Consider the following 144,179-nt stretch of genomic DNA (forward strand, 5'->3'; position numbering starts at 1 on the left):
AAAATTAATTTTTTCAAATAACATACTGTTTTTTAAAAAGAGTTTTTAGCACATGCTCGTGCTCATGGTGTAGTTCCCACAAAGTTGGCCACTGGAGAATCATTATGTGTTCTCATTTAGGTGATACAGTCTGCTAGCATATTTCTGTTCACATAAGCATCTGTTGCACCAAAAATAGAAGTTTTATTTTTGCAAATTTCTTCTGCATTACTCAGCCCTTAAGAATAATTCAAGGAGAACACTGGGTGATATTAAACTTAGCCATACTTTGAAATCAATGGACTTATGTCTATTGATTTTGATGGGGTCTATTCTGGTAATCACCCATTCACTTCATTGTATGATAGCTGCACTCTTCTCTTAAAGGAGAGTCAGTTTTTACTGTCCAATTATGATTGGAAGCTTGATAGGATTAGCAGTACAATAAATGCAATTACTATTTTAGCAGAACAAACTAGTGTATTATTTACCACTTGAGCTAAACTCTTCTTGGCAGGCAAGATCTTGCAAGTGTGCTGGGTACTTTGTGCTGTTGATATGGCAATACAAAACAACTACAGGTGACTGAAATGCTTGCCTATTTGATGTGCACTGTGATTGTGATGCCATGACAACTGTATGTGTGTGTGTGTGTGTGTGTGTGTATGTATATATATATATATATATATATATATATATATATATATATATATATATATCCTATAATGGATCAGGCCAAAGAGGGCAGGAGAGAAACCACAGAGCAGATGCCAAACACCAGTCCCAGGTTTTCTTGCTCAGCATTGGAAAGCCCATGCACCAAAGTGAGAAACAAGAGGCAGGCATAGCACTGCAGCTTGGATTTCCCACATTTCTTTGCTGTTCTGCAATAAATAGCAGGATTCACAGGTGTGGCAATAGCCATGCAGTAAGTAGAGGAACTGCAGTTGCTTTCTCCTGGAAGCCAGAGTGGCGGCCGGTAGCAACTGCTTCAATATGGAAGCAGCACAAAAAAATGTTTCAAATAATTAATAAATACATTCCATGGTGGAAAGGTCATGGCACGGAATGGTGCTTAAAGAAGACAAAACAATAATATAAAGTACCCAAAGCAACAAGTGGGTGAGTCAGGTCAACAGCAAAAGAAATTGAAGGAGTGCGTTAGGGAGAGCAGAGATGAAACATCTGAGTCATCAACATGCGTTCCATAATCTCTATGTAGCATGGTGGGGATGTTGTTGGAAAGGACCATAGCTCAGTGGTAGAGTATCTGCTTTGCATGCAGGAGGTCCCAGGTTCAATCTCCAGGTAGGGGTGGGAGAGACCCCTGCCTGAAACCATGGAGAGATGCTACCAGTCAGTGAAGACAGTACTGATATTGATCAATGTTCTCAGTCCATAAAAGGTAGCTTCCTATCCTCCTAAAATGGTGAGCGCACTATCAAAGCCTGGGGTGATGTAGAACGGGGATGGGGGAACCTGGTGCCCTCCAGATGTTGTAGGATCTTAGCCCCAGCCAGTATGGCTGGAGATGCTCAAAGATGATAGATGCTGTAGTCCAACACCATCTGGACCTCAGGCTCCTTGTTCCTGATGCAGAGTTGATATAGGATGGCAACCAAGGTTAGGGGGATGGACTAGAAGATCCTCAGGCTTCCTTCCAACTCTACAATTCTATGATTCTAAGATCTGTGAAGGCAAAGATCAATGTGATGAAGTGGGTATCTATGGGGGGGGGAGGGAGGCGATCTTTCAAGCAAACTGATCCAGAGCTGTTGAGGACTTTAGATACTAACAGTAACACCTTGAATTTGGCCTGGTAGCATGTTGACAGCTGGTGCAGGTTCCTGAGCAGGGCCATAGCATGCTGAGAAGGGCTCCCTCCTGTCAGCATGTGTGCAGCAGAATTCTACATTGTGATGTTTCCAGACAAGAGGCGGTTTGAGGGTGGCGTTACCGCTGCAGTCATGCTGGGTGCCGTGCTGCAGGGGGTGGCGAAACAATGCTGGGAGACGGGGGTGGTGGTGCCAACTTTTAGCATCACACAGGGTGCCGCTGAAATTTGAGAGCCCAGATTCCACCACTGTTCCAGACCAGCTACAGTTTCTTGACCTTATGATAAGTTGTAGCGCTATCAATCTGCTGAAGCATGTAGATCTCATCAGCGGCTATTTCACGTTCAGTGTTGCAAACAGCAGGTCAATGAGGCTGCGACCAGCTGACTAGGCGGAACAATAGGAACAACAGCTGGGAAAGTCACCTTGCAGAATTGTGGCTATGGACCTGGGAGGATGAGCAGCAGGCTGTAGATTTTTATTATTGGGTGTTATGAATTTAAAAACCCCAGTAATTAAGTTAAATGATATTAACTCCTAAAATTTACAGTCTATATTTTGGAAGTCTATAGTTATTACTGTTGAGTGCAGACACTCCTTCCACAACATTATGTAGCTTTTAGTATTCCGCTTTTCAGCTTCCCCTTCTGGAAACAAGCCTAGTAAGTGATAATGATGAAAATTATAAATAGTAAAGGCTGCATGTTGTTGGTTTCCATTTTCCACTTCAGTTCTGCAGGATTAGTTTGGAAAACGTTGCTCCTTAAAAATCTGGTGCCCGTGTAAAATAAAAATCCTATTTTTATTACTTATTAATTTTCTATACTGCCCTTTATCTGAGGATCTCAGGGAAGTTTGTAAAAAAATACTTAACATAGCAACAAACAAAAACAATTATGCATGTGTGCACCCAGTTTAAAAGGTAATAGATTATTAAATTATCCAAAGGTGTGGGAGAAGATGAAAGTTTTTGTCTTGTGCATAAAGATATGCAATGAAGGCACTAGGAGAGCCTCCCTGGGGAGAGCATTTCAGAAGCAGGGAACCACTACAGAAAAGGCCCATTTTTGTGTTGCCACCCTTCGGAGCTCTCATTCCAAATTCTTTTGGATACCCCCCCCCCATTACAAATATTTTATATCAACAATGTTTCTCTATATTCTGGCCTTGCACTTTAGCGTTAACTTATTGTTATTCAGGCTAAAAAATCAAAGCCTTCCCTCAGCGTTCCTATTCCTAGATTGACTGACAGTAGAATGACTCATCCATAGTCATAGAATTGTAGAGTTGGAAGGGACCATGAGGGTCATCTAATCTAACTGCCTGCAATGCAGGAATCTTCTGTCCAATGTGGGGCTTGAACCAATGACTGAGCTTAAGAGTCTCATGCTCTTGGACTGCTCCCCTGCCCTAAAGATTTTTGTTATTTCTACAAACCAGGTGTTGCCCTGAGGTTGCTAAGACCGCTCTCTGTTCATGTGGATGGTGATTAACTCATGATGAGGAATAACGCATGCTTTTCTAAGGTTCAAATCTTGACACTAATTCTCTGCTTTTCTCTTTCTGCTAAGTCCTTCCAAATTTCTGTCTTACCTAGATCTTTCTTATTGGCTGTTTTGGGGTCTTAGATGAAAGAGGCAGCCTAGTTTCCAAGCATACTGAATTCTCTTCAGCAGTAGAGGATGGTGGAACCTAAACCTGGTAGAGCATCTAGAAGGTCACGTGGGTGGTGTCATCAAAATTTTATTCAACCGTCAGTCAGAAAACAAGGATTTATCCATACAAAAATTAAAACGACTAAGCATCTAAAGGAACATGACACTTAAGCCAGCAATAAAAGTAGATTATACATTTAGACCCATGTCAATGCTGTCAATTATAACCTTACGGCGCTTAAGGGCCAAAAAAAAAAAAAAGGAATTTGGCCACCAAAGATGCTGTTGGTCCAGTAAAGTTATTCAGCAAAAACAAAACATGTTTTTCTCTGTCTACAGGACTAGGTTGGGATAGCAGTGGAGCTATAAAATTTTGTCTAAGGTCTATATAAAATGGGCAGATCAGAAGAATATGTTCAGTTGACTCGACCACTCCCAAGGCACAGGGAGAAAATCAAGCTGGTATTCATACTGGAAACGCAGAATTGTGTCCCGAAGCCGTTGACCAAATTTTATTCCAATATCTCAATCTTTAAGAGAGATTATGCACTGTAAACAAATTTACCAGCTAGAGAATACTAACTGGGTGAATTAATAGCTCTTATCTCAATGAACACTGTAAGCATGCAATAAACCTATGCATTCATATTGAATGCTAACTCTATGCACAGCTTATGTTCTTTGAAAAGCAAGTTTAATTTTGTATTCTGGGCTTTCATCTTTTATACTGAGAACTGTTGCCTTTGCTGGCAAATATCCATGGTGTGGCATTTTTCTCTATCTCTGTTTATGTGGATTTGACTTATGTGACCTCATGGAATTAGAAAATTGATATTGATTTATTAGAACAGTGGTTACAGATCATCATTACTTAATTTAATCCTATGGGGGCAGGGAATAGAGCATATATATTTACCATAAAAAAGAAGTGTGGGCATTTATCAGATTTTGTAAAGCTATATGTTTTTCCAACACTTTTATTTCTTCATACCCTGCTATGGTTGTTTTGTCTGCAATGATGTCTTCTTTGCAAGAATCTGAGCCTTAGGGCAGATTTCCCATGTGAAGATGTCTTCAAAATTTAATCTACGTAAGAACCCGCCTCACAGGGATAATTCCCAGCTGCCTGCAGATATGATTATTTCCAAAGATGCATATAATGTTGCTAAGTCACAAGGTGCAGCGATGTAATTAAACTATATGTAATGGAAAATTAAAGTGATAAACAATTAAGGGATTGAAACCCAAAAGAATTCAGCTCACATACATTTGCATAAAAGGTCAATATTTCACCATGTAATGAGGATCAGAATCTTAAGATGATGGTGATGATGATTTTATTCATTAAATTTTATACTGCCCTTCATCTGAGGATCACAGGGTGGTTTAAAATATAAAACCACAAAAATACAGGAAAACACATTTTAACAAGTTGCATCAAGAATATGCAGGCCCTTCATGAATAATAGGAAGCAATGTTACACAGCAGTTTTATTGGCTTACAGTTTGTTTCCAAGCACAATGCAAAGTTCTGGTTATAAAGCCCTAGCTTTGGAAGAGGTTACCTGTGAGTCTGCCCAAGCACAGATTTTCCAGAGAGGCCTTCTATTGACCCCACTAACATCTGAGCCTAAATAGAACAGGCACCCTAAGGGACTTTGCTCATGGATTCCATATAACCTTTTCTGAACTAAAGAAAATGTTCTATGTTGATAATGCATTGTAAACAAGTCCTCTTTCATAAACGCTGCATCACTTTCGCTCTGACGCGTAGCTATGCTTAACTTTTGAAAGTATAGCTTATTACTTTCATATTACAGGTGGGTAGCCATGTTGGTCTGAAGTATCTGAAGAAGTGTGCATGCACACGAAAGCTCATACCAAGAACAAACTCAGTTGGTCTCTAAGGTGCTACTGGAAAGAATTTTCTATTTACTTTCATATTGGCATTCGGATCTCTTAGGAGTCACTCTTAGATACAATTGGAAATGCTAACGTCTTCAAGCCAATAAGGTATTTGTTAGTTTTTTCTGTTGTGAAAAATTCTCCTCTCCTCCAAGTTTAATTTCACCGAAATGAGTTTATACTACGATAATGTCATTGTTATTGGTGATTATGAGCTTGTTAATTTGCTCAAAGCATATCAGCAAAAGAAACTCAGAAAGAGCTAAAAATTGGAGCAAGCCAGAGTCTTAGCAAGGTCTGCTTAAAGGATCTTTCCAAAACAGCAGTGCTGCTGCAGTCATTACGACAACAATGCAGGGTTACTGATGCATTTCTAAGAATCCTTCTTACAGAAACCAGCTTACCAGCTTTGATCAAGAACAAAACCATCTCGAATAGTAATGTGAATTATTGGGCCCTTTTTCATTTTCTGAAGTAAACCTTTATCTCCTCACAAATCATTGCTAATCACAAAGCTATTTTACCACTTTTGTAATCCCTAACCACTGCCTGAACACAAAGGGAATTGTCATTCCATCTAATTTAGAAAAAGAAATATACATGTTCACGATCCACGGGCCAAACACTACATAATATTTTGGATATGTGAAGCCCTCACAGGTGCAATTCCATCTTGAAATCCATCTTTTCTGGTTCAGCTATATGTCAAGAAAAGTATTTCTGCCTTTAAAGATTTTGTACTGTTCTGTTGGCAGTACAATGCTGTAGAATTATTGCTGATAATTGACTTTAGTTGCACATGCTAGAAGTGATTCCATATGTATGCCCTGCTTTTAGGGACACTGCAACACAGATTTAGTCTTAAGGCTATACAGTGGTGCCTCGCAAGACGAAATTAATTCGTTCCGCGAGTCGTTTCGTATTGTGAAAATTTCGTCTTGCGAAGCACGGTTTCCCATAGGAATGCATTGTGCGGGGGGGGGGATCGCAAAACATTTTCGGCTTGCGAAGCATGACCATAGAAAAATTCGTCTTGAGAGTCACCTAAAAAACCGCAAACCCTTTCGTCTAGCGAGTTTTTAGTTGCACAAGCCATTCGTCTTGCGAGGTACCACTGTACAAGCAGTTCACCATTCTTAAGCATGCATATTGCAGCCCAAGGTGCATTGTACTAGGTGAGATATTGGCTGTTCTCAGGAATGTGTGTAAATAGAATGTTTGTTGCCTGGCCCTACTTATGTTAAAATACATTTCCTCAATGAAACATTGAGAGTAATGCAGATTCCAGTAAGTCTGCTTGCAGATTCATAAACCCAGTGCTTTTTTCTGGGGGTAGGCCTACGCAGGGGTATGCATACCCCTAAACATCTGAAGAAGTGTGCATGCACATGAAAGCTCATACCAAGAACAAACTCAGTTGGTCTCTAAGGTGCTACTGGAAAGAATTTTCTATTTTGTTTCCTCTAAACATTTTGTGAATCTTTGTACTTTTTGTGAATCTTTGTACTTTTGTCCATTTACTGTATTTATTTCCCCCGATTTGAACTATAAAATGGTGATTTTATTAAGTTAAAATGAGAGTACCCCGAAACTTTTTTTAAAAGCCCTGCATGAACCTTAAAAACCCCAAATTTCAAATAAAAACATTCTCTTAATATTATACTGTATAACATATGAAAATAGGTACAGTTGTCTTATAAGTGAGAGAGTGCTTCTTCATAGTGTGGTGGTGGCCCAAAGGGCCACAATAAATGTGATAATGTGTACCCCTGGAAATCCTTGAGTGTGCTTCTATTAGAGAAGTTATGGTAACCTGTTGCTTTAAGAAACTGATGATTTTGCAAGTTGCCGGGCCCCATTGGGGCAGAAATACAGCTAATATGTGCATCAAATCAGCTGAAAGCTAGAACATCAATTGCTACATGGTGCAAATGGCTACACTTAACACAGGTTCACAACAGGCATATTAATACAATGTAACATATCATGGTGAGAATCAACAATGAATCAGCAAAATTGCCAGTGCTTATTGCACATACATGACTGGTGAAAATTGAAATGCTTTGTTTGAAACTTTATAAATACCACTGCCTGGGCAGGGTTGCAGTTTTGCAGAACGATCTGACTGTAACTTATTGCTTTGCAATAATGTTGGACTACTAACCCCCCAAGCTTCTGGGTTTTATTGGCATAAACTCAGGAGATAAGCCATTCTTGGCTTACAACAATAGTGTGATAGGAAGCACACTGCTGCCGCCATTGGGTTGCAAGTCATGCTGAGAATGGACCCACTGACATGAGGTAGATCCAAGTAGCAGGTTTCCCTGTCAGAACCCCATGCAAGGAGTGCTGCTAACCCAACAGGGCTTTGCTCCTCTCTTTCCCTGTTTCCCCACCTGATTGGCTTGAGTGGGTTGGGAGAACATACAAGATAGTGTATGGGGGTGGGGGGAAAATTCTTCCGTCAGGCAAGGAGAAATGCTTGTGATGATTGAGTGGGGTCTCTTTAGCGTTACACTGAATTGCCACCCACTGGACCTTAGTTACGTCTTTTAATTTATATGGGTGGGATCCAGCCAACTTCTTATCTCTGTGGACTTTTTGAGTCCACGGCTCCCTTGACCAACTACATTATTTCTGTGGCACCCCTGTGGGGCTCAGGAGCCCAGTTACGTCACCCCTTGCCTGAAGAGCTGGCAGCCTCTCACACTTTCCCGAACACCCTTCCTTGTGGAGTGTTCCCTCAGCCTCCTCTCCTCTCCTCTCTCCCCTTAACACTGGACACTACCAATTGACTCCAGTGGCTAACACAACCCAAGAAAAATGTTTGGAGGGTAACTTTAAGCCTACTATTAAAAAAACCCCAAACCCTACCATTTTACAGTTCAATAGTACAACCCTATGCATTATTTCCATGTGTGAAAATACAGCAAAACCACGGTAGAAGTTGCACGCAAATTACTGACGGAACCAAGTGCCAAGCTCACACAGAATGGACTCAGATCTGTCTTCATGCAGTGACCTGGGATTTAAACACAGCAGCCGTGCCCTCTATTGGTAGAGCCTAATTGTCTGAATTGTGTTGTTAAAGCACCATTAGCTATGCTCTTTGTATTTGTAGACACTGCATATAAACATTTTATCAGTGAAACATCTGCTTGTTTCATTTTTAGGTGCTAAATGAGCATTCAGCTCTTGTTCTGCACAACATGTAAGAACTGAATTTAAATCAGTGATTTGGATACTAAAGCTCTTTATCACGACTTTCCATTTTTAATCTCAAAGAAATGTTATGCAAAACAGTGTGCTGGGTGTTGCTTTTTTGAAAGAGTACTGTACAGTAGCGATGGGATTTGTTTCTGGTGGTTGCACATGTACATTACTTATTTCTACGCTTCATTTGGTATATTCCACAAATACTCTTCCAAGAAATCTTCTGTTATTATCCCTTCTTACATATAAGTTGTGCCACATGTTTAACAATGGGATGCAGGGCTTTTAGACTGTACGTGGGCAGAAATATGAGAAATGTAATATGCGCAAGAAATAGATGACAAAGACCGCACAACTTGAGTACACTTATTTCGGAGGAAAGTCCCTTGAATTTCCAGGTAAGCATACATAAATAACATTGCAATGAAAAAGACTCCAATTTGGCAGCTATCAGAATCATGCAAATAATAATAATAATAATAATAATAATAATAATAATAATAATAATCATTATTATTTACGGTATACCCCGCCCATCTGGCTGGATTTCCCCAGCCACTCTGGGCGGCTTCCAACAAAAATAAAAATACATTAAAATATCACACATTAAAAGCTTCTCTAAACAGGGCTGCCTTCAGATGTCCTCTAAATGTCTGCTAGTTGTCTATCTCTTTGACATCTGAGAGAGAGTTCCACAGGGCGGGCGCCACTACCGAGAAGGCCTTCTGCCTGGTTCCCTGTAGTTTTGCTTCTCGCAGTGAGGGAACCGACAGAAGGCCCTCGGCGCTGGATCTCAGTGTCCGGGCAGAACGATGGGGGTGGAGACGCTCCTTCAGGTATACAGGACCGAGGCCGTTTAGGGCTTTAAAGGTCAACACCAACACTTTGAATTGTGCTCGGAACCCCCCAAAAGCAGAATAATTAATAACTGTATGGGATATAAAGAAATACATTTAGGTAAAATATGAAATGTGAACTGAGTTCAGTGACCAATAATTTGTTTTCTAATAGCATATATGAATATTTTGGCAATGGACTCATTGAATGATCAGAGATTGTTGAATGTGACCAATGGCTGTTGTTTCATACCTCTAATGTGTTGTATGTTTGTTTAAAACAGACATGTAACCAAAAGGCAAATCGGAGATAAAAAGGGAGAGGCAAAAGTCATCATCTGTTCACTTTTGTGACATTTGAACAGCTTGTGAATTAAGGTAAGTGGAATGAAACTAGCTGGCCTTCTCCTCTGCTGTGATATAGTGTTAATTTGAGGTATAGGAGCTTTATCATGGCAGCCTCCATAGTCTCACCCCCAAGCCCGTGGTTCTGCTCTCAAGGAGTATCCAGGAAGGCAGAAAACAGTGTTGATCTATTTCTCTCTCTCTCTCTAAACAGCATGTGCAGTGGTACCTCGGGTTACAAACACTTCAGGTTACAGACTCCTCTAGCCTGGAAGTAGCACCTCAGGTTAAGAACTTTACCTCAGGATGAGAACAGAAATCGCGCGGCAGCAGCGGGAGGCCCCATTAGCTAAAGTGGTACCTCAGGTTAAGAACGGACCTCCGGAATGAATTAAGTTCGTAACCAGAGGTACCACTGTAATAGGATCAGTATGTCTACAGTTCATGCAAAGGAACTGCACTTGTTGAAACTCAACCTTTATTTAGAAAGGCAAGCTATCTTGCAAAAAAGTGTAACTATACAAAGTACTAGTGTGAAGGACCTGTAGTATTCAGCCTCTGCTTGGTATTTTCCTCACATGAATCTGTATCAAACAAACTTGAAAGGCTCATTATTCCTTCATTCAGTTGCCAAAGCAAGGAAAGTCCATTCACTATCCTAGTGCCGCACCAGATGATGTTGTCACTCCTGCTCTGGGGAGGAAAAAAAAAGTCATTGAATACTAGCCCCATATTTCCCCTCCACTAAACCTCCTACATCCTGATTCGAAGCCACTGTGGGAATCAGAATGTGGATTAGATGAGTGTTTTGGCTGATGCAGCAGGACCCATCTTAAATTGTTCTCCTGTAACTATGCTGTAACTATGCTGTAGCTGGAGTACGACAAGGCTGTATATTGTCTCCCTGCTTATTTAACTTATATGCGGAATTCATCATGCGAAAGGCTGGACTGGATGAATCCCAAACCGGAATTAAGATTGCCGGAAGAAATATCAACAACCTCAGATATGCTGATGACACAACCTTGATGGCAGAAAGTGAGGAGGAATTAAAGAACCTTTTAATGAGGGTGAAAGAGGAGAGCGCAAAATATGGTCTGAAGCTCAACATCCAAAAAAAAAAAAAAAACTAAGATCATGGCCCCTGTCCCATCACCTCCTGGCAAATAGAAGGGGAAGAAATGGAGGCAGTGAGAGATTTTACTTTCTTGGGCTCCATGATCACTGCAGATGGTGACAGCAGTCACGAAATTAAGACGCCTGCTTCTTGGGAGGAAAGCAATGACAAACCTAGACAGCATCTTAAAAAGCAGAGACATCACCTTGCCGACAAAGGTCTGTATAGTTAAAGCTATGGTTTTCTCAGTAGTAATGTATGGAAGGGAGAGCTGGACCATAAAGAAGACTGATTGCCGAAGAATTGATGCTTTTGAATTATGGTGCTGGAGGAGACTCTTGAGAGTCCCATGGACTGCAAGAAGATCAAACTTATCCATCCTCAAAGAAATCGGCCCTGAGTGCTCACTGGAAGGGCAGATCCTGAAGTTGAGGCTCCAGTACTTTGGCCACCTCATGAGAAGAGATGACTCCCTGGAAAAGACCCTGATGTTGGGAAGGGGACGACAGAGGATGAGGTGGTTGGACAGTGTTCTGGAAGCGACTGGCATGAGTTTGGCCAAACTGCGGGAGGCAATGGAGGATAGGGGTGCCTGGCGTGCTCTGGTCCATGGGGTTACGAAGAGTCGGACACGACTGAACGACTGAACAACAAACTATGCTGTAAATGGTGAATGGGAAAACTGGGAGGAGATGAGCAGGGAGCTGACATATATATATATATATATATATATATAATGAGGAAAAGTAGAAAAAAATTCTTATACTCCACTTTTTCCCACCAGGTGGGCTCAAAGAAGCTCAAAGATGATGTCCACATCTTAAAAATACATCAACAGTGTGCAATTATTGACAGGTGAAGCAAGATCTGCAAAAGAAAAAACACTATACTGTATCTAAGAAAACCATATAAAGGAACAGCATAAGGTACGTATTTATTTATTTATTTACCGGTATTTATTTGTAGAGATTTCTATATTGCGTCAACATATAAAATACCAGTGTGGTGTATATTTTAAGACATGAAAGCATATATAATATAAAACGCGTAAAAACAGTGGGGCATCAAGATGGCTGTGTGATGCTACAAAGAAAGTTTGCAAGACTAAGTAAGTAAACTACAGGCATTCCGATGAACACCTTCTAACGCAGCTATGTTTTAATCAAATGCCTGAAGGAATGCAGTGTCAGGACCTGAGAGATATCACTTGGGTGGACTTTACAGCACCATCCAAAAGGCTCTGCTTCTAGGAGCCACCCCATCACACCATCAATGGCCTCAGATGTTGGTCTGAGCATATGGGGAGGTTAAGTCACGGGTACCTTTGTGGAGCCTAAATTCTGCAGTCATGTTTGATAGACAAGACTACTTGGAAGGAGGTCTTGGTTGTATCTGCTTATGGGCCAAGGGGAGAGAATGTGCAGAGGGCTTTCAAAAAAAGGCCACTTTGATGTTTAAAATGGCATCCAGTCAAAAAAGGTGTGACGCACATGTCAATATGCTAGGATCTGAAAGCAATTCATGTGTATAATACAGTACTAGCAGCATTCAGAAGAGATCGCTAATTTGATGTTTTGAAACGTGCATGAGGTTGCCACACAATCAGTCTTAGAGACCCTTCAACCCATGCAGTGACACCCTCAAGTCTCATGGGAAGAGATGACACCCAAAAGGGTGGTTCCCTTTCGGTGTCACCACCTTCCTGTGTGCTCTTCCTCCCCAGGTTATCGCCACAGAGGTTTCCCTGTACTAAAGAGTTTGTGCCCCACAGGGGGAAAAAGTCTCATCCGCGCTGGCCCCTATTTTCTACCCCAAATTCCCCTTCTATCTGCCTTTCTGGCTGCCGCTCTCACTCTTCCTTCTCTGTTTGGGCCCACAGCAGACTTTAGGGCTAGCATCACCTCTCCTCCATTTGTGCTTTGGTCCCACAGCGTGATAATTATAACCCACATTACTATGTGCTTTGTGTCAAGAAAGTCTATTTTAATTGAGAAGGCGAACATATACGGAACCACTTATCCATGCCTGGGTCTGATGGAGCAGTGCTGCTGCTGCAGTGCTGGAATTTTGCAGCATTTCTTTATTTCTTTGATGAAATTAAGGAACTGGGTAGCTTCTGGTGCAATGTTTGCAACAGGCAGAGTGACCAAAAAAAGGGGGGCAGCTACCCAGAAACTGGCAAGATCTCAATATTATTATTATTATTACTATTAGGCAGGATTGGACTTCCACCAGCAGCACCCCCTCAATCCCTACATTGGGTGACTCTGCTCTGCATTGGCGGGCGTCTAATCCTTTTCCACTTCAAGCTTCCCCTGTGCACACATTTCGATCTATGCAACCCCCCCCCCCCATAAGTGCCATTGCTCCGCCGTACAAGCTGGCAAACACCGGCCTCCTGGGCGACCGCCGTGGCTTCTCTCTTTCTCTCTCCCCGGGAGCGAGGTCTGCCACGGGGGGCGAAGTGGGTGTGTGCGCGCGGGGCAGCGGAGACGGGGCCTCGGGGCCAAAGCCAGGTGGTGGGCGAGGCGAGGGCGCCCGGGGTAGGGCAAGGAGGGGTGGCCTTTGAGATTCTCGACGCCGACGCCTCCTTCGGCCCCTCGGCGAGAAATGAAGGGTCGCAACGGTGCGGGCGGCGGGAAAAGAAGGCAAGGGGCAGGCGGGGCTATAGGAGAAGGTCTGCAGATGACCGCAGGCAGTAACTCACGCGCGCAGCCAGAGACGTCTTCTGCCACCGCCGCCGCCGCCTCGCCAACTCCCGCCTCCCACGAGCATGAGGAGGGGGGAGAAACCCACGCGAGTCGTTTCCTCCGCGCAGGCTGAAGGGCGGCTGAGCGAGAGAACAACGTGGATTGATCCATTCGCTTAGTGCTGAGCGGGTGGAAGGGAGGGGGGAAGGCGAAAAAGCAGCCTCGAGAGGGGAAGGACTCTCTCTCTCTCTCTCCCCGCCCCCCCTCTTTTTTTAATGTTATTTTTACACGCAGCTCCTTCGGCGGCGAAGAAGCCGTAGGAACGGGTGGCAGCAGAACCGCGGCTGCTGCGCCCAAGTTGGTGGCAAGGCGCCGCTAAGGGACTCTTCTCCTTCTCCCTCCCTCGGGGACGCACGCCATACGCGGCGCGCACCCACTGAGCAACTCCTCAGGCGCGACGAGGCAGCTCGCTCTCGGGGTGTTTTTTGTCCCCCGTCCCCCCCCCGTCCCGCTTCTGAGGGAAGGAAGGACGGCAAGAGGAGCAGGAGGAGGCTGGTGGGGAAGAAGAGGACCTGCCCAGCGATGCCTTTGTGCCCGCGAGAGGCGAGGAAAGGGCGCCAAAAAGCGGCCGCCCGCCTGGCGGACTGCGGCTAGTTTGCGCCGAATCCGCCGCCTCTCTTCTCCCCCCCCCCCCGCGCAACTTCCAGGAGCGGATTAGCAAGATGAGGACGATGCCTGATTGAGCTCCCTGCTGCTGGAAGGTAAAAAGATAATGTGATGGTGATACCTCTGCTCCTCCCTGTACGTGGCGGGGTCCTGCTGGGTTTGAGTAGGGGAAGGAAGAGTTGATTTCTCCCCCCAAAAAAGGGAGACTGGGTGGCTGGGGTAGGGAGGGGGAAGAAAGAAGGTGGTCCAAAAGAGCAAATGTGTTTGTGTGTATTGGAAACAAGGGGAGGGAAACAAAAGTAAGAGCGGAGAGGAGAGGAGGAAGGTTGGAGAAGAGAAAAGAGGGAGGGGTGCAGCAGTCCTACCAAGTCCTACCACCTTCTTTCTTTCTTTCTCTCCTCCCCCCCCCCTACAAAACGCGGATTGGCGACACTGGCTAGCCTGGGTGTATTATGTCTGCACTGCGAAGGAAATTTGGGGACGACTACCAGGTAGTGACCACCTCGTCCAGTGGCTCCGGCTTCCACCAGCAGCAGGCGCCGGCGCACAAGAAGAAGCGCCAGCGGTTTGTGGACAAGAATGGCCGGTGCAACGTTCAGCATGGCAACCTGGGCAGCGAGACGAGCCGCTACCTGTCGGACCTGTTCACCACCTTGGTGGACCTCAAGTGGCGCTGGAACCTCTTCATCTTCATCCTCACCTACACGGTGGCCTGGCTTTTCATGGCCTCCATGTGGTGGGTCATTGCCTACATGCGAGGTGACTTGAACAAAGCCCATGACGAGAAGTACACTCCTTGCGTGGCCAACGTCTACAACTTCCCCTCCGCCTTCCTCTTCTTCATAGAGACAGAGGCCACCATTGGTTATGGCTACCGATACATTACGGACAAATGTCCGGAGGGCATCATCCTTTTCCTGTTCCAGTCCATCCTGGGTTCCATTGTGGATGCATTTCTCATTGGCTGCATGTTCATCAAGATGTCCCAACCTAAGAAAAGGGCAGAGACGCTGATGTTCAGCGAACATGCTGCCATCTCCATGAGAGATGGCAAGCTCACCCTCATGTTCAGGGTGGGCAACCTCCGCAACAGCCACATGGTCTCTGCACAGATCCGCTGCAAACTCCTCAAAGTAAGTTCAAGGCTCTCTTTCTTGTGATCTGTGCTAACCACACATGCATGTTCCTCTCTATGTTTCACCCTTTTGCCAAATCTGCACTCTACACCTTTCTTCATTAAATGAGATTTCATTGAAGCATTCATGCCTCCCTTTTTGCCTTTTCCTCACCCCTTACGGTGTCTCCTTTGCCTCCATGCAGTCTTCTGTACTTTTAAGTTTGTTGGATCTGCTTTGCTTTTTCATCAGAACCTCAAGGTCTACCAACCAGAGCCAGGTGCTGAGACATAATAGGTTAAAGGAAAGAACGGTGCCTCTGCCCATATCGTTTTTGAGCCTTGGAATTTGTTTTCAGTACCAGAGCTCCTAGTCATTTTAGACAAAAGTCCACTCCTCAATAGCTTTCCTCTTTTAAGCTGCTTAATTTTTGTGGGGAAAGTCATTTTGTTGCTGCTGTTAAGCAATGAGAGTAAGAAACTTTTGCAATCAGATTTCAAATCTACTAGCAGATCCCAATCAATCTACTTTCTGCCCACCCTATGGAGATCTCGGCACTTCCTTTCCTTGGTTTTCCAGCTCTAGTGTAGTTGCATTGCCATTTCTCATCAGTTCTGTTCAGCGAATATCCCCTGCCTGTCCGTGGTTCCTTTCTCCTTGTACTGTAGTCCCTATAGCACTGTCCCTCTGTTACTTTCATTCCCCTTTTAAAAAGCATGAATTCCTTCATATCTTTCCCAGTTCTCAGGGCATTCCCCCTTTCCACAGGCAAATTCCAAAAACTGGAATTCTCAATAAACTCTCTGAGACATCCAGCCTTTAAATCAAGACCTTCTCCTACCCTCATCTTTTTGTAGTACTGTGTGAAACAGTCCACCAGCATGTTACCTTTTTAGAATCCTTTAAATTCATTACACCACCTTCTTATAAGTAAAGTGGAAAGATTCTCCCCCCCCCCGGAGTGTTTGGTGCAGCTTAATAGGACAAGAACAATATGTTTTTCAGAGTTCAATCCTTCAATTGAAAATATTGATCACCCCCACATCATAAAGGTCAACTGAGTTCAGTGGAGGTTTCACTTCAGGAGTATGGGTGACAAATAGTGATGTCACATATACCTTCGAAGGTCTCTCTCTTTTTTCTACATCCAGAATATCGCTTTGCCTCTGTTTTGAGACTAATCAGATAAACAGAACCCATAATCTAGAGTTGCCTCAATAGCCTCAGGTCAAAATAATATTCTCCTCCAGCCACATCTATGTACGCAGTTAGCTTGCTTAAATGTATATCATGTGATTTGAATATTCTAAAGCACCATATAGATGTATTATCATTACTGTCCTCGAGGGTCTGTGTACAGTTAAAATACTGTCTGTACTGTACATGGTTATATAATATCAAATAAGGGCAGTTCATGCCACCGAGGCTTTGTGAGATGCAGTGCTGCCTATCTCCTAATTGTTGGGACTGCTCTATAAGCTCTCATGCTCCTCCCTTCCCTTTGTGCATGAGGGATAATAGTTCTTCCTTCCTTTCCATTTTGGAGTTAACTACAGTTAGTGTTACACCTGTTGTGGCATTTTCACTACCCTGAATTAGTGCCAAACCACATTTTGCAATCGTGATTAGAGGCAGGTTTGCAAACTGTTTGGGCTAACTATGGCTAGAGTGAATACTGGTGGAGAAATTAATGCTAAGCTTACCGTGGAGGAGATAAAAAATAGATTATTGATGAAAGACTATTGTGACAATAAAATCGAGAGCTCTTTGCTGAGAGGGACAGCATTTTTTTGTATTTTTTGAAGGCTGCTGTAACAATTTTTTTTTTACCCATTCTGCTAGGTTTTTTTCAAACACTTTCAAGACTTTGTGGTAGAGGCTTAATGGGGCTGGCAGTCTTACTGTATTTTAAGTTTATGGAGATAACACTGACTTCACTGGGACTCTCATTGTGGGTACTAGTGTCACTCATGAATGGAGATTGTGAAGAGAAAGTTCCATATAGGTTTGAGTAGATGGGACTTTTATTAATAGTAATTAAATCCGGACCCCTAAACATCAATACAACATCTCAAGAGTGAAGAAATTCAAAAAAAAAACATTAAGAAAGAGGTCAACAATAGTTAAACATTTGTGCGCTCAAGGAGTCACTGGTACAATGAAACTTTTAGTGACACGCCTAGTTCTTAATTGATTGAATAATGAAAAGTAAATTATACTAAATTTAGGAAATAGGACCATGACATAGCATACCCCAAGCTATTATTTATTAAAAGATGACGTGAAGCTGCATTAGGATAAAATTCGTAACTGTGATAAAAAAATGCATGAAGAACTATTGCAGCTTTTCCTACCGAGGCATACTTAAAAACAACAACAACAACAACAACCTGGAAATTTCCACTAATAAGCATTGTAGTCACAACTTTCCAGCTTCCATGTAGAGAAGTACCGTAGCTTTTTATCAGTAATGTAAATCAGTAAACCAAATTGCAGGTTCAGTATCCTCATTAGTATTTGTCTGGAGGGCACCGACATATACCACAGGATGGACTTTCATTATTAGGCTGTAATAACCAATTATGAAGTACAGACTATGGAATTTAGCACAACCCTGAATTTAAATTAATTATTTCAACGAGTTCTGATTTGCGTCGCACACCAATTACCATGCTGATTGATACATTATGAAGTTGCTCCTTTCTATAACATTGAGATGTCTCTGCATATGATTTACTAGACAGCTGAAGCAGCTTTTTAGAGTTAGACAGTCACTCAGAAAATGTGATCAACTTTATAGGAGGGAATCATACTTCGCAGCTACATAGCTGTGTAGTGTACGCTTGTCCAGTGAGTAGATTGTTTCAGAATATCTTTAAGGATATATTCATTTTAACTCTTCTGCTATCGTGTGGGTGGGAAAAAGGGATTTAGACCAAAAGCATTAAGAATTGAATGTTGCATTTTAAATGGGTACAATATCTTATCTATCTTTCGTAGTATATGCTGTGCCCGTTAACACAGAACGATAGTTGCACAGATGTCATGCTTGTGTGTGAAAGCTGAATTGCTGAACAGCCCCAAGAAAAGAAAATGGTAAATTGTGGATGACATACTTTAGGGTGGAGTAAAGGATTTGCTTAAGAAGCACCACAGCAAATTCAATAAAGTGAAATCTAGATCCAGTGTCAAAATGGCAGATATCTTTCCCACCATCTCTTGACTACAGAGAGCAATGTGATATGTTTGTTGAAAATAATTTGATGTTGAACAAATTAGGATTTGAAGGACATCATATTTGGAAAAGTTAGCATAGAATATGCATTTATTTTACAAGTATGAGATCTCAAAGGAACCCAGTCAATCATCTTTATGTTCAGTTCATACTCTTTTCTTTTTTTTAAAAAAAGAAAACACTTGTCATGTTGGTGAAGCAAGGTTTGGAAAACATGAATCACAGTGAATGGCACCTTAATTTGGGTGGTATAGTTTGTGAAGCTAGGTATTAACAGTAGATGAAGAGAGAGAATTCACCCTAAAGGGCCTGAGTTAGATGGTGGAGAGAAAGTAAATTGCATACAGGGAGATGGAGCATTGCAGTGGGGTTACTGTAGTTCTATTTTATTCTAAAACTTATTTGTGTTTTAAAATTTATACCCAGTCAGCAATTCAGGAATGGCTTTAATTGGTGGGTTCTCTTATTCACACCCTTGTGAAATAAATAGGGTCAGGCAAGGATATGGCAGTGTTCACACGCTGTTGTCATTCAGTTTGGCGGGGTTTCCCTTGAAGTTAAGGAAACAATGTGGAAAGAAAGAAATTAAGTTCCCCAAGAATTATATTAATGAAAGTAGTTGGGTTGTATCCAAATATGTCATATTCAGAGTATGACAGAGCAGTCCTAAGTTCCCCATTTCTGCTTCCTTGTGGATAGGTTGCGGGGAGCAGGTGGATTGGGCCAGATCCCTGTGCCAGCTCTAGTCTGGCATATTGATCAGGCTCACATTGGGCCTAATGCCAACCATTGCTGGCTGTGAGAGCCATTCAAGATCCAGTGGTATGGACTTCTGTGCTCAGTCTAAACCCCTTTTCAGCCTGGCATACGGATGGTGGTGTTTTGATTGCAGCTTTTTCCATGCACCGTTGATTTCAGTGGAACAACTCTGAGTGTGACTTAGCCCAATACAACCCCATGTATTTGATCAGCTGATATGAACTACAAGGAACTCCTCATTTATGCGGAGGTTGTGTTCCAAGACCCTGTACACATTACTGGGACGACGACGTGCTGAAGTCCACCCTTTTCTGCCCCCGCCCTGCCGCCTTGGAGTTTCGAAAATGGTGCATGTGTCAGTGGTCATGCGTGTTCCGATCACACATGGGGAGTTGCCTGTAGTTTTAGAACTGCTGTTTTAAAACATTTCAAGTATAGCAGTATGTTTGGCCAAAAACATCTGCCTAATTAACAATGTCTGCTTATACTGCTGCAGTGCTGCATGTTAAGTGTAGTTGTATGTCTAAGTTCCAAGAAAGGGTAGCAAATGTTTCTGACTATAGTTGCTGCCTGATAGCAATAGATGCTGGAAAAAAATAGAAGCAATATCTGAATGAATAGAAACATTCACCAAGGGTAGAAAGTGTGGAAGGTGGTGGATAGAGAATTTCCTCAGGGTTCAACTTCTCACTGTATCATAGTCACTGAATATTCTTGGGCATTTCAATAACTTTTAGCGTAACTTATTCACAACATTATAGTGAGAATAACATGGTGTAGCACCATGTAAAGCATGTCATGTCCCTTGGAATAAAAATACAAATTAATATAATAATTGAATATAAATAGAACTGAAAGAAAATGGACAACAAAATCTTAGTCTGAATAACTTCAGAGATTGGTCAAGGGTCATAAGAAGTCCTTCAGTACACACTCTCAAATAATAATAGTAAACATAAACAAAGGTAGATGCATCCAGCTATACACATTCTAGACTTTTACCCTTACCAAACTAACGTTCACCTTCCAAGTCTCTCTTGTGGTCTTCTCCTGGCTCTTTCCTGCCCAACACTACTATCTAACACTTTTTGTGGTTTCAGGCCTTTCTCTCTATTGCAGCTCTTCAGTTTTCTGATTCCACGACTAATTTCCCCTATTTCCTTCTAGTTTGACAGTAATTTTATTTTAGCTGCCAACATTTTAGGGATGTTGCCAATCAGAAAGGGAATACCGTATTTTCCGGCGTATAAGACGACTGGGCGTATAAGACGACCCCCAACTTTTCCAGTTAAAATATAGAGTTTGAGATGTACTTCACTGCAGATTCTCCACCCGGCATATAAGATGACCCCCAACTTTTGAGAAGATTTTCCTGTATTAAAAAGTAGTCTTATACGCCAGAATATACAGTAGTTTCTATTTCCCATTAACTGCAAGGTTGCTAGGTTGTGAAGCCTTGACCCTTCTTTGCAAAGCGTCCACCAGCAAACCTTTGACCTTCCTGTGCTCCACTTCCCCTCTGAACGTTTAACTCTCCTGTGGTAGAGAGCACCTGAAGCAAGAAGGAACCATTTCATAGCAACCAAATAGAACATGAAATGGTGGAACAGTTTCATTTAGTCACACACTGACAGAAATGTTCAAGATCCAGAACCATTCAAGGAATCCTTCCCAATAATGCAGATACTGGGCTGGTTCATACAGAAATGCAGAAAAATTGCTATTGTCTCTTGTCCTACAGTGACACAACCAAAAATGATGTACACACTTTTCTTTCGCTTGTTTTAGCAACCACATTATGACACCCAACAATTCTCCAAAGCTCATGAGCTGCTTAATGTTTAATTATAGTAAGATGTATTTATAAATAATTCATGCATGTTCTGTAATGTTTGGCTCCTTCCCCCTTCCCTTTAAAAACAGCATTTCTGCATGATCTTTTTGTTTGGATTTTCTCTCGGATGATTGATAGTGGGAATTGTTGGCAAGGATGTGACTTGCTGTCACTCTCTTTAAACTCATTGTATTAGCTTGTGATTTCTCTCTCTCTCTCTCTTTCTTTCTTCATGTTTTATATAGTCTCGGCAAACGCCTGAGGGTGAATTTCTCCCCCTCGATCAACTTGAACTGGATGTAGGTTTTAGCACAGGGGCAGACCAACTTTTTCTTGTTTCGCCACTTACAATCTGCCATGTGATAGATTCCAAAAGCCCCTTCTATGACCTTTCTCAACGAAGCATGCAGACGGAACAATTTGAGATTGTTGTCATCCTAGAGGGCATCGTGGAAACAACTGGTGAGTACAGTGATCTCAAAGTCGCTCAAACCACATGTTTGTATTTAGTTTCAAATATTATTCCTCCCTACCTTGGCACTAAAGACAAATAAAACAAAAGGTTATTTCTTAATGTTGATATTGCATTAACACACAGTAGGTTGTACATGAGTAACTGAGTTGATGCTTTGGATTTGTTTCGCCTGCCTTCCCAAATCCTAGACATAGCATGATAATAGGTTCCTGATGGATCTGTCCTGGGCAGGTGAGGGGAATTCATAGGAACTCTAATGCCAGTATTTTCATGTGCAGTCCTCCATATTCCAGAAACACTCCTATGGAGACTTCAGATCAGAATACAGATTACAAAACCACAAATATAGATCAGAGCTGAATTGTAATTGTGCAGAGGTTGTAGAATCTTAGTAATATATATGAATTTTGTTGCTGCTACAAGTGAGGATTCCCAGGTTGTGGTCCTCTGAGTGTTTAAAATGTTCTGTTGTATTTTAAATCTGTTTTTAGAAACTTGTGTTCAAATGGTTTTATTGTACTGTAACCTGCTCTGCTGTCACATGATGAAAGGTGGGCTAGGATTTTTCTTGCAAGTAATTAATTAGCCGCACTTTTCCATTCGCTGTAGCAGATACGGATTAACTTCGGGTATGCGTAAAACCTTCAAATTATCTGCAGTGGTTAGCTCCAGATCTCCTTACACCAACCTTGCATGGAGCAAAGGAGTAGGTTCCAGTGCTAGAGAAAGTTGCCTATCTGGTTAATGCAAAGCATATTACTACAGATATGTGCTTATCCCTCCAAGCTATACCCTGCTCTGATCAAGGGGCGCAGTTTAGAGCCTGTTAGTGCTTCTTACCCTCTGTTTGGTCTATCCCCACTTGCTTCCTACTATGCCAAATATGTTTATGCTAGTACAGCGAATGAGCTCCTCCAGTTATTCTGTGTGTTTCGTTTCAGTCGAAATCAAGAGTTGTGAGGGCCACACCAGTTCCGCTTACTTTGGTGGGTTAGGATGTTGCTTGTTTTGTATCCCTGTTCACTTTTCGATAGTAGTAGGATAAAACAATTAAGACTATAGTGGAAATGAAAGGCGAAACTGCTGGAGCTCAGAAAACTCATCATTATGGTTATTAGCAATTGTAGCTGGAGAATTGAAGTTGAGTGTAGAATCAAAGGCAGCTAATAATAAATCTAATGGAGAAAGGGATGGTACTGTAAGTTGAAACTGATTTCATGCAGATAGGGTTTCTGTGCTATAGATTGATTTAATTGAATATGTTTCAGAGAAGAGAAATGGCAAGTGATAAATAGGTAAGGAAGCTAAATCCAAATTACAATGTGGGTTCATTCAGTGTACATTCATTAAACCAAGAAGGTTTGGAAAGTAAATTTTAGCAGTAAATATAGTAGGCGTCCTGATACCTTGATGAACTGCTTGCCCCAGAAGAGTCGTGAGCTTTGCCATTTCCTTCCTTTGAGCGTGGAGAGCAAGCATCCTCTAAATATCTTGACTCTGATAGCGTTTAACCGGCCGTCCTGTCCGCAGGCTACCCCAACAACCGGTGCCTCGTGTACGGCTACACGTGAGGTGTCGGTTGCAACAATCCCCACAGTTGCGGGTGGCTTAGGGTGTGGTTGGTTGTCTTTGGTTGGCTGTAGGGAGAATTGTTTTTGTGTGTGAGCAGGGTGAGTGTGTATTTTTGAATCAGGTTAGCCAGATTGTTTCGTATTCTAGTTTCGATGTGCTATGTGTATTTCAATAGCATGTCTACTCAGTAGTAAGCCAATGGGGCTTACTCCAAGGTTTAGGTTGTAGCCTAACGAAGAGTATGTCACCATGCCAGTGTGGTGTAGTGGTTAGAGTGTTGGACTAGGATCTGGAAGACTCAGGTTCAGAAATTCACTGAGTAAAGGTAAAAGGTAAAGGACAGTGTTGGAAACTCCCATTGTTCTAGGCGCATTTTGCAACAGGGAATTTCATTAGCGCAAGCAGTTTCTGAGCTCTGAGCCGCAGTACTAAGATTTCAGATTAAAACTGCACAGGGGAAGGAAAGGAGGACCTTTTTCTGCTTCCCCACTTCCAGCTACTCTCTGAAGACCGGAGAAGAGACCCTCTTAAGAATATTAGGGGGTGGGCAGGGGAAGGACTAGAGCAGGGGTCAGCAACCTTTTTCAGCTGTGGGCCGGTCCACCGTCCCTCACACCATATGGTGGGCTGGACTACTGGACTACTGGACTATATATATGCCTAGGGCTCCGGCAGGTGTCCCAGCAGCCATAGGATTTTGAGGACAGGGGCCAGAATCCATGGGCACAGCAAAAGGTCAGTATATAGGGACTGCTTTATTGCAGCTGTAAAAACCTCCACGGCTGTCCCTCAACAACTGTTGGTGCTCCAATGGAAGAGGGGTCAAAAAGGCAGCATTCTGGGGTGTGTCATGAGGGGATCTGCTGGGTCCAAAGGCACCCTGATTCCCTGATACATCCCTAGAATGCCTCTTGGGACTATTGGGAGGGAAAATAAGAAAACTGGTGATGTGACAAGCTGCACCCTCTCACTTAGCTTCTTTCCTACCAGCGACCAGTGCCAGTGCTATAGCTTATGGCCCCACTCTCTTGCCCCCCCCCAAAAAAAACCAAAGGAAAAAAACCCTGGATGTACATTTCCAAAATATAAGATAAAATAAGATAAAAAAACAAAATGAAACCTACATACAGCAACAGAGTTTTGTGTTGTGTAGGCTCCTATTTGTTATGTGCAAAGGGCTTTAGATACCTATTAGGTCCATAAATTACCATATAGCATATATTCAACACAAAAACAGCAACAATTTGTTGTTGACAAAGGACAGCTGGACATATAAAGGCCCCCACTACCTTCAGTAGCTTAGGGCCTCATCAAACCTAAATCCGGCCCTGCCAGCGACCCAGCCCAGTAGGATTGCTTTGTAACATAGTCATGATGTAATGTTATTTTAAGTACAGTGTTGCGAAGTTGCCCTCTGTTTATATAAAATTGACTTGCACACAGAGTCAGCACTCAGGAGCGATTGATCAGTACAGAGGTAATAAAAGTGCCACATCCAAGAGTTGTGTTTTTCTTCCTTTCATTTGCGAAGAGCTCCCCAAAGGTACTACTTGATCCATGCTGCCTCTTCCTGGTTCTCATTAAGATCTTAATCCTGAGCATTCACTAGGGCGAATGTGTCAAAATAAACAGAAGAGGTCTTCATGCTTACCATTTATAAAGCTTATTGAATTTAAATGGAAATCCAATACCTGCCTGCTTGTACTAAGATTTTAGGATAAATTTTGCTTGGGTAAGCTACTTACAAAATTGTATAATGAGCATGAGGCTTAAATATTCCGTCTCCCCCGCTTCAGAAGTAACACACACAGAGATTCTTTTATGATCAAGTCAACAGGCAAGCCTTCTCTTGTTAAACACTCCCTGTTTTTCCCAAGACATTGGAGCATTGCAGAGAAAAACAAAATCCCTAAAATAGAAATTGTGTGTGACGCTCAGGAGTGAGAACGAAGAGCTTTGGGTGGCATCCTAGCTCTGATTTTTTCCCACCCGCTATTCACTCCCTAAGCTCACTTCTACCATGTTTTGTTTGTATATGTGTTTAGTAGGAGGTGCATGTTGGAAGTCTATACTGTACTGTCTTGAATGTGTTGCAAATGCATACAGTTCCAATAACACACCTATTGCAGCTTTGATGCAAAAAGCTCAGTGCAGGGACAGTGCTGGTTTTCTGCAAACAGGTGTATACTTTGTGCTGTATGGATTTCCCTAACCATGGATAGTGAAAGCCAGCTTTCCCTTAAACATGGTTTCAATCTTTGGTTATGAGGGAGACACAGTTTGCACTAACCATGGTTTTCGTCAGTATACATATACTGAGAAACTATGATTTGATGAGGGGAAGGAAGAGGAAAAAATGCTCCAGAAAGGATAGGTGGGCAGGGGGAGAGATAATTCGTGGTTTGCAAACTGATTTGCAGAGAGCCATGTGCACAGGCCAAAGTGTTTAGTTTTGTTCATTAATTCTGGTGATTCCTTAGTACTAGGAAAGCCTTTTATTGTAGGCAAATGAATGTTCTGTTTCTATGACCCTCTTCCCCCATTCTGCTTTGGGCAAGGCAAATATATTGTCATCAATATAGCATGTTGTTGATGGTGATATTTAGTCCAGTAAAAAAAAAAAGTTGATTAAAACTCTTGAAAACACAGAAGTTGTCGCTTTTAAATCTGTTTTCTTAATTTTATGAGTTTTTCAGCTGTTCTGAAAACATTGTTAATATATATGCTAACATTTGACAGAAGTTTATATCTGCAAATGGCACTAAAAATACAAAGTAGCAGTATTTTGGGATTATTTAAAGAAAGCTGCAAGTAAGTTTCATGTTGTGTTGTAAATTTCCTCAGCTGCCTCAGAAGGGATTCATGTAAGTACTTAGTGCTTATTTTATTAATTCTTTACATGGCGAGGAGTATGCAGGTGTGCTTTTAAAATTGCAATACCTATCCCAAAACAAAAAGCAATAAGGTTCCTGAAAGCATTTAAAACAACAACAACAAGAATCTTGTTGTCTAAGCTTTGAATCAGAGGCAAAATAAAATAAAAAATCCTCGGCGTTTTAAAAATAATATATTTAATCTGGGTGCGACAAAACTATCAAATGCTATTGAAGGCAGAAATGATATGTTGGAAGCCCTTTGCCTGCTTATCTGTTGTTGGTAGCCTAATAAAACTGCAGCGTTACCCTGCAACACAGTGATAAGCTACAGAGCACATTACATGTTCCTAGCTAATGAGAATTTGAAATATAGAGAAATCTCAAAGGAAACTGGTTCATGGATTCATTCTTAATGCTCTCTGGAAGTGTTCTTAATGTTATTTCAAGAGCACCTTTAGCTTTGTTTTCTGCAAGCAGAACTTAGACTGTACTTGTCACGTCAGAAGAAGAATAGTTCATCACAGATCTGTATTAAAATGGTTTCACCAGGGTGAGTGGGAGAGAGTGGGAGAGTGCCATAGGCAATATACCAGCAAGCCTGGTAGCTTTGCCCCTGCATTTGCCTTGTCACATTTGTGTGTTCAAGGACAGTTACCAGGTTCTGCCGGAAAGGTCAGGGAGTGAGCAGGGATTGGCATATTTCATGCCGGGGGCACTTGGGGCAATGAAAACCTCCAGAAAAAGACTGTAGCAATATGTTCTGGCCCCATAAGACTCCTGCTTTTATATTTCACCAGCTTCCCAGACTGTTGAATTGTTGTTATCATTTAACATTTTTTTAATAATAATAAAAAAAATCACCTGCACCTGTCCTTGTTTGCTAAATAAGTACTTGCTCAAACTGAAAAGTCTTACTATGCATTTGATAGAGGATGATCATGTCCTTTTTTAATTTTTTACCGCAGCTCAATCAGTTAAACAGAATAGACACTAACTTGTAGGGAATAAACAATGAAATAAAGGTGTTATGACGATTACTCATCCAAAAGACCCACGTCCTCTTTTCCATTAGAATACGTTGGCTCAAAATAGTACAGAAGCTCCAGATTTTCAATGGTTGGGTAGCCTTCAAAGTTCCAACAAGGGACCCATTTTCACTCTACACTCTTGAGGACAAGGCTCTATGCTTTTGCTGGTACACAGAGCACAGAATGGGTGGGATAGACACTGTAGACTTGCTGGTACAGACAACTGTTAGGCAAAAGGTACGCAACTTTTTAATTCCTAGCTTTCTGTTCCATTAGTCTTCAAGATCAGGGCTACCGTTTCCCTCCCGTTCTAACTTTACTTTCACTGTGGGCACTGTGGAAAAGATGCCATATACATTGTCTCAATGGGTTTTTTCCCCCTGTGGTGGTGGGGGGTAGATAGGGATCCTATTTTTTCTTTTAGATCAAGTGTGTAAGCTGTATGATTTGCTGCCTCTGTTCATTATAATTGCGCTCTCTGAAGCAGCATCCGTATACTCTGACACTATTTTTTAAAATAGATATCATTTTAATTTAATGTTTAATAAACCAATCTTTCTTTATTCCTCTTGTGTGATAGCTTCCTTTTTAACCAGGCCTTTGGTTGATCCGATTTACATCCTATGCCCTTTAAAAATATGGTTTTTGTGTGTTGGGGGAGGGCTATAGGGTTGTTGTTTTTGTTTTCATTAGTCATTTTGTGTTTTTATAGCTTGATTTTATTCTGTGAACAGTCCTGAGACTTCCGGGTATAGGGCGGTATATAAATTTTAATAATAATAATAATAATAATAATAAGGGCATAAGGTTAAGAGTAAATACATATTCACAATGGATGCATATTATAACTCCAGCGAAAACCTCTTGGGAGTATACTTAGGAAAAAATGTGAGGGCTGAACCATTCATGTGAGTCCCAGTGTGAACTTTGTAACACTTATAACCTTTTCCTTCAAAATTCAGACCTAGAATTACCACTCACACCTTGATAACTTTAAGATTAGACTACCCTTGTTTTTTATTTATATATAAACTTCAACCGATACAGAATGTACTTCTGAAAGAGATGATCCACCAGGAACACATTGTATGGGTTATTCTGGCATATTCTCTAGTCCCTCTTGTATTTCCAGAATATTCTCCCCATCTCTTAGTGTTGTCACGGCCTGCTTTAGCATACCTGGTGACAACCTGAGAGAGGGCCTTCTCAAGGGTAGTACTTCTATTATAGAACAGGCTCCCTCCAAAGGTCTGGTGAGCATCCTTGGCCATATACCATCCCTGGCAATTCAAAATATTTTTGTCTGCCCAAACATTAACTTGATCCTGATTTGTTTCTCTGCTCAGTGATTCCCTGTGTGCTGTGTTTTATTCTGTATCTTAAATAATTTTACATCTCACATTGTACACTACTTTGATACCTATGCGAAAAGTGGTGTATATGTTTTTAAATACCGTATTTTCCGGCGTATAAGACAACTGGGCGTATAAGACGACCCCCAACTTTTCCAGTTAATTATATAGAGTTTGAGATATACTCGACCGCAGATTCTCCACCCGGCGTATAAGACGACCCCCGACTTTTGAGAAGATTTTCCTGGATTAAAAAGCAGTCTTATATACAGTAAATAAATTCTGCTTTTGCAGAATTGGCTTAGGTTCTGTATCCCCTTAGGGAATGTAGAAACCTGTGGCCTCCAAATACTTCAGAGGACAACTGTCATTATCCCTGACCATTGAGCATGTCAGCTGGGGCTGTCATTAAGCAACATCCAGAGGGCTACATGTTCCCCACCCTACCCCTGCCTTAGAGATTACCTTATTTATGTTCTCACAATGGCCACTATCTTAGATAAGCAGGGAGAAGTTTAATAAGCATACCATTCATCTGCATGCAGAGTAGTTTCTCCTGATCTCTAATGCCTCTTTCCTCTAGTTACCTCTTCTGCGGCACAAATTTTCACTTGCTTTTGTGGGTTGTTGTGGGTGTTTTGTTTGTTTCTTTGTTTGGTAATCTTCCAAAGTGCTAAAGGATTTAGTTTATTTTTCATTGAATTATGCATTCAGTGCAGGAATTTGAATTGGTCTCTTTTTTTTGCTAAGTTAAAAAGTTATGAATCCAATCGGCAATTGTCTTTTCGATTGATAATTAAGAGCTACCTTGGTATATATATACAGTAATCCCACAAGTTACATACATTTAACTTGTGTGCATTCAGCTTTATGCACGTACCAAATTTTTCTTTCTTTCTATTAAAAAGTATTGGAAAGGTGCAAGGTTCTAGGAAAAATGACTTTGGCATTCCCACTCGCCATTGAACCCAATGGGTTTTGACTGCGTAAGTTGCAGGCTTACTGCATTGCCATATTGGTTATGTTCTAAAAAAAGCTAAGAAACACGCAAATATAAATAATAAAACATCGTTCAAAACAGAAAAAAAAGATGTTTGAAGAATGAAAGAAGTATTGGTTTCTGCTTATATAAGAAGGGAGAACAAACTATTTACAAATTATTCAGGGTCGAATGCACCATTGAATGAAGCTGTGCTGAAGTGGAAAGCTGGACATTAACGACTTTGGTCATGAAAGCAAGCTAGTAGCCATGAAATTCTTATGAGCTAAGCCTGCTTTGATGATGCTTTAAATTGCTGTTCTGGCCACTCTTCACAATTAACTTGCAGTTTGGGGATATCCAGCACCTAAACTTCTGGCAAGATCAACTAATGATTATTAAAATGCACACACCAGACACGTGTACAAATCCTAAGAGGTCAGGACATGAAGAGTGCAGTTTGAAGTGCAGTCAAGACTTTTTGACACCAGTAAGAGATTTGCCATTATTTTGACTAGAATATGGATTGCACCTCCTCAAGTACATCCACATAATAGTAAGTGCTACACAGTGTGCGAGTTTGTTTTTGTTTTTATAAGATTTTACTAAGGCTTTTCATGATACATTACAATAAAAACACTAATCCAAACAAAAGCAACAATAAAAAGAATGAATGAAAGAGAAGAATACAAAGTTCTCTCTCGCAGGCAGGTCTTAACTCCTGTCTCACACAGAAAGAGACTTCCTTTTCCTCTCCCAGCCTCTCACCCTAAGGGAGATCTTCACTTTCGTGCCTCTCATACACGGTCCTTAATCTGTATGCAATCCCCTCCTTAACTCAGAGTAGAGGACAATAACAACAACAAAAACAAAGTGGAGCGAAATAAAAAATAAATAAGAAAAAAAACAAAAGATAAAAAGAATGAGAAAGAAAGAAAGGGGACTTCCAATTTTCCATCTCAGTTGTATATATAAAGGTTATTCAAAATGTTTACCCCAGGGTTGTATCCAACTGTTCTTTCTCCTACTAGGCAATGGTTACTCAGGCTTCAAGTCCAAGCATCCAGAATTCATTTTTTCCCCTTCCACACAAAAAGTCTAAAAGAGGTTCTCCAATTACTCCAGGCTTCCTCAACCTTGGCCCTCCAGATGTTTTTGGCCTACAACTCCCATGATCCCTAGCTAGCAGGAGCAGTGGTCAGGGATTATGGGAATTGTAGTCTCAAAACATCTGGAGGGCCAAAGTTGAGGAAGCCTGAATTACTATTACTTTCTCCTTTTTTTAAGGTGAAGGACAGATCCTGAAGTTGAGGCTCCAGTACTTTGGCCACCTCATGAGAAGAGAAGACTCCCTAGAAAAAACCCTGATGTTGGGAAAGATTGAGGGAACAAGGAGAAGGGGACGACAGAGGATGAGATGGTTGGACAGTGTTCTCGAAGCGACTAGCATGAGTTTGGCCAAACTGTGGGAGGCAGTGAAAGATAGGCGTGCCTGGCGTGCTCTGGTCCATGGGGTCACGAAGAGTCGGATACGACTGAATGACTGAACAATAAGTGTTTGTCTGCTAGTGGCATTCCACTTAATGTTGCAAGAGCTGTGCAGCCCCAAACAGCAATTTCCCATTATTCTAATGTTGGTCTTAGTATGAAGTGTTTTAATTTAATACCTGGTTAGTAAGAGGTGATGATGCTTAAAAGGTGTTTAAGCAGCCATGTGGTGTGATTGGAGCACCCAGCAGTCCCATGATAATGCTAATGGTAATTGAAAACAGTGTTTTGAGAGTTTTAAGTGAATGATCATTGTTGACAATTATACAAAAGTGAGTAGGTAGTCATTAAGTACATGAGCTAGAAGATGAGTTTGAATCAGGAATAGACTGCTTTTGTAGATGACCAGTGTCTTCCTATTGGTCCAAGCAGTTGAGCATGCTGTTTCCAACATGACATGTTAGTTCAGGGCAATGGAACTTCTCTCTGGCACAAGGCACTTCAGTTAATATGGAATCTTGGAAAAGACTTAAAGAGGAATGAGGAATATTATTGGTTGTAATCATGTTCTGACATAGTTTTATTAACAGTAATCAGCTGTGGAGCTTTTGAGTCAGGGGCAGATGGAAAGGGGGGGACTGGTGCTACTAAAAAATGGGAAAGATGCAAAGACGAACATGTTTATTTCCAGGTTGTGCTGCTTTTAGAATTCCATTAAGCTAGTTTGTGCTTTCCATTACTTTAGTGAGTGTGTTGCACTGGTGCTCAACCAACCGGAGCAGTGGGGGAAGGACAGGCAGAGAAAAATTGGTACTGTTTGTATAGAGTTTGCAGTGAGTTACCAAATTTATGTATGTACATTTACACTATACCTTCATCTGTTGATTGTGAGGGATGCATGAAATTGGCTGTGCATGCTGTAGCTTCACTTCTTTCAGTGTTTTCATGAGCAAGTGCTAGAGCAATAAGCAAGAGGGACTGGCTTGTGCTGTGATCCAGAAAACTGTGGTCTCAGTGGAATCCATAAATCCGAGAAGTGCTTGAAGCAAGATGTTAATTCCCAGTTTACTAAGCACTTGTGATCTATATTCCCTATGCAACAAGGATATTTGTATTTTCTTTAGGAACGGTTGTATAGTAAATGATGCCCAGGATGCAAGTTAACCTTTAGGTGATGGTAATAAAATGAGAGCGCAAGCACGGATGTATTGCATTGAATCATAGATGATCCTTGAACACTGGCTAGGTATGATGGCGATGAAGGGAAGGGAAATGGAGATCAGGCTTCAGTAGTTCCCAGAAAGGAGCCTAGCAATTCTTGTTATTTGTGTTGCGTTACAGCATTTGGTTTAGGACACATTCTATTAGAAAACCCCCAAAACAATCTTCTTACCTTGAATATTTTCAAATGCATGAATGGGAGAACTATACGCGAGAAACCTGGGACTTGCGCTGGGAAAGAAATAGCACCCCCAAAAGACGGTTCTCTCTCCTGTCTGAGAAGTGTAATAAAAGTTGCATACTTTCTGTCTTGATACCACCATGTTGTGTGCTTTCCTGACAACCGTACCCAGCTATGTTGCACGTTCCTCTGTTCACACATGGAGTGTGGGCAGAGAAGAGACACAGCGCAATAGCGCCAGAGGATGACTAAGTTGTACCACACACATAATGTGCCATTTAATTCTTGCCCTAAATCACTTGTCCCACAATGAAGTTCGTGATGAAAAAGAAAATACCTTCAGATACCTATTTCGGCAAAGTCTTCTTATTTCTTTGATTGTGAATAGGTGTTTACTTTTCAGGTTGTCTAAAGTTTCTTGGTGGGTGAGCTCTTGACAGAAGTCTTGGGCAATAGCTAGCATCATCCCACCTGCCTTTTATACCGCATTCAGATCTTTACATTTTGCTTCCCTAAAATGCTAGCTATCAATCTTATATTTTATGTGCCCCAATGCTACTGAATCCTTAACTGATTGCAAGTGAAAATTAGAATCTGTAGGTGGTCCTGTGTGGATTTTTTTTTTTAATGGAGCAATATTATTTCAGAAAAGAATATGAACAGACAAACCTACTAAACCAGGCATAGGCAACCTTCGGCTCTCCAGATGTTTTGGCCTACAACTCCCATGATCCCTAGCTAACAGGACCAGTGGTCAGGGATGATGGGAATTGTAGTCCGAAACATCTGGAGAGCCGAAGGTTGCCTATGCCTGTACTAAACTAACAAAGACAAGCAACATAAGGCATAAACACACACATACCCGCTCCAGCATTTTAGTCCAAATCCCCTCAAGACAATTGGTCTGCAACCCTGTACAAACTTTGAATGCTTAAATCCAGCTGAAGCTAATGAAATCTAAGCAACTTAATTGTGTACAGAATTGCAACCTTCATAAGAAGAAACATGTAGGCTTCCCTGATTGCCAAGCCACAATTTGATGACCACCCCACTAGGTTTTACTGTCCTTTCCTACCCCAATTTTTCTTATGTGTCAATCCCACCCTTGCTTTCAGTTTGGGAGATGATGATTAGCACTACGCTTGCACAAATCAGCATTAGCACAGATTAGGTACAATTCCACATCTGTTCATGGTTTTAGCTGTGCTTTGATGAACAACAGCATCATCATTTGTATACAGCATGGTTGCAGACAAGTGCCTAGCAGTTATCCAAAGACTTTCATAGCAATCAAAATAATCCTGTATACATTCTGTATATATAACCTCTGTCAGTATTTTTCTTTCATTTTGCTGAGTTAACTAAAAGCTTGCTTTAAAAGGTACATATTAAATAAGCCACAGAATGTATATGCAATGTACTACATTATTTTCTCAGTGCCGCAATGATAGAGATGTGTGACTGTCCATATTTAAATTCTGACCTCTGCGTTATTGCTTAAAGCCAATCACGTTCAAAACATGTTGCAATTCAGAAATTGCTATTAGAATGTCAACAGTGTAATGTATGTCTCAAATAAAACCACTAGCACAACAACAACACGTTTACATGACTATATTGAGATGGAGAACTTGCAGAGAGGAGGAAATAATGCGACAATCCCTGACACAAAACCAAATTGGTCATTTTCCGTCTCTTTCTAACGTGGATGACAAATAGTATCTACAGTATGCAATACGCTATTCTACTCTATGGTTTGAATAGCTGTTCTTATTGTGCATGTTGTTATACTTGACAGTTACATCATTAATAAACCTGAGTTATGTGACAGCAAGCAACAGCAAATCAAATGCTATACCACTGTTCTTCCAAAGAAGCTGGCAGTGTTATGCTCATTCATCAGTCTTTTTTCAAACAGAGACTTTGAAACCAAACTCTGAGGGCCACTAGCAAAATGGTAGTTTTCTTTTAAAGCTGCAGAATATGATAGCAGAATAGCATGTATTTGTGGTTCTTTATACTCTTTCTTGTCTACTTTGATAAAATATTGTGACCAAAGAGCCAAAGAATAGTCTGTCTTGAATGAGTTTTGCACTCACATTTTCTCTCTGTTATCTTGATTTGGGCAAACCAAGGTTTGCTTTGATGTTCCAAGTTGAACAAATTATGGTTTATGCAAATCATAGGTTGTCATCAAATTGTGGTTTGAACTAGGTTTTCACTTCTGATGTGGAGATAATGTCTGACTCATAAACTATGGGAAACTTTGGCTTGCTGAAATCAGGAAGAGGAAGGAAGTGAAGCAACACATGTAAGGGATTGGTAAGGAGTTGTTGCTATTGGACCAATATATTAACAATATGTATCTGGTGAATTGGCTTGCCTTGTCATGTCATGTTTTGATGTGTTCTAGGCTAGGGCTGGGCGATATCTGGTTTTCAATATCATGATATATTGCTAGCTAAACATTGTGATATATCACAATGTCTGAAAAAGGCTGGAGCTGAAATAAGGCTGGGAAAATATTGAAAAATAAATAAATATCTAAATTTGATGTGTATAATTAAATGAAAATTTACTCAGTAATAGTATGCTTAACTAAACCATTTATGGAGAATATATTACTGTTCTGTTAAGGGCTTTGGCCCTGTAACAAATTAATTAATTTAGTATTGCAGGTTGCAATAGGTATTAAGATGGGAATATTAGTTGTTAATTTCATATAAATTTCTTAGAAATTGTAGAGTTGGAATGCACCCCGAGGGTCTTCTAGTCCAGCCCCCCTGCAATGCAGGAATCTTTTGCCCAACATGGGGCTGGAACCCACGACCCTGAGAGTCTGGTGCTCTACTGACTGAGCTGGAAGTCATAACCACTAGACTCAGAGTTTCCTTGTTTTGAAAGTCACATCAGAAACTTTCCATGGCCAATTCTGTTAACTAACCAAATGCATATTAAATAGATTTCCTTCCTGCTATTAATGTAAATGCCTGAGGCTATCTTACGTGGTGCTGAGAAGCAGCTTTAGGAATATTATCCAGCATAATTATTACCCTCGCTGACTCTTTATTTCCGCCTTATCTAAATTGATTCACGAACTGTGCAGCTCAAGTCAATATATACAATTAGTTCTATAGCCTGATTAATACTTTTCATTGGGACTAAATATTGCTAAATGCAATTACTCTAACTTAAATCTTGCCTAACTCTTCATCTTTACTCAGGCATACTGTGTTCATGTGCATACTGCCATATATTAAAATGGGCCCCACACACTGCGCACAAGGCACACCCCCTTGTTGTCATTGTCTTGCACTGAGGATGGTGCTCAAGGGAATCAGTTTTGGTAGTCTGATATGAATGTGAGGCAGAGAAAGGGGGGTAATATAAAGTATATCACCACATTCCTGATTTTATACTAGTTGCTGTTCTAATGCACTAGATTAGATTATTGTGATATTACACTTAATATGTTATTGTCCCTTTCTCAGTCACACATTGTCCATGTATGTGTGTCATGGCCAGTTCCCAGCATCCTTTGTTCTTGGAGTGCTCTGAACTGTCATGCTCAGACAGCGTCAGAGCAATTAGCAGCAGACCAAAGATGACACCTGCTCTTGAAGCCAGGTCCTGTGGTAGGATGAAAAGTCTTGGAAACAATTTCCACTTCCCAGGGATGGGAAAGGTCATGGGAGAAGCTGGGTTAACGGGGTAGGGTTGAAACGAAGGAACAAGACGGAAATTTTTGTGAGGACTCCAGTTCATGCCATGTGGCGATTATTGTTGCAGTCTTTCCAAATCCGGAAGTCTATACTGTACAGTTATCCACAGAATTTGACTTGTAGCGGTTTTGTGAACACACACCCCACACTTTCTTTTATGTTCTTTTATGTTTATTTAGACTGCTATGAAGTGACAGTGCTGACTGTTCAAAGCATAAGGGGTCACCTTCCGTAAGATAGTTTATGAAATTCAGGTTTCTGAACTTAAAGAAGTCTTTGCTTACCTGAGTTCTGGCATTTTTTCAAGGCGTTAGCTCAATTGCTGTTGACAGACACAATAATGGCAATTTGATTTGAACATTACAAGGGGAAACGGTGAAACCCTCAAGGAATTACAAATCTGTTATTAGTGTGGTGGCTTTTTCTTTCCTTACTAGGAGTGGGGAAACCCATATACATAGGGTTCTGGAATTAAATATTCACAAATATATCATTTTACTAAATCTCCTTCTAAATATTTGGCGTTCTGGATGCTGCAAGATATAAATGATTAAACAAGCAAGTAAAGTCATGAGGACAGGCTTTGGTAGAGCAGTGCTTGCAGTCCATGCTTGGACATTATCAATACATTGTGTATTCCAAGCTTGGCAGGATCAGGTACTATAACTTGAAATCTGCTGTTGGATGCTCAGCTTTAGAGTTGTTCCCAATACAGAAAGACAGACAGACAGACTAAAAATAGGTTAAAAAGCACCTTAATGAACAGACTTGAGATTTTCAAACGCTTTCTTGCTGCATCCACTTGTATCCCTTGGAAAATAAAAACACTTCTGAAGGTTGAGGACTGCACTGCAAAGCAGTTTGCAAATTGGCACAGAGGGGTGTGTGTGTGTATGTGTGTACATACATATATACTACTTAGAATATCTGTATGGGAGTATCTGGAAATGGCTAAAGATATTTGTATTGTTGAGCTCTATTCTGATACTGTTGTTGTTGTTGTTGTTGTTTATTAATCTAGTGACTTTCTTCACAAAAGTGACCCAAAGTAACTGACAAACACAACCTCTATAAGTGACTTACAGTTACTTTTTTAGTGATATCTAGACTATCTCTGTCTATTTCAGAAATAATTTGAGGAATCTGGATTATGTTGCTGAAAATCCTTCAACCCCATCTGGCCTCCAACTTGAGCCCAGAATGGATGGGACCTTCTCATGGCTCCTTTTCCAAGCCTTGTTCATAATTCCCTTTCCAAACTTGAGGGCATCAGAAACTGGTTGCATTGCATATTGAGCCTTTATAAGGCTCTGGACACTTCTCCAGCCTACACAGAAGCATTAAGTAACAATAGCAACCATGAGAAATGCCTGTCCTGTGGCTTTGCTATAATCGCCCAAGTTCCAGTGAAGGTCCTGGAATACAGCACAGGGGATGGTGACCTTTCAGCCTTCCAGATGTTGCTGGACTACAATACCCACCGTCCCTCCCCCCCCTGCTCTTATGGGGTACAGATGGCCTGTAAATGTTGAGGTGGGGAATATTTGTCATTGGTGCTGGGGAAACAAAATTCAGAATCAACAAGTCCTGCTATCTCCAGTAAACATGAATTTAAATTCAGCCTGGCTACCTCTTGTAGAGATGCTAAGTGATGAAACCGGGCTCAGAGTATAAGTGGCAGTTTCCCACTGCTTCAAATGAAAAGATTGCTTCCTATTCCAGACAGGTTGCAGCCTTCAGCAGCAATAGGGAGGCGGTTGCTGTTTGAAAGAAGGCTTGCTGAAGAAGGTTTACTATTACAAGTAGAAGAAAAATAAGGAAGAAAAGGTCTGGATGAGAGAGAGAGTAGCAGTTTGAGAACATCACTGTCTCTTTCTCCCCATTTTCCTTTGTTGATAGCCAGGCTGACTGAACACCTTATAATTTAGCTTTATAGATGGACTACATATAATTCAGTAGATAGAAGATACGTTGCCAGTCTATTTGTGTTTTGAATAACCTTAATTTTCTGTTTCTCTTTCTTCACAGTCCAGAGGAGCAAATGCTCATAACATTTAGACTATTGATAATACTGGTGAGGTGCAGTGACTGGGCAGGGATTGGAAAAATGGGGGTTCAAAGTCCATTCCCCCCTGAAGCTTTCTAGATGACCTTAGACCACTCACTTTATTTTAGTGTAACTTACCTCTCAGCGTTGTAGTGGGGATAACATGGAGGCAGGAGAATGCAATGAATGCTGCCTTGAGCTTCTTGCAGTAAAGGCAATATATATAAATGTAATAAAGGAATATATATTGAAGCATGGCCAGACAAGGCAAGTGCCTTCCTGAGGATCAAGCCCTCATGATTCCCGAGGAAATGGAGAAATGCCTTGGCCTCTATGAAGTATCAAATCCCACTGTGGCCAAATCATGGGTTTAAAGTCCAATTCTGGGGGTGGGTAGTACTGTGTCTTTCAGCCCTATGCTTATTTCTGCTACCTGAACATAATAATGGCAGTCCTGCTGAAAACAATAAGAACATAAGACAAGTGTAGGAGTATCACTTTAAATTTCCTAACTAACACATACTCACATTGGGGCAAACCAAGTGCCACTTGGTTTTATTAAGTGAGAATCTAGTGTTGCTGGGCAAGCCCTAAAGCTGGTTAGTTGACTCTGTAATTGATCCATCAGCTTCAGTGCATTCCTGTAGCAACTTGCTTCAAGGAGAAGCAAGCATAGACAAGGGGTGGGAGGTGGGCGGGAAGGGAGTACAGGGACTTTTTTTTTAAAAAAAAATCAGCTTCAGTACCAACAACATCTTGATGATTTCAGGTCTTGCCCCACCCCCAGTTTTAGAGAACATATTCTGTGTATGAGTGGAAATGAGGATAATGTGTGCATGCACCATTTATGTGCCTCTTAGCAGATAATTTAAAGCTTATAACAGAGCTCACAAATCCCAAAAGGTTCTCCCTCTCCACCAACAAAGGGAGTTAGTTATTTTGTTTTCTGCAACCTCACTTCCCAAGGATTATTGGTTTGGTAAATTCATTCCTGAATATTTTTAGATGATTAGTTTTAAGTTGTACAACTAATTCTATGGCAGTGCCACATTGCTGAACAGTACTGCCTTAACAGAAGGGAAAAAAGTCAAACACTCTGCACAAATCTCTAAGTGACATAAATTGTTTTTCAGCAAACAGCTAGCTTTAGATAGCAAGTTTTAGATAGTACTGTAGTTCCATTAGGGCAAGGCCTTTTGACTACTTGTTGGAACTTCCTTCTTCTTCCCTCTGAGGGGAGGTGCCGGAATCTGTTCTAGGGGTTCCTCCAACCCTCTGGAGCAGAATTGGAGAGGGTGGAGGGCACATGGAATTCTTGTGCTAATTGATACCTCTTTAAATACAGTGGTACCTTGGTTCTCAAACTTAATCTGTTCTGGAAGTCCGTTCCAAAACCAAAGAGTTCCAAAACCAAGGCGCGCTTTCTCATAGATAGTACCGTAATGCAAAACGGATGAATACGCTCCACTGCCGAAGCGGGAATTGGCTCCTGCTCACAACCCCTCCCCTCTGGTAGGAGGAGAGGCCTTATTGATGTATTTGTTCTAGATAAGTAAGACTAGTTTATGGCTGTTTGTTGTGATGTTTGTGAACAAAGAAGAGGAAGAAGAAGAAGAGTTTGGATTTGATATCCCGCTTTTCACTACCCGAAGGAGTCTCAAAGCGGCTAACATTCTCCTTTTCCCTTCCTCCCCCACAACAAACACTCTGTGAGGTGAGTGGGGCTGAGAGACTTCAAAGAAGTGTGACTAGCCCAAGGTCACCCAGCAGCTGCATGTGGAGGAGTGGAGACGCGAACCCAGTTCCCCAGATAACGAGTCTACCGCTCTTAACCACTACACCACACTGGCTCTCAAAGGAGAAGCTTCCCCCCATCCATGCATATCTGCATGTGGGGTTCTTCTCTCTGCCTTAAAATTTTGTAGTGCTTGGAGTAGCACCTTTATTGATACGGTATCCTGTCTATTACACATGATGTTTTCCGCTGGATGATCAAACTTTGCTTAATGGAAAAGGCATCTATGTTCGCTTTGAGGCTGCTTGTCGTAACATATTTTATAATTGCTATTACTTTACTTGGCTTAAATTTTAGCTGTCATAATTTAACAGTTTTTGTGTATTTCTTTGAGCGATCTTGGATGAGCAACTGATATACTTTATAAATAAATAAGAAGGAAGTTAAAGTGTTAGTTCTGAGATTTCACACTTGGCAGTTGTCATACCCTTCAGCATATGTTAGAAATATTTTTATTTTTATTTATAAATGTATCAAAATGACTAGATCCTTGCACTGTCTTAAACTGTTTTAATTATTGGAAGACTTTCCCCTAATTCAAAAGAAACAAGGGCATATTACATAATGCAGATTTAGATATTTCATGATCATTCAGGAATTGCGGAAAACTAATATCATGGCTTTGGGCTCAACATGCATATATCTTCTCTCTAATTTACAACCACATGCTTTGAAAAACATCCACGTTAATGTTTATCATCGGAGGCTGATGAGCTTTTGTGGTTATTCAGTGAGCTAATACTTTTTTCTTTTATTATTGTATGGCTCATCCCATAGCAACAAATTGTATAGCAAAGTACCATTTGAAACTATGCATGCCTTCAGGTGATAGTATGGTGTTGTGAAAGCATTTTGTTCAGCTTCATGTTTAGCTTAAAAAAAGAAATCACCTGCCTTCACAGTGAATACAGTTTTCAGTAGTAAATACTAGTTGTATGTTTGAGAATAGTCCATTATATAGATACTTGAATGAAGCATGCATGCAGAAACATGCATTATAATGTTCAGAGTTGTTGTTATGTAAAACATTTACAGTTTAGTTACAGGTAGGTGGCCGTGTTGGTCTGCCATAGTCAAAACAAAATAAAATAAGTGTGCATGCACACGAAAGCTCTTACCAAGAACAAACTTAGTTGGTCTGTAAGGTGCTACTGGAAGGAATTTTTTATTTTATTTTGTTTTGTTTTGACTCTGTGTTTAGCCACTTTAATGCAGTGGGAGGCCTGTGTTTCTCTACCTACCCATATGTATGCACCAGCAAGATATTGCTTTCAAAGTTGCCTCTGTAATCATGACTAATATACAAGTCCCATGTTGATACAAAGTATAAAAATGGCTGGAAATTTGATTTTTTAAAAATATATGAAACTGTAGGAAACAACAACACCATTCACAATCCAGTCTATCTCCTTAATTCAAGATAGAAAGATTTAAATACACTTTAGATCCTTAACATACTCCTTTGTCCCTTAATGCTAGTAATAATAATAATATTAATAATAACAATAATGAATCAATTTATTATTTCTACCCCACCCATCTGGCTGGGTTTCCCCAGCCACTCTCGGCAGCTTCCAACAGAAGATTAAAAATACATTAAAACATCAGTCATTAAAAACTTTCCTAAACAGGGCTGCCTTCAGATGTCTTCTAAATGTCATATAGTTGTTTATTTCTTTGACATCTGTTGGGAGGGCGTTCCACAGGGCTAGTTAGATTTATTTGTGTTGATTAAGGTTTTTTTTGCCTGACGTTTGTGCAGATTTGTGTTTGGATGGCTTGTGGCCCTTCTGCCCAGAGGAGGAACCCCTAAATGCACCAGCCCATTGGGATGAACAGGAAGGGGGATTCTATCAACAGCCAGTAGACCAATCACTCTAATCTTCCATCTCACCAATTGCATCTTTGGGCATTGTGACATCAGCATCAAATTCACCAATCTGCCTACCTGCCCCCCCCCCCATGGGTTGAAACCTAGAGATCATAATGGCAAGCTGGGCCATTCTGCAATTTTCTAATGTTCCCATCACTTGGTAGGCATATTTCTAATGAAAAGGAAAATTCTAGGATAATTGATCAGAATGTGCATAATTTAAATGCAACAGTGCATATTTTTAAAGACCACGTTAAAACTGTCTGTAAGCACTCAGCTAGATCAGCCTATTGAATTTTGGTGTTGACACTTTGCATTAGCCAGCTCTATTGCTCTAACGGCAAGAACTGAAGAAGGCGGCAAAGCCAGAGTTTCCCCCAAAGCAATCTATTTTAATAACATTTTGTTCCAGTGTTTAGAATGATTGCATAATTGTCTTGTCCTCTGCTTGCTTGTCTGATCTGGGAAATGTCGGTGTGAAGGGAGTTCTTCCAACATTTAATGAAACTTATTGTTACTGAATATCAATGACAGAATGATGACCCAGCATGATTCTAATAAAATATTAATGCAAGTCAGCTGTCAGGAGGACATGATGAAGGAATGGCCTATTAACATTTAGAGTGGCTTCTTATTTACAATAGAGAATAACTTGAAAAGGATAGTCTTTTTTTTCTTTTTCTTTTGAAAAACTGGGAATGAATACTTCAGACAAGAATCCCTTGCACTGCAGTAATAATGATTTGCTGTGGTGTAGCGAGACATACAATACATGATTATTGTGCTTTGGATTCCTAGAAATTGTAATTATTATATTCATCTTTGCTGCAAATACTCGCATGCCTAGGAGTAAGTCCCATTGAACTTAATGGATTTACTTCAAAGTAGTAATAAACAGTGCAATAAACAGTGTAAAGCTATGGACAGCAGAACAGTCCATACAAATGTGCAATATGTCAAAGCATACAAAGCATTTATATAATTAACAATGAATGGAAGAAAGTACCTTAGAGTTCAGTGGAACTTACTCCTAGATAAATGGAGTTTGGATTGCAGTCTAGGTATGAAATGGACCAAAGGCTATTGTTTATTTTGTGGTGAACTGATACAGGGGAAAATGGAAGGCAGGGGTTACAGAGCCCCCCACCCCACCCCGGTTTTACCTTTTAGTAAATGTATTTGGCTAGCAAATTCACTACAAGTAGTTGTCTTGAGAAGGGAGTGGAGACTGAACCGCAGGATAAGAAAACTAGCACATGCAGACATTCAGGAGTATACTTTGGAATGTTCTAATGCACGGGCTCATTTTATATTTTCTTTGCACTCAGGCCTGCAATAATTTTGTTGTTGTTGTTGTTTTATTAAGTCAGATGTTTTATTTTTCCCAGGGCAACCCAAAGTGACTTACAAACAAATGAGCAGACAACAAACCCCACATAGATACATTAAAACTTAAAGAGATATGCATTAAAAACACCCCACCCACTTCTAAAAGGCTACAAAGGCCTGGTTACACAGTCGTACCTTGGATCCCGAACGCCCTGGAACTCGGGACGTTTTGGCTCCTGAACGCCACAAACCTGGAAGCAATTATTCTGGTTTGCGAACGTTCCTTTGGAACCCGAATGTCCAAAGGGGCTTCTGCAGCTCCTAATTGGCTGCAGGAGCTTCCTGTAGCCAACCAGAAGCCACAATTTGGTTTTCGAACATTTTGGAAGTCAAACGGACTTCCGGAACTGATTCCATTCGACTTCCAAAGTACGACAGTAGAAGGAAGTTTTTGCCTGGCAACTAAATATATATAGTAATGGCACCAGGTGAACCTCCTAGGGGGAGAGCATTCAGTGAATGGGGAGCCACCACAGAAAAGGCTTGTTTTTGTGTTGCCACCCTCCAGACCTCTTGTGGAGGGGTCACGTGAAGAATTCTGCTAACTCGTCCCCTCCTCCTTCCCTGCTCCTGCTGAGCAAAAATCTGCATGTGAACAGCAGCCTGGGAGCAGGTACCTGCATTCCTTGCCTGAAGGCATGAAAGAGCTTTCTGTTTCTGTGTGATAGCTTGTGGCAGGCAGAGGAATTGACATGGTACCACTGTGGTGCAGTAGGGGGAAAGTGAGATTATTGCTGATACCTATGGGATAACTACAGCTGCTGTGACACCATGATCATCTCCAAATCCCCCTTAAATGGGGGGAGGTTTCATCACCTTTGCTTCCATGTGTGGGTCCCATTTTCTTAAATGAAGTGAGGTTTATTACCATTGGTTTGGGAAAAAAGTGTTTTAAAATGTTAAAAATGAATTTTCAAAAGCAAACAGCTCAAACAGTTATTAGTTACCAATAATGACTAATAATGCCAGTTTCAGGGAAGTAAAATAGACACTAATTAAATAACGTCAACAATCTAGAGGTTTTTTTTTATCAACATGTATCGGCCTTTTTAAGGGAAATCTTAGTAATACCCTGTTATTTTCTAGCAGAAAGATTCATTATGTAAATCCGTATAGAACACATTTAGACAGCTAATTCAAGCTGTTCTTCTCCTCAGAAAGATGCCCCAAACCCAATATTATAAAGAGAGAGAAATCTATTGCAGTTTCTTAGCGTTTTCCTGTTAAGTTTTCATTTCTCCATTAGTTTGTCAAATTATTATAGAGCATACTAAGTGAACAAATCAATCACTTGAGTGCATTTTTGAAGCTTAGTTTCAATCCCTGCAACTCTGATTAGATCAGTGTAAGATGTCATGCACAACGCTGCAGAAGTGTTATGCTCCACATATTCATTATTAATGCAGCTCAAGTCTGAAAAGAATCTGTGGCTTTCTTATTTCAAAGAGATAAGCAGGAAAATTCTCAGCTTGGAGGAGTTATTTCACCCCATAGTACAAGCAGGAGGCCAAATGCTGTTAAGTACTGCAGCATTCAATATGTCTATGTTTTCTCATTTTTATGACAAGGAATGGCTTCGGTATTAAAAATGGATTTATTGGTTTGCATTTTAAGTTCCCACGAACATATAAAGCTGGCAGCTCATTTTCTGCCCATGTAATATTTCAGCGTTGCTGTCATTCTGGTTCGTATTACAGATACACGAGACATGGGAGTCTGCCACTTGTTTCCGTGCTTAATCATGATATGACTGCTCAGTGGAAAAGGAAATGCTTGTCTCCACCGTGGCTTCTGCAATATATTATGAGGCTGACCTATTCCAAGCACTGCAGTCCCATGCATCTCAGCTGCCTTCAGTTTGTTGCTGATGTTGAAAATGGTCATTTTTCTCAATAAGGTCATGGAGTATGGGAGGAAATTTGTTTTCCAGGGGAGAAGCAAGAGCTTGAAGGGCATGAAAGTTAGTTCTCTTTTTAAGTTCAAGACTGTGTTGTTTGAGGAATGGAGGAGAGATATTACAACATTTATATGGCAAGGGAAGAAACCGCGTATAAAATATAAATTATTAATGGACAGAAAAGAAAGAGGGGGATTGGCACTACCAAATTTAAAAATGTATTATGAGGCGGAATGCCTGATTTGGATAAGAGAGTGGATCAAATTGAAAAAAAAACTAAAATATTAGACCTTGAAAGCTTCAATTGTAGATATGGATGGCGGGAAATAAATAAATAAATAAATAAATAAAATATTATTGTCTGTTGTGACTAGTCGATGGGAATATGAGGTGTCCTGTAGAGCTATTCAAGGGTTTCTCTACCTCTCCCTAGGTAAAGGTACCCCTGACCATTAGGTCCAGTCATGGACGACTCTGGGGTTGCGCACTCATCTCGCTCTATAGGCCGAGGGAGCAGGCGTTTGTCCACAGACAGCTTCCAGGTCATGTGGCCAGCATGACTAAGCCGCTTCTGGCAAACCAGAGCAGCGCACGGAAACGCCGTTCACCTTCCTGCCACAGCAGTACCTATTTATCTACTTGCACTTTGACATGCTTTCAAACTGCTAGGTTGGCAGGAGCAGGGACCGAATAACTGCAGCTCACCCCGTCGCAGGGATCGAACCGCTGACCTTCTGATTGGCAAGCCCTAGGCTCAACGGTTTAGACCACAGTGCCACCTGCGTCCCTTCTACCTCTCCCTATTAGTACTTAAATCACAGGGAGAGATGGCTTTCTAAATATATTGAACAAAACACCCACACACATAAAATATTTTTCCACGGCTGGAGCAAGAGAAAACTGTCATTCTTTGTATTCCTCCCTCCGCACCTATTGCAGATACCCAAAGCTATTAATGATCTTGCCAGTGAACAACCTGACCTGCCTCATTTTATAGAAATGCACTGACGTTCCTTTGTCATCCAATATGAGGATTGATCCTTTGCACACACAAAGCAGTTTCAAGGGCTTGAGACCCAGCTGCCACCTTCCCTGTCGACTGCTTCTGCTTCCCCTCCTTTCTCTCCCCACCAAGGACCTAAAACTTACAAGGAAAGGGCAAGAGAACAAAATCAGAATATGAATTTTGAGCAGTGACAAAGCTGGCAGTGAAGAGCTCCTGCTGCTTGGTGGATTGTCATGCTCCTGCCAAAGGAGGGCATGGGTACTACATGTTTCAGCATGTCTTTCAGGAAATAGGTTGGTTAATTTCTGACCAATCAAAATTCACTAAAGCTCTGCAGATGCAGCACTTCAAAGCCATCCATATGCAAACACATATAAATCAGTGCTGTTAAGTGGTTCCGGGTTTGGGGGGGGGGCTTTTGCCCCAAGCCTCAGTTTTTCCAGAGTCAGCTCTTCAAAGCAGTACTACCCCTGGGAAAGTTTGGGATTGAGGCAAAATCCCTTGGAGCAGAAAGGAGTTTTTTTTTTGTCTGCAATCCCAGTTCTCATTGGGGGGGGCAACTCTTCAAATCAGCTGAAATCTGGGAATTCTTCCCCAGCTGAGTTTTTGACCTGAACCCAAGCAGAATTCAGGTGCTTGCTTTTCCAAACTCCCAGTGTTTGCTCTGGATTTAAGCTTTGTAAACTAATATGAGCATCTTCACACAGAAGAGCTGTGGATATTCCGCAGTGAGAATTAACATATTGTAATCCCATTTTATTCTGCTCTCTGTTTGAACTTTCTTTATATCAAGCAGAGGGCCTCGGCTGTATATTAATATAGGGACCCCCCCCCCCTGCCCCACAACCCATCATTCAGAGCCTTAAACTAAACTTGCATAGACTTTGGTTTTTTTACGTGCATCTTTAACCTTCCGGTTTACTATTCCGACCTCGTTCATCTGTTTGTTAGAAACAGCTATGGCGTGTTGGGAGAGAGTGGGTAGAGACACTGTGGCACTCTCCTGGCAATGGTGCTGACACTTGCCTCTTTGAAACCCACCCAGATGGGCAAGGTATAAATTACTACTACTACTACTACTACTACTACTACTACTACTACTACTACAAGGAAGGAGGTGAGGCCCTGGGTAGGTGATGACAGTGTCACAAATCCATATGTATTTGCTGAGCTGCATTCCTGTGTTGGCAACTGGCTGAGCTGTTGCCACTGGGAATGGTGACACTCCACCCGTTTCGCACACAGCTGCTGCTGTTCAATTTTGTGGTTAGTTTTAGTACCGTATTTTTCGCTCCATAAGACACACTTTTTTCCTCCTAAAAAGTAAGGGGAAATGTCTGTGCGTCTTATGCAGTGAATGCATGGTCCCTGGAGCTGAATTGCCCAGGGACCAAAAGAAGATCCAGCCTTTTCTTTTACAAAGAGAGAAGGGGGATGTTGAAAGGCTGCCGCTTTACAGCTGATCTGCAAGAGATGGGGGGGAGAGATAAGGTCGCTGGCTCCCTTTCTGCAGAGGAGGCTGTTGGTTTCCCCAGCGACATGTGACTGGCTGATTAGATTATCTGTCTGGAAACTGTAGAAAGGGATTGAGCTGCTCCTTTTGCAAATGGGTCTTTTCTCCTTTGCAAAAGCAGCAGCACAACAACTTTGAGCTGATCCTTCTGCAAATGGGGCTTTTCTTCCAAAAGAAGATGCACAACTTTGAACTGATCCTCAAAAAGGGGGCTTTCCCCCTTTCCTCCTCAAAAAAACTAGGTCTTATGAAGCGAAAATGCGGTACTTTTATTTTTTATTATGAAATAATAATAATATAGTGTATTGAAATGCCAGATAATCTGCTAAGGTGAGCCCCAGAAAGGACCTGTGATCTGGAGACCAGACTTCAGCAACCTGTACCGAAATAAGCCAATTAAAGCCCTGTATTTTTGGTCTCCCAAGTCCTTATTTTTTATTTGGATTTTTTTTTTAAAGCATAGCCATCATCACAAAGCAATCCCAGAGCAGGGCAACTAGAAACTCAACAGAGGCCAATAAGACCTCAGGGAGAGCCTCAGGGGCAGCAATTAACAAAATAAACACCCCGTCCAATGACTACAAGGTGATGAAAACCAACAAGAGTCAACACTAGGCACAACCCAATCCAAGAAGAGAGGGTGTTCCTTAGCTGGGTTTGTCAGCACAGAGAAGAACTTTCCCCAGGTTGCTGCACAACTGATCTCAGCTGGCTGCAGCGCAGCCAATGAATGACCTTAACATACTGGCAAGTTGGCATGGTCCATGGCACCCATTCTTGCTTTTTTTTGCAGTCCAAGGAATACAACAAAAACCAGAAGCTCCCAGGAACTGCCACATAGGGCTAGCTGGCTGCACTTGGGTTGGTGCAGAACAGAATTAAGTTTCATAGCTTTGTCTGTTATGGAACCTTTCCTGATGAGGCTGGTTGTGAGCTATCTTATTAATGCTGCCCCTTTCTGACATGTTTTGTATAACATTCAGGAGACGAGTTTCCTTCTTTATTAAAACAGGTTGTAAAGTCAAACTGTGTCTGAGGTATTCCGTGCAGTTAATGCCTAAGCTGTTTAGCTGCTCATTAATTGTCCTTTTATCTAAGCCATGGTACTTTATATAAAACTTGGGGCATAGTGGTTGCATTAGAATGTAACAATAAAGTATTGTTTATTATTTTATGGATGAGCATAGGTGAGCCTTGGGCTTATGTGGCCACAAGCAGGAAAATTGAAGCATTCACTTCTGTTTTTGATAATCACAGTTAGCATTATGTTTGAATCCAATGAATCGGGTTAAGTTGTTAATCTTAACTATGACTTGTGGAAACAAGCAGCTTCATGAGTCACAGTTTGAACATGGCTTGTTTTGGTAAACCATGGTTTGTCAAAGTTTGGACATAATGCTAAAGCAGGGGGGCCACCAAACCCTTTTAAAACCGTGGTTTGGATTTTAGATGAAGTGCCATGAACACCATTCTCTGTGGTCACCCCTCTCCCGTTGTAATTTGCATGGGGCAAACCCTTCCCTTGAAGCCTCCCTCAACACAACTGGTCCCATTGAAGCCTCCATGGACAGGGAATTCCAGAGATGAGTACCATAGCCCGAAAGCAATCTTTCTCCCTTTCCTACCTACCTCACCTCAGATGGCTGAGGCACTTGGAGAAAATGAATGACTGCAGTGTATAGGCAGCACAATTATACAATCACTATATTAGCACCAGAACTGATCCAGTATATGTAGCAAAAACAAGAAAACACTCTCTCCATAAGGTGGGTAGTCATTGTCACAGGCACGATATCCATGCTGGGGTGGGAAAGGCTGAATTATTTCCCCCCAGGAACAGGATTTACTCTTTAGCATAGAAGACCAGAAATATGCAAACAGGGAATACATTTTAAGTAGATTGGGAGGGGGGGGATGAGAATTAGGGATCAAGAAAGGGTGCTGAAGAAGACTGTGTAATTTTCATGTGCTTGTGAAGGTCGTATTTTCTATTCTAAATGCTTTTGGTAGTGCTACAGCAAAGAGTCCTCAGCTAATGCGATTATAAAGATAAAGAAGGCCTGCCTCTTGTTTCTAATTAAAAACTGTTTTGAAGTGCTGCTTATCTTGGATGTAAGACAAAGGGTGCTATTTGATTAATCGTGTTGTTGCTTATGAAACACATCAAATTGTGTTTATCGCTAGGTTTGTATTAACACTATGTTTTTATTTGGATGTGTGGTTAAAATAACAGATCACAGGGTTTTTACAAACATTATAGATAAGTTATCTTCAGAACCTACTTTTAACCCAAACATGTATTTGGGGACCCACTTCTTAACCTTTCACCATATAACTGTGTGGTGGTTGTGCTCCTGTCCTGTTGTGACCTAGTAAAGGTAAAGGGACCCATGACCGTTAGGTCCAGTTGCGGACGACTCTGGGGTTGCGCCGCTCATCTCGCTTTATGGTGAGGGAGCCGGCGTATAGCTTCCAGGTCATGTGGCCAGCACGACTAAGCTGCTTCTGGTGAACCAATTTTCAGTGTTCCATTGCGCCAGCAGCGGCTTAGTCATGCTGGCCACATGACCTGGAAAAACTGTCTGCAGACAAACGCTGGCTCCCTCGGCCTGTAAAGCGAGATGAGCGCCGCAACCCCAGAGTCATCTGTGACTAGACTTCACTGTCGGGGTCCTTTACCTTTACCTTTTTTTAGTAGTTCCCAACCCCCAGTTGAAGTTCAGTGTTCTAGATTATGTGAATATTTTGTGCTATACAGTTCAGTGTTCTAGATTATGTGAATATCTTGTGCTATACAGATGGCCAACCCAGCCCTCTAGCTGTTTTGGGACTACAACTCCCATCATCCCTAGCTAACAGAACCAGTGGTCAGGGATGGTGGGAATGTAGTCCCAAAACAGCTGGAGGGCCAAGTTTGGCCATCACGGAGTTAGGTCTTTGTGCTACCTTTTTTATTTTTTGTATAGTGCTTGTTTCGTACATGTTTTAGTGCTATATACAGTCAGGATTTTTCCATTTCTGCTGGGATTTCTGCTATGCCAATAGTTACCAGGTTCCATTTATTAATGAACTAACATATACCTTTTCAAGCCATGATTGGTCTGGAATGGAAAGGAGTCGATGACAAAATTGGGCAAGCATTAGGCAGGTGACAAATACTTGTTTGTTGCATGCATGAACACATATACAAGGACACACAGACTGATTTAGCTTGTATTCTGTGACTTCTTCCTCTGTACAGTACTTTAACAAAAACCCTTTATGATTCTTAGGTGGAATCTACACACACATTAAAAAACACTGTAAATGCTTTTTTAAAAAACGTTTTGATAAATACATTGAATTTTGCACAGCTCACTGTCGCCATCTAGTGTCACAATTGTATATTGCACTTTACAACACATTTAAATCATTTTATTTGCAGCTGTGTGGATGAATCCTTAGACTGAGGCCTTATCCACACTTCCTCTTGTCCCACTTGGGAAAACTGCTTAACAGTGCTCAGGTTTTCCGCATATTGCTGTTCTTCAGATTTAGAGCTAAAGACCAGTCTTTCCCTGAGAAATGAGTGAAGCAGAGGGAAAACTGCTTGAACCCATGCCAGAAAGTATGCCCACGGAAAAGACTTCATATTTCGTTCCTTAAATAAAGGGTCAGAATCCATTTCTTTATTCTTTAGTATTCTTTTATTTCTCTCTGAAACATTTTCTTTTACTGTGGCAGTATTTCAGTTTTTTATATGTTCTTAGATTTATATCTTTCTGAAATAAAAAAGCACTCACATATATTTAAATGTCTAAAAGTAAGAGGGAGTAAAAATAGGTAATGTTAATTGCCAGATTCACTGCTTAAGGCATGTTCAGTCCTTGATGTAGAATTGGCATTTGGCTGAGATTTCTGTATACGGAGTATCAAGATTTCCTAAATTTCACTATCACCACAACTGTGAAACACAAACACACACATCCTTTTCACCTCCCCTTTGTGGTTTAGCATTTTATGTGAAATGACTTGCTGGAGCAACATTAAACAAATATATTCACTTTTCTACTCGAGTGATCTTTTTTATTATTTTTAGGAAAAATCATGGCTGTCATTCATGTTGCCATAAACCATATGTCTACTGTATTAAGGCCAAATTCTGTACATAGATGCCAACAGAAAGTTCCAGTTAGCATCAGTTGAGTACAAAAAGATTTGTTATATCCAAAGGAATTAATTAATATTTTCTGTTACCCTTTTTAAAGACATTTTTTATAAAAAATTATCTGTAGTGGATGCTTTCTGTTACGAAATACTTATTTAGAATGGAAGCAGTGAGGGTGATACGTTAGTACAGCTTCAAAAGCATTTAATATATCCTCTCTTTTTTGTGCATATTATGATTCTAGTGTGTGAGTGCACATAATGATTTTATTTATTTATATATATATAAAACATTTTGTATGGTTTATCTCTTTCATGTTGTAGGTACAAATTATCCCATGCCATTCTAAAGCAATTGCCCTGGAAGAAAAAATGGCGGGTGTGTGTGTTGTACCTGACCAGGACTATCAGCTTTGCATAATTCTGCCCTTTCAAAGTCATTGTTATTTATTACTATTTTAAGTATCCGGTTCTGAAACTCTTTGCTTATGTTCTTAGCTTAGTTACTCGCTTCTGTTTGCTTGGTGGTTTCATCACGGTTGCAGTCTTCCTTTCTCTTCTGTAGCAGGAGACAGCCTGGACAGATTAGTATGTGATGGCTTTTGTTTTGTTCTTTAAAAAACTCTTAAGGCACAATATACAAATGTCCTCTATCCTTGTTATAATAAAACTCATATCTCATTTATGGTGTCTTCCAGTTTCTTGCCGATGAATTATGTTACATGTCTGAAACAGCAGAGACTTTAATTAGTTTTAATCCTAAATTACTAGCTCTCATAGATTTTATGACTTCTCCTAGACTACTAAATGTATGTGTATCGATTTGTAGTTTGCAAGAAGGAGGGAGCAGAGGAGGAAAATGAGAACATGTTTCATCAGTAGGTGTTTGAACACCCACAGCTGCTTCTTAATTTTCCTCTGGTGATAATTCTGTTTACATTCTTTTTCTGATTTGTCTTTTCCATTTAACAGTACAGCATTAAACAAGCCTCCCCCCCCCCTGTTAACCTTTTCTGATTATATAAGGTTTTCTAGATTTGGATAACTATTTTGCTTATGGAGCCTTCTTCACTTTATTCTTTCCCTCTTTAATTGCCAAGCTGTACTAATTAAGTGACCTCTAATTTCACCCTTCACTTGATCCTGTTTGAGGTTAACATGAATGCTTCAAGTTCAAAAGTACTTTAGGATATGCACTTCATGGTCTGAGAGCAGAAACAAGTCATTAGGACAGGGAACTTGTGAATCAAATATGTTTGTGAAGGTATATTACAAAATCACTGGATGTGTAAAAAAAAAAAAGTATCTATATAGTCTTGTTTCTCCCATTGCCTTCTTCCTTCCTTCCTTCCTTCCTTCCTTCCTTCCTTCCTTCCTTCCCAAACTTGGTAGCAAACTGAGGGTCTGAAGATAGGAAACATAAGCCTCCCTCTTAACCTCTGTCATGGATTTTTTTTACCAGTTAAAATTAGCTTCTTTTTGCTCCAATTTGCACACTTAATATGTGCTTAATTCATACATAGCCCCATTGAAAGCTTTGATAAGCATCTGTGTCAGTCTAAGTCTGCAAACCAAGAGGTAACATGTGGCTAATGTACTTTCGTCTTCAAATAATTGCACACATTTGGTAAAAGATCCATTCTCCTTGACTTGTGACAATACAGAGATCTTTGGGGATAGGCAAACTTGGTGATGAAATTTGTGGGTATAAACACTGGAAAAACAGCAAAATATTTAAATCGTTAGTAAGGTGAATTGATAGCCTTAAACTGGAGTTAAGCAAAATAATTTTTAATCTTGTAGTTTTTAAGGTGTTTGGGGGACCTACTTTGGAGATTGTGGCCCAGATCAGATCAAATATATCAATGCAAGAGCCAGTGGAAAATGTCCTCTTTTTTAAGATGGAGTTAGCTGAAAACAGATATAACTCTATTCTAACAAATATATATATGAGGAGTAACACAGGACTAATATTATTTGTTTGAAAGATAATCGTGGGAATGAGAACTGGTACCTACAACAAGTTAATGTGTAAGCGGAAATAAAGATTTTAAACCAATAAGATGTACCGTTTTGAAATAAAATCTGCATAGAAAGCCTTCCTGAGCAGTTTGTAGATATAAAACACAGAAATATAACTTACAATAGATATCTCACAAGATTTGTTCTAGTGTTTCGGGATGTTGCTTCACTGTGGCAAGAAGAGCTTTCATCCCACTTAAAAAATAGTGGGTATATTTATGGAACCTCACTTTATGTATGCTCTAGCCAGAGATGGACATTAGAAGCGTTTTCTTCCATATTGTCCCACAAGAAAGTCCTGTTTTTGCAATATTTTGTTTTGTGCTAGAGAACAATACAACTCACTTGTTTCTCTTATTTGAAGCAAATCACTATAGAAGCACCACAATGCTGCTTTCCTCTTGTCTCTAATGAGCTGGTTTGTGGCTGATATGTGGAACTATAATGTGAATGGTCTTGTGCTCTTGAACTCTTCCACTTCTATATGTTACTTAATGTAACTTAGTTACTACTCAGTGGACTTTAACCAAACCACCAGGGTGCAATAAGATTCTAATTTGTTTGTCATCATCATACTGAACTACAATTACCGGTATGTATACAAAATACATAGATGTACTTTGTGGCATGTACATGTAGATGTAGTATGTGGCAAATGAGTCTAATAAGGTTGCATTCTTATATCGTGAACTTGTACCTTAGTTTGTACATTTTTATGCATATTAAACTCTACTACAAATAAGACTCCAAGTTTTGGAGTCATTTAGAACAGAGACTGTGCTGAAGTTGCTTTGCTCATCTATAGGAAACGAAACCTCTTCATACCTTCCAAAGGAAAGGAAAGTGTACAACAGGTCACTATTCAGGTTGTACCTCGGAAGTCGAACGGAATCCGTTCCGGAAGTCTGTTTGGCTTCCAAAACGTTCGGGAACCAGGCGTGGCTTCGGATTGGCTGCAGGAAGCTCCTGCAGCCAATTGGAGCCACGGCCGAGTTTGGGTTCCAAAGAACGTTTGCAAACCGGAACAATCGGTTCCAGGTTTGCGGTGTTCGGTAGCCAAAACATTGGTCTCGCAAGGCGTTCGACATTCCGAGGTACGACTGTACAGTACCAAATCTTTACCATGGTTTTACTTTATTGAAAATGATTCAAACATGTGATTTATCCTTTTAGGATTTCAGTACTGCAAATTCTCATCAATCCCTTCAAAGGGAAATAAATTATTAAAGTTGAAAATACTGAATGGAATAACTTCATTATAAATGCTTAGACTTTTCATCACATGTTCTCTTTGAACAGCAATCCTGTATTCCCCCTCCCCTGTCTTCTAATATTGAAAATCCTTACTTGTTCAAAGACTTTTAAAAAAGGTGCTAGAGTTGTTTATTTATCTGTTGTTCCAATCTAATTCTATGGTACTGATATTCTAAATAATTTAAAAACATTCATTTTTAATTAGTATGTTTATATTTTTGTGCAAGCTGCAATAAAACTCTGGATACTATACACAATTTATTAATACTTATATATGATGGTTATGTAATACAGGTATATTATACTTTTTGATTCCTGGTCTAGACAAGACTTGAATTTACAAATCAGTGGCAAAGGGGCTTGTTCATATTAGCACATTTTGAGTGCCCCCCCCCCGATTGTATCTAGCATTTGGTTTTTATTTCAGTATTCAAGGGGGAGGGGAAATGGTGCAGTCTGTATTTCACTCTATTATTCCATTCTTTTAAGGTAAAGTCAAATCTTTCTCAGCAGGTGATTCAATGCCTGCGAAGTAAAGAATGCATTAACAAATTTGTTTTTTTTAAAAAACAAGTTAACTGCTTGAAGGGTTGAGCTTTTTACATAGGAAGCTTCATACTGTGAACACTCTCTGTGTTGATTGTACCTATCTTTAATGTTTGTATGAAATGTCATACAGTATTAGCTATATCAGCCACATCCCCTAGAGTGAGCAAGCTGACAGCGGTCCATAGGGTCTGGGCGCCACTAGAAGTTAAAGGCACATATAGCTGTTCCATGTGCCTTGTGTGTTCCTTTCCAGTATGCCTAGTTTCTGGGCCGGCCAACCTATGAGGGAAGGTGACGCAATCGCCTCGGGCACCAATATCCACAGGGGCAGCAGATCCTGATGTAGATCTTTATTCCCAACCCCCTTGTTCTTGATGTAGATCTTCACTTGCTCCTTCTTCCCTGATAGGGTGAGGGCACCATTTTGTGGTTTGCTTCAGATGCTGGCATCCTGCCTAGTTTTGTGTAGCATATGACATGAAATCATTGCACCGTGCACATCCCTTCCTCTCTTGTTTTCTTCCCTTGCCTTCCAGTGATCTGGGTGAGGGGTAGATAAATGCCCAGTGCAAATGGTATTATTATGCATTGGACAGTATTCAACTAAATCATTGCTTGGGCAGAAATACTTTTTTCTTGTTGAACGGGACTCCCCCTGCCTACTCCTGCATGTGCTTCACAGCACCCCCAAATCTGTTCTTGATGGGGGGGATTTGGAAGGGGGAACCTAGAACAAATATAGAGGGCAAATGGGAGAGGAGAGGAAGAAAGTCCTATTGTGCAAATGTCTACTGCAATATCAAGTTAGGCTTTTTGTTTCTTTGCTCAGTACAAAGTCACAAGTGACTGTGTTGCTCTAACACCTGGATCTAATCAAGGAACTAATGCTTGTACAGCAGGATTTGGTGATTCTGCTTTACTAGTGGTTTTCTCCTATACTGGGACAGTTTACAGTAAGTGTGGGGCTGTGGTAATGGTGGCCATGTTAAATGAATGTCACCTGCTGTCATTACTGACTACTTTGGTTGGACTTCAACAGCTCCTTGTGTTTTAGCCCCACCTTATTTGTTGACCGGTGAGAGCCTGATTGGCTGCTGGGATGCCTTGTGATCTTTCAGGCAATTAAACGCAGAATTTGCACAAGAAGTTCAAACATGGTTTAATTCTTCAGGTGTCTTCTCTTATTACTCCAGCTCTCCAATGCTTACCAGGATTTTTGCTTTAGTGTCTATTTAGCCTAATCTGTATCTCGGATTGCTGCCCTTGGACTTTTATATCTGGTGTCAACAGACTGTTTGCCTAACATTCTTGCCGATTTGACTGAAATTCCAAGTTGGCTTTGTTTGCCAAGGGTTGTGGCTGCAGACTGGGGCACTCTGCAAAGATTGTCAGATTTATTTATTTTTTGAGAATTCTAGTTTATTTTAGTTCGCCTGGAGCTGTGTCCCTGGGTGTAATCTGGACCTAAGGTTTTGGGGTTGACATCCTGTAGGCTCACCTTGGCACAAGCATGCACTAACCTCAAGTGAATGAAAATGATTAGAGATAATATTTGTTTGGCAATGGAAAGAGACAGATGGCTCTGCTTCCCTTCTCAAAGTTGGGACGCTATAGCAGCAACGGCCCAAGTCATTTTTTCTGCAGATACCACCAGTGCTGCTCTGTGAGATCAGGGCATAGGGTTAAAACTGCACTTGTGTGGCAGTTCATAAATTAAATACCACACCATAATTTTCTTGTATGAAAGGCTATCTCTAAAAAGACCTTTTTTCAGTCAAATAGTTGAGCATGCTCGAGACCTGAACTTTTTTTTTTTTTTTAAATCCATTTTATTTCAGATTGGATTTTAAAGTGTAGTGAGTGCCTTAAATGTCATCATCTATCAAAGCTGTTTAAAAGCTAAAGCTCTATTCCCAGAAGCATTTGACCTGTATCATATCTAATATGGTAATTTATAAATTACTATATAGCAATGCGTAAGTATCTGCATAGCTAAGAATTATGCACTTATTTGATCTCTCTTCTGAGGAGAATTATTTTTAGCAAGTTTATTTTTACACGAATGAAATAGAAATTTCACGGTTCTCCTCAATGTTTTATTTATATGATACATATTTATCTGAGCCATTCAACAAAGTCAAGTATAGTCTTACTGGATGGAGATATAATTCACAATTCAAAACTTCCCGGAAAAATGTTACCAGAGGTAGCAGTGGGATAAAATTGGCAATAAAACTATGCACTTAAAAGTATGTGTATACTCCAGGCGTGTCCAACAGGTAGATTGTGATATACCGGTAGATCACTGGACATCTGCGGTAGATCCCTGGTAGATCCCTGGGTCCCCCCAAAGAAGCTTGAACAACTGTGGGCCCCCTAAAAAAGCTCAACATTTTACCTTCTCCCTGAAAAAAGCTCAACAACTTTGACCTGAACCCCAAAAAGGGGGTAGATCACTGCCAGTTTTTAACTGTGAGTAGATCGCAGTCTCTTGGGAGTTGGCCACCCCTGGTATACTCCATACTGATGTGACAGAGCTGGCATTGAAACAAGGATCCAGTATCAGGCTAAAGTTTAAGCCCAAGATTTGAACAGCTACTAAGATCCCTAGATCCTTTTCACATGTACTACCAGCAGTCCAGGTGTCCCCCATCTTAGATTTCTTCTGCTGGTTCTTCCTGCCTAAGTGCAGAACCTTACATTTGTTCAACAACAGATGAGCCCAGGACAAAACCCTATGGCATTCCACTTGTCATTCTTTTATATAACATTTATATAACTCTTTTATGTGGCTTGGGTCTAGGCTACCTGAAAGATTTCATCTCCCTATGTGAACCTGCCTGGGTACTAAGATCCTTGAGTGAGCACCTCCTCTCAGTTCCATTACCACCAGAAGCACGGTTGGTGGTGACCCGATAGAGCTTTTTCTGTGGCTGCTCCCATGTTGTGGAATTGCCTCCCAAGAGATGTAAGACTGGCATTACCTTTCTGCCAACCAACTAAAACCTTCCTGTTCAGACAGGCCTTTGAAAACTAAGCTTCAGACCCAATCACAGGGTTGCTGTCAGGGCAAACTGTATTTTACTTGCTGGCTTTGGATAGGTTATAAGGTATTTTAATTATTATTTTTAACCAGCTTGTTTTTATTATTCTGTATTCTATAATTGATATTTTTTTAAAACTGTCGTAAGCCACCTTGAATCCCAACTTGGGAGAAAGGCAGGATATAAATATGTTGGATAATAAGTTAAGGAACCAACATTATATTTTTTATGGGAACAGTAGCATTTCACAATAAACTTTTGCTTTGTTCCAAAAGACCAACCTTTTGTAATTCCTTAGCAACAATAAATTTTGCAGGAGCAGCTAGAGTTAGCTTTTGTTAGCAAACAGTATCTTTACTTGCTTGGAACACATATCACATTTCTTTCTGTTCCCATTGAGCAGACCATTCCACTATGAAAACCAAGAATGTTTGGCTTTTGGTCAGGCTCAGGTTATTCATGTCAGTTTGGATCACAGGCATTTAATATCAAGTATGAATTTGGCAAATTGTTACTAATCCAGATCCACATACTGCAGTAAATACCAGCTGTCACAGTGCGTGGGCATATGCACAAGAATTATTCACCAAGTAAAACTGACAAGGTACAATAATCTCATGTTGACTTTTCAATATCAAAAAAATAACATGAATCGGTCCTTGGCGGACAGTCGAGAGCAAACTGTGTGTGATCAGTCAGGAACGTGGCTTCTGTTCCATGAGTGGGTGAGGTAACAACACAGTGGGAGCCATATGCAGTATCTGGATTATCAAGTAGTATAGGGTACTCTGGGGACTTAGCTTAAATTTTCACTTTGCCTGTATGTTACTGCATTTTTACAGCGAGGTTGCTCACAATTACTTGGTCTGAATTAGTACTGTTTCAAAACCTTATCCTCTGTTGGTTTTTTGGTTGGTACGTTTTTTACCATTCTCCATTAATTAGTGAGAAAAGAAATAGCATTTGAAAATGACCAAAGGGGAGGTAAATTTGTGGTGAAACGCTTACCTTATTTTTTAGGTGGCTGAGGGGTGCCTTTTTCTTTCATCCTACAAATTGTCTTGCTGGTGTTCTGCTCTCTGCAGCCTTCCCAGGTGCCTGCACATCTATTAAATCCTAAGGGAATCAATCAATCAATTTATTTATTGCATTAGCCCTATGGCCATAGCACACAGTAAAAGACCAGGCAGTAGCCTGACACGGTTATACAGAGAATACCTTCTTTAATAGATGTGCAGCCTTCCCAGGTGCCTGCACATCTATTAAATCCTAAGGGAAGACACCACAAGGCAACGCCTTCCATGGACTTTTTCTGATCAGGAAGTCAGAGAGGTTTCTGAGTGCCAGAGAAATGTTTACTGGAAATAAAAATAGATATACTACCTTTGACTATTGGTTAGAATAACAGCTGTCTTGGAGCCAAAATGAGCAATCACACAACAATGCAAAATTAAGCAAAATGGATTTAAACATTGCTACAAAGGACTGTAGAAGCTGCTGACTTCAGCTACACAAACTGTACTTTAGACTGGATAGTCACCTTAAATAAGTTTAGAAGATGAATTGTAGAAGGAGAACTAAGAAAATAACTAAACCGGGGGGAAGTGTGATTAAGTTAAATTCAAATTTCAGTGGTTCTGGGAACTGAATAATTATTTATATTGATTTTATCTTATATAAATGGAATTTAAAGAAAAATAACAATTTCAAAGCATTGCAAGGGAATATATCCAATAGTGTGCAAGTAACAGCATGTTCTGTCCTCTGTTGTCTTGTGTTATACTATAGTAAGGGCTTAACACTACTGCTGACATTTTGTAGACCAGTCATTTGCCCCACAGTTCTGTATCTGGTGAGGAAAAGGGCTAGGAGTTAATGGTGGTTTATGGGTGTCCATTATGGTCCTCCTTGCCATGATTCTTCATCCATGTTGACATGAAATCACACACAAAACAATTTATCCAATGGCCGATGTAAAATAATGAAATCCTAAAGTCAGATAACCCTGTGGGCCACAGCTGTTAAAAATAGCTGCAGAAAATCCTCCTGCACTACTGTTGAAGAAACTGTAGGAAAATCCTCTTGCAGTACTGTGAAGTTGTCCCACAAAGCATTTGTAGAATCCGTGTGGGAGAGAGACATATCTAACAAATCTTTAAAAATAAAGCACTCTCGAATTGATGCAAGGAGAGATTATCAGAGATTTGCAATTTATCCAGATTGCACAGAAATTAGCCTCAGGCAAAGGAATCATTACCATTAAAGATTTATAAACTAATGCTTGCAACTTTGGCAAACTTGCAAACAAAGTACTGTATAGAAAAGTTATTGGGGAACACAGAGCTCACCCTGTCAAAATGTGCTAATAGGATTGGCTTGGTATACTAGATCCTTTTTTTTACTTCAAGAGGTTTAGATTTTAATTCTATTAGATATGCTGTGTGATCCTCTATGTTTATGCTGAAGGAATATAAATAACTTTGAGATACTTGGGACTTGAAGAAATCGAGCTGAACAGCAATATCCTCTAGTCCATTTCATTAACTGACCAAATGAAAGTTACTATGTTGATTTTGCGACAGGAGCATGCCACTCCCTGAATCTGTAAAAAAAAACCCTACTTACTTAGCTGAATGTACTTGGGGGGGGGTACTGGTTCAATATGACATCCATTGATTATAATGGGTATTTTTATCTGTTGTGTTGCATCTTGAATAGATAATTCAAACATTCAAGATACTTCTTGTTGTTACTGTTGTCAAGCGATAAATATACATGTGTGAACTAGCTGGAAAGTACGGCAAATTTAATCATTATTCAGGATTTCACAACATAGTATCCACTCTTCCCTAAGATATTCATGTTGAAAGGTTGGTAAAAAGCACATTGGCTCTCAAAAACTCGACAGAATTGCTTAAGAAATCATTTGTGATCCTTAGGCAAAATTTAGCCCCTTATTGCTTTTTAAAATATGAAAGTCAATTTAGGCTAACAGTACTATTACATAAGAAACACAATGGAAGTTCCACAAGAAAATTGCCTCAGACTGAATCCTTCTAAAATGAAAAGCATGCTTCTCCATTCTGAAAAGCCTTAGGGCTTCTCAAATGGGCAATGATGAGTTTTTACAGGCTCTTCCTTGTAGCTAAGATTTTCTCAGCCACTTTACAGGTAACACGACCAATAAAAGGGTTTTAAGAGACCCAATATTTTGTGGGTCTCCCATCCTTTCTAGTATCTCTTGAGAGAGAATGAAACTGTTAATGCTACCTTGTAAACATAGGCTAATCTGTGTTTTGTGATAATTACATTCTGTAATGAATAACAGTAGAACTTTGCCATTCTTCATTCAAGCTGTAGTACACACACACTCTCTCCCCCCCCCTCCTGAAAACCTAATACCGGGTAGTTTAAGATATAAATGTGGTAGTGGTGATGAAAGGCAGCAGGGTCTGTGATCCTCACCCCCCCCCCAGGAAACAGGGAGTTCTATTTTAGGACAGAATATATTTCTCTTTGTTAGAGCCAAGAAAGTTTGGCTTTTTCTCATTTAGGCTGGGGGCCTGTGGCTAAAGTTAGATGTGGTAGATGTATAATCAGGTTTCCTATATGGTGGTTCTTCACTTCAAAGCAACTGCATTGGGCTCATATTTTGATCAAGGAGGCAGTATTAGAGATTACCAGCTGTGCCTGGTCAAAAGGCACTTTGTGCCAGGGAGGATACTACAGAGGTAATGTACTCCAGTCAAGAATTGGTTGAGCATGTTGGTCGAGCCGAGAAATTACCTGCTAACAATGTCCCTGCCTTATCTGAGTTGGTTTTCAGATTTTTTGCTCTTAAGTAGTTTGTTACAGAACTGTAAAAAAAACACATACAATAATTGCCTCTTTTAAAATGCAAATAAAAAGAAAGAGGGGGAGAAAAATGGTTTAAAGACATTGCTAGCTGACAATAATAAGACTATTCCATCAATTCTAACTTAAATTTTTAGATTAATATAAGCAGTCTATGGGTAGAATTCAACATAGCACAAGGGAGGTCTTTCTGTCAGCGTGAACATTTCTGCTAGCCCAAAGGAATAATAATAATAATAATAATAATAATAATAATAATAATAATAATAATAATAATAATAATAATAATAATAATTTATTTATACCCCTTCCATCTGTTTGGGTTTCCCCAGTTATCTCCCCATCCACTGTTCAGGGGGTGGTTCTCCCAACCCACCAGAGAAGATTTGGAGGAGGTGCTACAAGGAGTTACTTTGCTTGCTTCCACTAGTGAAATGGCCTGGTTGAATCAGGCCCCATATGTCCAAATAAGTATACATTCTGTAGCATGAGCTTTGGGAGTCGACCTCCACCTCATAAAGCAAGCTCTTATTTATCAGAGCTCATGCCACAATACATTTGTTACTCTTTAATGAGAAATTTCGAAGGTGTTACTCTGCTGCAGCAAAATCAACATGGAATCTTTGGGCACCTTGGAGGAATAACAAATTTATTGTGGGATAAGCTTTTGTGGACCAAAGTTCTCTTGGGTCACCTAAGGGCGTGAAGGTATAATGGGAAGATATTTGTTTGTTTACAAAGTGAGGCCATGAGGGCAGAAGGCCAAGCAATGGAAGAGTATTGGTACTTGGGTCATAGTACATTTCAGAGCACAAATGAGTACAGAATACAAATTTCTTCCTAGCAGACATTAGTGACAAATAGACATAGCGAAATTAATGAACACCAGTTCTTTAGCAACCTAATAGCTCTCAGGATTTGTTAAGACCAACCTCCACCAAGTCAAATTTGCTAATAAAACCCAAACTAAACTCATGACAGTCTCCTCCTGAGAATTTTGTTGCTGCTGTTGGTTTTAGTTGTTTTCAATGTTTCAGGCCTATTACGAAATGTCCTGGGAGACTGACATTTTTGCCTGCTGGTTTCTGAGAGGTTCCCTTTTTATGTCTATCCATTAAAAAAATAGTTATACTCAGAAATTAGTGAGTGAACATTTCAGTCTCCCAAGACATTCTATAACAGACCTTAAGGTCGCTATACTATAAAAAAGTGTGAAAGGCTGGTTCCAGTGTGAAGCTGCCAAACTGAAATTAATCAGCAGAATTCAGACATTAAAAATGGCGACTCTCAAATAGTTGGGGAGCAGATTATTGGATTTGGCTAGTTTGCCTTATCCATATATTCCTCATCATGCCTAGGCCATTGAAGTTTTCCAAAGAGCGCCTCTTGTGGGTGACCTAGCCACCTGAAGAGCCAAAGGTCACTAAAAGCCCAAGAGCCTGTTTAGTGGTGGCACCGTAGCTGGGTGATGTATGATGTAATTGTAGGAGTAATGGAGTTGCTGTAAATATGCACTATTTTTTAAAGTGTTGAATGCAGCTTCACAGAAGGGGTTGGTTCATACTATGTGTAGGCATGATATAAAAAGGTAAAGGGACCCCTGACCATTAGGTCCAGTCGCAGACGACTCTGGGGTTGCAGTGCTCATCTTGCTTTACTGGTCGAGGGAGCTGGCATACAGCTTCCAGGTCATGTGGCCAGCATGACTAATCCGCCTCTGGTGAACCAGAGCAGCGCACGAAAACACTGTTTACCTTCACGCCGGAGCGGTACCTATTTATCTACTTGCACTTTGACGTGCTTTTGAACTGCTAGATTGGCAGGAGCAGGGACCGAGCAAGGGGAGCTCACCCCGTTGCGGAATTCAAACCGCCGACCTTCTGATCGGCAAGCCCTAGGCTCTGTAGTTTAACCCACAGCGCCACCTGCGTCCCTTTAGGCATGACATAACAGCTGTCAAATAGGTTTTTCAGGGTTTGGAAGCCACACAGAAATATTTCAAAGTGTGTTCATCGGATATGAAAAGAGTAAGCACCATGAGCACCTTTTTCTCGGTCTCTAGCCAAGATTAGTGCCTCAAGACAAAGGTATCTGCTCACAGAAGAAAACCTCTGTGTTGTCATCCTTTTTGGGATTGGGAACTAGACGTGATTATGGTTCCTTTTGGTCCATCCCTTCCAGCATTACCAAGGTAAACCTTTCTGCTTTGGGATAAAATCCACAATGATGAACAGGTGGTCAGTAGTGTCATTTCTGACAGAGGAGAATACTGAGGTTGAGTCTGGTCTTTCTTCCTCTCATCCCTCAGCAAGTGATTGGCACTGATAAAATTGCTTCCCCTGTCTATTCCATCTCATTGCCTCTCATCATTTTAATACTATCTTTAAAAGGGGAGAGAGATAGAGATAGAGACAGAGACAGAGAGATCTATCTACATTCAAAATGTAAAAAAGCTATCCCCCTTTGCTTGGCATCACTATTAGGACAGGAAGAATTCAATGAGCATTACTAAATTTTGCTTATTTCAGGACTCTCTGTATATATTATTCACGGTTGTACAACTTGTTTGCTTTTATGGTGATTTGCATTTGATTTCAAAAAAATAAACAAGAAATTAAATGAAGTATGATGCAACAACAGCTTTTCTCCTAGCAACACCATAGATACATCTGTGTTGTGTTAATATAAGTGAACAGTCTCTCCCGCCATGGCACAATTTGCCCAAACTTTAATTGCATTTTTAACAGGATGATCATGACTGGTCTTCTCAGCTGTATTTCTGTAATTAGCTGCTAAAATATTGTTACAATTAGCTAGCCAGTTGCTGTCCTGCTTGAAATGTTGTTGTACACTGTATAATGAACACTGTAGGAGGGAGTTGAAAGGGGAAAAAAATGAAATGGTTATTTGCAGAGATCTCTGCAAGTAAGTAAACAAGTCTCCCATTTTAAGGTTCCTAACTTAAATAGCATCAATTAATTTCAACTGAGTACATTGTACAGTGCTCTTAGACAATGGAGGCCATGAAGTCTCGAGCTGACACAACAGCAACCTCTGTGCGGATATTGAAGTCACCCAGGATTATCTGTTATGGTCCTACAACAGGCTTCCTCAACCTCGGCCCTCCAGATGTTTTGAGACTACAATTCCCATCATCCCTGACCACTGGTCCTGCTAGCTAGGGATTATGGGAGTTGCAGGCCAAAAACATCTGGAGGGCCGAGGTTGAGGAAGCCTGTCCTACAACAATACCCTACAGACTGACAGGTGGGTACAAAAGGCTGGTGTGAGCAGGTGTTTAGGGCCTCATAGATCAACACCAGGACCTTGAGAACAGACTGAAAGCCAGTGGAGCTCTCTGCACTGGTGAGATGTATTCCTGACAAGTAGTTGAAGATCTGAAAGGTGAGCTTTGGGACGTGGATGTATATCCAGGTTCATCTGCATTTGCAATATGTTTGGAATGCTGCTCGCATGTATGGCTCTTTCTTTCTGATGCAGAACAATCTGCGTTCCTTTAAAATATGCCAATAGTTTTGTGTTTTTTTCAAATTGCAGTCTGGAACGGTGCATTTTTAATATGCATGCCGCACAATGGAAAATCTAGTGTATCAAGAAACCTAGAATTTTTGTACCAGTGCCTGCAAAAATGAACCAACTGTGGCATTTGTTTCAGTGATAGTCATCCTATGAAGATGTTAAGACTACAGTAATAAAATGTGTTTGAGTGCACTTGGGATATTAGCATGAGTAGAAAATTGTATTATAAATGCATTTAATAATTAATACTGCTTTCATAAAGGTGTACAGTATGACAGAAGGACATTCAATCTGCAGTGCAGCAGTCCTTGTTGAATAGCTTCTAAAAATATCCCTTGGCTCTCAGGAGAGCAGTATCGTTATTTCATTACCCATGAGAGCATGCACAGATGCTACCATATAAAACTTTCAGCATAAAAGCATATATCTTCCATAATGGTGAAATATTGTGGCTTCTGTTTTTTTTTTTTTTTTTTCATTTATACATCAAATATTGAAATCCAAAAGTGTTTGTATTTATATGATGAGACAATTCTGGGCAGTCTTGATAACATTTCTCACATGGGGACTGCTGCCCCCCCTTAATAAGGGTGGTATTCAGCTAAACCTTTACTCAAGAGTAGACACATTGAAATTAATGGCCCTAAGTCAGGTTTATCAGTGGGTCTGGTCTGAGTAAAATATAGCTGGATATCAACCTTAATGCTTTTTCTCATGCAATTACTGTATTGACTTGGAAAAGATCCAGTATACAGTATATTGTAATCCTCATGCCCTGAATGACAAATCTACTCCTACCATTCTCTCAGAGTGTGTGGCATATCTCCTCAGGCTGAAGGTGGCACAGCCAATTTACTTTTGGTCCCCCTTCCACCCCTCCCCCACAATATGAGAGTGCTTATTGAATTAATGGCTGATGCCAAGGGCCAATGATGATTATTATGTTTTTATATATGTTAGAAGCTGCCCAGAGTGGCTGGGGGAACCCAGTCAGATTGGGGGGGGGAGAGAGTACAAATAATAAATTATTGTTAATTATTCATGAAACAATCACTTACACTGACTTTCCTCAACACCCCTCTAGAATTTAGAGAATGCTTTTTCCTCTTTAATCTACTTTGCCTGGACAACAAGTAGTGCTTTTCTACCAGCCAAAGTGGTTCTAGTTATTTTTGTGAAGGCCTGAACTTTTTTACATCAACTCATTTTGGACTAATTTGAAAGTTACTCTAGTATGTACCAACCCCCTTTAAAGGATTGGGTTGTATCCAGATTATAACACAAGCAGAGCACAGAAGTGGGCCAACTGCTATGTCCCAGAAGAGTCTGTGAAATAAGGGGTCTGCTTTCATAGGGGGCATAGGAGCCACCTTTCAGGGCCAAGATCCCTACGCCCTCTCATAAAATATTTGAGGGGGCCACCCACCAAAGTTTTTGGGCATTGCCATTCAAATGGTGTGTGTGCACTACGTCTTGTGATAAATTATGTGGGGCATATTTTATTCAACTATGGGGGGGGTGTTGTTTAGCGACATAATTTTTAAGCCTCACACCTGATGTTTAACAGAACCAAGTATGAGTAATGGTAGAAACTGATTTCAGCATATCCCTATCCTGAAGATGCTTTTTGTAGGTTTACTGAGGAACATGGGGCCAACAACAGTGACTAGCCAGTTTCTTTGCTGCAGCACTGAAAAGAACAGTGCATTAAAAATCTTGTCTACTGTATACTTTCAGAAGAGATTCTGCGTATTTCTGATAATATCCCTCTCTGCACTGCCCATATACAGTTGTATAATTGCGGCTTGGTCCAACACTATTACGAGTGAACTTGTAATTGATTGCACAGATGTCTCCCAAACCAGGCCCACCACTGTAACAAAAAATTAAAGTGCGGAAAGGCTCTAAGTGTCAATAATTATATAGACTAGGCTGTGGTCTAAACCACTGAGCCTAGGGCTTGCCAATCAGAAGGTCAGAGGTTTGAATTGTGGGATGTCAGTCAAGTCCAACATTCTAAGGGAGGACCAACTGCCACTTTGTGTCAGTTAGTTTTGGTCTGTTGGTCGGTTAGGCGGCTGCTGCTTAAAGATGTGTTAAGAGACGTACTAATATAGTTTATATAGTTTATATCTTTTGTTTTGGAACCTAAATATGTACATGAATGAATCTGTCAGTAAATTACATTATTTTAGTTATGAATCAGATTCATGTGTATCTTTATTTTGAGAGGGATAAAGGGATTGACAATCAAGAAAGGACGAAAGACTCAAATGAGTCAGCAGCCGTTTGCCGCTGTGCAGGTTTAAATAAATAACGTTTAACTTTGCAACTATATTATATAAACGTTCCCACACAAATCCCTGCAATGGGGTGAGCTCCCGTTGCTCGGTCCCTGCTCCTGCCAACCTAGCAGTTCGAAAGCACGCCCCAAAGTGCAAGTAGATAAATAGGTACCGCTCTGGCGGGAAGGTAAACAGCGTTTCCGTGCGCTGCTCTGGTTTCACCAGAAGCGGCTTAGTCATGCTGTCTACATGACCCCAAAAAACTGTCTGCAGACAAACGCCGGCTCTGTCGGCCTGTAAAGCGAGATTGGTGCCGCAACCCCAGAGTCGTTCACGACTGGACTTAACCGTTAGAGGTGCCTTTACCTTTTCATAGCTGAGTAGTACAGCATGTACTTTGCAAGCAGAAGGTTCCACATTCAGTCTCTGGCATCTCCAGTTAAAGGATCTCAGATTGCAGTTATATATATATAAAAAGACTGCTTGTGATTTTGGAGAACCATTGTCAAGCTTGGAGCAAACAGCAATGGAGTAACTAGTGCAATGGTCTGATTATGTACAAACCCAAACTAAATGAGATACCATCCATGTAGTTGGTGGTTGCACTTTTTTAAAAGGAAAGGGCATGTGTGGAGCCTCCTGATCCATATCGGAAGTTCTTTGCCATCTGCCTAAGTTTGAATTCACCTGCATTGAGGGAAGGGAGCTACCATTTGTGAATAGTTGTGCATCTTCTCTGGCCCTATAGCAGCTTCATATGCTCATATGGTCTATGTGGTGGTGGTTGCATTAACTCTTCTTGCAGGGACTTGTACATGTAATGGCTCCCTGTTGCTGATACAAAGCCTACTTCGAATTGCTACACACCACATAACTCCTCAAAGTGAATGTGTACTCCCATTATCATGGATGATAGCAATAGATATATTGCTTATCTCTGTTTCTTCTATCAAAGGCAATAGCTTCTTGATCAGAAGGCCGCTGTATTCCTTAGCTCTGCACATTTTCTCACACATTAAAAGCTTTTAAAAATAATGTATTAATGAAGTTGTCAGTGTGGTTTTCCTTTGGTGTTTCGTTTAGGAGAAGTTGATTCAGTGTGATAGTTTTATGTACGGGGGGGGGGGGGGATAGTACTGTCTGCAGCTAGTATTTCATTCCAGTTCCAACTCATGAATTCTTTTCATCAGTCAAATTTACTTTTTGTTGTTACCTTGTAAATTATTTGAAATGGTCCTCCTGTGTTGCCAATATCATTTCATAGACTCTTAGGATTGTAGAGTTGGAGGGGAACCCAAGAGTCGGACCCCTTGCATTGCAGCGCTCAACCCCATTATCCTGACATTAAGACTCTCATGGTCTACCCAACTGAGCTGTTTGAGAACTAAAGAAATACTGGTGTGCTATTTTTTTAAAAAAAATGTGAACATAATTCCCACTCTATAAAACAGACTTGTGCACTAAAGTCAGCTGCTTTCAAAAAAAAAAGTGTGTGGTACGTTACCTGTTCATAGTAATGTCAGCGTTTCCACCTATATGAACTTCTTACACCAGATGATTTTGAACAAATGTATTAGACATTCTTTAAAAACAGTGCCCACTATTCAAACATGTTGGGAGAGAAGATGGGGCGTTGTCAAGTCTGGGTAAGAAATGCTCTTCTATTTTCAACCAACATGTCTGTCAATCAAGAGAATGTGGAGGGAGATTTGCAGAGCAGAAAGATAGTCCCTTAATTCTGCTTAGCTCACTTGCTGTGCTGACTTTACTGTCCCATCCTCTCTGTTGATACCTCTTGTCAGGGAAGATGGCAAGAGAAGCTCTTGCAATGTAAAGCTCCTTTGTCCCTGGTAAATAATGTGCTGCCACCCAAAAAAATTGAATTGTCATTGAATCTGACAAACAAGATCTGCAGGCGTCCAGTCTTGATTCATTGGTAAAAGTGTGTCCCAATAAGGCTCACTGGACTTGAATGTGTGATACAATGGTTACAAGATCTTAAACCTCTTCATTTAGTACAGTTCAGAAGACAAAATGCCCTTAAATCCTGTATCAAAGCAGACCTCCCAATTATCCCTTTGCACAGCCATTCAGATATGCTATTCCAGGTGAGGTGTGGTAGCTTCTGTGTGACTGTATTTGGTACTTCTTCGCTTAATAGGCTTGGAAGTAACAAAAAAGAAGAAGAATTTGGGGGCTTGGAGGTGACAGAAAAGATGAGGAATTGGGGGGGGGGCAGACTGCAGAGCATTACATGCTCCAAAACAGCTGCTGTTTGAGAATTGAATTTGATATAATAAAAGTTCACTTTATGTAGCATTGTTATATAAGCATAATAATCTTTAAAATGCCCTGTCGCTGTACCAACTGGGTAGCTTGGCAGCCCAGTTATCCTGCAGTCCTGTGCAAGGATAGGTATTTTTAGATACAGAATATAACATCTTTGCATTTGTAAGTGCATCTCTCATGCATTCTTAAAGCCTTGAAGTGCAGCTTAGCACTCTAACAATGTGCAAGAAAGAGAAACAAGGCATTAAGAGTGCTCCTAGTGGAGCTAATCATCATGTTCTCATTCCCCTGTTCATATTGTTTTTTGGCCTTAGCTATTTTACAAACTACCAAAACGTTTTGGCTTTTTGCATCCATTTCAGAGTATTGGAGATGCCCCACCCCCCCGCCAATACACACAAACTTACTTCCATTCTTCTGTTAACCCTACATGCATATTTTCAGTTTTCTTGGCTAGACATGCCATTGCCAGTGCATTCTTTTCAGTGTCATATGAGGGAGCAATCACTCATCCAGTGACTATTCCAAAATGCACATAATATTTCTCCATCTGTTATTATCTAAGACCAGTTTCAGACTATGATGATGAACAATCTCCTGTTTGCTTCATTTTGCTGTTCTTTAATGCTTATGTAACAGCTTCATAGCCCTGAATGAAATTTTGTCCCTTACTAATGGGGGGGGGGGTGTTTCTCTCTCTCAGCAACTGTCTGGTCTGTCAGTCATCACTTGACAAATGCAGACAACTCTGTTGTGAACGAGTTCAAAATGTGCTCCAATGAATGACTTCTCATGCATCAAGCACCCTTGGTTGTTGTTTTTTAGGTCTCCAGGGTTTATGAGGATATTGCAGTGGTTTGTCTTATAGATCCATTCTTAAGTGCAATAAAGGGGCTGCACACAATCTCTGCTATGAAATAAGTGGCCCAGAAACCTTGTGGTCAAAAATTTGTTGTGAGAATTGGCCCACAGTTCTAGAACTATAGGATTCAATCCGCCGCAAGTGAGCATCAGATTTGCATGTACATAAGCACTGAAATCCTCAAGGAAAGCCAATTCATCCTGAAACATTTAGTGCAAAGGCTTTACGAGGTGAATGGTTAGCATCAGTAAATGATTTGCGGCTCAGTAGATCCCAATGCATATATCATTTAGGGTTGTATATAGTCTTGATATCATATGGATTTTTTAATTAAAATTTGGGGTTATTATAGTAAGGTTATGTCACAGCTCACTATATGTTGTTTAAGAGCCAAAGACTGGATTTAGCCTAAGATAGTTGGAGACTGGACAACCATCTCTTCCTTCTCTTGCAGATGTTCTCCCTCTGGAGTTTGAGCAAGGGGTTGAACCAAATGGCTTACAGGGTTTCCTCCAATTCTATGCCTGTATGGAATATTCCTCATTATATTGCATAGAACACATACAGTGACTTACTGCTCATGGTCTTTCAGAAGAGACAGCTCTCACTATAAATGATTGTTTATTTCCACTTGTTACATTCAAAATAGGCTTTGGTGGGTTTGTCAACAGAATACAATGTAGAGCATTCAAAAGCCTGTGTAAAATCTGGGTTTCACTGATGACGCAGCCCGGGAAGAGCACTAAAGGATCAAAGTGGTGCATCATTAGGTGTATAAAATCTTTTGTGCATCATTAGCTGTATAAAACAATTTTACGTTTTGGGTTCTGTCATAATAGCATGACCTGTTAAAATTGAAAGCAAAACATCCTTAATCCTCCCTGCTGCTTGTTCCTCTTTAAAGAAAAGCAATTGCATTTTTTATGTTAAACTGTGTAAAAAGGGCTCCTTAATATTTAAAACATTCATTTTTGGCTGTTCCGTCAGCATGTGGCATCCTCTGCCTAAGAGTTCTAAGATGCATCCCAAACCTGTGCACTGACTTCAGTGAAATTATTTATGGGAAATAGACAGCAATTCAGGACATCCATCTCCTGACAGTTTTTAATTTCAGAATAAAATATTTGAGGGAATATGTAAGGATACAAGTATGGAATGTTGTGTAGTAAGTAATCCAATATAGCTTTTGCTCCTTGTATTAGTTTTATGCCTACCCTGTGTGCCAAAATAAGACCTGAGCAGTGCACTTTATGCTGAGCATCTAAAAGCAATGTGCTTTACTTGTTTTGATACGCTGAAAGCACAATGGCAGCTCTCTGTGTCGTTCCCCTGCAAAAAGGCAGCTGTTGTTTATTGCTGAGCAAAGGGAAATGGAAGATACTGTCCTCCTGAGCAGAGAGAGCATCGCAAGGTACTTGCAGAGGGTGCTGTAAAAGTTTGGCTACTAATTAGCTAAGGACACAGGTGGCGCTGTGGGTTAAACCACAGAGCCTAGGGCTTGCTGATCAGAAGGTCGGCGGTTCAAATTCCCGCGACAGGGTGAGCTCCCGTCGCTCGGTCCCTGCTCCTGCCAATCTAGCAGTTCGAAAGCACGTCAAAGTGCAAGTAGATAAATAGGTACCGCTCCAGCAGGAAGGTAAACGCCGTTTCGGTGCGCTGCTCTGGTTCGTCAGAAGCGACTTAGTCATACTGGCCACATGACCCAGAAGCTGTACGCCGGCTCCCTCGGCCAATAAAGCGAGATGAGCGCCGCACCCCTTAGTCGTCCACGACTGGACCTAATGGTCAGGGGTCCCTTTACCTTTAATTAGCTAGCACGACCTCACACAGGCATGGGTCAGTACATCAACAGTCTTTGCCAGGCACCGCTATCTACTCAGCAGCAAAGTGCTTCTACAGCTCTGCAAAGGTTGCCCAAACCATCCAGAGAAGATTTTGGGGGCACATGGGGGGGGGCGCTGGAGGGGGAAAGGAGAGGTCGGGTAAATCCCATTGTGCAAGTAGAATGCCACAATTCAATATGGAGACTTTTTAGTGCAAGGTGCTTTTACTAAAGTATCTCTGAAATAGGAACATTTCTAAAATAAGTCCATTTCAGAAAATGATTTGCTCCATTGCCCAAACAAAGAAGGCACTATGTAGCAGAGACAGTTCTGAATACCACGCATTCCCCCTTGATTCATACTGGTTTAGATACCACCACAGTAAATGTGGAAATGAGTGGTTTGATTAAGATTGTATGAAGTTGAATAGATGGATGGGGAAAACGCTTAGGTGCTGTTGTAATAGGTTGCAAAAGGGATTTTCATACTTTTTGAAGTACAGTTTATTTGATCTGCAATTACACTGCTTGCTGCTGGTTTATTAGGTTTGCCTCAGAATGCTTTGCAGTTCTTTGCTTTATATAACATAAATGCAAGTTGAATATGCCCTGGAAACCCAGTGCTTCATGGTCTGTTGAATCATTACCTAAGCTTTTCCTTACCTTGTTAATTATTTTTAAAACACAGCTTTCTATTGCACTTACCAAAAATGTGTTCCAGGAGATGTGATTTATTGCTTAAGCCACAAAATTTGTTCTTCATCCAAGATAAAACAAAAGCATTGATATGGAGCACAATAAGGGTTGTGGTTATCAGTGTGAGGTCTGTGCTCAGAAACATTGTCAACACATTCCAAGAAAAGTGCCTGAATGTAGGCACTAATTAATTCATCTGTGAAACTCTCTGGAATTAAAGCTACATTCTGAAGGAGCTTTCTAATTGAGAGTAAATGCCTCATTAGTGCTGAGCATTTCAACCTGAGAACATCAGAAAAGTCAAACAGAATAATTAATAGCATTTGGGTAATGGAATAAACTAGTTACAGATGTGCATCCAGCAGTTGAGGCGATTAGATTTTAGAGTTAACTGGTCCTAAAGCAGTGGGGGTAAGTAGTCATGCATTTATACAAGAAAATAAGAAAATATGCTATACTGTGAGAGGACAGTAGTAATTAATCAGTTACGGCTGCAGTTGTCTATCTGCTTACTTGAGATTAAATCTGTGTTTTTTGTTTTATTTTCTTTTGAGTGGTCAGACCTAGGATTGTACTGTAAATGTGATAAAAGGAATTGTAAAGGCTTTTTGATGTGGCATCTCTAAAATACGTGGGTTGGGAAAAAATATATAGGCCCAAACAATCACCCTGTTCTCTTTGTTGTAACAGTAACACTTGAGCATTATGATGTTGCCAGTATTATAAAACAATTACAAAAGGGTGGCTAAAATTCTGATCAGTAAGTGAATTACTTTTCATTTAGCAAATGTGGAAAAAATTAAATATAATGTTGGATGGAAATGCCAAGCCCTTATTACGGTAAATATATCTATTTGTATATCGCTATGCAGGGCTATGCAGATGAGAAGATAAAAACAGACTTGTTTTTAAATCACTACTATCTGATGATATGAGGGAAAGTAAACAGGGAACAGTCTGGGATACAACTCATATAGTGGTGCCCCTGAGTGTAACAAGCCAAAATTAGGAGTTCCCAAAATTAGGAGGAGGAATTAAAGAACCCTTTAATGAGGATGAAAGAGGAGAGCGCAAAATATAGTCTGAAACTCAACATCAAAAAAACTTAAGATCATGGCCACTGGTCCCATCATCTCCTGGCAAACGGAAGGGGAAGAAATGGAGGCAGTGAGAGATTTTACTTTCTTGGGCTCCATGATCACTGCAGATGGTGACAGCAGTCACGAAATTAAAAGACGCTTGCTTCTTGGGAGAAAAGCAATGAAGGGCAGATCCTGAAGTTGAGGCTCCAGTAATTTGGTCACCTCATGAGAAGAGAAGACCCCCTGGGAAAGACCCTGATGTTGGGAAAGATGGAGGGCACAAGGAGAAGGGGATGACGGGAGATGAGATGGTTGGACAGTGTTCTCGAAGTGACTAGCATGAGTTTGGCCAAACTGCGGGAGGCAGTGAAAGATAGGCGTGCCTGGCGTGCTCTGGTCCATGGGGTCATGAAGAGTCGGACATGACTGAATGACTTAACAACAGTAAGCTGATGTGTAGCAAAAAAAATAATAAAGTGGGTACACTCAGAAGTCCTATTGAGTTCAATAGGAAATAAATCTCAGTAGCTGGGTTTAGGATTGTACACTTAGACTCACTGACAAATTTTGGCCCATGATTCTAAAAAAATTGCACTACAGTAATTGTCTGATGATGAAATATTAAAAATGCAGGACAACCCTTATGGGTATCATTTGCAGGGAGGGCCATAGCTTAGTGATAGAGCATATACTTGCATACAGAAGTTCCCAGGTTCAATCCATGGCATCTTCAGGTAGGGCCGGGTGTGTCCCCTACCTGAAACCCTGAAAAGCCACCATCAGTCATCTAGACAGTGCTGAACTAGATGGACGAATGCTTCAGTATTACACAGCTTCCTGCGCTTCTAACCCTAGTGGTTATACTTGTGTCGTACATGCGAAGAGGGCTCCAAATGGAAGAGAAACAGCGCCATGTTACTGGCATCCATAGGCCTAATGCATCCGAGAGAATAACATAGCCATCATGGCAAAGAGCCATGATGATAAGAGCCTTATCCTCCCTGAACCTGTCTAACCATCTTTTAAAGTCAACCAAACTGGTGACCAAATTCAGTGGCTGAACTGTGTGGTGTATGCCGAAGTACTTCCTTTTGTCTGTCTTCCAACACTCGGTTTCATTGCATGACCTTGAGTACTGGTAGTCACTGAGGACTGATTAATGTGCTTCCTTTGGGGGGGGGAGATAAAAGCCAATTTGGCATAGTAGATTGCGAAATTTCTCTTCATCCAAGTTATTTTGATGTTATAGTTACTTAACTAATAGCTATTTAAAACTCAGCCATATTAACACCCACATTACTGTGTTTTGTTCTTTGAAAAACATGCACAGTACTGGCAATGTGACTGTTACATAAAATCTCTGTGGAGGCTTTGCAGTTGTAGCATGTTAGTGAATTAATTCAACATGGAACAGATAAGAATTTCTTGTGTGCAGTATCAAGTGGTGTTTCTAGTTGTCAGAGAGAGTTTTTAAGTTTATTTGGGATTTTATTTGATATTTTTAATTTATCATGTTGCCAGTCTCAATCTTTTTCTTAAAAAGTAATTGTTGTTAATTGTCAGTGGTTCAAGAGTCTGAGAGATCTTAGTGTCTTAATTTGCACTTTTACTGTAAATATTCTGACTTCTTGCACATACTTGTTTAAAAAGTGTTGCATTGTGTGATTCATTTCCGACTTCATAAGTTGTGTCATATTACATCACCTATATCAGCGGTAGCAAACATTGTCACCTCCAGATATTAATGGATTACCGGTACCAACCCCAAGCTTTTTGAAAGTACACAGTCAACTGAATCACCTCTATATGCTTGTTGACACTCTGAAAGAATAAGATAGTGAGACAGAAGTCATGTTGGGTCAGCCTCAGCAAGACTTCTTCCTCTTTATGTTTGCTAATTTGTCAATGCATTCCATCAGCTTTCCCAGAACAAGCATTAAGCCAACGAGGCTGTAGTTTTCAGGACACCCCCCCCCCAAAAAAAAAAATCCCTTTGCAAAAATTGATGGTGTCTTGGCCACTTTCCAGTTCTCAGGTACCAAGGCTGATCTTAGGAAGAAGTTATATATTTTAGTTAGCAGATACGAACTCTCAACTAAATGCCATCTGGACCTGTTACTCCTACCACATGCAGTAGGAAGTTATTCTCATTCTCATCTAAATGTGTTAATTCAGCTGAGGTATCATTAAAGAGCTAAGAACCATTCAATCCATTACCTGGATGGTTTTCATTTTGTGTATGTGCATGTAAGCGAGAAATGCTTAAGTCTTTTGAAATGGGAGACTCGATTAAGTGTAAATATTAATTTTTAGATACACCCCTTTCATTATCAAAGTCCGAGGATGTTTACAATATATAGTCGTACCTTGAAAGTCAAACAGAATCCATTCCGGAAGTCCATTCGACTTCCAAAACATTTGAAAATCAAAGTGTGGCTTCTGATTGGCTGCAGGAAGCTCCTGCAGCCAATCAGAAGTCTTGTTTGACGTTCGGCTTCCAAAAATAGTTCACAAACCAGAACAGTCACTTCTGGGGTTGCAGCGTTCGGGAGCCAAAACGTTTGAGAACTAAGCTATTCAAAAACCAAGGTACAACTGTATATTAAAACAAAATATATTTAAAGGTAGATGTATTAAACAGTATATATTAAAACACAGTAATGTGAAAACATCAGTACAGTAAAACACAACAGAATGCACACATACTCCCTAAAAGGTTAGATTTTAAAGTTTGTGCATACTTGACAAAAAAGGTCTATAGCTGACACCAAAACTCAATTAAGATTGGTGCCTTATAACATTGTAACTTATAACAAGAAGTCTGCAAATGTTGGCATGCATGTTAAATATGTGCAACATCTACATCTACATCTTGTAAAAATAATACAGCCTGTGAAAATACAAGCCTGTGGGAGTTCAGTGTTCAGAATGCATGTGATACTATTGCTTATTTTTAAAGAAAACAGTAGGCTTTTGTTTGACTTTGAAATTATGTCCTTAGGGAACTAAAGTATTCCTTTGTTTTATCTGTATCGTATGATTAGGTGTGTATGATAGTATGCTCTTTAATATTAAGCAGATGCTTGGTTTACAAAATAATTAAAGGAATATATATGTTCCTTTCATTTTTCTTCTTGTCTCCTGCTTGAATTTCCTTTTCTGTCACTTGCTTTAATCATGGTGATAGTTATGCCTGCCTCACCACTGACAAAAGAAAACCCTGCCTTTCTTCATAACTAATGTTTGGTTTCCATTTAAACACTGGTTTCAAAATCTAGTTACAGAGCATTCTTACTTAGCACTGAGCATAGCTTGGGCCATGAAGATTTTACTTGTCTGATAAGTTAGGGAGCATGCAAATTCATGTCATATTGCCAGTCTAATCCCATGTTCTACATTGGGAACATTACACCTACGCGAACCTACTGATGATGTTCTCCATAAAAACTTACATTTCGCAAAGTATAAATTTTTTGGAAAAGCTCATACTGTCATTAACACTATAGAATTCATACCATAGAAGTGAATTGGTAGTGCTGGCCACCGGAATTTCTTGGTGTCACCTGTCCATTCTATCATAAAGACCTTATGCACCCTTCATTGTCTGTTAATATACTGTGGTACCTCGGTTTAAGAACAGCCCTGTTTACTAACGATTCTGTTTACAAACTCCGCAAAACCGGAAGTAGTTTCCCAGTTTACCTCGGCCTACAAACAAGCTGAACAGTGGAAGGGCACAGGCGGCGGGAGGCCTCATTAGGGAAAGCACGCCTTGGTTTAAGAACGGTTTCAGTTTAAGAACGGACTTCCGGAATGGATTAAGTTCATAAACCGAGGTACCACTGTATAAATATAAGTAGAAGGCTGGTGAGTATTAGGGTACCCATGTAAGCTAAACCTGATGAAATTCTCTCTTCTGTACAGCTATTAAAGATGCAGCCAGAGCTCAGTCCTCTTTGTATCTATCCATCTTAATAAATACCTTGTGTGTGTGTGTGTGTGTGTGTGTGTGTGTGTGTGTGTATTTGTACCTATATATCTATATATATACATACAGTGCTTTTTCGGGGGGGCGCAGGGGTACGCATACCCTTAAACATTTTGTGAATCTTTGTACTTTTGTCTATTTACTGTATTTCCCCCAATTTGAACTATAAAATGGTGATTTTCTTGAGTCAAAATGAGAGTACCCCTAAACATTTTTTTTAGAAAAAATCAGTGTGTGTGTGTGTGTGTGTGTGTGTGAGAGAGAGAGAGAGAGAGAGAGAGAGAGAGAGAGAGAATGAATTCCTAGCTTTTCTTGAAAATGGTATTCACTTTATTTCCTTGCATTTTCCTGCTGCCTTCCCCCAAAGCCCACTGCAGTGTACAGTAATAAGCAATAACCCCATAATGACTTTGGAAATATTTTTTTAGGGCACTGTTGAACACTTAATTCTGATTCATCTTCTTGTTGTTCCAAACTGACAACATAAGAGTAATGGTAAATATTGCTCTGCTTTTTATGGTTATAGTCCACTAAAGGTAGCAAAAATTGTACTAATTACATCCCAAAAGGTTTCTCTGTCTTGTTTTATGGCTCTTACAAACATTAAAGCTATTGATGTTTGCTTAATTAATACTGAAGGGTACCCTTAAATCCTTTGTCATTTTGCTTTTATATTTCAGTTCGATTTCTCCCAAGGCTTTTCAGTAAGGTTGATATTAAGCTTAAAATGTGTCCTTATATTGCATATTCTCACAACAATTTATAATAAATAGAAAAGAGCTTTATTATGTATATACTCCACATTTTTGCCCCAATTTAATGGAGGCCTTCAAGGCAACTAAAATAATTTAACAATAAAACAAAATAGAAATCAAAGTGTAAGGATCAGCATGAAAAGCAATACCCAAAACAGTAAATTTGTCCATACAGTGGTACCTCAAGTTACAAATGCTTCAGGTTACAAACTCCACTAACCTGGAAGTTACCTCGAGTTGAGAACTTTGCCCCAGGAGGAGAACAGAAATTGTGTGCCGGCGGTGCAGTGGCAGCAAGAGGCCCCATTAGCGAAATCACGCCTCTAGTTAAGAACAGTTTCAGGTTAAGAATGGACCTCCGGAACAAATTAAGCTCGTAACTAGAGGTACCACTGTATAAGACAGGCTTAAAAAGCACAGTTCTTAGCTAGTGCTGTAAAACAAGGTTTCCTGGGCTGAATTTCACAATCTGGGTGCCACCTCGAAGAAGTCCACCAGGAACAAATGAGCTCTTAGGTGGGCTTTAAAAAAAGAAAGAAGTTAGTACCATTTTTAGGAGACTTAAAGAAGAAGAGGGAGACTGAAGGTAAAGAATTCAAGGCTGCAAAGGCCACCAGTATGCTTGGTGGAAACATGACATTGTGTCCAGTTATACCTACAAGAGTGTTCAGTGTACACAAAATACTGCTTATTTAAGAATTTCAGCCAGTGTGGTTTACAGAGTGAAGAGAACGTCGGATTTGGGTTGGAGACTGAGGTTCAAATGCTTACTTGGCTATTAATGATTCTGGGCATCTTGGGGGGGGGGGAACCCCCAGAAACCTTGCATGATTTCCTCCTAGGAAGACCAACTCTTGTAAAGACATATGGTAATCTTTAATCAATGAAGCCCCGGTATAAGGCAGGAAAGTAATCAAAACAAATACATTTTGAGCCAGTGATTTCTGTTGTGTGCTTCATTTACAACTAAACGCATCTACCATATGCTCAGATGCTCTCTTTTTGCATTCCAGCTGCATTTTAATTGCTAGTTCAATCACAAAACAGATCTCACACTGGGAATTATTGGAGGTGAATGTTGACTTTGCACAACACAGTTTTCAGTATTCTTATTTTTCAGCAGGAAAAAAAAATCAAAAAGATATTGACAGGCTTGCAATGTAGACTAAGAATAATATCCAATGTCACACCAACATAGACAGTGGGACTTCTTCCTCTGCTACCTCTTGCAGCCTTTCATGCCCCCAATCTGCTCTGGAGGGACATCCAACAGTCTAGAGCAGCCAACTTGAATGAAATATTGTGGGGACCCAGGTAAGCCCCACCCCACATGACACCATTTGAATGGGAATGCCCATCAACTTTGTGGAGGCCCTGCCTCCTTAAATGTTTTATTGTGGGGTCTGAAACCCCCATGACCCCTGTGTAGAGTAGTATTGGGGCTGTGGGAGGTAGAAGAGGAAAGGAGCGGAAAGTCCCCATGGCATGAGGGAAAAGTTACTGTGCAAATGGGCTTTTTTGCAGACTTCTCAGAAGAAGAAGTTATAATTTATTAATACATGATTAGGAGCTAGTGAAGATTTAGGCACATTGAGCCAGCACTTCAACCAATATAACTTAAAAAATCAATAAATGGAAAAATCCATTGGAAGAATGAAGAAAGTTGACATTAAAATTGGGGTCATTGTGAGCATACTTATCTTTTAACTTTTAGTGCTATGATCTCTGCAATAATAGCCAAGTATGCTCGCATGCATAAATGGCCTTCAATCGTAGTTGAACGTTAAGTTCAATGAATTACCAAAGGGGAACGTTCAGTCATCCATATAATCCCATGAAGAAGTGTCTATAGGGTAAGCAACTGAAGAAAGAAATTTGTCAGCATACTATCAGATATAGAATCAGAGTTGGAAGGAACCCTGAGGATCATCTAGTCCAACCCCCTTGCAGGGCAGGAACGTTCTCCCTTTCTCCAAAGTAAAATATGTGGGTAGGTAGGTGAATTTTATTTATAACCAACTGGTTTTATTAGATTCTTCATTCAACATATATCCACATTCCAGTTCTACCACAAAAAAATGCAAAAAATGGTATTTTTATCCTTTGAATAATAAGCAGGGCTTGGTTTTAAAAAAATACTCATAATTGTAGGTTTCATTTCCTAATAGTTCTGTCATAGTGTTACTGATTCATCAAATTATTCATCTAATTATTTACTCCATTATGTGAATTCAACTTATTTCCTTGTAAACTTGACTCACTTGAAGGCAAATCATAATCAAATATTATGTCAGTCACAACAGTAATTACAGTAATAAGAACCTACTTTATGTAAAGGAGAAGATTCTCATATTTAAGGTGGTATACTTTCTTTGTTTATTAAATATCAGTAATATATTAAGACATACTTGTATTCTTTCGGACAATTCATGCAAGAAGACATATTCATGGGGGGGGGGACTCTTTAAGTTTCTGTCCAATTTGTTATTGTTCAGTCGTTCAGTCGTGTCCAACTCTTCGTGACCCCATGGACCAGAGCACACCAGGCACGCCTATCCTTCACTGCCTCCCGCAGTTTGGCCAAACTCATGTTAGTAGTTTCGAGAACACTGTCCAACCATCTCATCCTCTGTCGTCCCCTTCTCCTTGTGCCCTCCATCTTTCCCAACATCAGGGTCTTTTCCAGGGAGTCTTCTATTCTCATGAGGTGGCCAAAGTACTGGAGCCTCAACTTCCAGTGAGCACTCAGGGCTGATTTCTTTAAGGATGGATAAGTTTGATCTTTTTGCAGTCCATGGGACTCTCAAGAGTCTCCTCCAGCACCATAATTCAAAAGCATCAATTCTTCCGCGATCAGTCTTCTTTATGGTCTAGCTCTCACTTCCATACATTACTACTGGGAAAACCATAGCTTTAAATATACGGACCTTTGTCGGCAAAGTGATGTCTTAGCTTTTTAAGATACTGTCTAGGTTTGATCAATTAGCAATTGTTAAAAAATTAGCTGTTTGAGGCCCTTTTATATCTTCTTCATGTATAAGGATACCTCTTAGCTGTGTTTCTGTTTATATTCTCTAGGGTTAGGCTAGTCAGGGACAAGCACCAGTGAATATGTGGAACAATTACAGCATCATTCTGCCCATGGCAGTTTACAACAGGGATAGTGAATGTGGTCCGTCTCCCCGTCCCCCCCCCCCCCCGATGTTGTGGACTCCAGTCAGCCTCAGCGGTGTCACATCTGGTCACAACATCTGGCATGCACCACATTGACTCCTGCAGGTTTGCAGAACACAAATGTGCTTAACTGAAAAGTATTAGATCTACAGTGGTACCCCGCAAGACGAATGCCTCGCACAACGAAAAACTCGCAAGACGAAAGGGTTTTGCGATTTTTTGGTTGACCCGCAAGACGAATTTCTCTATGGTCGTGCTTCGCAAGACGAGGCATTCGTCTTGCGCGGTACCACTGTAAGAAGAACCCTCCCGCTTGCGCTGGCCCTCCCTGCTTGCCGCTCACTAACGATCGCCCTCCCCGCGCTCCCCGATCGAACTCCCTACACGCGGCTTCCTCCTGCTCGCCCTCCGCGCGCTGCCCCATCGCAGTCCCGACACCTGGCTTCCTCCTGCTCGCCCTCCGTGCGCTGCCCCATCACAGTCCCGACACCTGGCTTCCTCCTGCTTGCCTTCCCCGCGCTCCCCATCGCCTTCCCCACGCCTGGATCCTCCTGCTCGCCCTCTGCGCGCTGCCCCATCGCAGTCCCGACACCTGGCTTCCTCCTGCTCGCCCTCCGCGCGCTGCCCCATCGTAGTCCCGACACCTGGCTTCCTCCTGCTTGCCTTCCCCGCGCTCCCCATCGCCTTCCCCACGCCTGGATCCTCCTGCTCGTCCTCCGCGCGCTGCCCCATCGCAGTCCCGACACCTGGCTTCCTCCTGCTTGCCTTCCCCGCGCTCCCCATCGCCTTCCCCACGCCTGGATCCTCCCGTTCACCCTCCGCGCACTGCCCCATCGCAGTCCCGACACCTGGCTTCCTCCTGCTTGCCTTCCCCGCGCTCCCCATCGCCTTCCCCACGCCTGGATCCTCCTGCTCGCCCTCCGCGCGCTGCCCCATCGTAGTCCCGACACCTGGCTTCCTCCTGCTTGCCTTCCCCGCGCTCCCCATCGCCTTCCCCACGCCTGGATCCTCCTGCTCGCCCTCCGCACGCTGCCCCATCGCAGTCCCGACACCTGGCTTCCTCCTGCTTGCCTTCCCCGCGCTCCCCATCGCCTTCCCCACGCCTGGATCCTCCTGCTCGCCCTCCGCGCGCTGCCCCATCGTAGTCCCGACACCTGGCTTCCTCCTGCTTGCCTTCCCCGCGCTCCCCATCGCCTTCCCCACGCCTGGATCCTCCTGCTCGCCCTCCGCGCGCTGCCCCATCGCAGTCCCGACACCTGGCTTCCTCCTGCTCGCCCTCCGCGCGCTGCCCCATCGCAGTCCCGACACCTGGCTTCCTCCTGCTCGCCCTCGCGTGCTGCCCCATCGCAGTCCCGACACCTGGCTTCCTCCTGCTTGCCTTCCCCGCGCTCCCCATCGCCTTCCCCACGCCTGGATCCTCCTGCTCGCCCTCCGCGCGCTGCCCCATCGCAGTCCCGACACCTGGCTTCCTCCTGCTCACCCTCCGCGCGCTGCCCCATCGCAGTCCCGACACCTGGCTTCCTCCTGCTTGCCTTCCCCGCGCTCCCCATCGCCTTCCCCACGCCTGGATCCTCCTGCTCGCCCTCCGCGCGCTGCCCCATCGCAGTCCCGACACCTGGCTTCCTCCCGTTCGCCCTCCGCGCGCTGCCCCATCGCAGTCCCGACACCTGGCTTCCTCCTGCTTGCCTTCCCCGCGCTCCCCATCGCCTTCCCCACGCCTGGATCCTCCTGCTCGCCCTCCGCGCGCTGCCCCATCGCAGTCCCGACACCTGGCTTCCTCCTGCTCGCCCTCCGCGCGCTGCCCCATCGCAGTCCCGACACCTGGCTTCCTCCTGCTTGCCTTCCCCGCGCTCCCCATCGCCTTCCCCACGCCTGGATCCTCCTGCTCGCCCTCCGCGCGCTGCCCCATCGCAGTCCCGACACCTGGCTTCCTCCCGTTCGCCCTCCGCGCGCTGCCCCATCGCAGTCCCGACACCTGGCTTCCTCCTGCTTGCCTTCCCCGCGCTCCCCATCGCCTTCCCCATGCCTGGATCCTCCTGCTCGCCCTCCGCGCGCTGCCCCATCGCAGTCCCGACACCCGGCTTCCTCCTGCTCGCCTTCCCCGCGCTCCCCATCGCCCTCCCCACACCCGGCTTCCTCCCGCCACCGCCGCTCACTACAGTACTGTAAGTAACCGCTCTCCCCGCTCGCTTTCCCGACACCCGGCCCCGACTGGTTTTTTCCCATAGGAACGCATTAATTAAGTTTCAATGCATTCCTATGGGAAACCGTGCTTCGCAAGACGAAATTTCCGCAAGACGAAAAGACTTGTGGAACGAATTAATTTCGTCTTGTGAGGCACCACTGTATCTGACGCATAGCTTTTTCAGTCACCCTCAAAGGCACATTTGTAGCCTCATATTAAGACTAATGTGAATCATGAGCAAATGGTTGACGTGCTCGGAGAGAGGGGATTTCTTCTAAATGTCAGAATCCAGTGCACTGTCAATAGTTGCCAAGTTAATATCTATAGAAGAAGACAAAAAGAGTCATTGTTCTAGCTATTATAGTTTTCATTAAGAAGTAGTTTAAAGCTAACTGAAAACTGAAATCCTGGGAAGATTGATCAAGTATTCAGCCGTGGCAGATTGCTCACCTTATGAAGGGCCTGACGGGATTTTGTGAGGCTGCAAATCAGTAGCTGAGGAAGGTAAACAGTGATGTCATAATCTTATCAGGCAGTCTCTGCTATTGACAGGCAAACTTTAAAGTAGATTTTCTTAAAGTCAGTAACTACAGTAACTATCTTTGTTCTCTGCTTATTGAGTATGTAAATGAACACACATGGAAGCCTGATACTGAAATCTTGAGTGTAGGAAGAATCTTCACTATTACAAGAACACAGAAAAAAACAGATTCCAGTTTAATTTTAAAACAACTATTTTTGTTCATTTTAATGTTGCCAAAATGCAAATACAAACTTCTCAGATGTTGAAACATTTGGAAGGGACTGTTTTGCAAAAATACAAAAATTTATTTATGTACTGGAGGGTTATCCATGTAACTTTGACAGGACACAGTCAAAGTATCAGTGGAGAAGTTACATTTCCATATAACACAGGTTTACTTCAAAAAGAGACTCACTGGATTACTTCAAAACTGCTAAGAACTTTATTTGTTGGTGTTGATGAGGATGTTATCACTAGAATTAAAATGTTCTGTTTTCAGTGCACGGTATTTTTAACTTCTAATATCTCCCTTCTGACAGAGTGATTGCTAGTTTCCACTATGCCTGGACATAATGTTCCACTAGAAGTATTGTGTGGACTGAAACAGTATTTTTTTTTAATCAAAAACTCTTCAAGTTGTAAAATCCTGTTGTTTTACACCAAAACTTAGTGCAAATTTGGCTTTTGTGTAATAGAAGGTGACTGGACACTAATCCAAGCTATATCAGCAACGTGTTTCCAATCTGCAATAGACCTTGATCTGAAAAGTATGCTTAATTCAGTGATGGCCACAAAGACTTATTTGTTTTTTAATGCTTTGTAAACTTCCTTGCAGGATGGAGAGCTAAGTTTGAAATGGTCTGTTTATACTTTTGTTGTGATTTGGGAGTGGATCAGATATGTACCGGTAGTTGTGCAAGCACTGAAATACATGGTACCTCGGGTTACAAATACTTTGGGTTACGTGTTTTCAGGTTGCGGACTGCGGGAAACCCGGAAGTACCGGAAAGGGTTACTTCTGGGTTTCACCGCATGGGCAGAAGCGCCAAATTGTGTCTCGTGCGTGCGCAGGCGCAGCGCTGCAGGTTACGAATGCTGTGGGTTGCGGACCACCACGGATTACATCCGCAACCCAAGGTTCTACTGTATAAGGCTTTTGAGCAAATGCTATTTTGAATTGTCCATGGAATTTGCAGCCTAATATATTCAAAGAGCAAGGGATTTGCTGCCCTCTTCCCTCATATGCTACCTTTCCTTTGCAGTCTCCCAGCTACCTTACTCTGAGAAATGGTAGTTGCCAGATTTTTAATTCAGCCCTAAGTAATGCAGCTGACCAAAGAACTAGCAAGCTTATGAGGGCTGTGCAAATATTCAGCTCAAAATCTTATCAGGTTTTTATCCCCCACGAGCATTCTCTTCAAGTACAGTACGATCATATCCTATGTACATTTAACTTGCATGATTTCAGCTACATGTGCCCCCCCCCCCACTTAAATGTGATTGTGTATACAGGCGGCACTGGGAAATGAGTGAGTAAGTAAGTAAGTAAGTAAGTAAGTAAATAGAATCGTATCAGGAAATGGAGGGGAAAAGCTGAGAGTCCTTGTTGCCCACAAGGAGCCCCCCCCCGAACCCAAAGAAGATGTCAGTGGGGGTGGAGGTGCAGCAGGGCTTTGTTTAAGCTGTTCAGCTTCCCCGCCTAACAGCTGATACGTGGAGTAGCGCAGCAGCAGCTTTCCCACAAGTCCTCCAGTGTGCCCCAGAGCTGGCATCTTCAACTAGAGAGAGTTGTGTGGTGATAGAGTGGGAGAGCTAGAGAGCAGGAAAAAATAGGCACTGTGCCCTTGTTTTCTTCTTTGCCCTTCTAGGGAAATCCAGTGTGAAAAGTACTTTAGCTTTTAAGCTCTCTGCCTTGCTTCCTGAGCAAGGCCACTCCCTAGTGTGTGCTTTGTATTTAACTTATGGGATTTCAACCAGCCAGCCTTCAACTATGTATACAGGCCTCACCCCACTTATGTGGGCGTTACGTTCCCCCCATGTACATAACTGAAATCACATGGGGAGCACCTTCTGAGAAGCCTCTAAATGCCCATTTCCCTACCTATCACTGCCCAACAGAAACCCGATGCGATCAGAGGTAAGCATATCATATTAGTACCCTCTATTTTAGATTTGAGAGTCCCTCTTCCCACCCCTTCACTAGTATGGTACCCACTAGGCAAAATGTACCTCTGAAAACTTTTGTTCCTGTTTTTAGCATTGTCTGATAGAATCGACTGAATTCTGGTAGAAAGAAGCTGATGTTGGACTATTAATGGTGGGCTTAACCTTCAGTTTTATGACAAATAAAACTGGCAGTCAAATTGAGGTGCAGTTCAGTACTGACTTCAAACTTTCTGTACAAATCATTAGATTGCCCCTCATTTCAAAACACTATTTTATTTCATTTTTTAAAAAGAAGACATTTTCCTTGAATAGCATCTTTCCTTTTCAGGAAAAAAAATTATTTGAAGATGTACATTCAATTTCAGAAATAGCATGCTAGGTTAAAAAAAGGGGGGCAATACTGCTGAGGCTGTGATTCAGTGGAATCTACAGAGAAATCCTTTCTTCCAAGAACCCAAAGCCTAAAGCTTTCACAGTTCTGACAATGACACAAAACTGGAAATAGAATAGCATTTCTCTTACCCCCTCCCCTTTTTTTAACAGAACGACTGCTAAAAACCAAAATCTCTTGGCTAGGGGAAAGTGTGGGACTAACGTATTTGAAAGGCAGAAGTTGGTTGCATCGTAAAGGTTTTGGATGACAGAGGCAAAAGTATTGTGCTATTCTTATGAGGTCCTATTTCTGTTGTGACCAATGTGCACTTCATTTGATAATACATTCCATATCTATATCTATATCTATATCTATATCTATATATTGTCCCCATTTAAGTAGTAAGCTTATGCATCAGTAAAAGCAAGCTGTATCATGTGCAGATCTTAACAAAATAAACTCTAGGTTGTATTCAAAGTCAGTCAAATTTGCTTTAGACATAGATACACTCTGTATTAAATGACTCCACCATTGCTCCACCATATGACCCTCTGTTAGTCACCAAATTGACCATCGCAGACTGGAAGGAAAGATGCACACTAGCACATTGTACATATGTGCGCTCTCTCTCTCTCTCTCTCTGTGTGTGTGTGTGTGTGTGTGAGAGAGAGAGAGAGAGAGAGAGAGAGAGAGAGAGAGAGAGAGAGAATAGGAGCTCGCTTTGTGGATTTCTACAAGTGTAGGATTTATGATCGTTTCAAGGGATGATAATGGTAAAATAATTGCCTTAGCATTATGCCTTTAGAAAGAAGCTGTGGGTTGCTGGACATATGCATGTCTTCTCTTGAATTTTAATATTAACTTGTCACTGCACATGTTCTAAATACCCGTTTCCAGTGACTATCATTTATCCACTCAAGTGTTCTTGGGAGAGCAGGAGACTAGTATTTTCCCCAGCTGACATTTTAATTGTTCTCATACTCATATTTATTTCAGTTATTTCTATCATAATAAACACACAGTTCTCTAGATCATGTTATACCTTAAAATTCCTCATTTTACTCCCTGGTTGTAGTATATGGGTGGGTGTGTTTTTACAATATCTGTTACTAGGTAACAAAGCTGCTTAGTAGAATGTTCTGTTCAGTTCTATTCAAAGCTACACAAATGGAATCTTGGTTTTCTTAAGTGTGTCATATTCTTTTGTTTGAGCCTTTATTTCATGAATTGACACCTAGTGCAACTAGTCAAGATTTTTCTTGTACTGGAAGATCGAGACTTGTTGTGTGTTCATTCTGATGAAAAAACTAAATTTATTTCACCATGTTTATACTGTGGCTTATTTTATACAGTTCATGAGGCTGCCCGTGTTCTGTGCTATTCTTAGCATTCTCCTCACTTACCTATTTTAACACACAAGCACAAAAAATGCCAATAATAAAAATTGACAGCCACATCAGTCAGCTTCAAATAAAAGTTTCTGGCTCTAGTTGCAATTCAGGTTTTTACTCTGCAAATTTGTAAACGTGGTGGATTTCGTTTTGACATTAACTCCAGCCCTTCTCCCATCATAACCGGAGGAATTTTCAAAATGCTGCTCACCAGGACGTATAAATTCTAAATAACTTCCATTTCAAAGCTGAGTACAAGTACATGAAAGCAACACCAACTGATTTCAAATATATTTTATAGGGAAGTGTGCTTGAAAGTGCATCCTTACACTCCAGTGATATATCTATTGGTGCTGCTTGGAATGAAGTACTGTAGCTACAGTGAATATATGAGCAGCACTTTCTTACTTCTCTGGTCAAATCTCATACTCCTTACTCAATATACTTATAAGGCAGCTTCTTATAAGAGTCAGAATAACTTCTATGTCAAATTTGGATGTGATACATAAAGCATATTGACCTGTGCTGTTGGATAGCATGGCACAATGATAGCTGACAGATTTTGTTCCCTGGAACCATTTCATTTTGTGAAAATACAGTGGTGGCAGCCTATATATTGATCAAATTCATTATAGTTTCTCCTCTTTTTTGGTGTACTTTTTCTTTAGTCATTCACTTTGACCCATTATCGTAATCTAGGATAGTCAGTCAGCATTGACAAAACTGAATTAACTGGACAAACAGTTGTCCACAAACACTGTCAATATGAGCTTCCTATGGGAGTCGTGCCCTTTCCCCAGCCACTCCTGTTCACATCATTACTTGGAATTCTGCTGCCATGTGGTATATACCCTACATTATGGGGATCATGACTCCAGTCTGTGCATCTACGGCAGCACTAGAGCAATATCCTGTATCTGCTTATATCACTAGTATGGTGCTGTATGCTTTGTTTCAGTGAAATACCCTTTATTATGCACATTCACATATACAAACAAGGCACATATCATTGTCATACTATAGCATATATAATAATTTCCACTTTCGGTGTTCAGAATATATACTGTATTTTAATACTGTGCCTTCAGGGATAGAAACAGACTAGCCTTGTAAGCATTGCTGGCATAGATAGAGGGATAATGGTGGACCGCTACTGAAGTTTCTTCCCAGTAAACCACCAGTATGGCTCTGCATTGCTTGGGATCTCTGCTTCGCCCCCACTTACCTCATTCATTCGTTTAAAAGCAGCTATTTCCAAAATACAAAACACCAAACAATTGTAATTCATTTAATATATTTCCCCCCTTTGTTGAGTGAGCATAAATGTAAAGATCCTGCTTACCATTTATGTGACATTTCACAGGTCTCCATTTGGGCATTGCTGTATACAATAATAATATTAAGTCTTACTTACTATCCCAGATTATGATAATGAGTCAAAGTTAATGACTGAAGAAAATACCCCCCCCCCCAAAAAAAGAGGGACTATATTTTCACAAAATGAAATTGTTCCAGAGAGAACAACACAATCTAAATGCACAGTAAAAGTATTTATAGTACTGCTGCAGAAACAAAGCATCTAAATTGAGGAACAAAACAAAAGCTCCAGTTTTCTCTGCAGCATTCAAAAACAGACAAGTAAAGGATGAGAACTCTGCATGGTTAGATTTTAAATGTTGTTATTATGGATGCATGCATTTTTTGCATCTAGGTATGTTTAAGAAAAGCAAAGGAATCGTGATCTTTCATCTGTTTTTGTGTTGGGGATATATTCAATCCATTACATTTGCTTATTATTAGTATATATTCCAGTAGAGATGGAGATACTGCTATATAGGCTCCTCTGTAGTCGCAACTCAAAGGAATTCAAATTAGGACTGGACTGAACAGAAATAGAGACCATATTTTTGCAAGCAAGTTTGCAGTTCAGAGAGCTTCAGCTCAGCTACCTGTGTGGTTTTGTGGCATGCATGTCAGACTAGAACAGTGGCAGCCCAGGTTCAAATCCTCACCCAAAAGTGAAACTTGTTCAGGTGATCTGGGTCCAGTCACTATCTTTCAGTTTTAGTCTTTAGGTTTGTTGGGCAGATAAACTGGAGGGGATATATAGGATGAGCTTCTTGGAGGAAAGAGGTGATATAAATGTTCAAATTCAGCTTTTTTAAGTCTTGTCATTTACCGGTATGTAGCCAAAATGGCAACAGTCACATGAACAGGGGGAGGTAACCCATGTGATGGGGTGAGCTCCTGTTGCTGTGTCCCGGCTCCTGCCAGCATAGCCATTTGAAAGCACGCCAGTGCAAGTAGATAGGCTAAATAGGTACCACTGCGGCGAGAAGGTAAACAGCATTTCCGTGTGCTCTGTTTTCCATCACAGTGTTTCCTTGTGCCAGAAGTGGTTTAGTCATGCTGGCCATGACCTGGAAAGCTGTCTGTGGACAAACACCAGCTCCCATGACCTGAAAGCGAGATGAGCGCTGCACCCCATAATCACCTTTGACTGGACTTAACCATCCAGGGGTCCTTTACCTTTTTATAGGACATAGTTGCTTGATTATCAGTGGCTTCCATTGAGTTCTATGTGACAAAGGAAACAACCCAAAATATGGGACACCGTTGAGGGAGAACTCATCTGGTACACTACATCCCTCTCACTTCCATTCAAACTTTTTAAAAGCTCACCTCGGCCATCTTAAGCCATTTGCTAAATTCTTGTTGGCCCAATTCAGTTGGCCATACTGAAGTATGTGGTGTGGGGGCCCAGGGAAGGGACTTCTTTTGATGGCTCCTTGCATACAGAACTCCTCCCCTACTGAGGTGCATTTGGCCCCATCTTTCCATAGTTTCAGATGGCTTGTTGAAGATACACCGTTTGGGAGCAGGAGATACTTGAATAGATAAATTGATTTAGCCGCTGTTGCTATAAATTGCTACTTTGTGAGTTGTTCTGATCCATTGCTTTGTGTATTTATATATTGTTTCTATCTTGTTTTTGTTGTAAACCACCATGTGGCATGCAACAGGCGGCATATAAATAATCTGTAAAATAAATAAATAATAAAATTCAGGTGCTTTCAAGTGTTTGACCTGAAAAGAGCCAAGGAAACAGAAGAACATTCATTTTTTAGCATGCATCCCACACTTCACCACATAACAATGATGATGTGTGCTGCCATGCCCTAATCATTTAAATATAAAAATAGTAGAACACAGCCTCAGTGTGATTTCTGTAAAAAAAAAAGAAAGGAAGCAAAATATGCTTGACATTTTCTGTACTTGTTGCCATAATATTTAGGGAAAGTTCACACATTCAGGCGGCTAAATCATCACATTCTGGGGTCATCAGGGATCTCTGTCCCTTATTACCTCCTCTCTTTGCTCTAATTCTGGTGCCTTGGTTTCAGTGATAAGAAGCAATGATCCATAGTGATTTGTTTCATAATGATTTATGCTATAGCCGTTCCACGCCTCCAAGTTATGAAGTGACAAGTGCAAATTATCCTTCATAGTCCCTTTCCTTTCTCTGTATTTCTCAAAGCCATTAGAAGACCCTCTAATCTGTTTTCACATTTTCAGGATACTCTTACAGAAGCAATAAGAACTCTTCTGTCTCTTGCCTTATGAAATCCATATAAGGTTTCGCAGCTGCATCTAAACAGAATTGTCCCATTTATCTATATTCCACAGTCAGTCATCCACTGTACCCAGAAAAGATGCATGTGGAATGGGTGATTTTCACCCAACCTATACCAAAATTATATTGGTTCTAATCCATTAAGGCCATGCATTCTCCCTTTGCTCATCACTCTAATGTCGTGGGAAGCAGTAGGAACTATTACACTATCTCTGACACAGTGGAGACAAGGAACCCACAGAAGATGTTGCTCCAAAAGACATGGCAGATTTCAGAAGTGTGCGTATGTCGTTGAATTATTTAGTTTCCCAACCAGATCTTTTCAACTAGTCTATATACATAGCCTGTGTACAGTTGGCCTACAGATTGCACGTGTAGTCAAACCCCCGCCCTGCCCCAGCCTTCCTTTCTTTTTTTGGGCCAAATAGTCAGACCACATTCCATGCCCCCTGAGCATGTCCATTCCTTATTGGGCTGTTCTGGGGGAGGTTTTTTGTGGGGAATAGGAGTTGAGTGGACACACTAGCGCCCAGTTCCAACTCCCTTCAAATCTTGGGATTTCTTTATTAATTTCTATAGACAGCTCTAATTCCTGTCACTGGGGAGCACACTTCTAATAGAGTTGGAAGGGATCATAAGGCTCATCTAGTCCAACTCTCTGTAATGCTGGAATCTTTTGCTCAATGTGGGGCTCAACAACCATGAGCTTAAAAGTGTCATGCTCTGAGTTGGACTGCTTCCCCCACATTACACACACACACACACACACACACACCTCTGCAAGCCAGAGGTTGCCCTGCTGGGCTTTGTGTCTTGGTAGTCTCAGAGTGCATAGAATGTTGGAGTGGAACACAAATACACCAATCTTGATTGAGTTAGTTGTGCTCATTGCACTGTTTCACCGAGAGTGGAGGAGTGTAGGTTGGCTGAAGAGGTACTTTGGAAGGCTCCATGTTAGCAATGTGAAGGATTTGAAGCCTGGACCCAGGGGTGGTTTACTAATCTAGGGCAGGCTTAGAGACTGCCAAGAGGCAAGCAAGAATGATCCTGGGAAAGCCTGCAGTTGGCTCATCTGAGCTTGCTTCCGGATAACACCCTTTCTCTGCAATTTTGTTGGTATATTAGTGATTAGATCAGGGGTGAGAACTTTTTCAGCCAAAGGCCCAGTGGTATATTTATAGCATCTGCCACCCCAGGGCAAAAAAGTTTTGCCCTCCCCAAAATATAATAATAATAATAATAATAATAATAATAATAATAATAATAATAATAATTTGTACATATGAGTACAGGGCACTGCAATCATATAACTTAAATACCTGGTAGTAAGCTCCCTTTAGCTTTGTGGGGTTTTACTCCTGAGTAAATGCATATAGGATTATGCACCAAATGCATGAATTATAACCCCACCATGCCAGCAAATGGGAAAAAGTGTAGGACACACACGCAATGGTGCAGTGGACAAAATAGCCGTTCTTAGCAAGAAGTACTCTTGCGGCAAGGTTTTGCAGCAAGGGGGAGTGATAGACAAGTGGCAAGGAGAGCAGCAGAGGTGTGCAAGCAAAAGGAGGGGGTTTGCTTGTTGGATGCAGAATGAACTGAAAGCAATCAGTGTTCTGAGTGCGACCCCCTCCCACCTCTTCTGCCTTTGCCTGCATGCTTTCTTACTCACTGTCTCCATGAGAGAGGCTGTTCTGGAGCTGGCCTCCCAGGCTTATTACCTTTGTGTGTCCTTATGATTGCTGTAGCTCTGATGATTATAAAGACTTTGCAAGTCTTCAAGTGTTCTTTCCTCCAAAGGGAAGCTGGTCCTGTAGGCTCCTCTATAGAGCAAACCAAAACTGAAGCAAAATGATTGATTTCTTTATAGGAATGAAGAAAGGCATCGAGTTATGGGGAAATGGTTTTTTAACATTTAACTTCCACCTGCGGTTGTGTAATAAACTACAGACGCACAGATAATGGCAGAGTGCTGAAAGCACCTGTCTTCCAAGTAAAGATAGCATTACTGTCTGAAAATGGCAAACAGTTGTTCCCTAATGGCAGCAGTTAATTTAATATTTGAATTGCATTCAGTGTTAATACAATTCGGTGAGCATCCTAAGTATGAGATCATGACAGGAGACATTTTCATCTCCTATCTTGTGAGAGGTCTCAAGTACATCTCGTTGAAGTAATATTTTGCTGAGCACCAGCGTAGCATAACACAGTTGTCGCAACTCAAGAACTGTAACTTTCCAATCTCGGCGTACAAAAAAATATTACAAGGGAGTTAGAAGTAGGGCCGAGCTCAAAGGGGCCATTTTTCACAAAACGTATTCAGCAACATCAAAAAACCGCACCCTCCCTCGGGCAGCTTTTCAGGAATTGCGTTGGAAAGTGAGCAAAAGCATTCACCCGTGCATAATGAGAACAATTGGATTGGCTGAGCTCACCCATGTAATCAATGTAGGAAGAACTGCCCTCACTCTTAATTCACTTCACTTGTCCACAGTGAAATAGCACCATGACATCATCCCATTCATTCATTTGGCTGGGATCACAGTGGGGGAGGGAGAAGATGAAGTCATTTGAAGGGGGAAATTTTGCCTTTGGAACTGCAGAGAGGGGAGACAGTGACAGTGGATACCAGCAAATAAGTGGTTAGAAAACCTGGCAAACCTTCAGCGAAGCCCTAGTTAGAACATTGCATTACAGATTATACTATTTAGCATATAAAATGAACGCTGCAGTAACGTAAGTCACTGTTTGAATTTATTACCTAAGAGAAGCTTTAACTGAACCTTCTCAATCCGTAAAGATATATTGCTAATAGGTTTATCTAACACTAACTTTGGCCTTTTAAGCTTTCACAAAGTTCCCTTTGGAGATTTGGAGCTAAGTTTGAAAACAGTAATATACTTGAGGAGAGCAAAATCAAATAATAATAATAATAATAATAATAATAATTTATTTATACCCCACCCATCTGGCTGGGTTTCCACAGCTACTCTGGGCAGAATTTTAAAAACATGATAAAACATCAAACATGAAAAACTTACCCTAAACAGGGTTGCCTTCAGATGTCTTCTAAAAGTTAGATAGTTGTTTATTTCCTTGACATCTGATAGGTGGGCATTCCACAGGAAGGGCGCCACAACTGAGAAGGCCCTCTGCCTGGTTCCCTGTAACCTCACTTCTCACAGTGAGGAAACCCCCAGAAGGCTTTCCTTTTTCATTTTGCCTGATATGCAGAACACATTCACCAAACTATGGCGTACCAGGATGTATTCACAAATAGTTGCAAATGAGGTGCTTACAGCCACTTTGCTCTTCCCCAGTAATTTTTTACTCCAGCACTCCGCTGAGCTAAACCAAGTATTGGAGTGGAGCAAGAGGAGCCCACATATTTGCATGGTCCTGATAAACCATAGTTTGACTTGCCATGTTGTACAACCGCACCATTAGTGTTGATTATTTATGTTATTGGGCCATGGTTCCCGAGATTTGAACTCAGTATTTGTTTCTTTGTTTCATTTAACTTCTTTAAAGGCAAAAGCCTCTCCGACAGGCTAGGAAGCACAGCTCCTGCTACATACTGTGGTATTGTGTGATCACCCCTCTCTTTTTTTCTAATTATTTATGTATATTTTTGACTTTGTAACATCGTGATCATTACTAACAAACCAAAAAGCACAGTAGCATGCACACGAAAGCTCATACCAAGAACAAACTTAGTTGGTCTCTAAGGTGCTACTGGAAGGAATTTTTTTATTTTATTTTGTTTTGACTATGGCAGACCAACACGGCTACCTACCTGTAACTAGTAGCAGGATATTACAACATACCAAATAACAAAGCAAATAAACAAATAAATAATAAGGAAAGGAAATGGTGGCACACAAATGTAAATGAAGACATGCATATTTCCTGAGCTGGCATGGGTGGTGAATGTTGAGCATCCAGTTCTGAAGCATAGGAAATAAAATCCCACCAGGTTACATAAAAGCATTCTGGATCCTCCACCCCACCCCCACCCCTGAAAACACACGGTTTATATGTGATTCCCCCCCCCCCCATAAGAGCCAAAGTCACAAGTTCTTATACCATAAAAATGTATTTTTTTTCCAAGGTTTTCCATTGCTGGACTATGGAAATCCTATCCACAGCCAGCATCCATGTTTAAAAGTTTTCATGGCAACAAGCTTTTTTGTTGTCAATCCACATACACAGTAATGATAGCTGGGGGGGGGGGGGAGATGAACAAGTGATTTAATCGTTTTAGATATTTATTTATATTTGTTGTTGTTGTTGTTCAGTCGTTCAGTCGTGTCCGACTCTTCGTGACCCCATGGACCAGAGCACGCCAGGCACGCCTATCCTTCACTGCCTCCCGCAGTTTGGCCAAACTCATGTTAATTTATTTATATACTGGGGACCAAAATAATGTAACATTAGTTTCAGAGATAGCACGAGAGGGAAAATGGCTGCCCGCGTGATGATGTGAAGGAAGTCATATTTTTATCCACACAGCCCTGAGCTTTTGGTACATTTGGCTATGAAAATAAAAATGATTATCACCCTCAAAAGGAAGTGCTTATCAGCTAGTGGTGTAATGGCTCAGTACTAAAGGGTATTTAAAGGTGAAAAGAGACTTCTCTGTAAGAAGCCATAGCTTGTTTAGACAGCCTGTGGAAATTTGCATTTTCACAGCTCTTGTAACACTTACAGACAGATAAGTAAAGCCAACAGGAGGATTAGCTGTCCAGAATCAAGCCAAGATGCTTTTTACTATATCTAACAGGAATAAAGAATTAATACCACAATAAATGAAACACGTATTCATTACAGTTATATCTCTCCTAGGGCACCCAACCAGTGCTTTTGCCCAACGAAAAACCCAAGAAATTGTCACTGTCCATTTGTCTACAGGATGTGTACAGTCGTACCTCGGGTTACGTACGCTCCGGGTTGCGTACTTTTCAGGTTACGAACTCCGCTAACCCAGAAGTGCAACCTGACACACGCACGATTTGTGCATGCGCAGAGCGTTTTTGGTGGTTTTTCAGGCTTTTTCGGTCTGCACATGCGCAGAACGAATTGTTCCGGTTATGTCCTTTTCGGGTTACGTACTGTAACCTGGAACGAATTAAGTACGTAACCCGGGGTACCACTGTAATAAGTTGAGGAACAGAAAGATTTTCTCCTGCTTTTGTGCTCCTGTTTCTTTTGAGTTAAAAAGCAAAGGTATTTGCCTCATAGCAAATACTAAATCATTCTCGAAAGTGGAGAAGCAGTGCAAGCCTAATTCCTGATTATTAAGCATTCTCTCTCTTTGTCGACTTTTCACTATCGTATCGCAGAAAGGATTTGTAAAGTCCAACAGGAGTTCGTCTTATTACTTATCTACTTTATATTAGCAACCACCATCATGCCAACATTTATGTTTTTGTTTTTAATCCTGAAAGCATACGCCTTGAAAATCATAAAATTCTAATTTTTAAAAGTTTTCCATAAGCCTTCACAGACTCAGAATTCTTGTGTAACCATGGGTGATATCCAATGTTAGATACTCAGAACGCACCCATTGAAATCAATGGACTTATGGAACCTTGCTCAATTGAGTTCAGTAGGTTTGCTCTGAGTCTGACATAGTTTGGATAACACCCTGTGTGCATTTCAGTATTCAATTATGAAAAAGAAATATTCAAATATATTTCTCCCACTTCTAATTAGTAAGAAAATATGTTTCCATTGCATCTCTTAACTGTTTAGGGGTGTTTTAATGTTTGAAGTTTTATTCTGTTTTTAGTCCTCTGTTGGGAGCTGCCTAGAGTGGCTGGGGAAACCCAGCCAGGTGGGCGGGGTATAATAATAATAATAATTATTATTATTATTATTATTATTATTATTATTATTATTATTTGCTGTTTTCTCATAGAACTGTGTAAATGGATTCCATGTTTGACATACTATGTCAAATATGTATGTTCAAAATTCTCTAGGGACTTTTAATTATGGGATCAACCCAAATACATTTTAGAGCTGTAGCATAGAAGTCAGTATCCAACAACGACCATAATCTTTGCTTGTAAATATGACATCAGTCAGAAAATACTGTAAAGAGCTAGCTACCATAATAGTGTATATCTCCCCTCCTCACTTGGCACCATGGATTTCCCTACAGTGTCATGTTAGTATCTCGAGATTTTCAAGATTTTATTGCCTTATAATGGTTCACAAGTGGGACCTACAGGAAAGCATGACAAAGTGGAATGTTTCAGTTCAGGATTCCAGCCTGTCAGCCATAGACTCTTCCTACGATTTTATTCTATTTAACAAAATTTGTAAACCACTTAACTGTGTATAAAAGTTTGAAACAGTTTACAAGAGTATAAAATATACATTAAGATTGTCAGTTTAAAAAAAATGTTAAAAACAAGGCTATAAAAAGCAAGATGAATAAAAAGCACATTCTCCCTTGCTTTCCAATCCAGCCTTCTACCAGTCAGCCAACATTCAGTGGCCATATTGAACATGCTCAGACATAACTGGAAATAGAACGTAATATACTTTGGCATCCCAATGTACAAAGTTATATATAGCTGTCATTTTGCACAGGATGACAAGTGCTGACATAACAGAAACAGCATGTGGTATAAGGCAACTGTGGCATCTGCCTGTCCTTTTGGGCTATGCACCAGTTTTACTACAAGTAGAAAGGGAAGTTGTTGCATGTGTGCTCTTTCTCTTTGCCCAGCAAACGTTCCTTAAAATAACATTTTCTGAAAGGGTTTTTCATGATTTTCAAACAATACTGTCTGGAATTTGAAAGTTGGCCCCAGCTAGTGATGGGTAAGCTGCTCAGTTCTCCTTGAAATTTGCTCTTTTTTCAGTTCAATAAATTGAAGCAGGGGGGGCATTGAAAATTGCAACTCCCTTCTTTTGTAGCAGCAAAGGACACTTGAAGCATGCATTCAGGATGCAGTCTGTAAGGACTGCCCAGCCAGTCCACTGCCATTTCCCCATCACCACCAAGAGTGAAATTGGTTGGGAGCAGGAGACAACAGGTTGGTTGAATGAACCCATTGTGAGTCAGAGCCAAACATCACATTTTCAGACTGCCCTAATTATAAACTGCTGACCTTAGTAGTTCAAACCACCAATGCATGCTGCAAAGATGGGACTCATTTCTCTTCCTATTCAGGGGTTGGTATGAATGAATCAACATGGGAAAGCCTCAGTTCCTTTAGCTTAAAGTACCTGTAATAACACAACAGCAACAACAATCTGATACCGCAGTCACCAGCATTTTACTGCCACTGGGCACGTTTGGAATTTTTTGCAAAAGTGCTGCAAGTACCACTCTCAAAATGGCTGCCATGGGGACATAACACGTCACAAAATGTTGCTGTGGGAGATGGCATTTCACAGAATGGCTGCCATGGAAGCGTAACGTAACACCAAATGGCAGCTCATTTCTGACAATACACAGGAATCATGTCATGTGTTTCCATGTGAAAAGGGATCATGTTCATGCTTCGTTTTACTAGAATTGAGAAATAAGCCTGTGGACAATAAACATTATGAATTTCATTCTAGTCCACTTGGTGTTAGTCGAAAGCAGAATGGCAGAATCTAAACTGTTTCTGCATACTCAGAGAAACCCAGCATGTTCAGAAAGTGTAGGTATTTGTAATGTGGGGAGTATTTGGGGTAGCAAACCAGCATACACTAATTAGGTAATGTGACATAAAAGCTGGCTTGAAATAGTTGTGCAATTCAGCCTTTCTGAGGCATTCTCGTGCTCCTGGGATTAAAATGCTGCATTTCTTCATTAGCTAAGATGAAAGCTTAAATAGTCTCCTATTTTAACTGAGTCTAAAGCAATTACATTTGTGTTTTAGCTTTGTGTATAGTCATAGACCTTCTGCTCTGAAGCCAAAAGTTCTACCTCATTGAATGCAATAATTTGTATTTAATCATTTATATGTTGGCAATTTGGATGCCCTTTTCAGTAGGAAAAATGCTTGTCAACGATAAAACAAGAGACAGAAAAAGAATAACTGCTAGGGTCCTCATGTAAAAAATGGTAATCTAGAAACAAAAAGTGAAAGCTAAAATGCCATACTATTTATGAATGTAACAAAGTATTTGTCAGTATTCTAGGTCATATTTTCGTTTCAGTTGTGATTAGTGTGTTGTAGTGGTTAGAGTGTTGGACTATGATCTGGGAGACCCCTGTTCAAATCCTGGCTGAGCCACATGCTACAAAGAGGATCCTTAACAAAATATTACAACTTTGGTTTCATAAGGAAGAGTGACATAGATATAAATACAAAAAATAATAATATTAAACTAAAATAATTTTTTTACTGTGTTTCTCCAGACTCTTTAACAGGCATGTTCCTGTTAATGCCTCCAGCAAGTCTGAAAAAGCCAGCAGGGGTAGCCAACATGGTGCTCCCCAGCTGTTCTTCAGTTATAGTTCCCATCCACATCAGGAGGACCCCATGTTGATTATCTCTGATATAAAGAGTAAAAGAAGTATGGAAAATAGGAAAAGGAATAGCTGTTGCTTTCCCCTTTTCTTCTTCTGAAACATCCCTATAAAGGTTTTTTAAAAAACAGTAAAGACCCCTGCTCTCGGGCTTGCCAATCAGAAACATCCATATATATTGCAGGGAAAAGGGAGAGGTGGTTTTTTTTTTTAACCTTAGAGTATGCACCCCTCCAACCCTAATCTCCTTTTAAGAATATTTACTATAAGCCAATTCCATTTCTCTCCCTGTCTCTCTTTTCTTTTTCCTCAACCAACAACCTAACACCTATTTAAACATAGATACCGCTATACAGAAAATGGTTTGTGCAGTTGTCTTCTCATACGCTTTTAAAACTCAGTCTGAATTGCTAGTGCATATGTCAGCATGCGGAAAAGCACATAAAATTAAGATAACTCTCATAAGGCGGTGCATCGGATGATTGTTAATGTAAACATATAGCTTGCAACAAAACTTGTCTTCCTTAGTGCAATTAGAATGTGTTCGGGGATAGACATTATTAGTATATAGACTCTGTTAAATCTTAATAGGGCCATTAACTTAATGAAAGCAAGAAAAAGTGTCTGTCACCATAACTTTGTAATGAACCAATTCTTTTCTTCCTTGTTAAAAAGAATCTACAGAAAATGAAAGAAAATACAAAAAGGAGATGAACATTAATCATCTGGTTTAGTTCCCTAATACAGTAAAGAAAGCCTGTACTTAAGACAATGGCATGGTAGATTAGAGAGAATATATTGTTATTCTGTACAACAGACCCTTACAAATGTTGAGTAGCATAATGTCATTATAATCACTATAATAGTTATTATTAGCTTTTGAAAAGAACATTTTGTCAAAGACAAAGTCCAATAAAAAGTATAATTCCAAATGAGAAAAGGTGACATCTGGCACACTAGTGAAATCATTTTGGCTTTGAGAAGCATATCTGTAGCCCAAATCAAGGTGACAGAGAATGACATCAGTTGTATGAACAGAAAATGTTCAGACAGTGCTAGGTAGCAGAGGTGCAAGTGACCAGCAGTTAAGGCAAAATTGGATTGATGCTAGATGCTAAAGGTCATGTGCGATTACCACCAAAAACAATAACCCTGCAGCTCCTCCTGATAACCAACTCCCATCTTGCTGCAGCATTCTGGACTATCTGAAGTTTCTAAACACTTTTCAAAGGCAGCCCCACACAGAGTGCATTGCAGTAACACAATCGAGATGTGAGTTGGACATGACAACCACCCGCTAAATACACCCACGAGAACAGACCTTTCTGTTGTGGTTCCCCATTTGTGGAATGCTCTCACCAGAGAGTCTCTCCTGGCACCATCACCTTTAGGTGCCAGGCAAAAACTTTCCTCTATAACCAGGCCTTGGGCCTTGTGGCCTTTTAGAAGTGGGCAGGGTGTTTTTAATGTACTGTACTGGGGTGGTTTCCTTCCCTTGGTTTTAATGTATCCGGGGTTGGTTGTAAGTCACTTCGGGTTGCCTTGAGCAAGATAAAGCAACTAACAAGTTTTAGTAGTATAATACATGAATTACTTTCATAGAATTCTGTTTGCAATATCTTACATCTGAGCTGTTGTGTGTTGGGGTGCTGTGCCTCAAAACTTTCCTCCAAATGAACTCTGACTATTCCCATTTCCCCGCTTTTTCCACTGGTGACTTAAAGTATTTGAATATTACTGCATGTTGTATTGTGGTATACTTTTATATGCCTTGCATGCTCTGGTCCATGGGGTCACGAAGAGTCGGACACAACAACAAAACAAACAACAATTGTGGTATACTGGGGTGAGGAGTATATATGTTTTATCTGCTGGTTGTGTGGTGCATTTGAAACCATGGTTACTCAGACGTCAGCAACATGGAGCTCATTAGGCCTTACTCCATTGTGCACTATTCTTTAAAGCTGACTTGGTTTCACTGTTGCTTTTAGCTCAGCGCTTCATTTTGAACACTCCGCTGTTGGGGCCAGAATAGTGGCTTACCTGAAAAAAAAAATCATAAACAAATGTGCAGGTCTTAATACGGTTTACTTGAGACCATATACTTCCCTTCATACAAATAACTGTTCCCGAATAACTTGATTGAATAGTGTCACCTTCTCATTTCAGAGACATGAATCATGCTAGAATTTCCTGTATTATTTAAATATGTATGACTTCCTGAATGGTTTAAATAGTTATGAATATCCCATACCATTTTTGGCACCTTCTTTCAGACATCCGGATTGTGAAAAGACCATGTCGGGAGCTCTGTGTGCGTTGCAGGGGTTTAGGACAAACTCAGAAATTGTTTTTAAACGAGGCTGTTTACACAGTGATGTTCCTGTATACCTTTTATCACAATTTTATGAGAATAGCATGTGCTATTATTATCACTTTGCTTTGTAAAATGTATTTGCAAAACTAAATTTGTCTAGCTTATAAAGCAATAAAACTGAAGTTAGATGAATAGCGTTAGCTGGTTGCCCAAATAGAGTAAACATATTTATTACAGTAAACAGAAAAAGGGATAATTAAAAGCAATAAAACACTGAAGGGATATGAGAAAAGTTTAAGGCAGCAATATATTTAAAAGCCTACAGAAAAAAATTCTAAAATGTTTTAAAAGGACGTTTTCCATATCTTTGATTCACCTATCTGAGACGCAGTCCCCATAAAACTGGTGTTTTTTCCCATACAGTATTTTTTTTTAAAGGAAGTATTTGTGAAATGTTATTTGCTACTTGTTAACACTGCGATTTCAGAAATTCAGAATGTGGATACAGTCTACATAGCTAAATTGGTTACAAGTTGATTACAGGTTCCGGTGGATTGAGTGGTTGAGACTAATAGTGGGTCTTACAGTCAAGGCGGCAGTTTCTGCTTGTGCTATGGAGGGAAGTGAAGGACAGGTGGGGCTTGTCAACCTGGGAAGGTAGCCCATCTGGGAGAAGGAATACTCTCCCTTGCCGGGAGAAGTAAAGGCTTATGAGTCAACCCTACACAAATCCAGAGTGTAGTCTCTAAGACGGTTGGATTGCATCTTGTACGCTGCTTCCAGCAACAGCTGCAACAAATGCACCTTTTTGCCACTAATAGGCAATCTTACGTTGATCCTAGTAATTATGCATTACTGTCCATAGCTTTCCATAGTAACAGATATGCAGATGTTTCAGGGAGACTAGCTAAAAGTTTAAATCCATACCAAGCAGGCATTCTTTGCTGCATAGACCCATTGCATAGAATTTAAAACTACAGTCGTACCTTGGGTTACGTTTTTTCGGGTTACGTACTCCCATAACCTGGAAGTGTTTTTCATCGTGCGCGCGGTCCGCGCATGCGCAGAAGTGTTCTGTGCGGTCTGTGCATACGCAAAATGCGAAATCGCCGTTCGGGTTACGAACGGCACCCCGGAACCAATTAAGTACGTAACCCGAGTTACCACTGTATTACTGAAATTGCATATACTTGATAAGAACTCTGTTAACCCAAGGAGAGCATTTTTGGTTATTGTCTTAGAACTTACTCGAAAGAAAGGTTCTTGGAAACGATTGGGATTACTTTCAGATAATTTATTTAGACAGCAATCTGCACTGCTGGGGCTCGTGGTGTTCGGATTCTGCCTCTGCTGGGCTCCACTGTGCTTCCATTATATAAGCCCCAACATACTCCTTTGGTCCAGGATGACAAAGTATAGCATTCCTAAAAGCTGAGAAGCTAGAGCATCACTGGGGAACTTTTAAGTCTGAAGGCTGCATTCCCTTGTGACAAAACTTCCAAATGCCGCATACCAATGTCGCTGAGGGGCAAAAGTGGACAGATTAATGGATGTGGCTCTTACTTACCTTTGTATAGTAGCCATGCAAAGGTCAGAGGCTTCTACACATTTTCACATCTCTCCATCTAGGCAAGCATTACCACAGTTCAACGACACATTCCAACCAGGCATTCATGGATAGTGTGGAACATAGCTGTGAGGTATGTAGTCTCTGGGGAGAGGTTCCCCATCACTGGGCTAGAGTTTGGACCTTGTACTCCTCATATATACTCAATTACCCTAACTTGTGCTTCCATATACTTGTACATTTCTAAAACACTTCTAATTTCATGACTTTCTTGCAAAGCCAGCTACTAATATTAAGGTTCACATAATATTAAGCCAGTATTTCCAGGGAAGGTCTTCTTAACAACTGCATACAACTCGTAGAATCTCTTCCACCCTTCGTTTATTATGGCCTATTGAACATGAAGCATAGAAGACCCCAGGTTCCAGGTCTGTGATGCTAAGAAGGATGATAAATGGGCATGGTGTCTCTCAACACCCGATTCTCGCTAAGACCTCTTGTGAACTGAAGTTTAGTCAAGGGAAAACCTCTAGCAAAACCTGTGTAAATGTTTGCTGTGCCTTTCCAGGAGCTGGAATCAAATCCAATTGCCCCTAAAAGGCAACACGGTGTACCAAGGGAGCTGCCGGTTTATTTTGTGGTCTGCTTCAGTTTGCAGGGTTGCAGCATTTAAATTGGAAAGTATTATCAGACAATCCTAATGCACATATATAAATAATAATGCTCATTCCCTTTCCCAAACAAGTTGAGCCCTGCTGTCACATCAAATTTGTCACCGAGTAGTAATACTAAGGACAAAATCATGTTATATAATAACAACTTGATAGTGCAGCAAAAGCCTTTGTGAAGAGCCATCATTTCCCTTTCACAGCAAAATACAAAAACTGCTCCAAGGACACTCTTTTGTGGTGGGAGGGGAAAGCTTCACCAAGAAATGCAATTATACATAGCCTTTCATACTACCTTCTCTAAGTTAACTGAAGCTCCAGATATCGTGCAAAAATGCATTAATGAAAGCTTAGACCGTAAAAAACAGTGCATTCCTTAGTCATGACAGTACACTCAAGTTTGAAGACAAACACTTAATTGTTGCCTAAAGCAGTGTGACATAAATGTCATTTCCCCCACTCCCAATAAGGTGTAACGAATCAGAATGCCTTGGAATGATTAGTTTAATAGGTTGTTGATTTAAATAGAGCTCTAATTCTAGCCTTAACACATTTTTCTAGTCAGCCCCTTTTACTGGTGAGTGGATCATTTAATACTTTATGCCACTTCCAGCTGCCTGCTGTGGGTGGGTCTTCTCCCTGAAAATTGTTTTCTCGGAGGCTGTAACATAGCTCTTTGTGATATTCTGAAGCAAAAAGATTTCCACATCCAGGGTTTACTCTAAAAGTGTATCATACACACCTGATTTAAATAAACAAAGGGTTTTTTGTAAGTGGAAAAAATGCATGGAATTAGTGTTTTAGATGACTGGGTTTTTTGCTTGAGATAGAAGGAACTAGCAGTGAATAAGCCCCTTTGTGTGTCAAAGTTTGATTTCGTTTTTCTCATATTCACTACCTACTTTCTATTTGGAGTGTTTTGCATTTTGTCGTGACTAATTTCTAAGGAAATCAATGTCAAAAGGTAAGAAGTGGAGATTATATATATCCACACCACCTCCTTTCTTTCCTGTAACTTCACTTTCCTTAAATATCTTCTCTGGAAATCTTGAAATGTACTTTCTCTTTCACAGTTTGTTTGGGCATCTGTTTAAGGGCATTATCCATCCTTAATAAGTAGCTCAACATAGATTAGGGAATTACTTTAGGATTGTTTGGGGGAATGCTGTAGAATCAGCATGAATCATTCAGTACCTAGTTTTTTTTTTTGCTCTAAAATGCCTTTTTTGCAGCTATATTTTTTTATTTGCTGATCGTTATTTCTCATTTTCCTTCTGTGCTGCTTTTAGCCCATCTATAGCATGCATGCATGAAAAGCACCACAGGACCAATGGAGACACAATACATGGTGGTACAGCTCAGATGTAACACTAAGGTGAATGGTGGTGCAGGTACTCATAGCAGAAATTGTAGCTGCTTCACTCCTTTCCCATCCCTGCTGCTTTCGTGCTACCTAGGGCTAAGTTATGGCTTGGTATGGTGTTATATCCAAACCTGGAGTTGTGGTTTATTTGGAGCAAGATAAATCACAAGCCCAGCTTCAAATCTAATGCTAAGCCAATCTATGGCTTTGCTCTGGATATTAGGAGGACCAAGGGAGGAGCTAAGTGGCCACAATTTCTGCTTTGAGTAGCCTCATACTCACTTACGCCATGGTTTGGCTTAGCATTACATGCAAACTGGATTACAGTCAATAGCTTTTGCTTCTTGCCATACTAAAGTGAAAAAATCACATTGATGGCAGTACATCTTAAAGCATTTTGGGGGAAAGTGTAATGCAACTTTATTACCCCCCCCCCCAGAAAAAAAGAAAGGGAAATGATCTACTAATTGGGGATGCAATTTGGAATCAGTTTTTCCCCTATTCTCTTTTCTCTCTTTTTCTTTTTGTTCGAGGAGGGGAGGGTAATTATGTTCAAGTTCTTCTCAGATTTTACTCGATTGATGACCACAGTCATACAGAATAAGCAGCAAACTAAACACTGAGACATCTCAGTTCTACCCTTGTTTGGCATTAGCCAAAAAACAGAAGTAAGGTGAATTTATACTTGGCCTCACAGGAATATTGTGGCCTTGGTTGGTTTTATTTCTAATAACTGCTTGTATTTTGCTTGCGGTGATGAAACCCATGGAATGTTTGTGAGCTGAACTGTTCAACTTAGTCCAGGCATTCAGTGTTAAACTTTCTAGGAAGCAAACCTATCAGAAACTTCACAGAGGAGACATGGAAATGGAGATAGGTAGGTGCTTTGAGCATAGCTGAAATCACTTAAGGTATGGGCAAGCAATCTGTGACTGGCCTAGGTATGGGATGAATTGTGATAATGCCTCTTGGTTTCCTGCATATGCACCTCTGACTTTTGCAGGGCGGGAAATATAGAAAGCTAAGAGTCACAACCATTTTGCCACCCAGTTTTTGCCTCTGGCCTGCACACCACTGCCTTGTGGCCCTTGTGGTCAAAAAATGTTCCCCAGCCCTAACATCAGAAGGAGCTCGGTGGTAAGAGGGGACTGAAATAGGTGTCTGGTGAAGTGACAAGCAAGCTTAAAAAAAAAAAGTGAGGCAAAGAGGACTGAAAACAGCCTAGGAAGAAACAGGACTGTGCACTGTAGGCATGAAGGAATTGGGCAGGCAAAAGGGAGCATTGGCAAGCTGGGGACTCTGGGCCAGGTTGTTAGGGTTACTCATCTGAACAGGGCTGGTGTTCTATTGCATAGAAAAGGGATTTTTGTCAGTAGTTGCTTCCAAAGTCACTGCAGCATTGTGACTGGATAACCTGAAGGGGAGACGACAGCAATCTGTTGAGGGGAGAGATCGCAGTTCTACTTTTACATACTCATGAAATTAACTAGCTAGTTCCTTGGCTGCAGGCGCCAAATCATTACGCACCCAGAGCCTCAGGATTTTGGTAATTGCAGGGGGTTGCACATGCCCTAACACCCCGCCACAAACAAATCCATTACTGAAACGGTTAAGTAGGATCACCAACTACTTGAATGACTTAGGAATTATTTGTTATTCCTTAGGGACAGATAGTATGTGGTTTCCTTCTTTTATGAACAGCATCAATGAAATTGCCTTCTGACTTTTAATCCACTCCAGCTTTATCTCACTGTTTTCTTACATCTAAACTGCAAGCTTGTACCTAATATCTAACGATGCAGTGTTCATTTTCCACTCATTCATTTTATAGCAAACCTTTAGTAATGAGATTTCTAGCTGAATGCAGATCTAGAGAGGCTGGAGCTGATGGTTCTCTTGTTGGCATAATAGCCCAAATCCAATGTAGCTATAACTAATGAACAGCAGCAAATAAAGGACCTGGCTTGGCAAGACTACTTAGAGTAATTGCTCTGTGTCTAAAATTAATTTCTACCCAACCTGTTGTGCTTTGTGGTTCTTTTATGCGATAATTTCATAAACAAAATTTAAGAGTGGGCGAAAAACTGGGCTGTGATATAATTTATATCCATTTGGAAAATAATTACAAAAAAACCCCACTTGCATATAATTGCATGCATGTATCTTTCCTCCCCAATGATGGGTTGTCTTAGGTGAACAGTAGGTCTTCCCCAGCAGTCATTTTCTAACATTTTCTTTACCAAGCTTGCATACGAAGTCATTTGAGCAGCTCTTGTGCCAGCCTAGTTGTGCTTCCAAAATGTCCCATGGTTGGCTACTGTCAGGGAGGATGCTGCCCGTGGCAGCTTTCACCTGCCCCTCATTTGGGTGGGTGCATTGGAGCACTCATCAATAGCAGGGATTTAGCCTACAAGGTAGAAAGGAAATTCCCTTTCGTATCAATGCTATATTAGTGTTGTTGCTTATTTACCGTGTATATGGTTAGCCACACAGATGACCAGTTTGCCACAGTCAATACAATATCCTTTGGGCAAAGTGTTACATAAATAAGAATCTAATCTAATCCTTCATGTGATTCCTAGCCATAAGGATAAATCAAGGGCCTAATAAGAAGGATGTTCCTAATGAAATGTTTTCCATGTGTTACAGTAAACCACCCAGTCGTGAAATTTGATAGCATTGGAACCAGTGTTCAAAACTCCCATTGTTCTAGGCGCATTTTGCAACAGGGAATTTCATTAGCGTGAGCAGTTTCTGAGCTCTGGGCCACAGTACTGTGCCTAAGATTTCAGATTAAAACTGCAGGGTGGAAGGAAAGGAGGACCTTTTTCTGCCTTTCCACTTCCAGATACTGTCTGAAGACTAGAAGAGAAACCCTCTTAAGAATATTAGGGGGGTGGGCAAGGGAAGGACTAGACCATGTGAAAAATGAACATAATATTTTAGCTGCAGTTCATTCATTTTCAGCTTTGTATTCTAATAAAAAAGTACAGTACCCTTAGATATTCTGTTGTTGCACCCATAATCTAGGTTTAAGGTGCCATTTAGCTCCTAGTTTTCATATCTCTGTCTCTACTGCTGATTGGAATTCTAACCAATATATGCCTCTCCTCTCCTCTCCTTTCAATATATGACTTCGTTGTTTTTGATAAATTTTCAATTATAGTTAACAGTAATTCTGATTTCAGCACATTACTGCATGAACTGAGTCTCCAAGAAGTACAATGCCATATGCCAGCTGTGCATTAATAATATATTCTTATTGTGATTAATATTTATGCTTTTCTTCGGGGGGGGGGCAGCAGTTGAGAAGGTCTGCACCATGCCTTGGATCCCCATGACAAGCTGCTCTGTTATGTTATAAGTGGAAGCTAGTTTCATGTGGTGTTTCTAATATGTGAATCATTGCCATGTTCCACTGTCATAAATAGACCTAGTGGATTAAATATGAACTATACCATTTTATTTTCAAGTTACTGACCAAGCTCTTGTTTGCCTTTGAACTTGTAGGGATGACTTGTCAGGCCAGAACATCCTACACAGAAGATGAAGTTCTTTGGGGCCATCGTTTCTTCCCTGTTATTTCCTTAGAGGAAGGATTCTTCAAAGTAGACTATTCCCAGTTCCATGCAACGTTTGAAGTCCCTACAGCACCTTACAGTGTGAAAGAACAGGAAGAAATGCTCCTTATGTCCTCCCCATTAATAGCACCAGCTGTAAGTAACAGTAAAGAAAGGAATAATTCTGTAGAATGTCTAGACGGCATAGATGACATTGGTACAAAGCTACCGTCAAAACTGCAGAAAATGACTGGAAGGGATGACTTTCCTAAAAAACTGCTGAGGATGAGTTCTACCACTTCAGAAAAAGCCTACAGCATGGGGGACCTACCTTTGAAACTCCAGCGAATAAGTTCTGTCCCCGGCAACTCAGAAGAGAAACTGGTATCTAAAACCACAAAAATGTTGTCGGATCCTATGAGCCAGTCTATGGCAGACTTGCCACCGAAACTTCAAAGATTATCTGGAGGAGGAGGTAGAATGGAAGGAAACCTCCCCCCAAAACTGAGGAAAATGAATTCTGATCGGTTTACATAACATGAACAGACATATTAGGTATTATTTGAAGTTTGAATCGCCATTCAATCCAATTGAGCAGGAAAGCAAACACATTGAAAATTGCATTTGATGACTGGTTTTCCTTAAGAGTTACATGCACTCTGGGACAACTGTATTCCCCCAAATTAAGGACTCTTGTTGAATTCTACAATAAAATACATGAACTTCAGTATAGGACCATATGAAAGCTAACAAGCTAATATTAATCGGCATGTAGTACACCACAAGCATGCAATAATAGTGTGCAAATTTTGCATATAGTTTTATGGCATGGTTCTTACTATATTTATACTGTATATTATTGGGGGGGTGTAAATGGGGTGTTATTCTCCTATATTTCTTAAGCGTTAAGTAGTAGATAAAACATCCAAGTGGGTTACTAACAGGGCAGGTTATACATTTGTTTATAATGGGCACAATCCAGCCAAAGTTAAACATTTTAGGTGTGATCCATCTGCCCATTGCAGCCTTCCCAGCCTCTCAGCAAGTGGAGAGGTCATCTGCTGCCAAGCCTCCATCCCTCTCTATCCCCCACCCCCTGTAAGTGGAGAACTATGCAGAAGTGCACATAAAGGACACTTTGGAGCAGTCTCATTCTTAAAATTTAAGTAAGAGCTTAGATGGCTTCTATTTCCATCAATGGAAATTATAAATGTTTCATGTTGGCTGAATTGTGCCCAGTACCTTTTTATTCTCCTGATGTAAACTGTGATGTTTTGTTCAGACAGTTACAGTGCATGATTCTTTGTTAGATTCAGACTATCAGTATTAGGAATAATGAACACCAATACTTTTAGACTTAATCTCCTAACTTTATTGTTTACTTTTAACAGTTTCCTCCACTTCTTTGGGAGGGAGAGCTACAGAGATCCCTGAACCTGTGCTTTATATATTTTTATTTTTTTAAAAAAAGTGCAATGGGCTTAATGTGTGCAAAATAAGGACAGATTTCCATTTTAGACACAGTGCATAAAAATCCAAAGAATGTAAGAGTGATAGGTGCTTAGAATCATAGAATTGTAGAGTTGGAAGGGGCCATGAGGGTCATCTATTCCAACCCCCTGCAATGCAGGAATCTTTCATCCAATGTGGGGCTCGAACCCACAACCCTGAGAGATTAAGAGTCTCATCCTCTCCTGACAGCTTAAATAATATGAAATAAGCTCTAAGAATGAAGTAAAGTTCAAAAAGGAGATATTTTCTTGCTTCATCTTGCCTAAATCACCAATCCCCTACTGGGTGCCCCCCCATATGCTTTTGACTATATCTTCCACCATCCCTGACTATTTGGCCATGCTGCCCGGGGCTTATGGCAGTTGTAGTCCAAAATATATGGAGGGCACCAGTTTGGAGAAGGCTGCACTTAAGAAGATTCCCCCCCCCATAACTTGTTCTTCAGAGCCTTGTACAAGTTAGAATAAAGCTGGATTTAGACAACTGAGAGCCTCCCCAGTAACTGCTTAGAACCTTAATACATAGCATCAAAAATCCTGGGGGAAGTGTTTGACTCCAACAATGGTAGCCAGTGTAGTGTTCTCAAGATGTTGTTCGGCTACAACTTTCATCACCCCTGATCATTAGCCATGCTGGCCAGGATGGTGAAAGTTGTAGTCCAGGCACCCCCAACCTTCAGCCCATCATCCCTGACCACTGGTCCTGTTAGCTAGGGATGATGAGAGTTGGCATTATCACCATTTCAGTGCCACAAAGAGTAAGTACTTCACTGTCTATTGCAAGCCTCCTGGTCATCTGAATCTACCTGGAAGGGATTTTTTTTTTTTATGATGACTACTTCATTAAGGTGTGTAGCCTTTGTTAGTTTAGGGTGCTTTCTCACACTACCAACCTTGCCTTGTGAGGCAATAATTATCAGGTACATGAAAGCAGAGGAAGATAAATGGTGACTATGTACCGAGACTGCATCATCAAAAATATTGCAGCATTAGCATCTGTTCTATAATGACCCTTGGCCTCTCCCATTTGGTGCACAAATTTTTTTTTAAAAGCGCCTTTTTAGCCCAGTCCAGCTGACATTATCTGCTAGCAGAATAGGCAAGCTCAGGAGTAACGATCTGAAGTCATACAATGAGGAGCCATCAATGTTGCTGCACCAGCATTGATCCCTTGTGCTTGCCAGTGTAGCAGCCAAAATGCTGCTGGAAGTATCGGGAGAATGGTAACAAATTTTGCACATGACCTCTCTTGTAATAAATAGGCAAATAAGTCAGAAGTTCCTGGCAGGAGACAGAATTGCATAGGAAATTTCATTTTCCAGGGTTGGGATTGTGGATGAGTTGTTGAGATGGGGGTTCACCCTGGTGAAAAGCAGCATTGATTGGTGGACAGAAGCCAGGATGAAGACTTCTTGGGGGCCCAACAGATACTGTCACGATCTGCTGGGCTCTGTGGCATTTCAACAGAAATCCAACCATAATGGTGGTAGGGGAACCAATAGGAGGTGTTTTCTGCCAATTCCTGTTTAGGGGAAACTTGGCTATAAAAAGCACAAGCCTTTTGTTCTTTGCAGTCTTAGACAAGGCAAAATATAGCACTGAGCTCTTAGGGTTCTTTTTTTCCCTAGTTAACAAGAATCTTGCATGTTCAATTGTTTTGTGAAATTCATATAATTCTAAAGCATTAGTGTTCAATAATCGCCTGGAAGTCATAAGCTGAACCTCCCCCTGCACTGAGACAAGAGCCACAGTCCTAAGAATAGGATTGCTAATTGGAGTAATACAAGTAGCCCATAATATATAACCTACAATAATTCCGTTTACAGTGTGCTACACACATAAGACATCAGGGATCAAGGTGAACCATGCCAGAGGTGCCTGTAGGACCAGGAAAATGTTTAATAAAACCCAGCTGGCTTAATTATAGAAATTGTTCTACGTGCTATGGGGAAAGACAAATAAATGAGATTATCTGGCCAAGGGTAAAACTTTCCCAATAAGTCAAGCCCCAAGCATGCAAAGCAAGGGCAATATATTAAGTACCAAAACAAAAATGCTACTATTGATATAAATGCATAATCTTTAGCCAGTATTCAAAGAGACACACTAGGCTAGGTGATCCCAAGGGCCTGTGTCCAACTAGAAGTAAAGTTCACTGACACTGCCCTCTTATCAGTTGCAGATCCTGATCTTGAAATTGGTCTCAGTTTGCCAAAATATGAAGTGAGGGAATGCAACTAGAGAAACAGAAGTGCACACAGCTTTATTAGAAGTACAGTGCTAGCTGTGTAGCTATTCAGATCTAGATCTTACCCTGATATCATGGAGTAGATCTGAAAGAAAATGACAACAAATTCAGAACACAGCAAAGTTCCGTGATCTGTATACCAGTTGTTGAATGGCAAACATCTAGTTTGCTTTTAAATGGGACTTCTGTTTATAATGTTGAAAAATAAAGGAAATGTTAGATTTATATTTTTAATTTGTGTGTGTGTGTGCAAATAATATTAGGAGAATTAACCTGACCCCCCCCCCCCGGTTTGCTTTGAGCCCAAATGTGATAGTAGATGGAAATTGTCTTTTACATCCTGGAGAAAAGGTTTTGTACTGATTATCTGAACTGAGCAATTTTTATTTGTTTTAAGTACAGTACTACAAACAGAGGGCTAATTCCATGGATGAATGTGCATCACTTGATCTATCATCAGTTGATGAATTTCACCTGAACTTGTGAACATCCACAAACGAAACGTTCTGGCTCAGTTGCAGCAAACTACCGGTACTCACATAAGAGGGATTTCCTATTTCTCTCTCCCTTTGGCAGCCTCCCCATGCATCCAAGAAATACACTGCAGAAAGGATGTGATGTACATGGGATGCTGTGGTGGGAAGAGGGGATCAGCAGAAATTTGGACTCCCTCTTATGATTGCCCTATTGGACCCAAACTGAATCCTCCGTTTGCTCTGAGGCAGTATGAAAGATGCAGGATTGCTCTGAGGTGTCTGTTGCAGACACACCAGTCATTTCTAGCTCATGCCATCATCAAGTGTTCAACATGCATAAACGGGACTCACCATGAGTGACAATAAGATGACTGGTAGCAGTGCCATTTTGATGCATATCTTCTAGATCACCCTTATCTCGGTTCTTTCAGTTCTTTGTATAGTATGCAGCAGTTATTCTGTGGAACAAAACAGGGTTGATTAAAACCAATGAATACTAAATCTGTCCAAGTTTTGGATTCTGTGTGAAGCCATTTGTATTTAATTATCTGAAAATTGGTTGGTTGGGGTGGGGGTTTGTTTTGAGTGTTGGTGGGACAATAGAAAATTAAACTTATTTTATTCAAATGACATACATTTAGCTAAATATGAATCCATATATACACTAGCATCTCAAAAGGGCTCTGAACCATTTGGAAAAAAACAACAACCACCATGAATGAGTGACCAATTCATAGCTCTGTATTAATCAATGGCAAAAATAATAGCAGACCTACCAAAACCTGAAAATAGTCAATCATTTTGTAAACTATAAGCAGTGAAAAGGAGACTATGCTGCATTGCTTGTGGAGCCAAGGGGTGAAACCCAGATAACACAGGGAGATGTGTCTATCACGCTGTATTTGTACGAGCTTTGCATTTTCTTCCAACTTTGTTTACTAGTTTAAAATGTGTGAATTGAAATGCATGCTGTTCGACCTTTAGCTCAAACTGTCAATTCATTTCACTGTGTCTGTAATTCCATGTGAAGAAACACGGCAAAAAATAGAGAACCCGTCTTGTGACCAGAATTCCGCTGTGTGAATAACTTATACACTTATACTTAAACAGTTTTTCCCACACCCACCTTTTAAGAGCCTCTTCGGCAATATGTAATTTGATTTCTGTGGCGTACTGTACACATCTTAAAGAACTCTCATTGTTTCTTGAAGAAAAAACGCCACTTCTCTGTACTGTGCTACTTGCCTATCTCATTCTTAAATGTTATCTTTATCCATGCCTCATTATTGAAACTTTAATAATGAATGAATCTTCTACTATTTAATCATGTGTTAGGATCTGAGTTTGCATAGGAGTAAGAGGAGTTACTCATCTATGCAGTACAAGGCAATCTGTGCAGTGCAAAATAGCACACAGAAACAGGATTGTTCTTTAGTCACTTGTGAGGATGCACAATATCTCATGGTGTTCAAAAAAAGTTAACTTCAATTTATTCAAAGGACCTGAAATATTAAGCTAAAATAGTTTTTTCTCCTGCCAGAATTAAGATTGTTCAGCCAACCCTGCAGCATGCACTGTGTACTTAGATTAAAATATATTTGCTTTTAATCAATACGTCAAAGAATGGTTATTTTAAAAAATGGCAGTTTTTTTTTAAAGCAATTGCATATTTTTTCATTAGTAATCTTTTTTACTTAGTCAAGCAGCCACTCTAGTTTCATCATTCGCTTTTCTGCCCGGCCCTAGTGCTTATGCTACCAAGACAATTCTGTTTGACTGCACAGCAGGTCTGTGTTTTTGACTGCTGAATTTATGCTTGAATTATATTGTAAATTGTACATATTCAAATTAGAATCAAGTAATTGCATTTTCTGGCATGCACTCTATAACTGTATAAATGTACAACTTTATTTGGATAATATAAAAAAATTAACAAACTCTTGTACTCATTAATACTGCAAGCTCAGTTTTATCTAAAACTGTATTAAACTTTCAGAAAATTATTGGATTTAAACACCAGTGTTTGTCGAGTTTATCTAATTATGGACTTACTTTTTTAAAAAGCAAAAGAATGTTCAGTTTGTTTTAAAAGTTGCATAGAGACTTTGGAAATACCCTCAGAATTTGGCTTATACCATATTCTTAATAAATGAGGGGCTTACTTCCAAGTAAACATGTTACTGTCAGGCTATACTGCAAAGTATACCATGAAATACCCATTTGTTTACTATATCTGTGAGGTTTCTCCCTACCGCAAGGAAGGAATGTACAAGCTGTTCTGTGAGCATATGTTTCTTATCTGTCACTGATTGAGTCTTTTTCTATTAGTAATCAGCATTATAGTGACACCTGGTAGTGGAAAACAAGCATTACAACAAACAGAGGTAAAAATATTAAGACACTACAGTAGTTGAAAAGGCAATAGAGACCGTATCTGCCAATTCATTGAGGATACATACTAAATAATATTGAACCCTCACCTCATTACCTTTCTGTTCAAAATTTATGATCAGCAGCCATATTTCCTTATTATGTCCAAGTGTTTTACGTATATTTGGCAAATACAGGAAAAGAACTCTGCTTTAAATTGTGCTGAACTGCCGGGTTCTCAGCACATAACTTGTTGAGCAACTTTCCAAACTCATTGCCGGCTGATCTGTTGTGCAAGCAGCAATCATATTCATTTTGATGAAGGGAGTTGATCTATAATCAGGATTGGCCAAAGAGGCTATGACTAGAGGCTACTCAGAGACCGTTACAGTAATCTAGGCTGCAGCAACCTCAGATCATATTCAAGACATTTATATTTATTGCAAACCACTGAATTTCTATTAACTTCAAATGTTTCTAGAACCACCCTTGGCTCCTCTTCTGTGTTCTTTGGACAGCAGTTAGGTACCAAGTCCTGATCACATTGCTTCTATTTAACGGAAGTAGTGGTCAAAGAAGTAAACCTGCAGCTTATTTTATGCTTGTACCACTTGTTCATAGTCTGTCTTTATACTGATCTATATTGAACATCAGAAGCCAATCAGAAGACGCGCTTTGGTTTCCAAACGTTTTGGAAGTCGAACAGACTTCTGGAACGGATTCCGTTTGACTTCCAAGGTACGACTGCACATGCATCTTGTTCATTTGATAAATCTGTAACAAGACTGAATAGAGGAGCACACTAAAGAATTCTATTCCTTACTCCACTGTGCTTTCACAGCACACATAGCAAAATAAACATGCCAATTTATCATCTGCAAATGAAATTAAATGTGTCCTATAAAACACATTCGAGTCTTTTGAAAATACGAGTCCAGTGCCAAAGACCTGAATATATAAATAAATGTCCTCTACACTATGAAGGATAGCTATAAATAAAAGGAAAGTTTGTTTATCGTGAGCTTAATAAGTATAATGGATATTGGCTGTGCGAATACTTTGTTCAAACAGATACCATTTCACATTTGGATCTGATTCAGCCTCCTATGTATGAGGCAGGACCACCTGCCTGCCCAGCCTTTCTCCTCTCTCCCCCATGACCTGCTATATACCACAGTATGCCAGAACTTAGGCATGGGGCAACTGACAAAGATCATTCCCACAACGAAATACGTCTGTGCTCTTGATAAAAGAGTCGCCACATCAGATGTTGCCATTCTGTACCAAAATAGATGACCCCATGCAAGCGAAAAAGCCTTTAGGTAGTAGGTGTGTAATGAAGAGGCGCTCACTGCAGCCACATGGAATAGCACAACTGGAAACAGCTCCTATGCAAGGGGGTGCGAGAACGTAAGAGCCAAAGGTTTGTCTCACCCAGCATCCTGTTCCCAGAGGCTCATGGGGCCACAATAAGGACCGAAGCACAACAGCGCTCTCTCCAACTTCAATTCCCAGCAGCTAGGCATTCGGAGGCATGCTGCCTTCAACAGTGGAGCTAAGAATATAGCCATCATGGCTAGAAGCCACTGAAAGCTTTATCCTCCATGAATTTGTCCAGTCGTCTAAAAGCCATCGGTGAATGTCGCTACCTTTTGTGGGAGCAAGCTCCATGGCCGAACCATGTGCTAGTTGCTCTGTTCTGCATCTTCCAACATTCAGCTTCATTGAATGTCCCTGAGTTGTAGTATTACGAGAGTGGGAGAAAAGCGTTTCACTGTCCGCTTTCTCGGTGCCACACACAATTTTATACACCTCTTGCCATGTCTCATCTTAGTAGCCTTTTCTCTAAACTGCAAAGCTGTATCCTTGCCTTATCAGGGATTTGCTCCACCCCCTTGGTAATTTCCATTGCCCATTTCTGCACCTTTTCCAGCTTTACAACATAGCATATAGTGCTGTTTTTATTTATAAAGAAGTGCTGGAACTCACCATGAACGCCTCCCTTGTTCTCTTATAATGGCAATGGAGCCCACTTGAGAGGTGCTGGAACTGAGTTCCAGTGAGTTCTGCCTGCGGGGGGGGGGGAGCCCCCATATGTATGAAGTCTGAGCATTTGCACCAATGTAGTTGGTAAGAAAATATCAGAAAAGCCCTGGCAAAACTGAGACAAAGAATACAAGTGAAATCCTTGACAGGGGAGTTCCTCCATCTCCTTGATTCTTTTTGGTTGGGGGCAGAGGGAATCTGGGATGTATTTAGGGAGAGGAATGGTGGAGGGGGTGGAGGGCTGCTAGGCAGGAGGTACACTATAGCCTGCCCTGAACAGGATCCAGCAACTGAAGTAGTGGAGGACCTCCTTTGCATGCAAAAGGTTCTAGGTTCAATCCCCAGCATCTCCAGGTGGGGCTGACTCCATATAAGGCAGTTCCACATGTTCCTAATGGAGAGGCAGGTACAGAAATGTTTATAAAAACTTGCAGGAGAAGTTATTCTAGGCAACCCCCTCTGTTCTTCCCTTTCCCCACTCCCCATACCCTCTAAAGCTCATTCGAGGGAGTTAATTGACTCAAACTGAGCTTCCAGTGACTGGCAGATTATTTCTGTTTAATGTACCAGGAGTTACACTGCCATACTTCAAGGTTCCAGAATTTCTCCCCGCCACAAGTTGTGTCACTAGCAACTTCTGTTTACCACTTTAAGTCCTCAGATTTTGAACTTTGCATACCGGTAGTGTTTTAAAGTGGTATAACTCTCTCTCTCTCTCTCTCTCTCTCTCTCTCTGTGTGTGTGTGTGTGTGTGTGTGTGTGTGTGTGTGTAATAAATTGGTGGATCATGAACATCAGAATCCATTTCTTTTTCTCCTCTGATCAGTACAATTAATTATTTGCTTAGGCCAGTTTGGGCAATGCAAGATTTTAAAAGTATTAAGCTTGATTTTAACTGCTGGTTGAGAGCACATTTTCTTCTGTGAGTGCTCTCCCCTAAACACACTGTATTGAAACCTTTAATTGAAAGCAATGGCTGTTGTCTGTAGGTAATAGGATCTGCACAAAAGCAGAATTATGAACTTTCATTACAGGGGGGAAATGGATGACATAGTTGATTTCAAAAGAAATGGACACTGCAGACGCAGCAAGGGCAAAGCATCAATTTAAAAAGCAACCAAACTATGTTTGGCACAGGAATTCATCTGCATTTAATTGCATCCATTTCCTGACTAGCCCGGCTGAAGAGTTCGACTGCATTGTGAGTTCCACTGTTGGGCTAAAGAGACAAACAGTAGAATTTTAACCCTAGGATTTCTTGCCGAGAATAATTGGATAATGACTGGTTGACTGCTTTCTGCCAGTCTCAGTGATAATGACTGTAATGTGCCAGCGGATGTTAAAAGTTAATTCAGACAGGATTGCAGCAGCAATGACAGATGAAGAATCTGGAACTTATTTCTTTCAAAAGCTGATCAAGCTTATAAAAATATGTAACAATGTAGTATCATTCTTATATTTGGCACTTTTTTAAGGGTACATATTCTATAAAATGCTAATCCACGACTTATTCTAGGATGTGCTTGTAAAAAAAATGCTACTGATGATACTATGAAAACTAATAAAATATATCAGGAAATGATCAGTTTTCATAATAAACAAGACCACCATTTTCATAGGGAAGACTATGAATTCAGTTGTCCTAAATATATAGAGCAGAGGTTGAATGAGAAATCATTTTCCTCACTAAAACCTGTATTGTATGTGTGGCAGGAAGTGGGGATGAGATGCGATTTAGAAGGGGATCCATACATAGAAAATGGCTTCCTTTAGAAAATGGATTGCTCAAGAGCATTTTAATATTTTTTTTTAGGATGGAACATAATTTAAATTGCAATTGCGGATTGTATCAACAAGCAAACTCTTCTGGGAAACTGATAATAAAGATGAGAAAACATTTGATCTATTTCCATGGAGTCACCCTGATTATTATTTTTAAAAACAACACCAGACTGTGATACAGCAGTTTTATGTGTTTCATCTAGGAGATTATGCACATATCTTTGGAGTAATATTTCAAGTGTGTTTCATAGCAATCATCCTGTACTTGGAAATGCTGTAAACAGATTAACAAAACCAGCACTGCACTCATTTTAAATAGTACTTAGGCTCAAAATTAGGCTTCTTGTAAGTGGTTCACCATGGTATCATCTTAATTTCTCTCAAAGTGAAAATGTCAGATGTATGAATCAATATTATTGCAGATGATAGAGAGATAGATGATCCACAGACCTACAGAATTAATTTCTCTTGCCCATTTGTGTGGTGAAGTGAGACTTTTCAGAACAGCATGTAATGATTAAGGCTGCCAGGCTAATCCCACTTGTTTAGGAGTACCAACCTCTTTAATCCTCCTCAGGCCAGTTCAAAAATTATAATGGCCACACAGTCCAGGCTTCCTGCCATGTTGCCCATCCATTTTGATTGGCTGGCAGACTTGGAAAATAGGAGAGAGACTGGTCCTTTTGGCCAGTGGCTGGTGCCATTGCATCAGAAGAGAGGGTGCAGTTTTAACTGGACACCACCAGCAGAGGGTAGAGAGAAAAGTTCAGATTGGATGCTCCCAGCAGGTGGGCATGCTGACTCCAGGGAGAAGCAAGAAGAGGCTGTGCCTGTGCTTCAGTGTTAGGAGGAAAGGTAAGTAATGGCGGGGGTGGAATTAGAAAATGTAACAGCTGCAGTCTGGAGCGTGGGGAGAGAGAGAAAAGATGTACAACCCCCCAGGGCCTGTTTCGGAGAGGTATGTATGAGTGATATGGGTGGGAAGAAAAATGGAAATGGTGTGCCTTGGCTCGGAGAGAGAGAGAGAGATTTGTCATCTGTGAAATGGGTGTTTTGCCTGACATGGAGAGAAATTGGGGGTGGGAACTGCCTTCTGTGTGTAGTTTGCCTGGAAGACAAAATTGGTGTTTCGCATTAAGGGAAAATGGAACAAAAATTATTTTGGGAGTTGTTGTTTCCCCCTCACCCCAAAAAAGGTTTTGTGTTTGGGGGCCTAAACAGCACCTCTGCCTAGTACTTAGAGGTGGGTGGTGGTGGTTGTTTTTGGGGGGAGATTTATAGAAATGGGTGTTCTTTGACTGAATGCACCTACCACAGCAGCCATTTTGCAAATGGACATTTCCACATTGCAGGCATTTTGTGATCGCATGCACTATGTTCTCCCCAAATTCTGAATGTGCCCATAAGACCAAAAAGGTTTGGGTCCCTTGTATCAAGCTACATTTCCACATTACTGAACACATCACCTACCACAGCTATTGCATAAATCAGTTGATTTTACTTTTCTCAGTTTGGGTTTGACTATTTAGTCTGTGTTTTACTTTTCTATAAAAACAATTCTCCATATTTTGCACCCTAAGATTTGACCTTCAACTTGTAATCATATCAGTAATTTCGGAACAGGGTTTTTTTCCCGGGTGGGGGGGGGGAGAGGAATGAATAACCAGAGAATTCAGTTAAAAAACAACAACAACTGAAAGAGAAAACATAAAGGACAGGAATGCCTTGAAGTAAAATTGCATTGATACTGATTAAAACTAAGATAGCAACATCAAAAGGGGCTGTGTAAAAAGCCAGAGTGTTTGAACACTGTGCCATTTCCCATTATCACATTATTGCAGAAACATCTGTGATAATCTCTTAATTATGCACAAAGAACAGAATTCTTTGGTTTGTACTTGGTTGGTTTTAGGCTACATCCAATTGTTTCATCCCCACTGTGGGGCATAGGACTGGCCTAGGTAGGTCGGATTAATGAATTTTAGAAGCTGGGCCTTTGTCCACATGCTCAAAAACTATTATTGGAGAAATACAGTATTACACTACACACATCATTCACCTTCTATTATGCTTCTTTCTTTAGCAGCTACAGAAGCACTTCATGCTGAACATAAGACCTCCCGTTATGGACTGACAGGGAAGTGTAGGATAACCAAAGAAACAATTGATCCACCCACTGTGCTGGCTAAAACCAGTTTCCTTGCATCACTGTAAATTGCCAAAGAATCACCTCATAAACTGAAGTGCAGCGCATGTAAGGTAAAGGTAAAGGAACCAGTCGCGAACGACTCTGGGGTTGTGGCACTCATCTTGCTTTACAGGCCGAGGGACCTGGCATTTGTCTGCAGACAGTTTTTCCGGGTCATGTGGCCAGCATGACTAAGCCGCTTCTGGCGCAACGGAACACCAAAACCAGAGCAGCATTTACCTTCCTGCCAGAGCGGCACCTATTTATCTACTTGTACTTTTTGGCGTACTTTCAAACTGCTAGCTTGGCAGGAGCTGGGACCGAGAACGGGAACTCACCCCATTGCATGGATTCGAACCGCCGACCTTCTGATCGGCAAGTCCAAGGCTCAGTGGTACTCACCTGTAAAACTTTACTGTTCCTTCAGGAAAGTTAAATGGCCCGAAGTTGATTTAAAGTAAGCACTAATTTAAATGTCCTTTGCAATTCGATAATTAACAAAACCTTAAATTTTCGACAATGTCATTGTAACTATATTTGCCTCAGCATTTTAATGGGTCTCGTTCCTATTGCCAAATATTCCATCCCCACTGAGATGTTACACACGTCCCTTATGGGTGCATGTTTATGTCTGTGAATGAAATCTGAAATAACAGGAGAGTGGTACCCTTTTCAAGCATTTTTAATATTATGTTGGAAGCCTCCCAGAATGGCTGGGGAAACACAGCCAGATGGGCGGGCTATAAATAATAAATTATTATGGTGGTGGTGGTGGTGATGTGATAGAACAAGAACATGGCAATTTTACTTTTTCAAATAATATTGATTGCTTTAAAAAATAAAATCAATCAATCAAACAAACAAACTTTTTGCTTTACCTATCTGCCTGAAATTTTGCAGAGCTAATACATTCTTGAGGGACTGCCACGTCTCAAAATTTCATTCACCTATGTGAAAAATACAATAGAGCTATGACTGTTTTGGTTTCCTAATGTAATTCAATGGGAGGACTGAAGATTCAGATTTCCGAATTTTGATTCAGATTCAGAGTCCAAATCAGATTGGGTCCCATCCTGAACTTAAATCACCTTGCCTGCCAGGGTGTGTGCATGCAACCTGAGACTTCTCCTGCACGGTAGTTGCTGCTGCTTCTGGCGCTTTAAGCCCCTCCTTGTCCTTGGAGACAGCAGATGGGACAGAGGAGATCCTAAACAGCCAGACTCTCTCAGGGCCTGCCTTTTCCTCCCCTTCCTGCAACACTTCCAGCCTCTGACATCCTTGACTCTTCCTCTTCCCCAAGCCCCGACTCCTGCCTTGTGGGTGGTGAAGAGCATATTATAAACTTGATACAGTGGTACCTTTGTTCTCAAACTTAATCCATTCCAGAAGTCTGTTCCAAAACCAAAGCATTCCAAAACCAAGGCGCACTTTCCCATAGAAAGTAATGCAAAATGGATTAATCCATTCCAGACTTTTAAAAACAACCCTAAAACAACAATTTACATGAATTTAACCATCCAACAAGACCATCGATCCATAAAATGAAAGCATAAAAACGCAAAATAAATAGCAAAAACAGACAGACCTCAGTGTGACACTCAAAACGGAGGTGTGGCACTCAAAACGGAGCACATTCGGCTTCCGAAGAAAGTTCGCAAACAGGAACACTTCTGGGTTTGCAGTGTTTGGGTTCCAAGTTGTTCAAATACCAAGGCATTTGAGAACCAAAGTAGCACTGTAGGTATGTGCTGTCAATGGAAGACCTACAGTATCCAAGACACTTCAGTGCCTGACGTAGGAGTAGAGATGCTTGAGAATTCAGTCTTTTGAGTATTCCAGTATGAAGTGACCTGGTATGCACCTTTAGGGCTATTGTATGTACAACAACAGTCAGGGTTGTATGCTGTGATTTAGCCATTGGCTTTCACAATGCGGTAATGTTACAATGCAGCTCTTGATTCTAAGCACATACTAAAACACATTTAAAGGTGTGTATTTTGAGAGAAGATGCATGCAGAGATACACAATTTGTGATAAAGCACGTCTAAAACTATATATTTAAATCAATATTAAATTGAAGCTTGACGCTGCTTACCCCCTTTTCAGCCTTCAACAAAATGAATATTCAGGGAGATCCAGCTGCAGCAGATCAGTTTGATTCCTGAAACTGCCTGGAATGAGGTGCTTCAGGTTCTGGGGAGAAGGGACAACAAAATTTGCTGATTTGAAATGGACTTCCATGGAGAGCAGCCATCCTTTATAGGTTGAAAACCATAGGCCAGGCAAGGAGACAAAATGAACCACATCAGAACTTGTGCCATCTAGTTGGATGGTGATAATGAGCCAGGAATGTGCTGGAACATGCTTTTTTTTTTTTTAGGACAGCTGTGTAGAGAGCAGTCAGCCTAAGCAGTCAATTTGACAGAGATCTAACCAGCAGCATCCAGGAGCGTGTGACTGCAAATGATTTAAAACAGAAGGGAGATAAGAGAGAAATGTGTCTGCTTTCTGAATTTGAACCCCAGCGCTGAAAATTTATTCCCCTCAGCCCCCCATCTTGGATTGGTAGCAACGTGTTTTCCTAGTCGTCAAAGGATTTATGTGAATGATAAGATGTTTTCATTGCCACCAGCATGTCTCCAGGGCCGTTATGAGACTGGGAGATCTCATCATTTCATGCTACGCACTGAGGTAGGTAGGGGGTGAATTCACATTCTTCATTGTAGCTCAGCTACACACCTGCGATATCCAAAGGCTGAAATATTGCCTTTTTATTTCTTGGTTTTCTGCTTTCCTCAGCTCTGCTTGATGTACATTGGCTGAGCTCAATGCCCTCTCCTTTCCACAAAATAATAATAATAAAATACACACCAAAATTATTCTGTAGAGATACAATTAACTTTCCACTATTTAGTATGATACGTCTAAAGCACTGTAGATGCTAAGTGCTGAGAGAGGCTCGCAGTGCAAATGTTTGCATGCATTTCCCTTATTTAAAAAATGATCTGCTTCCATTTAATCACCACCAATTTCTGAAGCAAGTAAAGAGCATCAAAGTTAAACAGAGCCCTTTCATCAGCTTTCTTAAATTTTCAAGTTAAAGAAAACTTTGCATCATTATCACCCAGTTTTGCATATGTTCATATGAAGCAACAAAAGCTTCCAGGAAATGTAAGATATTTAAAAAAAAGACAAGAAATCCAGCTCTGCAGTTATATCACACACACAAATAAAACCACAGTTGGCCACCATTTGATCATGCACTTACAAGTGTATATGGAAGCCATCTTGTCTATGCCACCTGTCAGGGATTGCCCAGCTCCTCGCGAGGAGAGGGCGAGGGGAGGTCCTACTTGGGAGAAGAGCCGGGGCAAAGGTATTCCTTGTGAGGAGCGAGGGGAGAGATATCCTCCTCTCGAGGAGGAGGGGGACAGGGGGACTACTCAAGAGGAGGGGCTGGTTGGAGGTCCTGCTCAGGAGGAGGGCAGGGAAAGAAGTCCTCCTCGGGAGGAGGACTGGGAGAGCAGCTCTTGGCGAGAGGAGGGCTCTCTACGTTACAGGGAACCCCAGCCGCTTCTGTCGACGGACTCCTCCTCCTCCTCTAGCATTTCGCCTGAGCTCTCTCCAAGGGAGGAGGAGATGCAGAGGCTTGGAGACTTTGGGCAAAGACCCAGCACCGCCAACCAGAGAGGATCTATGGGAGAACTGCCGCTTCTGGCGCCAGCACAGCATCGGGGGGGGGTCAGGAGGCACCGCAGACGCCATTTTAGGGTGCCGAGGCTTTGGTGTTGGGCGGGAAACCGGAGAGGGGCACTTCCGGATTCTGCAAGTGACTGAGCGGTCATGTTTTGAGCTAGCTCTACACTGTAAATAGCAATGCACAATAAATAGTCTTAGCAACTGAAGGCTCTGTCGTTACTCATGAGCAACACTTGGGGAAACCCTGACACCACCTTTGGTTTTATTATAATAAATGTGTCAGGTTTGCGATTCTGGTCTGAGATTGCTGCATTGTTACACACTGAAGAAAGAATAACAACTGTCCTTCCTTTCCTTTGACAAATGCTACCATTGAAACTTTTAGATTAGTTGGTAACTGGCTCTAGAGAGCCAGTGTGGTGTAAGGGTTAGATTGTTCGACTAGGAGCTGGGAGAGCAGGGTTCAAATCTCCACTCAGCCTTGAAGATGACTGGGATACCTTGGGCCAGTCTCCATCTCTTAGTCTAACCTAACTCACAGGGTTGTTGTGAGGGTGAAATGGGGAGGTGGAGAATCATATACACTACCTTGAGATCCTTGAAAGATAAAGGTGGTATATAAATGTAATAAATAAAATTTCTGATTGGTTGATTTCAATGTAGCAACCAGAGGTAATTCCCTGGCTAACACTGGTAAAAAGTTATCAGTTGTTATATTTGCTCTAGAACCCTGTAAATGTATTGTTTTCTCCACCCAACCACACAGGACAAGGTTTCTTGCTACCAATATGCCTTCTTTCCCTTCCTCATATATGTCTCCATCAGAAACATATGACTTTTTGGAATTGCAACACAGCCAGAATTTTTTGCCACACTTTGTAGGCTTATATGGCATATACTGTCTCAGACAACTTCCTCCAAATGGCACTAATTATCCAACAGCTTTACCATTCTCATATGACACAAAGCACTGTGGGAAATGAAACATATATACCAGACCAATGACATATTTTGGATACCTAATGAGACAAAGGTCCTTCACCGAGAAGCAAAATTTATCTGAAATTTGCGAAATACTCTTACAAGTAACTATGGGCTCCTTAAATTCTCTTACATATAACTGGGGAAATTATTCAGGTGTAAACTGCAGATCCAGCAAAAGGGAGTAAAATTTGGGGTGCTATACCATTCAGCTCATTATCAGTCTGTATATTTCATATTTCACTTTGTTTACCACCTTTCTATATTACTAAACACAAGACGCTTTACAACAACAAAATAAACAAAGATCATATAACTTATAATAATCTGATCCAATGCAAAAAAAGTCATAATAAAAACATAGCTTTAAAACAACCAACTTATATCAAATAATATTCAACAACCCATTGGAATAGTACAATAAAATTAACTCTCCAAATAACAGCAAATAATAAAAAAAGAAATTCACTCATAACCATTACAACAAATAATTACTAAACTATAATCAATAAAAATAACAGCAAGTCACAAAGACATAAAATACATCAATGCATACAAAACCGTGTAAAGGGGTCAAATAGAGAAACAAAGACTCACAGCTTACAAAATTACCAATAGTATCTAGTCCAGCCTTCTGCTCCCTTGGTGGCTTACCAGATTACTGTGGGAAGCCCAAAGGCAGGAAAAAAGGGGGATAACCCTGCTCTGCTGGCAGCTGGTATTCAGACCCATTTCACCTCTGGTACTAGAAGTAGTACACATTCATTCTACTTATTAGCCACCAACAGAGTTCCTTTAAATTAACTCCCAGGTGTGATTCCTCACAGCCTTAGCAGATTTTCAAGTAATTAACAGCCCATTGCAGGGGAGAGGTATGTGAGAAGATTGGTACCTCTTCCCACTTGTACTTGCAGTACCATGCAAAAATGAAATAATTTGGCAAGAGTGCATTTTACAAACTGGGCTGTCCTTGTGCCTGGATCCTAGAATGACACTTATTTCTGTATTTGACGAGGTGGGGAATGATCTTTGAGGAGGGGGGAATAATCAATTAGCAGCAGCAAGAACGACAATTACTAGAAGATGGAAGGAATTGGGTAATAATTTAAAATCAGTGTGGTATCAACAGCTATGGCCTACTGCATTAAAGGAAAAACGGACACACACACACGACAGAAACAATTCAAGAAACACAGTGGGCAAATTTGGAGTGACTTCATTCAGTTTTATTGAATGTATGGCACAAAAATAACATAACTGGCAGCCACAGGCTTCTCTGGAAATAGTGTATAAAATAGTTCCTTGTTGAGTAATTATTCTCTTTTTCACATCTGAATTCATTGCCATGTTGTTAAACCATCTGGTTTATTATTGATACCCTTTCACTCATTGTTAAGTAGTTTTGTTTAGCTTTCACCTTTTAAAAAGTTTTAATCAAAACATTTTGGGTTTTAATATTATTTCCTTAACTTCTTTGACTACTTCTAGAGGTGCACAGGTACTTTCAATAAGCAACCCAATGAAAAAGAAAGTTTAGCCAGCAAAGTTCTCTTAAGTATGAAGACCTTGCTCAGCTCAAGATACGAAGTTGAATTTGAGTGCATTTTCTTAATACAGTTTTATATTTTTATCTTTTTGGGAGTTCTGCCGCAGCATTATGTAGCAACCTCAAATTATCGCACTTCAATTAACTTGAGACTTAGTCAAATAATTTAAGTCCCCTGCCTTGATGCCAATGCATGCCAGCTGTTCTCCCAAGACAGACATGAGATCTATCTGAATATGCTCTACATGAGTATGGCTGTGCATGCATAGGACTCCTTCCACGGGGATGTCAACCCTGGTCTATCAGGGAGACAAACCCTCATTTGCACCTTCAGACTGACAGAGATGAGGAAGGGCATCACCATGCATCTGGCCTCCCAGCAGTGGAGGCCCTGCCATTTAATGGGAGGGAAAGGTGGTAGGGAGGCCAATCCAGTGCTCCCATTGCCCTCCCAGTACCCTCCCAGTAAGTGGCAGCATCTTCATTCCTGGACGCAAGGTACATGGTGCTGCAAATCCTCACCAGCCTGTTCCTGTCAACTCAGGGGCAAGGTCAGCATGCATGTCAGCATCCTGAGGGTGTGGATATTCCATGTGTTTACACATTAATTACTCCGGAGAATTGATGCCCTGAACCAAAGGACTTAATGTTGGGTGGAACTGTTAAGAACCCTTCTGCTAAAATTACTTTATCAAGTACAGTGGTGCCTCCGTTTTTGAACATAATACGTTCTGGAAGACCGTTCAACTTCCAAAACGTTCGAAAACTGAGGTGCAAAGGGCGGTCTGCAAATTCAATGGAGAAAATTGAAGGGGGGGAACCCTCAGTAGAAGCTGTTCGACTTCCAAGGCGCATTCAAAAACGGAACATTTACTTCCAGGTTTTCGGCGTTCAAAAACCAAAATGTTTGGCTTCCAATACACTCAAAAACCAAAGTTCCACTGTAGCCAAATGGATTGTGTGAAACAATCCCATGGTCAAATACACACACACTTCCCTTTGTGTTGCTTTTGTCTGTTAAGATTATGTGATTTTTTTAAAACAAAAAGTCTCGCTTGAGAATCTGGTTTCCATTAACCAAATTAAAAGCTTCCCCAGTTCACGCCTCTTTGCCTCTTTCTACTAACTCACTGCCAGTGAATTATGGAACGCTGTGACACTGCAATTTTAAACTGCTACTCTGGTGACCTCAAGAGGAGAAAATACATTAATTAAATATGTTGCCAAGTTTATTTGGAAAGGAAGTTATTCATTCATGAAGCATTTAAAATATTTTTAAATTAATGAATGAAGTATTTTGAAGCATTTGCGTCATTTCTATATGTTAGATTTCTTGGAAACATTAAGGTTAGGGATTAGTTTTCCAGAACATTGTTGGCAGCATTTAAAATTACTTCTCTGTTAATGATCTTTGGCGCTGCTAGTGAAAATATTTCCATTTGTTTATATTGCCCTCTCTTGTGTACTTTCTCATACTGACTTCATTTGCTCTCAGTGATGTCACCACACGGCCAAATCTGGTTGGCTATGTACTTCTATGATCGTTGGTTGGTAGGCACCACCCATATGACTAAGCAAAGGGGAAGAAAGACACCACAACCAGTGGAAACCCAAACAGCAGGGACAACAACATAGCTGTCAACTTTTCCCTTTTTAAAAGGGAAATTCCCTTATTCCAAATAGGATTCCTTGTAAGAAAAGGGAAAAGTTGACAGCTTTGGACAACAATGGAACTAATTAAAAAGAAGAAAAGTTTAATATTCGGTTTGGTGCTGATAAAACAGCCTGATTCAACTTGGACCAATTAGGAGGCTCCTTGATTTGGCTGGAGAAGTACCCTTAGTTAAGAAACATGCCAAACTGCAGACAATATGATTTTGGAGTCGAAAGAACTCAATTTCCAGGTAAAATGATTGCTTTTGATTACTTATTAAGAGTTCTGTTTGTACTCTCCCACCTCCCCATCTTCCTTTACGGTAGAGACATAGGTTTCACTCTTGCAAAGCTCTCCCATAGTACTGGAATTGCAGAGTACCGGTGAAATAATTCTCTAACTGCAAGCCGGAGTGTCAATTACAATAAGGCTCTGCCTCTGCACCCACTCTCTCCTCCAGTGTTTGCTCTACCACCACCCTACCCTAATGTTACGGTAAGCTTAGATACATTGCTTTTGCTTTCAGCAGACGCCTGCCTGCAGCATTATTTTGATGCCTGGATCAGCAAGGTGCTACAAAACACTTTAGGGCTCCTTGCTTCAATCTGTGCCTTCCGATAGAGATCTAATTCACTGTTGGCAAGGCCAAATTCCCCGGGGCATCCAGCTTCACCTCACAATTCATCACAATCTGATGCACAGCCCTAATTAATATTAACACAAGGACATTGGGAGAGGGGGCAAATAAATATTTCCATATGTAAAATCACAAATCAAACTCAGATAATACTTGCCACATTCCTAGTTAAGGTTGTAACTTCAAATAATTCTGGTTTTGAAATAGATTTAATTATTCTTTTAAAATTGGCACATACACATAGTATATTATGTACAGATACCACCCTACTTAAAGGTTACCTCATTGAATAACTGTAGCTCTGACGGTTTAACTTTCCATTAGAGTACCATGATGGGACGCGGGTGGCGCTGTGGGTTAAACCACAGAGCCTAGGGTTCGAATCCCCGCGACAGGGTGAGCTCCCGTTGCTTGGTCCCTGCTCCTGCCAACCTAGCAGCTCAAAAGCACGTAAAAGTGCAAGTAGATAAATAGGTACCGCTCCGGCGGGAAGGTAAACGGCGTTTCCGTGTGCTGCTCTGGTTCACCAGAAGCAGCTTAGTCATGCTGGCCACATGACCCGGAAGCTGTACGCCGGCTCCCTCGGCCAATAAAGCAAGATGAGCACCTCAACCGCAGAGTCGTCCGCGACTGGACCTAACGGTCAAGGGTCCCTTTACCTTTACCTTTTTACCATGATGCAATGCTTGGAGATAAGTGCAATGTTACTGTGCTGTTCACCATATTATTATGCTACTTTGAAGTTCAGTTTTACATGGAAGGAGTCTTTTGACACTCAGCAGCTAAAGCCTTCTGCACAAAACAGTATGTCATTGTTCCCCTCTAATAAGCAGAATGACCTTTCTTAAATTCCTACTGAGTAACCTGTGTTTTTAATGGGATGCCTTTCAAAAAATATCACAGGGACATGCTAATAGCAGGAGCAAAGAGCAAAGATAATGAGCGTTCAAGTTTGTGTGTCTTTGGCTAAAACGTTAAGACTGGATGGAGAGAGAAACCCAAGTTGTTGATTCTGTGAGCCTTTGCTAAAGACAGGCAGCTACCCACAGACAATGCTGCGGATGGCTGATAACACCTCCCCCCAAATGCTAAGCCTTAGCAACATAATTGTATGGCTGGGTTGGAGCCCATACTAGCTTCCCGGCAGTTGGGTTGCTGTTGCTTACAAAAAGGGAGAGGGACGAGATGGCAGGAAGGTGAGCAAAGTAGAAACACACCACCAAATAGCACGAGATTGGCTCTGCCAGTGCATTTGCACTGTTCTACAATGACAATAAAGGTATTATTATTATTATTATTATTATTATTATTATTATTATTATTATTTTATTTATTTGCACTGTGCTAACCTCCTTGCCACCTCTCCTCTTTCCGTCTTCCTCCTGGTGAGCAACAGTGAGCCACCTGCCAGGAAGCTAGCATAGCCCCCACCTGAGCTGCTTCTGGGAAAAACTGTATTATGTGTATGGTTGGTGGAAATGCCTGAGAACAAGGTCTGTATGTGGAAAGGTAATAAGGATGTGCTTGGGAAATGTTACTGTGCCAGAAGGTATGGGTGCAGCTTCTATTTGAGTTATTTGGTTTAGCTTCCAACAATGCTTCAATGCATGGGGTTTTTATTTGATTTTTACTTGTAATGTTTTCTGACATTTAAAAGGATGTTTTGTTTTGCTGCTAATTATGCTGCATTGATGAGGATTTTTTATTTTTTATTCTGAACAAATGATTTGTCTGTATAACGTTTTCTTCTGGGATTTTGGAATGTTGTATTTTAAAATATGCTGTAAACCGCTTGAGGTGTATGGGTTGTTTTCCTTCCAAAAACTGTAAAGTGGGATACAAAGGATGTAACGTAATATGTGACCTCATTGATGTAATATGGTGGCAACCGTAAAAGGCCGACTGGATAACTCAGCTATTGAAAACATAAAACACAACTAGGTCTGTCCCAGAAAAAAGGGCTTTGGTTGGCAAAAGTGGCCTGCTTGTTTAAGAATGAGTGGTAGCCTTGTCTTCTAGGGCCTATCTGAAGAAGGCATGACACCTAGAGCACTTGATGCTTCACTTGGTGTAGCAATTTCCATGCTCTTCTGTGTTATGAGACTCTAGGCATTTGATTAGACTTTAATGCCCAAACCTTGGCTCTCCGAAACCAGTGCAGGCTTTTCATCAATAATTGCAATGTGTGTTTGCTCAGTGGCTTACACCAGATCTTCTGTGGCAATAAAGGAAACAACAATTGCTCTCTAGAGGAGTTTTGGTGGAGACTTTTATGAATTTCATGTCTGCTTTGATATCTGGGAAACTCATTTCCCAGCAATAAAAAACCTATCTCTGCAGAAAGTTCTTCCTTTTTTTACTTCTTGGTTAATTTCCTATGGGAGGAGTAAACCAGCTGGTCACATTGAAACAGTGAGCAAGATCTTCAGAGTAGCAGAATTCTATGTTTGCTAGTGGTGGTATTGAAATAGTTCTTCTGCCTAGATATGGAAAACATTGGGTTAGACACATGGTTCCCAGTTTGGTCTATCTGGGTGTTATTCATTTAATGTTTGCTCATCATAAACCCACAGAAAGTAATGGACTTAACTTAGTCAGGTTCTTTAATTTCAATGGGTCTACTCTGAGTAAATGCTAGTTGAATTCCTCCCTCTGTGTTGTAGAAATGCAGCAAGCTTTCACTTATTTCATCATCATCTTATGGGCGAAACCAGTGGTCTGCAATATTTTGTTTCTGTCATCAGTGTTAGTTGGGTGCATTTGGAATATTGCCTACTGTTCCGGTAACTTCCCCTCAAAAAGGATATTGGGAAAGAGTTGGGAAAAGTTCAGAAAAGGGCAACAAAAATGATCAAAGGGATGGAGTAACTCCCTTATGTGGGAAACTCGAGAAAAGGTAAGAGACAAGTTGATAAAAGTGGGTACAAATTATGCACGGCATGAAGAAACTGGGTAGAGAAAAGCTTTTCTCCTCTCAAAACACTAGTATTTGTTCAGCAAATGTTGGAGCACTGAGGACAGGCAAAAAGTGCTTCTCCACACAGTGCATACTTAAACTGTGGAACTTGCTCCCACAGAAGGCAGTAGTGGCTACCAACTGGGATGGCATGAGCCTTCTGTGTTCATCTCTTAAGTCCCCGAGTTTGCTCTGTCAGAATAGATGTCACACAGCTTCCAGGAATGGCATTTTCTGAATCAGAACATCCAAGAAATGTATGTATGGCTTGTAGTGATATCATAAACAGAGCCAATTGGGGCATGGGGTCAGGAGGGCCATCAGGCCTGGGGCCTCCAACTCAAAGCGGGCCTCAAATTTAGACACTTTTCTCTTCATTTTGTGGCCTCTGATGAGTTTCACAACTTGTTTTTATGCACGCAAGACCAAACTGTGACAGTCCTCTCAGGCTACAAAATAATTTGTTACATATAAAAACATCAAATTATCTACCACTCTATTTTTGGTGCCATGCAATTATGGCTAGAGGCCTCAAAAAGCTGGAAGTGGTTCTTTGGAGCTTTCAAAGGGCCTGGCCATAAACATGTCTGCAGAAAGATTTAGGCAGCCATATTCTGAAATCTCCCCGAAGTGTTAAATCATACCCTTTTCGTACAGCATGCAAGCGAGAGACTAATGATGAATAGCATGTATTAATAAGTGCTACCTGCAATTTCTGCTTCGATGAAAGACGGGAATGGAATCACGGTCCCTGCTGTTTAAAATGCCATTCATGAACTTCAAGAATCCCATTTTCCAATTGCATATCTTTATATCTCACTTGAGGGAGGTTCCACTTATGTACAAATCAAACAGATTTGAAATGTAAAAAATACCTCCTACAGTTTTATAAAATAACATTATTACAATTTAATCTGTAAAATAAAAACTCTTGTTATTGACTGTATAAAGTAAGCATCTTTTACCCTTTAAAGTGGCAAAGTAAGATGTTTATGTTTCGCCACCTGGAGAAATGGGCAAAGGTTTAATTTTATTCAACAAACAGGATAAATCCACAGACATCCATTTGATGCAAATGATTACCTAAGGTCTAATTGTCTGTGTAGGAGAAGAAGGTGTGCAATTGACTGGTGTTTTGCATTCTTGTTCTGTACTGGGAATTTAAACCAACAAAAAAAGCCTTCTGACTATAAACAGAAAAAAGATTTGATGGGGAATAATTATGGAAAAGTAGCATGTCATTTTAAAATGCAATTTTCTAACAGTAATCACAGATAATTCTGTTGTGTGGTGCTTGGAGGGACCTTACAGGAGTAAGGTCTTGGATATTTTCTTGAGTAGGTTGAAAAGCTATTCTAAGAGTCTTCTAAAATTGTGATAAATGGGTCTGGGAAACTCTAGCACAGCACAGAGTAACAAAACAAGAAGCTAAACTAGATTATATTCCAAAAGAACAGCAAGGAAAAACATAAATCAGAAAGTTGGAAAAAGATGTTACAAATCTTCAAAATTTCTTTGTAAACCCCACTACTGAATTGGTGTCAATAATTGTGCTCTTATTGTTTCCCCTAAAGTGATTATTGCCTTTGTGCTGTTCTCTTACAGTAGATCATATAAATAACTACTTTTAAGACCCAGCGCTTCAGCTTTTGGAACCCTACATCTTGGAACCCTACAAAAGTTGATGCTAAAGAGAGTCACTCGGTATTTGCGAGCAATGTCACAGATTTATGGTGATGCCTAATATTTAAAGTAATCTACTGTATGTTTTGGTAAGTTGCTGAATCACTATGTATTTGGACACCTCTTAAGATATCAAAACCAAATTTGCATGATGGTCCTCTGATGGTCCTTCTGTGTCTAACCCACTAGATTATTTTCTGATGGGTTAAAATATGTTCTAGCTGTCAAACCCCTTCCATTTCTTCTTTGGTGTCTTCTATATGAATGGGAGGAACTTCCCCTCCATTTCCTCCATAATGTATCCCCCTCCCCGCCCGAACTTGCTCCAATGGATTGGGGGAAGTCCCAGAACAGATTTGGTGGGTGGACACAGGGAGAGAAGAGTTCCATTATCTAAGCGGAACCTCTTGAACGAATGTTGAAAAGCATAGCAATCTGCTTTAGTTTGTTTCAAGTATTCCAAAGTGCTGTGGTTGCTGTGCTTGAAGCTGGTGCCTACCTGATCTCTGCATGTTGCATGTCAAGGACCCGATCCCTCCCCCGGAGAAATAAGACACAAGACACCATAAGGTTCAAAATGGGCAAATAAATGGCCACAACTTTATTGGTTACGGATGTTGAGCGGTATTGGCTTAGGCATTGGATCTAGCCGACTATATCCGACTCCAGTACGTCGTGCTGGCAGTCCAGGAAGGGTTAACCACAGATGGGTGAGTCCCTGCTGCTGCACATCAGCCAAGGACTCACCCTGCGATCACCGGCATGGGGCGTGCCTGGGACCCTCACCTTCCACGGCTCCGGACAGTGGCCACGCCCCACCAAACTCCTTTACCGAAGTACCCTTCAGCCTTTTGGGGGGAGGTGATGGCCAAACCTCCCCCCCCACCTTTCCAACCTACCCTAAAATCCAATGCCTAATCCGCCCAACCAAAGTTGTGACGAATTGCTACGAGGTAGGCGAAAACCACCAAGCGGAGCCAATTTGCCAAGTGGGAAAATTCCTACCAGGCCCCTCAACGGCGACCAACTGTAGTCCATAGCAGCGTCAAATCCTGCCTAAACTAAAGGAAGGGTGGGCCGGGAAACGCGACGAAGGGAGCAGGAAGGGCCAGAGGCCGAGCCCTGGAAGCATCCTGCTTAAGTGCAGCAGGCACACCCAAAGCGACCGTGCCAGTTGGCCAGCCGCCTGGGCACCGCACCCAGGGCTCGGCCAATTAGTGTCAGGGGATGACCCCATCCCCTGTGCACGTGAAGGGCTCGTGTTGCCTGCAACTCCCCCTCCTTCCTATGGGCGGAAGGGGCATTACCAAGCATAGCATAATAACAACTGGCATAGAACAAATTGGCAAACAGGTTTTTTTCCCGTGAAACAATGTTTTTCGGTGTAATTATATAGCTATGTGCTCAATTCTGAAGATGTTTTCTTCTTTCACTTGTACAAAATAACGGATTACCTCCTAGAAAATGAGATAAAGGAGAAGGGAACCTTTAGACTACACTTTTCAGATGAGCTTTATAGCTCAGTTCTAAGGTTTTTGCCAAATTAAAAGTATATAAAGAATGTGTATAATGATGAACCAGCTTTTTACATTGGTCCCCCTGCCCCTGGTGTTATTCAATTCCAACTCCCATCAGTCCCAGCCTGCATTGCCATTGCTCCAGAATGATGGGAGTTCTAGTTCAACAATATCCGGACAGTGTACTGTTGGCCAACTCTGTTTTAACAAGTTGTTACTAATAGTGGCAATGTGCAACAAATGAAACTGTTTTATTATCCTGCATTATATTAATTGTTTCCATGCGCCTCATCACATGTCATCCAAAAAGAAAAGAAAAAACACCAAAAAAACCCAACCCAACAGCATCAAGCAGTTTCCAAATATGTATAAAACACTAAAATAAATTCTCTGTTTGGTTTCAGACCAGGCAACCAATGCAGAGACACACATTACTTCTCGATGTGAAGATTAGCTCTGAGGTAGACAAAGGACAGCTCACCTGGTGGGCTAAAGGAAAAGAAGGATTCTGTAGCTCAGTTGATTAGAGCGTGGTGATGGTAATGCCAACATTGCAGGTTCAATCCCTGAATGGGACAGCTGTGTATTCCTGTATTGCAGGGGGTTGGACTAGATGGCCCCGAGGATCCCTTCCAACTCCACAATTCTATGATTCTATAAATTCTATTGCTATTGGGCAGAATGTCCAGGTTTGTCTATGCCTTCATCCAGCACTGGCTCCAGCCTTACCTACCACTGGCATCCATCAGATTACTCATGAATGAATGCAACCCGAAGGTGTTAATCATTTGCAGGGGTTGAGGTTATTGATAGGAATAATAATAATAATAATAATAATAATAATATAGTTTTTCTATCCCTCCCATCCGATTGGGTTGCCCCAACCACACTGTGTGACTTCCAACAGAATATATGCCAGCCTTCAAGAGCTTCCCCTTCCTTTCAATGGAGAAGGTAGCAACCTGCAATTGGAGTGAATGGATCATCATCTAGGTGTCAGCCAGGACCCTCCAGTAATGTGATATGAGGGCATGGAGATTTACAATGCACTGGCAGCAATCCACACAGTTGGTTGCATGCAGCTAAGCTTTATTCAGAGCAGACCCATTGAAATAATTAGGCATGACTCACTTAGGTCCACGAATTTCAATAGGTTAACTCTAAATTGGCCACCATTTGGTATGTCCAAATGTAAAAGCTCTGGGAAGGGCCACATGCTGCTTTCAGTGGCCTCCCTTTGACATCATGAGCCTATACAGCCACTATATATATATATTGCACCCACAATTGCTAGAGCTTAGCGTTTATTTTCTGCCAGAATTGAATTGTCTCCTGCAATCTGATACCAAGTCTAACAATCTCGCCATGCCATATTCTGTGGGTAAATATTTTTAAACTCTTGAGTCAAGGAATGATGAAATATTTAACAGTAGAGCAGATTCTAATGAGCTCAGAAAATGATCATCCTGCAGCTCTAAAGGCCTTTTTGTTTGCTTATCAATCCCCGTGATCTTGTTTTTATGAGCTGTCTGCTAGCAATAGTGTCCTCAGAGAAGTGGGTCTCCCATCCCCTGCAGATGAAGTGGCTTTTGTCTGTAAAGAGCATAGGCACAGAATCTAGTGGGAAGTTCTCCTGCCCATATGCCATTGAAATACATGGGGCCCCCTGCAAAAGCACGGCAGTACTACACTCACAAACCTCTTCTGTCATACAATTTTCTACCTGCGTTACATATAAGTGATGGGCAGCAGCCTCAAAAGCACTCAGCCTTGGTTCTCAATGATCCCCTTCAAGCTAATTTACCTCTGGAACACTAATGGGACCATTTAAAACCAACCCTTCTGAATGCTAGAAACTACAGTGGAGTAGCAACAAAAGTGATGCCAGATTAATTGAACAAGGGAAGCACAGAAACTGGTCCATCTGTACTTATTATTCCCACTACCACAGTATTTTTTTATTGAAATGCAGAGATGATGATGATGATTTATTAAATTTCTGTTCCACCCTTCATCCGAGGATCACAGGGCAGTTTATGATAAAAACACACCAAAATGTATAGCATAGTAACAAACAAAAACAATACTTACCCCCCCCAGCTTAAAAGGCCATACATTGTTTAATTAGTCAAAGGCCTAGGAAAAGAGGAATGTTTTCTCCTAAAGATATGCAATGAAGGCCCCAGGTGAACCTCGCTGGGGAAAGCATTGCACAAATGGGGAACTACCACAGAAAAGGCCCATTCTTGTGTTGATGCCCTTGAGAACTCTCACGGAGGAGGTACATGAAGATAGGCCTCAGATGAGCATCATGGGGTCTCGGTCAGTTCATATGGGGAGAGGTGGTCCTTTGAGGTATTGCAGTCCTGAGCTGTTTAAGGCTTTACAGGTCAAAAACAGCACTTTAAATTGGGCCCGAAAGCTAATTGGCAGCCAACACAGTTGGACTAGGATTGGCATTATATGCTCCAACTGGTAAGCAACCTGGCCACTGAATTCTGCACCAGCTGAAGTTTCTGAACCTTCTTCAGAAGTAGTCACATGTATAATACATTGCAGTAATCTAACCTAGAGGTTACCAAAGCATACATGACAAAAGTTAGGCTATCCCTGTCCAGATAGGGGCAACAGCTGGGCCACCATACAAAGCTGATGGAAGGCACTCTGTGCCACTGAAGCTACCTGAGCCTCAAACGACAATAATGGATCCAGACATATTCCCAAGCTGCATACCCTCTCCTTCAGAGGGAGTGTAACCCCATCAAGAGCAGGCAAACTCCCATCCATCTGGTCTAGGGAACCACCCACTAGCAGTGCCTCAGTCTTATCTGAATTGAGCTTCAGTTTCTTGGCTCTCATCCAGTCCATTACCAAACCAAAAGATGTGTTGGCAGAAGGATGCTTGCAAAAGGGGACTTTTCCATCTCTCATTACTGCAAATATCTGCACTGCTGCAACAAAAAATGTTCTCCAAAGGGTCAAGGAACCCGCTTGAGCAGTGTTGGATGAGGCTGGGTTCAAATACCTAACGGCAAAGGAAATGAATCTTTCTCCAGGCTGTTCATTACTTAGTGTAAGCCAGTTTGTCTGGAGGTGAGGGTAGGAAGTCTAACCCATGTTGAAAACATCTGCTGGTGAATACTGATCATTCTGTGCTCCTTGCTAGTAACATCAGTAGATGCGTGCTGAAAATCAAGGAGGAGACTTGAAAAGAATAGATTTTCTTCTGATGAATTGTTGATGTCCTCCTCTGTCTGGAGATGTCTTTGAAAACAAATAAACTTGTTGGAAGGGGACCTGAGAAATGACTCTTACATCCCAAGTCCACCAGGGCTGTTTCTCAGAGCTGAAGTCATTTCTTTCAGTTGTCTAAAGTTTGCAATCTCACATGGGAAATAAAGTTTCACATTTGCAAGCATACTCCCCACCACCCAGAACCCAAATACTTCAATTTTATGTGGAGAAGCAATGTCTAGCCCAAAGTCACCATTATAGCCAAGTGAAGACATGAACCTTGGTCTCCCAGGTCTGACAGTCTAAGCATTACATCACACTGGCTCTCATTTTGTTGCAAGTCCACTTACATGTATGAACAACATGACCTGTTACTGGAAGACAGGAACCTGCTTTATTCTCAGTCAGACCATCAAGTTCAGTATTGTCCCTGCAGAGTGGCAGCAGCTATCCAGTGTTCCATCCTTTCCTGGAGATGCCATGGGATGTATGCAAAGAAGATGTTCTACCACTTAGCTACAGCCCTTCCACCAAGTTATCATGGGAATATAGTCAAAATATGGCTTCTGAGAAACAGGAGTGTGCTGTTAACATGGGGGAACCCAAAGGTTTCATAAAAGAAATAAACATTTAGGGGGAGAAAGCCTAAGAGAAGCACACCCACACCAGCCGGACGAGGACTGAGCATGCCCAGGGGACACAGAATACTAAGGCTACACCCGCATCATACCTTTAAAGCACATGGTTCCCCCAGAGAAGTGGAGTTTGTTAAGGATGCTGAGAATTACAGCTCTGTGAGGGGTCAACTCCAGCTTCCAGTATTCTATGCCGAGGGAACCATGTGCTTTAAATATGGCATGGATGCTCAGTTCATGTCTTCTGCAGGGGAGATGGGAGTGGACTATTCTGAAAGAAGACTTGGCTAGCTGGAATACTGAGGAATTCTCTACACTGCAACATTTAATTGATGATCCCACTTGTACGTTTATAGTGCTAAGCTGTTTAACCACCAGTACTTCATGATTATTTTGCTTGTCACTGATTTGTGCTCTAGACAATGTGGGAAAGAGCTTAATACAAGAGCAATATCTTACAAAAACCAATAAAGTTTTTCTTTTCTTTTCTTTTTTAAAGAGCAGTATCTGAGAACTTACCACTGTTCCCTGACATTATAAGTGAGCTAGAATGTTCAGATCCCTTATAATTCATGTAATAGGCTTCTAGAACACAGGATATTACTCATAGATTTTAAGTCTTAATAACTATTATATAAAAGAAATTAACATATTGTGCTGGAAGGATTCAGTTTAGATTTGCATCATCGTTTCTGCCCCCTTTTGATGAGTAATTTAGACACTTTCTTGCATCTTAAGATAAGAATTCCATTCTGCTTATCTTGCTTGGTATCAGTTGTTAAATGGACGGTAGATGCAAAGAAGCAGATTCCTAGAGAAAACTGCCTTATAAGCCATGTGTTATGTGTTTATGGACCGTGAAGAACGTTAATCAAGCCCAATATGGTGGACTGTAAAGTCTGGTCGGTAATGTAATATAGAAACTTATTTGTGTGGGTCTGCATTTTAATGTACAACTATAAATTGGTTGTCACTGTATTTTAACAGTGTATCTATGCCTATTCTGCACAGTATGCATAGAATACCTTCATTTATTATTTGGTTGAAATGACCAGGATGGTTGCAACAACAAATAAACTCTTGACTACGTGTTTATGGGAAGCTCCTGGTGCTGAAATTGCAATTCCAACCACATGGACATCTTCACACAGCTATGAGCCTGCAGCATGTAAGCTACATATTACCTCATGTAGGGCAGTTGACGTTTGATGTGTGTACTGACAGCTTCAAAAAGTTACTCTGGTCAGTGAGCAAAAAAAATCAATTCATTCATTCATTCATTCATCTTCAAAAAATAAAGAACCATTGCTTTAACCTTTGTGTCACAGCATGGATAACTTAACTGGGAGGAGATATTTGTATATGTAAAAAAAATACTAGTTTCCTATTGGAAGGGCATCAGAAGCAGGGGGAGGTCTTAAATCTTATTCTTATTGGAAGTGAATTATGATAAGATCTCATAAACCTATCCGTGGCTAACAAAAAGCCCAAGAGCTAATGCACCCCCCAGTAATTGTTTCTGACTTTCCAAGAGCCCACTGATTTTGGCAGTGGGGCCCAAGAAGGACAAAAAAATTAAGTGAATAAAATTAATTTTAAAATAAATACCTTTGCTTAATGGCGGGAAGCTCTTTTGCCATCTCAAAAAAACAGAAGGCTGCATGCTTTCTCTGTATCATGCATTGTCTATATGAAAGGCAGTATGTTATTTCATGACTTTACCAAAGTCTGCCTTCTTTCTTTCTTTGAATCCTGTTCTTCCTATCCCCTCTATCAAGCACTTAGCTGCTCCTAACCAGAACGTCTAGAGACCTCTTCCTCCCCCTGCC

At 41.0% G+C, this 144,179-nt stretch overlaps 1 protein-coding gene and 1 long non-coding RNA gene across 5 annotated transcripts; one reads left to right on the plus strand and one right to left on the minus strand.

Annotated features, from left to right (window-relative positions):
• The first annotated feature begins 9,785 nt into the window (after nucleotides 1-9,785).
• Nucleotides 9,786-112,636, plus strand: KCNJ3 (potassium inwardly rectifying channel subfamily J member 3). Of its 4 annotated transcripts, none has more exons than XM_033165155.1 (4): nucleotides 9,786-9,801; nucleotides 14,682-15,374; nucleotides 21,430-21,646; nucleotides 111,138-112,636. In XM_033165155.1, exons 2-4 carry the CDS (start codon nucleotides 14,694-14,696, stop codon nucleotides 111,722-111,724), a joined length of 1,485 nt encoding a protein of 494 aa, XP_033021046.1. In that variant the 5' UTR covers nucleotides 9,786-9,801; nucleotides 14,682-14,693; the 3' UTR covers nucleotides 111,725-112,636. The 4 variants fall into 4 exon arrangements, with proteins under 4 accessions (XP_033021046.1, XP_033021055.1, XP_033021062.1 ...); XM_033165164.1 differs by lacking the exons at nucleotides 9,786-9,801; nucleotides 111,138-112,636 and adding exons at nucleotides 14,078-14,336; nucleotides 18,357-18,452 and having other exon boundaries at nucleotides 21,430-21,523; XM_033165148.1 differs by lacking the exon at nucleotides 9,786-9,801 and adding an exon at nucleotides 14,081-14,336.
• On the minus strand, nucleotides 108,952-115,853 carry LOC117055572. The gene is made up of 4 exons (XR_004427653.1): nucleotides 115,774-115,853; nucleotides 111,519-111,575; nucleotides 111,109-111,281; nucleotides 108,952-109,063 (listed from the first exon to the last, which is right to left on the minus strand). It is a non-coding gene; the product is annotated as an uncharacterized LOC117055572 (long non-coding RNA).
• Nucleotides 115,854-144,179: the final 28,326 nt, after the last annotated feature.

The sequence above is a fragment of the Lacerta agilis genome, chromosome 1 (genome assembly GCF_009819535.1).
Source record: "Lacerta agilis isolate rLacAgi1 chromosome 1, rLacAgi1.pri, whole genome shotgun sequence".
Taxonomy (NCBI): domain Eukaryota; kingdom Metazoa; phylum Chordata; class Lepidosauria; order Squamata; family Lacertidae; genus Lacerta; species Lacerta agilis.

What these genes read in the sequence shown, in the direction of transcription:
- KCNJ3 (XM_033165155.1), top strand. Translation starts at nt 14,694, where the DNA reads ATGTCTGCACTGCGAAGGAAATTTGGGGACGACTACCAGGTAGTGACC. An exon ending in TCCGCTGCAAACTCCTCAAA is followed by an intron (nt 15,375 to 21,429) that starts GTAAGTTCAAGG and finishes TGTTTTATATAG; the next exon opens with TCTCGGCAAACGCCTGAGGG. An exon ending in GGGCATCGTGGAAACAACTG is followed by an intron (nt 21,647 to 111,137) that starts GTGAGTACAGTG and finishes TTGAACTTGTAG; the next exon opens with GGATGACTTGTCAGGCCAGA.